Source organism: Marasmius oreades, chromosome 11, assembly GCF_018924745.1.
Source record: "Marasmius oreades isolate 03SP1 chromosome 11, whole genome shotgun sequence".
In the NCBI taxonomy this organism is placed as follows: Eukaryota; Fungi; Basidiomycota; class Agaricomycetes; order Agaricales; family Marasmiaceae; genus Marasmius; species Marasmius oreades.
The window spans coordinates 2,438,502-2,568,795 of NC_057333.1; the positions used below are offsets into that span (position 1 = coordinate 2,438,502).

The 130,294-nt window shown below is 45.0% G+C and overlaps 27 protein-coding genes across 30 annotated transcripts; 17 read left to right on the forward strand and 10 right to left on the reverse strand.

Moving 5' to 3' along the window:
- Positions 1 to 7,352: 7,352 nt before the first annotated feature.
- On the forward strand, positions 7,353 to 8,637 carry E1B28_003597 (uncharacterized protein; the record flags this gene model as incomplete). The annotated part of the gene is made up of 5 exons (XM_043160594.1): positions 7,353 to 7,398; positions 7,476 to 7,656; positions 7,716 to 7,805; positions 7,871 to 8,033; positions 8,092 to 8,637. 5 exons carry the CDS (start codon positions 7,353 to 7,355, stop codon positions 8,635 to 8,637), a joined length of 1,026 nt encoding a protein of 341 aa, XP_043002551.1.
- A 2,484-nt stretch (positions 8,638 to 11,121) lies between these two features.
- E1B28_003598 (uncharacterized protein) lies at positions 11,122 to 13,808 on the forward strand. Of its 2 annotated transcripts, none has more exons than XM_043160596.1 (10): positions 11,122 to 11,546; positions 11,622 to 11,706; positions 11,770 to 11,998; positions 12,060 to 12,119; positions 12,174 to 12,314; positions 12,367 to 12,513; positions 12,581 to 12,645; positions 12,706 to 12,874; positions 12,964 to 13,076; positions 13,346 to 13,808. In XM_043160596.1, exons 3-10 carry the CDS (start codon positions 11,912 to 11,914, stop codon positions 13,722 to 13,724), a joined length of 1,161 nt encoding a protein of 386 aa, XP_043002553.1. In that variant the 5' UTR covers positions 11,122 to 11,546; positions 11,622 to 11,706; positions 11,770 to 11,911; the 3' UTR covers positions 13,725 to 13,808. The 2 variants fall into 2 exon arrangements, with proteins under 2 accessions (XP_043002553.1, XP_043002552.1); XM_043160595.1 differs by having other exon boundaries at positions 11,122 to 11,423; positions 11,501 to 11,706.
- Positions 13,809 to 13,826: 18 nt separating this feature from the next.
- Positions 13,827 to 15,732, reverse strand: E1B28_003599 (uncharacterized protein). 2 transcript variants are annotated; one of them, XM_043160597.1, is made up of 5 exons: positions 15,300 to 15,732; positions 14,815 to 15,240; positions 14,538 to 14,761; positions 14,352 to 14,483; positions 13,827 to 14,286 (listed from the first exon to the last, which is right to left on the reverse strand). In XM_043160597.1, the coding sequence occupies exons 1-5, from the start codon at positions 15,640 to 15,642 to the stop codon at positions 13,960 to 13,962; spliced, it is 1,452 nt and encodes a 483-aa protein (XP_043002554.1). In that variant the 5' UTR covers positions 15,643 to 15,732; the 3' UTR covers positions 13,827 to 13,959. The 2 variants fall into 2 exon arrangements, with proteins under 2 accessions (XP_043002554.1, XP_043002555.1); XM_043160598.1 differs by having other exon boundaries at positions 13,827 to 14,483.
- Positions 15,733 to 16,035: 303 nt separating this feature from the next.
- E1B28_003600 (uncharacterized protein) lies at positions 16,036 to 17,908 on the forward strand. The gene is made up of 3 exons (XM_043160599.1): positions 16,036 to 16,130; positions 16,180 to 16,269; positions 16,325 to 17,908. Exon 3 carries the CDS (start codon positions 16,336 to 16,338, stop codon positions 17,710 to 17,712), a length of 1,377 nt encoding a protein of 458 aa, XP_043002556.1. The 5' UTR covers positions 16,036 to 16,130; positions 16,180 to 16,269; positions 16,325 to 16,335; the 3' UTR covers positions 17,713 to 17,908.
- Positions 17,909 to 18,303: 395 nt separating this feature from the next.
- Positions 18,304 to 19,701, forward strand: E1B28_003601 (uncharacterized protein; the record flags this gene model as incomplete). The annotated part of the gene is made up of 1 exon (XM_043160600.1): positions 18,304 to 19,701. The coding sequence occupies one exon, from the start codon at positions 18,304 to 18,306 to the stop codon at positions 19,699 to 19,701; it is 1,398 nt and encodes a 465-aa protein (XP_043002557.1).
- Positions 19,702 to 24,340: 4,639 nt separating this feature from the next.
- On the forward strand, positions 24,341 to 26,222 carry E1B28_003602 (uncharacterized protein; the record flags this gene model as incomplete). Its single annotated transcript, XM_043160601.1, has 6 exons — positions 24,341 to 24,364; positions 24,431 to 24,487; positions 24,545 to 24,610; positions 24,663 to 24,734; positions 24,794 to 24,916; positions 24,975 to 26,222. The coding sequence occupies 6 exons, from the start codon at positions 24,341 to 24,343 to the stop codon at positions 26,220 to 26,222; spliced, it is 1,590 nt and encodes a 529-aa protein (XP_043002558.1).
- A 1,043-nt stretch (positions 26,223 to 27,265) lies between these two features.
- Positions 27,266 to 28,297, forward strand: E1B28_003603 (uncharacterized protein; the record flags this gene model as incomplete). The annotated part of the gene is made up of 1 exon (XM_043160602.1): positions 27,266 to 28,297. The coding sequence occupies one exon, from the start codon at positions 27,266 to 27,268 to the stop codon at positions 28,295 to 28,297; it is 1,032 nt and encodes a 343-aa protein (XP_043002559.1).
- Positions 28,298 to 39,501: 11,204 nt separating this feature from the next.
- On the forward strand, positions 39,502 to 40,071 carry E1B28_003604 (uncharacterized protein; the record flags this gene model as incomplete). Its single annotated transcript, XM_043160603.1, has 1 exon — positions 39,502 to 40,071. One exon carries the CDS (start codon positions 39,502 to 39,504, stop codon positions 40,069 to 40,071), a length of 570 nt encoding a protein of 189 aa, XP_043002560.1.
- Positions 40,072 to 40,649: 578 nt separating this feature from the next.
- E1B28_003605 (uncharacterized protein) lies at positions 40,650 to 41,318 on the forward strand (the record flags this gene model as incomplete). The annotated part of the gene is made up of 1 exon (XM_043160604.1): positions 40,650 to 41,318. One exon carries the CDS (start codon positions 40,650 to 40,652, stop codon positions 41,316 to 41,318), a length of 669 nt encoding a protein of 222 aa, XP_043002561.1.
- Positions 41,319 to 41,540: 222 nt separating this feature from the next.
- E1B28_003606 (uncharacterized protein) lies at positions 41,541 to 43,155 on the reverse strand (the record flags this gene model as incomplete). Its single annotated transcript, XM_043160605.1, has 8 exons — positions 41,541 to 41,765; positions 41,823 to 41,949; positions 42,006 to 42,093; positions 42,150 to 42,432; positions 42,508 to 42,529; positions 42,587 to 42,619; positions 42,688 to 43,001; positions 43,072 to 43,155. 8 exons carry the CDS (start codon positions 43,153 to 43,155, stop codon positions 41,541 to 41,543), a joined length of 1,176 nt encoding a protein of 391 aa, XP_043002562.1.
- Positions 43,156 to 46,064: 2,909 nt separating this feature from the next.
- On the forward strand, positions 46,065 to 47,713 carry E1B28_003607 (uncharacterized protein). Its single transcript, XM_043160606.1, has 2 exons — positions 46,065 to 46,466; positions 46,518 to 47,713. The coding sequence occupies exon 2, from the start codon at positions 46,555 to 46,557 to the stop codon at positions 47,596 to 47,598; it is 1,044 nt and encodes a 347-aa protein (XP_043002563.1). The 5' UTR covers positions 46,065 to 46,466; positions 46,518 to 46,554; the 3' UTR covers positions 47,599 to 47,713.
- An 83-nt stretch (positions 47,714 to 47,796) lies between these two features.
- E1B28_003608 (uncharacterized protein) lies at positions 47,797 to 49,841 on the reverse strand. Its single transcript, XM_043160607.1, has 2 exons — positions 49,734 to 49,841; positions 47,797 to 49,679 (listed from the first exon to the last, which is right to left on the reverse strand). The coding sequence occupies exon 2, from the start codon at positions 49,627 to 49,629 to the stop codon at positions 47,989 to 47,991; it is 1,641 nt and encodes a 546-aa protein (XP_043002564.1). The 5' UTR covers positions 49,630 to 49,679; positions 49,734 to 49,841; the 3' UTR covers positions 47,797 to 47,988.
- Positions 49,842 to 50,165: 324 nt separating this feature from the next.
- On the reverse strand, positions 50,166 to 52,732 carry E1B28_003609 (uncharacterized protein; the record flags this gene model as incomplete). The annotated part of the gene is made up of 12 exons (XM_043160608.1): positions 52,044 to 52,732; positions 51,902 to 51,995; positions 51,827 to 51,849; positions 51,738 to 51,767; positions 51,594 to 51,687; positions 51,442 to 51,541; positions 51,361 to 51,389; positions 51,137 to 51,305; positions 51,009 to 51,079; positions 50,721 to 50,944; positions 50,528 to 50,653; positions 50,166 to 50,455 (listed from the first exon to the last, which is right to left on the reverse strand). Exons 1-12 carry the CDS (start codon positions 52,705 to 52,707, stop codon positions 50,166 to 50,168), a joined length of 1,914 nt encoding a protein of 637 aa, XP_043002565.1. The 5' UTR covers positions 52,708 to 52,732.
- A 378-nt stretch (positions 52,733 to 53,110) lies between these two features.
- E1B28_003610 (uncharacterized protein) lies at positions 53,111 to 55,140 on the reverse strand. The gene is made up of 2 exons (XM_043160609.1): positions 55,057 to 55,140; positions 53,111 to 54,993 (listed from the first exon to the last, which is right to left on the reverse strand). The coding sequence occupies exon 2, from the start codon at positions 54,974 to 54,976 to the stop codon at positions 53,258 to 53,260; it is 1,719 nt and encodes a 572-aa protein (XP_043002566.1). The 5' UTR covers positions 54,977 to 54,993; positions 55,057 to 55,140; the 3' UTR covers positions 53,111 to 53,257.
- A 369-nt stretch (positions 55,141 to 55,509) lies between these two features.
- On the reverse strand, positions 55,510 to 56,574 carry E1B28_003611 (uncharacterized protein; the record flags this gene model as incomplete). The annotated part of the gene is made up of 1 exon (XM_043160610.1): positions 55,510 to 56,574. One exon carries the CDS (start codon positions 56,572 to 56,574, stop codon positions 55,510 to 55,512), a length of 1,065 nt encoding a protein of 354 aa, XP_043002567.1.
- A 709-nt stretch (positions 56,575 to 57,283) lies between these two features.
- On the forward strand, positions 57,284 to 59,069 carry E1B28_003612 (uncharacterized protein). Its single transcript, XM_043160611.1, has 7 exons — positions 57,284 to 57,382; positions 57,433 to 57,658; positions 57,727 to 57,928; positions 57,991 to 58,154; positions 58,217 to 58,601; positions 58,669 to 58,780; positions 58,836 to 59,069. Exons 1-7 carry the CDS (start codon positions 57,353 to 57,355, stop codon positions 58,875 to 58,877), a joined length of 1,161 nt encoding a protein of 386 aa, XP_043002568.1. The 5' UTR covers positions 57,284 to 57,352; the 3' UTR covers positions 58,878 to 59,069.
- A 1,471-nt stretch (positions 59,070 to 60,540) lies between these two features.
- On the forward strand, positions 60,541 to 66,536 carry E1B28_003613 (uncharacterized protein; the record flags this gene model as incomplete). Of its 2 annotated transcripts, XM_043160613.1 has the most annotated exons (16): positions 60,541 to 60,549; positions 60,649 to 60,703; positions 60,764 to 61,395; positions 61,481 to 61,642; positions 61,699 to 61,829; positions 61,882 to 62,020; positions 62,079 to 63,301; positions 63,361 to 64,126; positions 64,184 to 64,289; positions 64,344 to 64,508; positions 64,568 to 64,831; positions 64,893 to 65,276; positions 65,329 to 65,587; positions 65,653 to 65,846; positions 65,916 to 65,980; positions 66,041 to 66,536. In XM_043160613.1, the coding sequence occupies 16 exons, from the start codon at positions 60,541 to 60,543 to the stop codon at positions 66,260 to 66,262; spliced, it is 4,776 nt and encodes a 1,591-aa protein (XP_043002570.1). In that variant the 3' UTR covers positions 66,263 to 66,536. The 2 variants fall into 2 exon arrangements, with proteins under 2 accessions (XP_043002570.1, XP_043002569.1); XM_043160612.1 differs by lacking the exons at positions 60,541 to 60,549; positions 60,649 to 60,703 and having other exon boundaries at positions 60,729 to 61,395.
- Positions 66,537 to 66,710: 174 nt separating this feature from the next.
- On the forward strand, positions 66,711 to 68,363 carry E1B28_003614 (uncharacterized protein). Its single transcript, XM_043160614.1, has 4 exons — positions 66,711 to 66,815; positions 66,893 to 67,272; positions 67,326 to 67,868; positions 67,928 to 68,363. The coding sequence occupies exons 1-3, from the start codon at positions 66,722 to 66,724 to the stop codon at positions 67,848 to 67,850; spliced, it is 999 nt and encodes a 332-aa protein (XP_043002571.1). The 5' UTR covers positions 66,711 to 66,721; the 3' UTR covers positions 67,851 to 67,868; positions 67,928 to 68,363.
- Positions 68,364 to 70,883: 2,520 nt separating this feature from the next.
- Positions 70,884 to 71,260, reverse strand: E1B28_003615 (uncharacterized protein; the record flags this gene model as incomplete). The annotated part of the gene is made up of 2 exons (XM_043160615.1): positions 70,884 to 71,120; positions 71,180 to 71,260. The coding sequence occupies 2 exons, from the start codon at positions 71,258 to 71,260 to the stop codon at positions 70,884 to 70,886; spliced, it is 318 nt and encodes a 105-aa protein (XP_043002572.1).
- Positions 71,261 to 71,385: 125 nt separating this feature from the next.
- Positions 71,386 to 72,477, reverse strand: E1B28_003616 (uncharacterized protein; the record flags this gene model as incomplete). Its single annotated transcript, XM_043160616.1, has 8 exons — positions 71,386 to 71,438; positions 71,504 to 71,635; positions 71,694 to 71,772; positions 71,836 to 71,857; positions 71,914 to 71,946; positions 71,999 to 72,242; positions 72,298 to 72,316; positions 72,385 to 72,477. The coding sequence occupies 8 exons, from the start codon at positions 72,475 to 72,477 to the stop codon at positions 71,386 to 71,388; spliced, it is 675 nt and encodes a 224-aa protein (XP_043002573.1).
- A 4,991-nt stretch (positions 72,478 to 77,468) lies between these two features.
- E1B28_003617 (uncharacterized protein) lies at positions 77,469 to 78,943 on the forward strand (the record flags this gene model as incomplete). Its single annotated transcript, XM_043160617.1, has 10 exons — positions 77,469 to 77,509; positions 77,574 to 77,586; positions 77,645 to 77,699; positions 77,758 to 77,955; positions 78,013 to 78,095; positions 78,149 to 78,256; positions 78,317 to 78,376; positions 78,428 to 78,506; positions 78,577 to 78,588; positions 78,645 to 78,943. The coding sequence occupies 10 exons, from the start codon at positions 77,469 to 77,471 to the stop codon at positions 78,941 to 78,943; spliced, it is 948 nt and encodes a 315-aa protein (XP_043002574.1).
- A 4,577-nt stretch (positions 78,944 to 83,520) lies between these two features.
- On the reverse strand, positions 83,521 to 84,533 carry E1B28_003618 (uncharacterized protein; the record flags this gene model as incomplete). The annotated part of the gene is made up of 2 exons (XM_043160618.1): positions 83,521 to 84,080; positions 84,170 to 84,533. The coding sequence occupies 2 exons, from the start codon at positions 84,531 to 84,533 to the stop codon at positions 83,521 to 83,523; spliced, it is 924 nt and encodes a 307-aa protein (XP_043002575.1).
- A 4,949-nt stretch (positions 84,534 to 89,482) lies between these two features.
- E1B28_003619 (uncharacterized protein) lies at positions 89,483 to 91,814 on the reverse strand (the record flags this gene model as incomplete). The annotated part of the gene is made up of 11 exons (XM_043160619.1): positions 89,483 to 90,115; positions 90,165 to 90,360; positions 90,410 to 90,682; positions 90,743 to 90,754; positions 90,805 to 90,925; positions 90,988 to 91,143; positions 91,220 to 91,233; positions 91,296 to 91,301; positions 91,355 to 91,484; positions 91,537 to 91,648; positions 91,701 to 91,814. 11 exons carry the CDS (start codon positions 91,812 to 91,814, stop codon positions 89,483 to 89,485), a joined length of 1,767 nt encoding a protein of 588 aa, XP_043002576.1.
- A 4,808-nt stretch (positions 91,815 to 96,622) lies between these two features.
- On the forward strand, positions 96,623 to 97,846 carry E1B28_003620 (uncharacterized protein). Its single transcript, XM_043160620.1, has 3 exons — positions 96,623 to 97,102; positions 97,160 to 97,325; positions 97,391 to 97,846. The coding sequence occupies exons 1-3, from the start codon at positions 96,911 to 96,913 to the stop codon at positions 97,594 to 97,596; spliced, it is 564 nt and encodes a 187-aa protein (XP_043002577.1). The 5' UTR covers positions 96,623 to 96,910; the 3' UTR covers positions 97,597 to 97,846.
- A 2,999-nt stretch (positions 97,847 to 100,845) lies between these two features.
- Positions 100,846 to 102,302, forward strand: E1B28_003621 (uncharacterized protein). The gene is made up of 3 exons (XM_043160621.1): positions 100,846 to 100,934; positions 100,994 to 101,126; positions 101,192 to 102,302. Exons 1-3 carry the CDS (start codon positions 100,869 to 100,871, stop codon positions 101,929 to 101,931), a joined length of 939 nt encoding a protein of 312 aa, XP_043002578.1. The 5' UTR covers positions 100,846 to 100,868; the 3' UTR covers positions 101,932 to 102,302.
- Positions 102,303 to 104,050: 1,748 nt separating this feature from the next.
- E1B28_003622 (uncharacterized protein) lies at positions 104,051 to 105,438 on the forward strand (the record flags this gene model as incomplete). The annotated part of the gene is made up of 5 exons (XM_043160622.1): positions 104,051 to 104,126; positions 104,186 to 104,427; positions 104,496 to 104,629; positions 104,687 to 105,068; positions 105,133 to 105,438. 5 exons carry the CDS (start codon positions 104,051 to 104,053, stop codon positions 105,436 to 105,438), a joined length of 1,140 nt encoding a protein of 379 aa, XP_043002579.1.
- Positions 105,439 to 105,616: 178 nt separating this feature from the next.
- E1B28_003623 (uncharacterized protein) lies at positions 105,617 to 105,989 on the forward strand (the record flags this gene model as incomplete). Its single annotated transcript, XM_043160623.1, has 3 exons — positions 105,617 to 105,657; positions 105,722 to 105,876; positions 105,931 to 105,989. 3 exons carry the CDS (start codon positions 105,617 to 105,619, stop codon positions 105,987 to 105,989), a joined length of 255 nt encoding a protein of 84 aa, XP_043002580.1.
- Positions 105,990 to 130,294: the final 24,305 nt, after the last annotated feature.

Consider the following 130,294-nt stretch of genomic DNA (forward strand, 5'->3'; position numbering starts at 1 on the left):
GGCATAGACTATGACGAACTATTTTCACCAGTTGTACGCTTTGAAACCGTACGACTACTTCTGGCATTAGCAGCACTAGAAGACTGGGAAATCTCAGCGCTCGATGTCAAAACCGCCTTTCTATATGGCGAGTTAAAGGAAGAAATCTTCATGGAACAACCAGAAGGATTCGTCAAGGATAAAGACAAGGTTTGGAAGTTACGCAAAGCATTATACGGCCTGAAGCAAGCCAGTCGAACTTGGTGGCATATGTGTACACAATCAATGATAAAAATGGGCTACACACGATGCACTTCAGATGCTGGCGTATACATCTTCCAAGAAAACGGCAAAACAGTTATTGCCATCATTTATGTCGACGATGCCCTCTTCATGGGATCCAACAAGGACCTTCTCAATAGAAAGAAGAAGGAATTTATGAAAGTCTGGGAATGCAGAGATTTAGGAGAACCGAAGGAATTTCTTCGAATGCGAATCAGGAGAGATCGAAAAAATCGAAAGATCTATCTTGATCAATGCGACTATCTTGAAAAAGTAATCCGAAGATTTGATATGACAAATGCAAAATCAGCAAACACACCATTACCTGGTGGATACACACCAGTTACCAATACAAATACTCCAGATCCAAAACTTCGATCACAGTTCCAATCAGTAATAGGATCACTACTTTACCTCATGCTTGGAACACGACCTGACATTGCACATGCTGTTATCAAACTATCGCAGCATGGAGCAAATCCATCTCGAGATCATCTTGATCGATCAAAGTATATCCTCAAATATCTTAGAGGAACTTCGAAATATACACTCACATACGATGGAAAGTCGAACATGGGATTCATGGCCTATTCAGACTCAGATTGGGCAACAGATCCTAGTAATCGAAAATCACATACTGGATATTTAATCAAGTTTGCCAACGCACCAGTCTGTTGGGTTTCACACCAACAAAAGACTATTGCATTATCATCTACGGAAGCCGAGTACATGGCACTATCCGACTGTGCTAGACAAATTAGATGGATTGAAAACCTCTTTGGAGAAATAAGATTCCCATTAGAGTCAATTCCACTAATCGGCGACAATCAAGGATCACTATTTCTAAGCAGTAACGAAGTACAAGAAAAGCGAACCAAACACATGGACATCCGCTTACATCACATTCGCGAATGCATCACCGAAAAGAAGATTACACTCTTCTATTCTCCTACAACCGAAAACCCTGCAGATCTTCTTACGAAGAATCTAGACAAAGTCAAGTTCGAAAAATGCCGTAAAGAACTTGGATTAACCTTCCACTAATTCTGTATTACTATACCACATGAATTCAGTGAGGGGGAGTGTTGAACTTATCGTTTAACATGTGACCGTGTCAGTCACAAGACTTAGACACAAGACTCCATAGACATTAGTAGTTACTCATGTACATACGTCTGTCACTATATTTACACTATCATTCACATGGATAGTTTACTTATCTACCAATAGCTTATAGACCTCACAGTAGATGACTGAGCATTCTCTCACATCTACTTATATCTACCAATAGCTATATGACCTCTAGAGATAACAAGAACCTTGTTACTCAGACACATTCATTAGATACTATCTTTAGTACTAACTCTCACAGACGTGCTTAGCACGACATAGCACGACATACCTATTATTATATCTACAAAGTAGTATAAAAGCTAGGTAGTAACAACCTGTAAATACAGGCTGTTCTATACGAATATCCTATCTCTTTAACTCTAACAAGTTATCATCTCAAGTCCTACAAAGTAAGTCATCCACTGTGCATATAGGCTGACAGCCTTGCACCCTGCTGTTTTCAACAAACAACCATCCCCCAAATTCTTTGTTGAAGTTGTTGAAACAGATCAGGAAGGGAAGACAGTATATGACAGTCAGACAGGGAAGAAGATGAAGGTAAAAAGGAAGATGCAGGACACATCTCTTGATGGTCATCCACAGCCACTCTATTTTCCTGACAATAACCCTAAGTATCCTGGCTTCTTCAAAGGAATTGAGCAGCTCCTTGTCGAGTGTGGTGTTGACACTCATGACAAGAAGTTGTAATATGTACCCAAGTTTTCCAATTGTCCCAAGGGATTGACATCCTGCTGCCTCTACAATGAGCCAGACTTTGTTGCTGCAGAATCCTGATTAGAGAAGGTTGCCTGTAGGCTTGAAGTCACTCTTCTCTTCCTTCCGAAATTTCACTGTGAACTCAATTTCATTGAACAGTGTTGGGGGTGTGCTAAATGGACCTATCGCCTGAACAATTTTTAATCAAAAGAGGCTCTAGAGCAAAACCTCTTGAAGGCCATTGCTGATGTCCCTCTCTTGTCAATGAAACAATACTCTACATGGGCTATTCAATTCATGGACTCCTACAGCAAAAGGCTGAAACAGGCTGCATGGGTGAAATGAACTGTTCAACTTTAGAACCACTGCACCCAACTAGTGGGGTTTTAAGGCTTACATGGCAAGCTAAACAATGCAAACAAACAACAAAGGGAGACCGCTGAGGCGACAAGATTTACTTGAAAGTATATACTTCCTGGGGAATACTGAGAGGGTGCTTGAGAGTGCTTGAAGCACACTGGGAAAATACTGAGGGCACTGGAATACTGGAAGGAACACTTGAAAGAACACTTGGGAACACTTAGGAACACTGGACAGGAGCAATGGTTCACTGGAGAGAGAGAGGGAAAAGCAGAAAGCACAAGAGACAGAAACACAAACAGAAGGTTTAAAATTACAAGGCTGGGGAAAAGAGCTAGATACATGGGGGGTTTATATACTACTGAGCTATCTACATGGGGATAAGACCTAGCCAATAGGAAATAGCATGGAATAACCATGGAATTACTGTGGATGGCTATGAAAAGCTGTTAAATGACTGTGCAAGGCTGTGTGAAATAGAAAAGGTGCTCCACTGGCAAGAATTCTAGAATGCCCAGGATGCCCAAGAATTAATTTCTGGGGGGGATTCCTTGATGCTGGACATGCCCTGGAAAGTGAACAATTCGTGGCAATGGGCATCAAAACAATATCATGGTCATTGTTCCATCCCTGACACCATCTTCATGGAACTTACGAACACTAATATGACATAAACTTGTATTTATATACTTGATACTGCCTTAATTGTTGCATGTTCTCTTTTAAATTTTTTAACCCTTCAACACGTCTCAAACTCATTTGACACGTTGAAACGAGAGGGTCACATTTGGTCACATTGCAAATGATGACGCTGTGTGCAACTGAGCCCTACCTTAGCTGGGGGAGGGGGGAAGGGGGGAGGGGCCCAGATGACAAGATGATATATGCTAGAAATTTTCATGACACCTCTTGAAAGATAAAATATATTGAGCGTGAACTAGTAACTGTCATGACACAAAGATTAGACCTATATACTCTACAGTAGGACGAGGTTAGTTGAGAATAGATCACTTTGAAGCGCATATATTCAAACTGTGGTTTAATTCATATTGAACTACATGTTAATATTAAACTAAATTGAGTTCAACTGAACTGTAATACTCTCGAGTACTTATGAAATGTTAGATTTTACACTAAGTAATTCAACTAGCAGTACAAGTAGAAGAAGTAAATACAAAATGCAGTGTACTATAATAGTGAGTAGTATTATTGTTAATAAGGTATAGGACCAATGAAGGCTAATGTTAGTGATTTTGATTGTGTTACACCTGTGTGTGGTCCTGTGGTGTGGTCCCGTGGTGTACTTACCATTTTTGGATGTGGCTGTGTAATCCCTACTGGTAGGGAAATTAGTCACACATAACCTTTTGTAGTAAGTGGGAAGAAGGCACACTCACATCATACCATCTTCCACTTCTCTTAGACTCTAGTTCATCTTGGTATAAAATACCATTTTATGATTTGGTATTCAACTTGTGTGTTGAATAAACTCCAAAATTGAGCTTGAGGGAGTTCAACATACATACAGTTGAACTCAATCATGAGTTGAACTGGATTTTGTTCAAGTTTGAGTTGAACTTGAGGAGGTTCAACTGTGGAGTTTATTCAACACACAAGTTGAGTACCAAATCATAAAATGGTATTTTATACCAAGATGAACTAGAGTCTAAGAGAAGTGGAAGATGGTATGATGTGAGTGTGCCTTCTTCCCACTTACTACAAAAGGTTATGTGTGACTAATTTCCCTACCAGTAGGGATTACACAGCCACATCCAAAAATGGTAAGTACACCACGGGACCACACCACAGGACCACACACAGGTGTAACACAATCAAAATCACTAACATTAGCCTTCATTGGTCCTATACCTTATTAACAATAATACTACTCACTATTATAGTACACTGCATTTTGTATTTACTTCTTCTACTTGTACTGCTAGTTGAATTACTTAGTGTAAAATCTAACATTTCATAAGTACTCGAGAGTATTACAGTTCAGTTGAACTCAATTTAGTTAATATTAACATGTAGTTCAATATGAATTAAACCACAGTTTGAATATATGCGCTTCAAAGCGATCTATTCTCAACCAGGCTTGTCCTACTTTTCTTTTTTGCGCTGGTGGAAAGCGTGCGAAGTAGCACGTGTCTGCCAAATCTGAGGCCCGCCATTTCTTTTTTCTCCACCAGCATGGCAGTCTACTTGATATGCCAAAAGGTAAGATGCTCAATTCATGAAGCTCAGACGAACAATTGATTCAACATGTCTGCGGTCAGATCCCTCTGGCTCTGCTACAAAATCGTGGTATTGATTCAAACTTTTTTGCTGATCTATAGCTGAGGGATTGCTGCAGAATATTCAATATAAGTCAATCTATCAATACTTCGACCATCTATCTGGAAACTATAGCTATCTCAAACCCTCGAAATTTAGTTCAGTTCCCTACAAAACGAGTTTCGAAGCAATGAATGCGACTGTTTGAACACTGGGCAATATATGGGACGGACAGAAAAGTTGCTGCATTTAAAATGTACGCTGGCAAATGATGTTAGATCTACCATTGTGGCAGTCAGACATAGCCTGACCCTCGTCGATGTAAGTTCATCTTAACTTAGTCAGAATTTGTTTTCACGACGCAGGCAACAAGTTTACTACACCTCTTGTGTTCACATCGAAGTTACAACCAGGCAGGTAATGCCAACCCCACCAAAGTCATCAATAAATCTCCCGCCAATTCTCTGGATAAGGTTCGGCTTCTGGTGCGTCGGCAGTCTGTGGGGTTAACTCTTTGAGTTGAGACTGGTCACTGCAATAATAACTCTAGACTTATGGCCAGATCGTCAACGTCTATCAGTCGTCGTAAATCCACTCCCACAAGGAATGGAAACAGTAAACGGACAGAAAAAAACGAGACCGAGGGGCGCGGTGATAAACAAAACCAGGCGGCGAGTAACCGAGTACTGTCGGTATATCAAGTCACAAGGTCATGCTTGCTGTAATCGTATCGGAGTTTCCGAGTTTGAAGGAACGGCTGGCAGTCTGTGTCCTCGAACTTGCATAAAGCCTGACTTGAATCTCAAGTTTAACGTACAATCACTCACAGAAAAAGTCACTGCCCCAGCGCCCATATCCTACTACTTGTACTATGATGCGAGTAGCTTGAAGATATCTACACTTGCGGGTGGACCCAAAGTCTCCATTTACGACAGAAACAAGCAAGGTTGTTTCTACGGTTTTCTCAACATCAAATCATCCCACTGAATTTCATGGCATCTTACGTTGGCCCGTCCATTCGACCTGCTTAGAATGAGAGGCGGCTGGTGGCGGCCTCTATTCTCCTCTGCTACTACGATTCACAAGCATCTGGCAGGTGCAACGGCAAGAGGATCGAGCTTTTCCCTACTACATGCTGTTCCGAATCATAGGACATCGAGAATGGTTTCCCGTTCCAGGCCCCCCATCAACGAATCTTGGCCGCGAGAAACAAGGATAGTCTTCCACTGTTGAGCTCGCGCTGGACATGTACACGTACACTCTTCATTACCGGCTGACAAGCCTCAGATTCCTGTCAAGATTGTCAAGGGGATCATTATAATATCCCAGTGATAGTAGGTCATGGTCGACCGTTTCGAGTTCCCTGTCAACTTACGTCCGAGTCAGAGTGGAAATTACAATTACAATGACGGGGCGTGTTATTTATTGACTTGGATCATTCATGCGTCTGACCTCATTACCTCACTAGCTTTGATGATGGCACTTCGCCCTCTCAAACGTCATTTTTGCTTATCGAAAACTAGGTCGGTTGCACGCTGTATATGAGTGGCGCATCACGAATCCACTATTGGGGGTCAATTTAGCGATCTAACCGGAACGCTTTTGACCTGAAGTTCTTGATTCCGGATAAACATGTGTTTTCCACCTCGCGTTACCACTACCCTGCAGATCTCGGCTTGGACAGCTCGGAACGATTATATATATATGGTATGAAGTACAACGATTACATAGCAGAAAGATACGTGTGTGTGAAGCTCACTACCTTCTTCAAATATATTCCAGATTTCCATCGGCAACATATCGCTACGAGCTATTGTAACATCAGACAGTAACTTCTTGTCAGGGGGAAAGCCTGGAATTCGGCTAGAGCTTAATGTGGCGGTGAGATAGTCCTTTTTAATTTTCCTAGTCTTTATTCGATTTGACGTCTATTTCTCTGACGACAACGTTTGCCCAAGGTTGCATACCTACACCAGGTTAAATTTTGAGCGCCCAAAGTGACAAACTTCACAAAACCCTTTTGGAGGGCACTTCCATGCGTCGGCAATAATGTCAACTCGCGGACCTGGAAAAAGTTTTGGAGAAACTTCGCAACTCCGAAGATACTCCTTAACATCAACCAGGCTAAAAAAGAAAAGAAAGAAAATAACAACCCACAATTATATCCCCGGTCCGCACTCTAATTTCCACAAACTCACTTTCCCAGAATCCCAAAACAGACGCACACCTCATGACCTCTCAAGCGGAAATAGACTCATCATCAAACGTCACCCGTTTCCTGGAATATGGTGACCATATACCATATAAAAGGCTTTTAAGGGGCGAAAACCCAGTAAGGTCCAGCAGGTCCAGACAGCACAGATGGTTACGGCCCGTTTCCCTACTTATAGGTCATATAATGCGGGAAGGTTTTTCAATTCTTGTTTCAAACGGTCACTTTCTGGGCTTTTTGTATATATCAGGAAACCTCCCTTCAATCTTTATTCCCGTCACCGTCTGCCGCATGAATTCCTAACGTCAGACTCTCTTTCTCTCTTTTCCCATATAAATCAATCGTGATTTCGGTCCTTCTCCCCCCCCCCCCCTATATAGCCTGGTTCTGGTTCCTTTGTTTGTATAACACCATGCCTTCGATTCCAGTTAACCGATCTGCAACCCATCCATCGCTACGTCCGTCACCGTTCGATTCTAGTTCTCCTCTTGGACCATATGTAGAGTTGACACTGGGCTTTTTCTCTTTGTAACAGATATCCGGGACGCCCAAGATGCCCATGTTGTGCTCGAAGCTGTCAGGCTCAACGTTCTGCCATTAATAAAAAGAAGGCTCATTTCGAGCGAACGCGAACTATTAACGAGTGGCAACGTGTTCGTCTGGGAGGAAGCTGAAGATGAAGGGGGATTGCTGAGGTGGACGGATGGCAGGAGATGGTAAGTTGTTTCAATCCTTCCTTTGTCTCAAGCATTAACCCGTCAACGATCACTGGCAGGTCACAAAGCCGTATGCGCGGGGACTATCTGTTCTATGAAGAGAAGGTCGAGACGACACAGGAAGAAAAGGACGCAAAAGCCGCGCGAAGGTATCGTTATCGCTCCTCATTTCCGTCAATTCATTTCAATCTCGGTCTCAATAGAGTTAATTTAGAGCTCGTCGAGCATCCGATCCGACAGCGATATTACCTCCCCCCACTAGACGGAAGGACCGTCCTTCAAAGCCAAACGGTTTAACCAAACAAACATACTCGGCTATCGTCCATCTACCGGGGACGAACGAAACGAGAAAATGGCACGTTGTTGCCTATTTTTCGGTAAGTCGGCTCCGTGCACTTTACTCATCTGACTTGAAACCAATTCATACATTTCCAGGGAAATGACTATCTTCACCTCCCGGTGATCGAAAGTTACGATTACCTTCGAACCATAAGGGTCCCAGAGGGTATTTTCCTAAACAGCAAATCACTGTCATCTAGGATGGATCAATACCCATGTAGCCTCGGTCCTGATGAGGGTGATTATCCGTATCGATCCTCAGGTTATTCGACGCCCAACCCGAACGGTACTCGTACCCAGGGATCGACTTCCCCTTTGGCTTCTCCCTTGAATTCACCTTATCCTGATAATAACAGCCTTACCACGTATCCGCCCCCGCTCTCCCCCCCACTGCCAGGTAATCGAAGTCAGAGAATCTCGTTGCCTCCGTTATCTGCCGTCACCTATCACTCTGGCTCCGAATCTTCTTATTCTCCTCACTCGCAAAGACCACCACTCCTGTTTCGTCGGCAGACCGGACCCCCACTTCAGACGATGGGTAGAAACTCAGTGGGGTCAGATTCACCAGGCGCGACGGGTCCCTACGCTCCGCTGTCCGCTGAGGACCGACGTGCCCTGGGATTGTTAAGGGTAGCCTTCTGATTCCTATTGACACATGCATGCAATCTAGGGTGGTTCCTGTTTTCTTTTTCGCACATCGAGTCCGTGTGGATGTTTTGTATTACTAGGTTGGAATAGGAAAGTCATAGACTATTCAGATTATCTTTTCCTTTGATTATTATTTTTTTTGTAATATTATAACTCCGTAGGGTCTCCCGTAGTTGGGATTCGAGTAGTCCGAGTATGTATAACAAATCAAAATACCCCCACCACCGTCACTACCAATCGGATTGAAATAAACTATATGATGTTTGTGTCAATCCTGGATGCCACCTTCGAAAATGAAAGATGCCAGTCACCAGTCATTGCCACCGGCAGGCGCGAGTCCCTCGTCTCCGGTGGCATGGATGGATACGATTGATTATTACATGCTCTCTATGCAATCGTACGATTCCATATGCTCAGGTATAAGCCGTCACGTTTATCTGTTATTTATGTTCGTCGATGAGTCGTGTGCCACTGACCTGCGGCCGTATGTCGCTGACATTTCGGTCAGGACTCAGGGACGAGGAACTTAGTTTTAGTACGGACTATACCAGGGGGGAGGGCGGTCAGAATGCTTATCAGGATTTTCAGCGACGTCTTAGTAAATGCGGGAGAAGATGGGGGGAGCCTGGCCGCGCGGAAGTAGAATTTCCGGAGAAAACGTGGACGGTAGAAGCTTCGTTCAAGGTTTCGCCAACCATCCTAAGTCATTGCCCCTGCCATACGGTAGCCCGCAGTGAGACGACAGAAGGACCGGAGACAAAGATCCCGTTTTTTGACCGCAACATTCATTTGAAAAAAAAAATCACGGGTGGACTTGCTGTATAAATGAAATGAAATGTGAGTCGAACTTGAATTGTGTTACTAAATCGCTCCTGTCTTGCCTCCTGTTCTGGTTGGGAGGGAGTCCGACTGTTACGCTTCTGTTTTAGGCATCGACCTACCAGGAGTAACGTGCACCGTGTTTCGAGCGTAATTTCGCAGTGAAAAACTTCCGTACAACGAAAATTACTAGCATCATCTAGCAAGCGCTAACTCTAACATTTCCTACTCATTGAACCTGCTTGTGAGCACATAATTGAAGATCTACCAGCCACCCGTCTGGGTGTAATCTACTTCATCAATGCCGGAGACCTATACCGACCGGTATGAACAGTGGTTCAAACAAAGTTTCGAAACCCCTTACTAAATCGTTCCTGTCTTGTCAGACTGGTTGGGAGGGAGGCGCCTGTTACCCTTGTGAGTTTTTGAATTACTTACTCTATTACTTATGACATTAACTCTACTAGGATCAAACTTGCACTGCTGTGTTTCAACTCTCGATTGAACATTTTGAAGCGGCGAGACTTCCGTAAACGAGACGCTCAAATTTCAACTTCCCTACACTCCGACCCAACCATCATCCGGCAGAGAATAGAGTATCTACAGATGCCGGTAGTCCCTCCTTCATAAACGCCGGAGTCCTATATCCTCCGGGGTCCAGGAAGGATGTAGATCCAGACTAATAACAATAACAAGTTACCGGTCAGGACCACACAAGTTCTAACCCCGTATGAATGGTTCGAAACTTTTTAATTCTTTTTAATTCTTTACTAAATCACTCCTGTCGTGTCTCCTGTCCTGGTTGGGAGGGGAGGCACTGCTACACTTGTGAGTTTTTTTGAATTCCTTATTAAGGTTTGACAATGATATTGAACCTGCTAGCGCATGTTTCAGCTCGATTGAGTATCATTTCTACTTCCGTAAAACGATTTGGAAATTGCTGTTGAGCCGATTGACGATTTACCAGGACCCGTCTTCGTGAAACCCTCCTTCATAAGATACCAGAAGTCCTGCAAGGAGTCACAGTGAATGAGCGAGACGCAAGGCCCGGTCGGTCAGTTGTGCTTACAGTATGATGTTTTTCATTTAAAAACACGAGTTTTCCCTCCGTACTCGACATCAAAAACGTGTCCCGGGGGAAATTGCGCTATGGCCGTTTTATCCACCGCGTCCGTGAACGTTGTCAAGTTCCTTCCCCCCAGTGAGTGTTCAAGCTGTCAATTGACGAAACTTCTTCAACTTCTCCCTCTGAAAGGTGATTGGAAAAGTAAGTACCCGAGACGGGTCCCATGGAGGCTGATCCAGAGTCAATCTCCGCCGTCCCGGCATTTCCGACACAGCCGGGTGACAGACAAATTTGGATTCGGTCCCCTCCCTCCGACGAGATTTTTTTTTTTTTTTTCATCAGAAAGGTTTGACAGAACGTGTCTTGGGTTGGTCTTGGGTCCCCGCTGGCCGTTGTGGCGTGCAAGCAAGATTCCCATCTCGTTGCTGCACGTTGTACCAGTGGCCGAGGGAGAGGATCTTTTTTTCCCTGGGAGGATGCCTTATTCTTACTTTCATTTTCACTAACCGTCCACAAAAACCCAGAGTACGGCCGGATAACGTGACCGTGTTATTTACGTTTTGCCAGATCCGATGCTGACATAATTAAAGTTCGTCTTCCATCACGACGGCCACGTCCAAGACGCCCTTCATTGAAAGGAACAGAATAACAGAACACAGAAAGGCCTAATCGACCCAAGACCTCGGAATCTACGACAACCGTGACGATGCGTGAAATTATTTACATCCAGGCCGGTTCATTAGCGAATTACATCGGGACACATTTTTGGAATGCACAAGAGGCGTACTTCGCTTACTCCGAATCCGAACGACAAGGCGAAGACGGCGTTGACAGAGAGGAGGAGCCTCCTTTGATTGAACATGATGTGTCGTTTCGGGAAGGGATTGACAGAAAGGCAAGTAATTACATTTTTTTCTCTCTCCTCCCCGGATCGCCTTATTTCTCACGCTTTGGCGTGAATGTGATTGGCAGGGAAACGCGACATATACTCCAAGAGCTTTGATTTTTGATAGAAAGGGTACGTTTCAATTCACTTGTTTTCTATGTTCTTATGTTCTCCATACCTCTGATTGCCATATCTTGCTGCGGCTAGCAAATTTCGGATCGCTGGCTAGAAACGGGGTTTTGAATAACAACGGCGACGATGATGATGACCAAGATTCTGTTCCCGCTCCTTGGTAAAATCCGAGCTCAATGAATGAACTCATAGAAATGCGGCACTGACTTCTGCATCCATCCAGGAACGGAGAAGTGACGGAATACAGGCAGGAAGTTGTTCCAGAGTCAAAGTATCAGACTCAGCTCCACGACGATCAAGTGTCACCCCCTCAGGATGTTCGGTACTGGTCCGACTTTAATCGTGTCTATTACCATCCGAGGTCTATGCAGATACTTCCTGATATACCCGATTGGCAAGATACGGAGGGCGATTGGGGCTATGGACAGGAAGTATTCAGTCGCTTTAACGAGGTTAGTGGTCAGTAGCTTTCCCACCAGGACTGAAATCATATCTTCTTGTTTTTTGCAACAGGAAACGGACTTGATGGAAAGCTCAATGAGGTCGTTCTTAGAGGAATGTGATCATTTCCAGGTGCGTTAACCCCACAAACCGTATAGATTTAATGTATCAACCACGTCAAGAAAGGGACTACAGGTTATTAGTGATACGTCAAGCTTTGGCTCCTTCATGTACTCGTTACTTTGCACTTTTGGCGACGAATTAAGCAAAACCTCTCCGATCGTCGTACCTTTGGTGGCCGACGTCGTACCCCAGACCGTGGCTGAGGTGCTGTCACAATGTGGTGCTAATGCCTTCCTCTAACGTTTGACCATATAAGCCCTCTATTTCGCGAAAGATCATCAATGAAGCTCTCTACTTGCGCGGGCTTAGGAACGACTTACCATCATCAACTACGGTCATTCCGGTCCAGGTTCCGTCTAATGGTCACAAGCCACGATGGAAGAGCCAATTGACTACCATTGATGTCAGTGTCAACAAAAAAATCTTCACACCCGGTTGAATTAAGACCCCGTTGATATTGATTCTTACAGGACTCTGACTACCATACATCTGCTCTACTTTCGGCGCATATCGAAAATGCCACAATACCTCTACGGTGAATCCCGTTTCTAAAAACGTCTAGTTTTCATACTGAAATTTAATTTCCGCTCTGAAGGTCCAAGGTCAACCGGGAAACAATTCCGATATTTTCATCATCCCTGAATCGCCACGGACTACACCATTTCAGTCAACTGAGTGGCGTAGTACCGGTTTCATTCTCCAATGATGTGGACATGGATGCCGTTTCATCCATCTTCTGGTGTGGGAAGGCAATTGATAAATCTGTGAGGGAGAAAAATAAACCCTAAAAGCTTTTTTTAATTTTGAGGGACCTCATGGTCTCCCCGCTTTCTCCCCCTTATTCTTCTTCCAGGAACCGACTGGCTCTGCCTATTTTGCTCGGAGAGACGTCACAAGAGCTCTCTATTCTATTCCATCTTCAACACATACGTATGATGGAACTATTATAATCAACAACAGCATGAGGTTAGTTTTCAATTCATCTCTTATTCTGTTTTCCCCCCCTGTTTGGCCGTTTGCCGCTTGCCGCTTTTTTCTTGGTCCCTTTCAGTTATGTATGTACCTGCATAGCATATATTGTCTATCGCAGCCGTTGACATCGTGGGGAAAACAACCCATGTTTTGGCGGAGAGGGGGGAGCGGGGAGGGGCTTTGACTTCCGACTTTTGACTCTCTTAATTAATTATTTCAATTTCAATTTCAATTTGATTCATTTTATTTTGAAACATAAAAAGGTCATCCACACGACTGCCACCATACCCCATTCCTACCTCGTTTCCGAGCATTTTGGTTGACAACAAGGAACCGAGGATCCTTGTGGATCGGGGACGAGCCAAACAGGGTAGCTTGGACACCTCCCTCCCCGCCGGCACTGCGAATCCCGGCGGCCCGGTGGGGATCTTCTCTTCCCTTTCTGTTTCTCCCGCGATAAGTTCCATATTTGCAGACTACGCGCGGTTCGTTTCGAAGTGTGTGGAACAACGGAGAGGTTGGGTTGAGGACCATGATGGTTTGAAAGAACTCGTGAACGATCTGTGGACGATTCATGATGGATATGTCGATATGGAGGGTAAGGAACCGAATGATAGTGATAATGATGAAGCGTCGGATTGAGGAACGTACTAGTTGCCGTTGTGTCTCTACTCACGGAAATCGAATCCAAGCCTAACTCTCATATGAGAAGATGCGAGAATCGGCCACTACGACTAACAGAACCTTGATATATCATTTGATAGCGCTACAATACATCATTTACCCCGCATGCAGACTACAGTAGAAAAATAAGAGTATGTACAATATTTATAAGGCGCAAGTGAAAAACACCCGTGCACCAGAGCCCCACGTGAATTCAAACCTTCCCCATCATTCTCCTCCCTTCCTCCACCTTATCCTCCTTCCCTCCCAATTTGCCCGATATCACTTTCATTTCACCTTTAAGCTTATCCATGAACTTCGGTTTTCGCGGGGTTCCCCCGACGCTTCGGCTCCCGTCCGAAGAAGCATCGTCTGCGTAGTTCTTCCTCGTTCCGTCCGACGGAGTTTCTGTGAACCGAGATCCATTGGGCTCAGAAGGAGGCGTGAGAGTCTTCGAAAGCGACTCGTGCCCAGTTACAGCGATCTCAGACTCTTGGCGCGGAGCAGGTACACTGGGAAGTGCCTTGTTCGATGCGGTAACCTGAACAGAAAAAAGGAACAGTTCAGCGGAGTCATAATCTCAAATCGATGGAATAAGTTAACGACGTCATCACGGTCACGAGTCTCGTGCGCGTCCATCTTCTTTAGTTTATCTTCATCCACAGCAGCACCTTTCCATTGTGCGCCTTTGGCGCCAAGCGGATGTGTTCGAGGCATCAGATTGAGGTTGGGCTCTGACTATTGAACATGCGTGTAACGGTCACCGACAGAGGAACGTATGAAATGACTCACATGCGCATTACCCTCCTCGGGCTTTCGCTCGGCCAGCGTAGATTCAGACTTGTGATCACCTACACCGCTCACCGCTATGGGCGTTCGGTGACCTCCTAATACCGGAGTCATGGTGGGGGTTTCTCCGAGCTGAGCCTGCATGCTGGAGTTGGAAACACTCTCCGAATGCGACTGCATCTTCTCGCCACTGGTAGCTGGGGTGAGATCCGATGTCGTCATAGCAGCTGTATGGAAGTCAGTTACGCTTGGTTTGGGATAGGGCAAAAAAAAAGCTTACTTGCTTGAGCCTCACCAGGAAGTTTAGCGACTGACGATTCGGAGGCATTGCCCGGCAACGAGCCAATGCCGCCAGAGTGCTCTGAAGGTTTCTGCGCGCCTTCTTGAGTAGGTAACGTTGTGGTCGTATTCATGCCGGTCGCTCGTTCTTCGGGAAGTTGAGCGACTGAAGATTCGGATGCATTACCGGGTAAAGACCCAACCCCATCTGAACGCTCTAGCGGTTTCTGAGGACCGTCTTGACTGGGTAGGGTCGTCATGGTCGTCATCTCCTTGTCGCGGATCTCTCTTTCTTCGGGAAGTTTAGCGACTGAGGTTTCGGAAGCGTTCCCCGGTAAGGACCCAACCCCTTCATGTGAAAGTTCCAACGGGCCTTCTTGACTTGGAAGTGTCGTAGTCGTTGCTTTTTCCTTATTCCCGCCACCAGCTGTCATCATGGGAGTCAATTGAAGAAAAAGAAAAGAAAAAAGATAAACCACCACGCACGAAGATAGGCAGCCACCGACGTCGGCAAATACTGCTTGGCAGTTTCCGTAGCGTTCAACAAAGCCCCCTGAACGTCTTGTTGCCCAGGTAGGTATTGTTTTGCTGCATCCAAAATCCCGCTTTGGCCACCCTCTTCAGTTTCCTTCTCTCCACGAGGATATGAACCTGGAAATTCAGCTCCTGGGGTTGAGATCGCTGTCGCCAATGGCGGGGGATGAGAAGAAGAGTCGTCTATTGCTGCTACTTTGGTTTCCTCGAGCTTCGAACTTGTTTCGGTGGCCCATTCGTGGGCAGGTGTTGCTGGTAGATTAGCGTCGATTCTTGGTGCGGTTATGGAAGTCATGGTGAAAAGTGGGAAGAGGGATCCATCGTCCAGAGGTCAGTATTTAAACTGTTGGGTTCGATCAGCGACTCCAATGACACCGTGTCGGTGTGCGAATTAGAATGATGATGTCATGATGATTGCATAGGTCAAAAGAAGGACAAACAAACGCGTCGCGCGACCCTGTGACGTTGGCCATATCTGTCACCTGCGCGTTTACATAACGACGCGTTCGTCCGAAGAATCATCTTCATTACCACCTTCTCTGTTTCTCATTTTCCCATGTTCTTCTATATCTTCTATTTCTCGTGTTCTACCTCGGATTTCTGTAGAAAACGTCATTAAAGAACGAACATATTAAGTTCGGCTCTCAGTAAGTACTCTGGGCCTGTTACACAAAGGTCTTTTGAAACTCCGATTCTTTGACCTGCACTCGCCACTTCAAAGTTCAGTGGCAAGTTACACCATCATCTCGAGCGGACCTACTAGGAAGCATTCCATTGATTCAGGTTGGCCTTGCCCTGTCTCGTTGTAATATCTGACATCCTAAACCGCTAGGATTTTTTTGTTAGTCGTCGACGGATTTGATTGAGCTGACGCGCGGGTCGTTCAAAGGAGAGAAACATTAGGAAGTTGTACTGTGTGGCGGTGCGTCATACAACCATCTACTTATGCTCATTTGGATGCTTACGCGCGCAGATAGACTAGACGAAGATGGAGCTTCTGCTTAGAGTCCCAGTGGAGCTTTGGGAGCGAATTTTTGGCTTTGTGTGCATTTCATTGTCGAGAGATAGGCACTCTCTTGAAATCAAGATACGCCCCACCACCAAATTCTCTTACGGATACTCTGTGATCACCATAACACCCATCATTCTCACCCACGTCTGCTCTCGATGGAGAAGAATCGCCACTCGCTGCCCAAGGCTGTGGTCTTCCATCGCGGTCCATCTTCGGGAGGGGTACCTCAAGGGCGGGACGAATCTGGTTGAGACGTTCTTGGAAAGGTCCATGCCGCGTCTGTTGGATCTCGACATTGTTTTGGAGAAGAGCATGTGGCAATCGGAATCTGCTACAGCCACTTGGGAAGTCCTCAAATACCATTTTTCACGATCCGAACGACTATTCCTCGATGCTGAAAAGAATATCGACCCAGACCCTCTCATTTCCTTCGAAGAACTGGATATACCATTTAATAATCTAGTGTACTTCCGGATCCATCGGCGATGGGGATTTCCACCTGGTGGTGGTCGTGGCGAACTGGAAACGCACAAACCCCTCTGGCGGGCGCTATGTCGAGCTCCAAGATTGACGAGAGTGAATATAGATTGGGTGTATCCCCTCGCATTATTTCCGTGGCGGCAGCTCACTGTGGTGACCATTCAAGACATCTTTGGACGTGATTTTGAAGAACTGCTCAAAGTTCTCGAGGTTTCCGAAAACCTCCATACTTTAAAGCTAGGAATTATTCTTGCCGATGGGCTTAACACTCGTCGTGTGAAAATACCCTCTTTACGCACGTTTTCCATCTTTCGGAACACCGACCTAGACAACTCTGTTACCAACGCGTTTTTCGCCTCATTCGTCATGCCTTCCCTTTCCTCTTTCGAGTTTTGGTGCTCGTGGCCTCCGGCAACGGAGCTGGATTGGCCTGCATCACTACTCGACATGTTACAAGAATCATCTGCAACTTTACGTATTATATCGCTCTTCATCAACTCAGAGGAGGAACCTATAGAATGGCCATCCCTCTCGCTGCTGTTATCGACAACGCCTCACTTGACCGAGTTTCATTTGACCGACGTGGGGGAGCATGAAGGTACTGATTTAGGGTCGATATTCTGGAACAAACTCGTCATACCCTTCCTTTCCGACTTCAGAAATACGTCGGATAAAGTTATCCTCCCGGAACTCACTCATCTGATTCTCACGGACCTCGAAGCGACCTCTGACAGAATAGAATTGATCGCCAGTGTAGCAGCCTGCAGGAGGACTTGCCGCATTGCTGGACTTGGTAGGGATTTCTCTCCGTTGCAAGAGTTTGATGTGGTGGAAAGGGATGAATCAGTGAGAACTGAGGAACTTTTTGAATGAGGTACTCGGTGGATCAGGTTACGAAGGCGGTGCTCGATAAGGCGGACTGTGAATAAAGGTATGCTGCTGACCCGGACTCTCCTCTCATTTACTATGAATCTATTTTTTAGTTTACCGTGATTGTCCTTCCAAACTTTCTTGCTATCGATTGAAATACGTTCAGTCAACGATTACAATGTAAAAGACACATTACCGAACATAAATTCAAATCTTGACATGGACTTTGTATCCACATACGTGCACGCCCTTGGTGACGGCTGCGGCGGCCGCGGGTTTTCGCTGGGAAGGCGTGTGAAGGTATCTGCCTGTTAAAATGAGGTGTGCGGGGCTACAATCACTTTGGCTTGCACCATCATCTCGAACGAACTCAACAGGTCTTCTCCAGGTTTGTCTCAGATATGTTGTCCTGTGGTCGCATCAGCCTCATCCTTCCCTTAAGGTTGGCTCGTTAGTCGACGAAAGCGGCGGTTTTTATTTTATTGGTGTCAATATTCGAAAAGTTAAGAGCGGAACGTCTGTGGCAGTACGTTATACTACACCATCTGCTCATGTTCATCTCGGAGGTTTACGGGGGGATAACAGATACAACAGATGGAGGCGGATCACAGACAGAAAGTTCCTACGGAGCTTTGGGAGCGAATCTTTGCCTTCGTGTGCTTTTCACCACTGAGAAATAGGCACCAGTCTCTTAAGATCACAACACACCCCTCCATCAAATCGCGTGCGGTCATCATGATTGCTCCCATGATACTCTCCCATGTCTGCTCTGGTTGGAGAGAAATCGTCATTCACTACCCAAGGCTATGGTCTTTCATCAAGATCCAGCTTTGGGCAGGATTCCCCAAGGGCGGGACGTATCTGGCCACCACCTTCTTGGAAAGGTCCATGCCTCATCCGTTGGATCTCGAGGTTTCTATGATGGAGACCATGTGGCGATCGGAATTTGCTACGGCCGCCTTGGAAGTCCTCAAATGTCACTTTGCACGATCCGAGCGACTAGTCCTCGACTCGGGCGATTGGTTAGATCCATTCGTTCTCCTTCCCTTACAAGAACTGGACATGACATTCAACAATTTGTTGTCTTTCCACGGTGGACACGGATTTCCACCCTTGAATGACGACTGCGAACTAGAAACGCACAAACCCCTCTGGCGGGCGCTACGTCAAGCTTCAAAGCTGACCAGCGTGCAGATGCAGCGTTTTTATCTTGTTGACGTATTCCCCTGGCATCAGCTCACTACATTGACCATTGAATTTATCGCTGGAGAGGATATTGAAAAATTCCTCAAAATCCTAGATGTTTCCAAAAATCTCCATACTCTGATACTAAAATATTTCGAGTATGCCACTGAGCTTCCTCTTGATGCTAGCCCTCGCCAGGTGGAAATACCCTCTTTACGCACGCTTTCCATCTGCTCCAGAGTTGGCAGTGGGGAGGAATTTAGCCCGATTGAAATACCCAATTCCATTCTCGACAAGTTATGCGCCTCATTCGTGATGCCTTCCCTTTCCAACTTCGAGTTTTCGTGCGAGTCTGTGGACTCAGAATCAGCGTGTGTCATGAGTTGGCCCGTGCCACTACTGGACATGCTGCAACAATCATCGGCCACTTTGCGTCGTGTATCGCTTGGTATCGATTTCGACCGGGAGTCAATTAATTCTGCAGAATGGCCTCCCCTCTCGGTGCTGTTATCAAGAACCCCTCACCTAACCCATTTTCAGTTCGACGCCATGGGGACATTTTGCGATCCTCAAGGAGGGTTAAAGCTCAGTAAAAAAATCATCGTACCGTTCCTTTCCGACCTTAGAAATACGTCGGATAACGTCCTCCTCCCGGAGCTCTCCCATATAGCCTTGTTGAATGTCGGAAAATTGGCACCTGACATCAAGAAATTGGCCCTCAGTGTGAAGGCCTGCAGAAAGCGTTCCTCCCTTTCTAAAATCGGTAGCAGTGTTTCTCCGTTGCAAGAGTTTCGTTATAGTTCTTAGTCGGAGTCGTGAATGAGGCTTGTGCTTGGGTATATAGAGGTATACATATTTCATACAGGAACCATTACACTTGAGGTGTGCCAGTGGGTCTTTGTAAAGGTGACACTTAGCTTGAAGGACCGTTTACTTGCAGGTTGTTGATCTATCCGCGTTCTCATGCAATACATACATAGGGATGACATCCAGGAACGTGAGCCATCCTCGTCGACTGTCGAATGCGTTTGATGAGTGTGGTGTCATTCCTGAACTACGTCCCTCAGGGTTAGGACTCATTCACGGTTTTTCTCGTCTTCGTATGGCTTTAGATTGCAATACCCTTGTTTTTTGGTTAGTCCCCACCTCCCGGACCCGGGAGCTAATGATTTCTTCCTGCGTGATTAGCAACTACGCTTCGACGTTCGGGTAGGAGGGGAAACAAAGGGGAAAACGTCCCGGCACATCGGGAAACCTACGCAGAACGAGTACCAACTTGGTACTAACTGTATACACCTCGTCCTCTGGTCTATTTAGCATCAATGATCAACCTTCAGATCCGCGGGCGTTATTTGAGTTCGAATCAAGAGAAAGAGATAAGACGGCGGCCAGGTGTACATACAACGATTTGTGACTTCGAAATACGTAGAAAACGTTCTTCAACGTGGGCGAAACTCGTTGTGAAGCGTGGGAATTCTTCTTCAACTCGCTTTCACCGTGACATCACAATCTTCACTCAGCACTGTCCGCTTCCACGCTCAGCAAGGTTCGAGTTCCAGCTAGCAAGCTGTACTACACTGGTCGCCCCAACATCCCATTGAAGCTTCCTGCCACCATTCGTTTTGAACCGCCGACCATCTCCCAAATTGACCAGTGTCTCGTGAGTGGGGACGTTCAAGCGATTCTCAGATTTGGTTCGTAAGTTGGCGTCTAGGTTGTCTCTGTTTTCTTCTGAATAAAAACTTTCCTATATTACAGAATTTTGCGTTCAGGATGAAGTAACGAAGCTGCATGGCAGCATGCGTATGAAGAATTGGAATGAACTGTTGGGAATTTTTCATCATAATTGTGAGCTTTACTTCGAATTTTTCTCTTTCGATTCTTTCTCAACCAAAGCTATAGCAAACCCGAATTTCATCAAAATGCATCTGAACACCAAGGCAACCGACGAAAATCAAAATCTGACACTCCAGATACCGCCTGCACTGTCTTGGTACCTCGTTTAATCAGCCATACAAACATACCCGAGTGTGAAGAATATGAGGGTCTAGCAGTCGGAATGGTGAGCGGGATAGCTATCACCGAGGCAGAGCAAAGTCGTGGCCATGAAGGATGGTATGGTTTTTTGATGTTTAGACCGGACGAAAGTTTGTGTTCATTCTTGCCAGTAAGATTTGAGTTCTCTAATTTCTCTCAGAACGCAATCATGCAACGTGCTACCGGCCATCTGGCGTCGTCAACTCCATCGACTTCGTGCTACAGACCACTTCGGAAAACCTTCCCCCTTTCCACAAGGAATCCTTGCGAAGTCGGCAATGGTTTACGTGTGAGGTTATCTTTATCACTCCCGCCACCATTTGGGATGCCATCAAGATGGGTTAGAAGATTTGTTCAAAACGAAGGGTTTAGCCAGGCAGAAGTTGCCTTCTTGACGGGAGAGGAGGGCATGGTGCACCCGGAAGAGCTGTACTCGCTAAAGGCGTTCAAAACTTGGACGCTACTAACGAGCCCATGCGGGTAGAGCGAAGCATCTCACCATCCACTTCTCATCGCTATCGATCCGAAAATGCGATTCTCCCCAAGACAGGCAACTTCCACCTTAACTCGAGGTTTCGGTTGTCGTGCGTCTCGTATTTAGATAGCTGAACTCCATCCCGCCCATCTCCAACTCAAATCTCCTGACAACGACGCTGCCTGTTACTTTGTGACCTACCGTGACGCTTTGTGACCCAAGGAGACATATTCACTTTTTTCCTTCGACCATCATCCTCCGCACACACCATCCTTGTATGGGACTCTGGTCGATCACCGCACTATCTTTGACTTTCGACGCTGGAATATCGTTCCCTCTGCAGTGAAATATGCCGCACATCGCACACTTCCAAATTCCCTTTGTCGATATGCTGAATAACAGACGGAATCGAGTTCATGACTGGTTGGAGTTCTGAGAGGCAGAAAGACATGGACTGACCAACGATTGCATTACATTGGGACTTCTTGTTCGTATCTCGTTTGGCTGGCGACTACTACAGAGAGACAGATGCTTACTTTTCTTTTCTTTCCAACAGAGATCATGTGGTTTAAGGTGGAGAAGAGACGACTCGCGACGGCTTGGTACTTGGCCAGAATAAGAGACAGAACAGGTTTAGAGCTCTAGATGATGGCCATTCCCCGCAGGTGGCTACAATTCGAAAATCACCCATTGACGTTTACGATTAACAAGCTTCAACCCCAGATTTCCGAGCACGAGGTCGTGTCAACTTTACTCTATGCAATATATCCCTTACGCCAGGAAGAACATCATTTCCGTCGCCGTCCTTTTGTGCAACACTTTCTCGAGCAGCTGATGCGGTTGCGAGTTGGGGAGGGATAGTTTGAGTGCGCAGAGGATGTCACGACAGCGAGATAGGGCAAGGAGGTGATACATAGCTTTCGGGTGCCATTCGAGTTGCGGCGGGCACGAGAGCACGACTTGCCTGACTTCGCTCCAGACGCCGGAGTGTTCTGTTTTGGAGGGCATTTGTGGTCGGATTGCGCGGAAGCTCTTTAACGAATGGAAGGTACGTTATAAGCCTTCGATGCTCATGATGACATTCCTGACCAAAAGGCCTAGGTAGCTCAGCCCTTGCGATAGAACGTTCATCTAAACCGATGCTTGGCCCCACACCGTACCACATGCATCACGTTCTTTCACTCCTCTCCTGGCCGCAAATCTCCTCACCATCATCTTTCACCGCAACACAAAGTACTATGTTCCAAGCTACCATGAACACCCTACGAGGATGCTATATACCTCGAGCGTTGGTCACCTCCATCTGTCCATAGCTTTGGCTCTTGTCATTCCTGGGGCCCTTAGTGTTATCAATCATCATCCTGTATTCTACCAATCGGAACCCAGTAACCAGCCCTTTACCAACACTCCTCGCTATATACGTCATACTACAACCATATCTCATTCACGACCCTCTGGCTGTATTCCACACATCGCCACGCAGCACCAGGCAGATTTCTCCCTGCTTTACCTCCAATCCAAAGCGGGATCATCTACCCTTTAACCACCCGGAAAATGAAATCATATCATCTTGAGAAGGAGAGGATCATACCTGCCAGGCTGAACAGGCGCTTGGGGTACGGCGGCAGAATTTCGTGGGCGATGCAAGGTCAAGCAAACATGAAGTCGATTGGCTGATAAAGTTGAACGATAGCCATGGGTATCTGGCGTGGATGATAGGAGTCGGGCGAGACGGATCTGGATACATAGTGCGCAGACGGACAAAATCTGTCCACCACTGTATGTACTCCTTACTTCGAATTCCTTTTGATCCTTATGAAACTTGTATGAAACGAAAGTATTTTCCCGTGACTTTACAGAGAAGCGAACATGGAGAAGCAATTGCCAAATCCGGACTTACTTACCGTAAAGTTGGAACCGAGTCAGCGCTAGTTCTTTTTCCCCATTATCGATATTGACGCCCGAGTCGACATATGCCAATGGTACTAAGGAACTGGAACTGATCTCTGCTCAACGACGAAGGCGACTTTGGAGGGTTATTTGCTGAAGGTTTAGCGATTGTCATCTGGAACTGAGGAAGAGGGTGGGGGAAATAATTGGGAGAGGAACAACTTAACAGGTCATCCCTTCAATATCATCGATTTACACATGCTGATTGAAGCAGAATTACATGGTTGAAGGGGATGCAACGCTTGATCAGAAGAGATGATGGATAACGGAACCGCTCGAACCAGTACGTGGTTAATATGATAGTATCTCAATGTCAAGCCTAATCGTATTTCCTGTTATTGCTCGACATTGATTTGTGGCACCGTATACGAAAGAGAACCTTGTCGCGTTGACTTGGCAATTCAAAAGGCTGCACTTTTATTCAAAGGTTATCGAGACCACAGAACTATTGGGTTGTTTTTTATATCCTTCGACGGATGGCCGCAATAGATGCGTCAATAATCTTGGTTACGCTTCTGACTGTAAGCACAAGGCATCACGATTCCAAGGCTACCATGGCCCGTATCGGTGCTGTTTTGATCTGGGGAAAGCAATCGGGTTAGTACCATGACCCTCTAGCTGGAAATATGTAGCGGTGCGTAAATCTAAAGTTCCCTCGGAACGACCTGGTTTTTTACTTCATCTGACCCAAGAACCAAAGGCTAGCCTCAATTACCGTGTATTGGGTTGTCTCTTTTCAGGTTGAATGAACAGCTAGATTCGTACTCGTCAATCGTTGTCAATCAACCGCATCAGTCTATGGACTGTTCACTTTGATTGATAAATAACATACGAACGTCTTCGTGCGATGATTATATCCCGATATGCATTGCTTTCGTTCACATCCCTGGGCTACCGTGCCTTTCTTTTCCCTCTCTCCCCGTTGACGATCTCGACGAGTACTAGGCGAGTACTTTTGATTTTTTTTCTTCTTTCTTTCATAGCATGGCTTCGTATGACGATCCGAAGGTGATTTCTCCTGTATGCTCGTGCCTCTATTCCGCATATGAACACGCGCATGTTTTAACCTCTTAGATTCCTCCCCTCACGAAACCGCTGGAAGCCTCGGAGCACGAACGTGAATGTACAGAGGTACGTTTTTTTTTTCATATGGATCCCTATTATCTTTAATTCATATACCCAGCATAGGTTACTACCCAGAACGTCCCATCAGGCGGCAATGGAAGAGATTGGAAGGTGAGCGGTCAAACACAGGTAAGGAACTCTAGACTTTGAGCTTTCCCACTGATCAAATTTGTATCTTAAGCCGTTCGCGTCTTCCGTATTGACATCAATGGTGAATTCTGAAGCTAAGGGAGATGTGACACATACCTCGCTGGTCAGGTTTCCGCTTTCTGCCACTCCTTTGATGTAGTTGACAATACAACTTGCGTTCAGGCTCCACCACCCACAGAACCTACCATCCAGCAGTCATGGGACGCACTCACGAAAACAATAGACACTCGAGATGACGAACTGATGAAAGGGTACAAGGAAGATATAGATACGTTGTTGGTTTTTGTGCGTCATTTACTCCTGTCTTAATTCTTAGGTTCGTCCTAATTCGATTGTCAAATAGGCCGGTTTGTTTTCTGCCATTGTCACCGCCTTTACGATTGAATCTTCGAAACGGTTGGAAGAAGACCTTCAAAATACCACAGTCGTGCTTCTCAGACAGCTCGCCCACCGGCAGATGAGCGGCCTATCCTCACCTCCGCCTGCACCTTTCACTCCCAATCCCTCAGATGTTCGCATCAACACCGTCTGGTTTCTCAGCCTGATCCTTGCACTCGTGTATGCCCTGTTCGGGCTACTGTGTAAACAATGGGTTCGGGAACATCAACGACAAACGAATACACGTACCCCAGGTCAGGCTTTAGCTCTTCACTGGCTGCGTAACCAGAGCTTTGCACGGTGGCACGTACCGAAGATCCTCGCGTCCCTCCCAATCCTACTCGAAGTCGCACTCTTCCTATTTTTTGCAGGGTTATTGGAGCTGTTATGGAACCGACATCACGTCCCATTTGCGATTGCCCTTGCGGTCGTCGGCTTCGCTGTTATTTGTTACCTCACAACCACGATACTTCCCGGTTTGCATATCATTCGACAGGTCTTTCAGACCCACCCTTACTTCACTGAGGACAATCCAGTGTTTTACCCACGCGACATTGGCCGTTTACCACCAATCGACCTCATTTGTCCCTACAAATCTCCTCAATCGTGGCTGATATTTCGTCTCTTCCCTGTTGTGTATCATTTTCCTGGTTTTAAACCGCTTTTATACTCTTTACTCATCAAGTTTAATGGGTATTGGGACAAGGACAAGGACATCGACGATCTTGATTATACCATAACCAAAAACATCTTAAATCTTTCTCACTGGCCATCGCTCGATCTACACATTATCCAACGGTTCTCAAGTATGGAAAGATGTCCGGATTTATACGAGCTGAAAGGGTTTCGCTGGCTGGTCCAGGAGACTCGCGATATTCCATCGATGATACCCCATCTAAAGAATGTATTGGGCGAGTTACCTCTACACCTAGTCATGCCCGCGATCTTCGATAAATGGGAATCACCCGCCGGTAAATCCACATGGAGCATTGGTGATCTAAACTCTGCATTGGAATCTCCTCCGACGCGAGGCAGTAAAAACAATTTATTCGACGATCAGACATCGCCGGATGACTTGTCTCTTTCATCCCAGATCCTATGCTTTCGACACCTCCTGGAAACCCATGACCATTATTGGTTAGCAGAAGCAGCAGAGAGGATCTGGGATCGTATACTCAATGACCGTAAATCCCTTAACGACCGAATCCAGTAAATACATGCATTTTGTTTAAACGAGAGACGTCACGACGTCTGTCTCAAAGTCAAAAATTGAGTTTGAGATCTCAAAATCTCAATCTCAACTCCAATATCTGAGTCCCAATGAATAGCCAAGGTGGGGGATGGCTCATAAAACAAGATTATTGCTATTCTCAAAATTTCAACAGATCTCAATATATTTAATGTCTCAATTGTTCAAATCTCAAAATTATTTTACAATCTCAAAAACTCAACTCAGGCTCAAATTTGAGATAAGGTTGAATTTAAGGTTCTGAGAAGTATATGAGTTTAAATATCTAGGGAGAAGAGATGAGACAGGTATATCTATGTATGTAGAGTAGATAACTTATCAATCTGAAGCATTAGAATTGGTGTTATTTTCCTTAGGAAGGGATGAAGAGTAGTGTTAGCAATTGTGATTGCGTTACACGCGCGCGCACGCTATATCACGGACTTAGGAATTTTTCGGGAAGTCAAAAAAATTCCTAAGTCCGTGATATAGCGTGCGCGCGCGTGTAACGCAATCACAATTGCTAACACTACTCTTCGTCCCTTCCTAAGGAAAATAACACCAATTCTAATGCTTCAGATTGATAAGTTATCTACTCTACATACATAGATATACCTGTCTCATCTCTTCTCCCTAGATATTTAAACTCATATACTTCTCAGAACCTTAAATTCAACCTTATCTCAAATTTGAGCCTGAGTTGAGTTTTTGAGATTGTAAAATAATTTTGAGATTTGAACAATTGAGACATTAAATATATTGAGATCTGTTGAAATTTTGAGAATAAGTTATAACATTATTTTATGGACTACTGTATGCCTCACCTCAGCTACTATGGAGACTCAGATACTGGAATTGAGATTGAGATTTTGAGATCTCAAACTCAAATTTTGACTTTGAGACAGACGTCGCGACGTCTCTCGTTTAAACAAAATGCATGAAACGACAGCCGAATCCGGTTCATAACGGCTTTCTTCCGTCCCGAGGAACTATTACTTCGTCCACCAAGGGTTTGGCGTGGCAAAGTTATGAATTTTTATCGACAACACTGGGATGAGTTGGATACCACCTCCCAAGTTGCAGTCGCAGTGAGACTATCCAAATCCATTCTTTACTTCCTCAGGTCCTCAGCGGAAGCTGACGTCGGCTCCACACTCCTCGCATCCAACTACGGCCTCGAATTCCTCGCATCATTAAATGACGTAATTTGCAAAACAAGAGATTTCTTCGAATTACCTTTCTACGCCGAGCGCTGGATGGAGGTGCTAACCCACATCCAGCGGATTCACCAGTTACCTCTTCTGCATTTCGAACCGATTCCGGGTTATTTCCCAACGTCGTCCAACGAGCTCAAACGACTCTTGCACGCTTCGTCAACATCTGACACCGTTCTTGAGCCTATATTGGACTCATACGGGCAGAGCTGGACTGACGCGGGCAACTTTGAAAAAGAAAAGGTGATGAGGGCGTTGTCGAGTTACTGCATATTGAAGCAGGGCCAACAAGAAGGTGCTCAAAATCCACCTTCATCGACATCCCTCTTAATAACCTCCACTCGAGTCCTCGAGTTCCTAACCTTCGTGAACGAGCAATTCGACAAGGACTCTGCTTTACTTCGCTGGTGCAGCGAAGAGACTATAGTTCGGTGGGTGGATACTCTGGAACGCGTACGGATCCTTCGTGGGCTACCACCAGGGTTTTTCAAACCTATTCCAAGGTGTGACGAAGAAATGGGAGAAATTACGGATCCAACTGCGCCTAAAGACAACAAAAGTGCTACGATTGACACTGAACCGTGCGTACAAATCGATGAAGCCTCGGCAACGGAAGAAGTCAGGACGGAAAGCGAACCGCGAGAGGTCATCGTTTCTTTACCGAAAAGAATTTCAAAACGGTGTAGAAGATCTTGCGGTGAATATATCGGTAAGGGGCAGTGGTGCAGTTACCCGAACGGTCTGGAGGCGCCGGAAGTGGATACGGACGTACAGACTACAACACTGCATTCCACGAGGGCTACCGACGAATTTATTGGGGGCCCTGATGCGGATAATAATGTTTGATCCACACCAACGATGCGACTGCCTCATTATCTTGAGATCCGGATCCAAACACTTCTCTGGTGCTTGAGGGATTGCGGCTCTCCCGCTTTTGCTGATATGCTGATTAACCCTGAAGAAGAAGATCGTATGCATGTTGTGGATGGATCAAAGACTCGAAGGGACAAATTCGGGGGATGGCAAGTGACCAGTGAATTCAGACCGAGAGCTTGATGCCGTAGTAATAGTAAATCGAGCAATATCTTGAGTCTGAGTCTGATTCTGATTCTTATGATCGTCCGAACGTTCCTTCTGTCTTGTCGCTGTCTTGTAAAGTCCTTACGATTCCTAAGTGAATTATTTTCGTTTCTAATCCCAGATGCTAAGTCAAGCTGATATTATGGACAGAGTATCTTGCCACCAGCTTTACGGTCCACCAAAGGCCTTACACCCATAATTAGGCAGACTGTGGAAGATTTCCGACCGCGTCGTCTTGGGCTACCTGTTACGACCGAACGATAGCGAATCTGATTATTTGTGAGTCGGGAGTATACCATGGCCACTCCTTGATTTCGGATATATAGTCGCGTTGGTCCGACGGCAGGTTCTGTGAGGTGTTCTCACGGTTCGGACCGACCCAACTTTCCCTGCCGTGACACTTTGTGACGATTCACTTTTCTCTTTCGACTATCATCGATTCATCCTCCGCGCACGCCATCATTATATGGGACTCTGGTCGACCACGGCACTATCTTTGGCTCTTGACGTTGGGATACCAAGACTCGTTCCCTCGGCAGTGAAACACGCCGCACATCACACATTGCCAAATCCTGCTGGACAAACCGCGGATTCAAGTTCATGACAATGGCTGGAGTTCTGGGAGGCAGAAGGACACGGGATGACAACGATGGCATTACACTGGGATTTCTTGTTCGTATCTCGTTTTGCTGGCGACTGCTACAGAGAGACAGATGCTTACTTTTCTTTTCTTTCCAACAGAGATCGTTGTAGTTCAAGATGGGGAAGAGACGACTCGCGACGGCTTGGTACTTGGCCAGAATAAGAGACAGAACAGGTTTAGAGCTCTAGATAACAGCCGTTCCCGCCCATTGACCTTAAGGTGACTACACCCTCTGACGTTTACGATTAACACGCTTCAACTCCAGATTTCCGAGCACGAGGTCGTGTCAACTTTACTCTATGCAATAGATCCCTTACGCCAAGAAGAACATTATTTGCGTCGCCGTCCTGTTGTGTTACAGTTTCTTGAGCAGCTGATGTGGTCGCGAGTTGGGGAGGGAAGTCGAGGCAGTGTCGGCGATAGTTTGAGAGCGCGGAGGATGTCACGACAGCGAGATAGGGCAAGGAGTTGTGCCGCTCGAGTTGCTGTGGGCACGAGAGAAGATTGCCTGACTTCGTTCCAGACACCGGAGTGTTCTGTTTTGGAGGGCATTTACGGTCGAATTGAACGGAAGCTCTTCAACGAATGGAAGGTACGTTATAAGCATTCGATCCTCATGATGACATTCCTGACCAAAGGCCTAGGTAGCTCAGCCATAAAACGTTTATCTAAACCGCTTCTTGGCCCCACACCGTACCATATGCATCACGTTCCCTCGCTCCCCTCCTGGCCGCAAACTTCCTCACCATCATCTTTCAACGCAACACAAAGTATTATGTTCCAAGCAACCATGAAAGCCCGACGAGGATGCTGTATACCTCGAGCTTGGTCACCTCCATCTGTCCATAGCTTTGGCTCTTGTCATTCCTGGGGCCCTTAGTGTTATCAATCATCATCTCGTATCCTACCAATCGGAACCCAGTAACCCGCCCTTTACCAACACTCCTCGCTATATACGTCATACTGCAACATATCCCATCCTCGACGCTCTGGCTGTATTCCACCCAACACATCGCCACGCAGTACCAGGCAGATTTCTCCCTGCTTTACCTTCTATCCAAAGCGAGATCATCTAACCCTTAACTGCCCGGAAAATGAAATCATATCATCTTGAGAAGGAGAGGATCATGCCTGCCAGGGCTGAACAGGCGCTTGGGGTACGGTGGCAGAATTTCGTGGGCGATGCAAGGTTAAGCGAACGCGAAGCCGATTGGCTGATAGAGTTGAACGATAGCCATGGGTATTCTGGCATAGATGATAAGAGTAGGATGCGGACCGGGGAGAGGGATCTGGATACATAGTCTGGTGAAAGAGATTTTGGGATTGCAAATATTAGTAGCTTTTCACTGTACGACGTATATGCTCTGCATCTTGTAGGCCAATCAATATAGGCTCGAACAACGTCGAACTTCTTGTGCGTGCGATGAGATGTGTGCTCACGATGGACAAGAGAGGGGATGAATGGGAAGGGATGAAAGAGGTACAAGAGGAGTGTGGTTGCCGGAGGCTGGCGGGAACAAAAAACACCGTGAAACCATGTATCCAGACCAGACCTGAACGCCAAAGAGTAGGTATGTAAACTCGTTAGATACGAGCCAATAACCTTAAGCCTTAGCGTTGTAGGGATGTGGAGGGAGGGAAAAAAGAACAGAAGAGGGAGAGAGAGTTTGTCGATGCTGCGAGCGGCGAGATGGACGCGCGAGGAGAAGTGAGTACCACGAGCGCGTCCATCTGCCGCGTCATCTCCTCCGCTAATAATCACCACACCTGGCCCCAGGGTTTTCATTATCTGCACACAACAACTATACTCTTACTCGAATGGAGGATATGAGGTATTGTAATCACTGGGGGCATTTTGCTGTCATGTGAGCGCTGTCTTTGTGATCATTTTACTTTGATCATGTTTGGACTCGCCTCGATTTGGAAGCGATGACTGGACTGCACCGCTCGGTCTGGACTCTTACCTATTATATTATTTATTATGGACATACGGACAGCTCTTACTGTATTGACTCCGATGGACTCGTTTTCCTATGTAGCTAAGTATTTCTTTCTTGTTCCTCTTGTAAAATAGGTCTCAGAACTCCAAGTATCCAGTGTATGTATGGGCTCAGTATTCCTTGTATTTTTAGTATAAAAGAACAGTATGTATGGCGAAATACAGCAGAATTCTCTTGCTCAATTTCCTATCTGACCGGCTTCAGATCCGAAGCAAATAGGGCAATACCACATCTTGTCTATGTCATGTGGCAGTAATGTAAGTCATATGTGGAAGGGTTTGATGTGACCGAATTTTGACTCAAGCAATAAAAATTCATGAAAATTAACCTAAATAGGATAATAGTTTTGTAGCAAAGTATATTAGTTATTGTTCCTAATGAAGTGATTGTTTGTGCAAAAGCTGCTGTAATGCTGATTCAATGTTATATAAGGTCACTGTTCATGTGACTTAGTGACTTCACAATCGACGTCAAAGCGACAAAGATCCTGCATTGAGTTAGCATTCCGGCACCTTTTGCGCAAATGATCACTGCATTGGCCACAACAACTAATATATTTTACTACAAAACTGTAATCTCATTTAGGTTAAATTTCATCAATGTTTATTGGTCACAATAAGTGTTTCCACATACGGCTTACATGACATAGACAAGACAGTTCCCACATGACAGCAAAATGCCCCCAGTGAATATGGAACACCGACATCCATTGTCACGCAGATCTGGACCTTGTTACCCAGCTCCTGCCTTCGTTTTTGACAGCCTGCAGTACTACGCTGTCCACCACCAACCCCTTCTCAATGGTTGTGGATATCAATGTATCCACCACCACGAGACCACCTTTCTATCGAAACCTACACACAAAGCCTATGGATTGCCACCTGACAAGTGCTTATGAGGGTACATGGGATATCGCAAAACAACAACCTACAAAACGTCGCGACGTCAAACTGCCGTTCTCCCACGACTGCTAGTCTATCTGGCATCATCCAAATATCGATATCTTTCCTATCTCATCGTGCGTCTGCCAACATTTATCTACCACTATGAGACCACCTTTATATCAAAGACCTACGCGCGATGCCCGTGGATTGCCACCTGACAAGTGGCTATGAGGTGACATTAGATATTGCAAAAGAACAACCTACACAATTTCGCGATGTCAAACCGCCCTTCTCCGACGACTGCTAGTCTACCCAGCATTATTCAAATATTGATACCCTTCTGATCTCATCAAGAGGTGTTCACCAGCAAATTCCGAGACATGGGGTAGGGGGAGAAGGGGGGCCTGGAGGACCTTATGTTTGAAAGGTGCATGCACCCCCAAAATGACGCGATACTGTCTCAAATCAGTGTGCGTAGATCCAAATTATTGTTTTTAAAAGGAAATGCACTTTTCCCCAGTTGTGGTGGTAAAAATTTCCTTATTTAGCTATCAAAATTTGCTCAAATTTCTGTATCAAGTCTTATTGATCAGACTGAAACAAACAATCTTTTTTTTTCTTCATGCATGCATATAGCAAAGGCGAAAAAAAGATACTATCTCCATCATATGTGGATTATTAATACTTTTGAAGGCTGTCTACCTTATCTGCTCTTTATAATATCACCTGTGCTGCTGTGGTCTAGCTGGCAAGCCCATAGAAAAATATTTTTATGATGATAGTGTCAGGCCTGATTTGATTACCCCATTGAATTCCCCTTTTAATTTCTTCCTCTTATGCGCTCATATTTTGGACCCATACTCATGGACCCATACTTCCTTTACGGTATCGTTACTATCTGCATAGCCTCCTTTTATACATACTTACTAAGTTTGGGAGGGTTTTCACGTATCCATTTGGTTGTTTGGCATGGACCATAGTTCCAGTTTATAGTAATAAGTACAAACAAAGGCTTCCAGTAGTATATAAACAGGGGTGTTCCCCACAAAATATAGTTGATTCTCCTCCCTACTTCTCATCTCTCAGTCTTGGCCACCTTGGTTCAGTATAACCAAGAAGAATTGCACCCTCATCGCTGTCAGGAGTGTTCTTAAGAGTAGAACAGCTGCCTACACTTTGACTGGTGAGTTCGTCGTTGCCATCTGTGTTGCTGATTAGCTTTCTTTAGGTTCTCTTTAGGCTTGCTCATTGATCAGACCAGCACTGATCATCATCTGTCCTCTCTTATCATCTTTCACTGTTGGGTATAGTCACACCTGCGCCTCCAGACCTTGCACCCTTCACGTCTGGTCATTGTATCCTTCTTCATTGAGGTTACATATATCGCTCATCAATAGATGTCACGAAGAGGCAGCAAAGCAGAGGGGAAAGTGAGAATGACACGTCAAATATCGGAATATAATGTGGAAAATTGGTCTTGCCGGGCATTTGGTAATCAAAATTTTCCATATTAGGAAGGTGCAGAGGGGGGAGGGGGTCCAGGGGTCCTTATGTCTATGTATGAACCTCATATGTAAAATTTTCGGATTGAACACCTCTTGGATCTCATCGCCCGTCTGCCACTTCTTCACAGTAGTAGTGACCTGCAACAACAACAGTGTAATGCTCCTGGTCAGCCAACCTCAACTTCGTCCCCAACCACGTGGTTGACCATGGTTGGTCAGCGTCAGTGCGACAACCTACAACTCATTGGCCATCAACTTCACCGATGACAAAGGCTGTCTAATTGCATGGGCTACGCATGGAATAATGACAATCCCCTTGCCTCATACATCCTCAGCAATTTTGACGCTGTCAACTCCAGATCACATATGCGTGATCTCCAAACGACGAGGTAGATGTGTTACCCTACTTCTGACAATTGTATTAGTACTATGGTACACAGTATAGACTTTTTTTTCCTATGTAGAGTAGTACGTGGCTGCTAGTCTCCCTCCAAAGAGGGGTGAGCTCACTCTAGGGTAGTTCTAGTAGTTCTGGCGGTTTCCTTGCAGGACCATGGGAGGAGACCATGTAAAGCGCTTATAAGCACAACTGCCATGAATTGTATCAAAAACAACGTCCCCGAGCCTTTAGGACCCCCATAAAAATATTGGTGAGCCTATATGTGACCCGTTATCGCGATATAAATCGGAAAAGACCTTAAAGATGCATATTTATACAATTTTAACACTTATGAGTTATAAATTATGGGATTAATAGGACTAGAGTGAGCCCGCACTTCTAGTTAAAGCATGAGCCTCTACAAGAGACTTTATCCGTACAAAATGTACAAAATTAGGAAAGATGAGAGACTTCGCTGAAGTTCAGAAAACTGTACGAACTTCAGGAAGCAGCCGTTTAAAAACCTTCGTTCTTGTATTGGAAGGCCTCCTCTTACTCCTGGAATGCTCATAGCAAACATAGGGATTTTATTATACAATTTATTGAAACTTCAACGAAGTCTGGTTGGACTGCTCGGATATTGGAATTCTCGGATATAGAAATCCAAACAAGGATAAAGGAAGGAACATCCGATTCTCACGAACGGAAAACGGAAAGAATAGGAATTTCTCGGAAAACCAAGGAAACACGGACTTCAGCGAAGTGCACGTGTTATTTGATTGCAAGAGGGAAACCTTGGGGACAGGGCCTAGGATCGAGGCTAGATCTTCTCCAAAAAGGAATAGAACAGGAACAGGAAGAATGGATACGCCTGAAACAGGGACTCGTTCCCTAGGAAAAACAGGAGAATGCGGATATGTCGGGTACTTCGGCGAAGTCAAGTCCCTACATCGCAACCAGGAAACAAGGAATAGATATTCAGTTTAATATTCGATTGGGCACTTCAGCACATAAAACTCTTGTATTATACCCGATTAAGCGAGTTTCTGTTTGACTGAAAGGGATTTCATTATTATTTATTAGTTTCACACACATTTTGGACTTTTACTATTATTTATTAGAAAAACCGTATATAAGGAGGGCAGGAAAGAGGGATTTTCCCCAGCAACCTACGAGAGGAGACGCAGTTCACCTACTAGGATTCGCTCGAGATTTGACCTTTGCCCCAGTCTTCACTGAAGTTGGTGTTCTGTGTTCGGAAGGATAGATTAGATTATTGCAATTGAATTTGGTATTGGCATATTGTCTTGGAATTGAACTCTGGATATTGAAGTCAATTTGGACTTATATTGAATTTGGATTGCTATTGTCTAGTTTGGATATTGAACTTGAAACCGAACTTCGGCGAAGACTTGTAAAAGCTTTGTTGAAAAGTCAGATATCGAATTTTGGGATTTGTGAATCGTATTGTCACTCTTGTAGTGAAAGAACCTTGATTGAAACAACTATAAAACCGAAGACCCCACATATTCTATCTTTCTTGGTGCCTCTTAGTGAAAACTAAAGCCTTAAGAATACCGACCTCCACCCCTTACACTTGTGTATACTCTTCTTGGTGTGGTTTTGGTTTGCGCACTTCGTGCTTGAGGTGTGTTTACTAGCCATATTTAGTGGTGTTACACAGCGTTATTACCGTGTTCTTTTTTTTTCAGTTGACCTACAACCCACAAGCATACAATACATATTAGTAGGGTCATTTTACCGATATTAATTCATATAAGGACCTCATTTGACCTTCGGGACTGCCAGAATACTCATTGTGGCTAAAATCCGGTATCGCGGATATACTCTACTAGTACCTAAATAAACGCATTTTTAACATTTTTATATATAATATAATCAAAATGGGACATAATATGAGGATTAGAGCAAGCCCAAGCTGCTAGTCAAAGCACGGGTCTATTTGCGGGTTATCCGAAGTACAGAAAGTACGAAACACCCTATAGATGAGAGTCTTCGACGTTCCGAAACCTGTAGGAACCAATGAAGCAGCCTTTAAAAACCTTCGTTCATTTGGATAGGCCTCGTCTCACTCGCAATTACCTGTAGCAAACATGGGGACACTTGATTTTACTATCAATTTATTGATTTCTTCGATATTGGTTGAAAAGACGGAAACAACTCTTAGAAGTACATCTGGAAGTAACAATCGGACGGATGTAACTATCTAAAGTCCACTTCGGACTTAAGGAACGGAAACAATGCCGGTGGCTGTAACTTACAGCTGGAAACAAGAAAAGGGGCGGATGTCGACGATGTCCGGTCAGAAAGGATATTCTACCAGGAAAGAACCATAGGAACGATCCCTGGAATGTAGATCGAGCAGTTTTGGACTATTCCAGATCGGATAGAACAAGAGAGAACAAGGGAGCACATGGGGACTCGCCTTGGAAACAAAAAGGGGTCAGGATGTATCCACATGCAAATGTCAAAGATATCCGACTCGGAACAGGAATAAAGAAAGTATGAGGAACAGGAATAAGGAATACTATATTCTGGACAGTTTGATATCTAATTGACATGTACTATACCTGATTAAGGGTACTTTAGTATCTCTGAAAGGGATTTCTCTATATTTTCGGCTTTTTATCATATCTTCGACGTTTGATTATTATTTATTCGAAAAGGCGTATATAAGGAAGGGTGGTAGCAGCAGTATTTCCCCAGTAACCTACGACAGAAGCCTAAGTGCTTTCACTAGGGGACTCTGGCTCATACTTTGCCCCACTTCTTCGAAGTTGGTGTTTGTATTTGGAAAAGATTGGATTTGAACTTTGAATTTGATTTGAATTTGTTGCCACTTTGGTACTTGGAAACTTTGAACTTGTAGAGTCACTTTGACTCGAATTTGAATTGAATTTGATAGTTCTATTTGAACTTAGAAAGAATTGAACACCTCGAAGAAGTGAACTTCGTAGAAAGCCTTTGTCATTTTGACTTGTGAACACAGAATTTGAATTTGTTTTGAACCATATAAAGCCCCACCCTTGAAGTCTTATCTTGGAGTTCTCAGTGAACCTTGCTGAGAGCGTCCATTGATACCGACCTCCACAAATCAACTACACTAATTGCTAGTGTTGGGTTTGGTCTTGCGCACTTCGTGCTTGGAGTGTGTTTTGCTGCACCTAGTAGTAGTTTTTAGTGCCGTTACCGGTCATGGGAAACCTGAGGTGGTCATCTCGGGCATAGTCTGTAGTTGTTGCATAGCCCGTCCACAGTAATTGCGCAGTCTGCAGTATTATAATAATCACATGTAAGTACACTATTAAGTAGTATAAAAGCTCTGAGGTTTCTCTGGGAAACCTCAGCCTAGATATTACCACAGTTATCTTTGTATTGTCTTTAGTTGTCTTTAGTTCCTCCTCCTTGCAATCTATTCCTGTTTTCTCTCTCTGTCTTTTGCTCTTGTGTGATTTTCTTTGAGTCTCAGCAATTCCTCAGTGTTATTGGACATTCTATAGTGTCCTACAAGTGTTATTCCCAGTGTTCAAGGTTCTTGTTACTTTAACAAAGCCTTTCAAGTGAGTGTTCAAGTTCTGTGTTGGTTCTAGCTACTACAAACAGTAACTAGATTCTTTATCTAATCCTAATAGTATACATTTTGCCCTCTAGTCCCCCTTGGGTTAAGTGTTGTTAGCTGTAGCTCCCCGTGTAAGTCTTAAAACCTTACCTCATTAAGTGCAGCGGTTCTTAGAGTTTGGTTTGTGACAACAACCTGTAATTAAGGGGAATGTGCGTTATAATCCTATACAGTTATTTATAGCTTGTAATCCTTTACATGGCTTATAATCCTACCTGTAGGCTTAAAACCATGGCTTATAATATTTGACAGGGCTTAAAATATTTGATATGGCTTAAAAATATTGGCTTAATAAATCCAGCCTGGCTTAAAATTGATTAATTGCAAAAGGGGGAATTGAACCACTAACTCCACCATGCACCAACACTGAGCAGACATCTTCGTCCACTACACCATGATTCCACTTAAAATAATACATCAGCTTCTGCTTATGTAGGGTTCATCCTGCGTACATAATACTGGGGGCAAGCCCCCAGACCCCCTCATATACCTTTGAATCCCTAACCTCTAACCAGCTGTAACCTGCCGTAACTGCCGTAACTGCCCTAACCGCTAACCTAACCACCATACCCACCCACTAACCTGGACCGCTAACCCAAACCACTAACCTAACTGCTAAGTCCAAATTGCTAAAAAAAACTGCTAAGTTTAGTAAGGCATTTTGTGCATTTTGCGCAGCTGATAGGCTTATAAGCCACTTACCTTATGCCCCCACCAAAACCTTATAGTGAAAATCACTATAAGCCCTGCTTAGGGTTATAATGCACATGCCCTGCTTTATACGGCGGGCTTATAACCCAGCTACATGGTGTATTGACCATGCTGTGTAATCTATCTATCTATCTATCTTGCAAGCTCAATCTTATCTCAGACTGAGGCTTTTCATTAGGTTTTCAAACTCCGACGGTTTACAATAGCACCGCCATCTTGCACTACATTCGAGACAAGATAGCTTGTCGAATTAGCTGGTCGGCATATCTACAGCACTTAACCAACCCCACTGCTTCAGGTTAGTCTGCTGTCCTGTTTGTCTCAATGCAGGTTCGACAACTTTGTCAACATTCACTAACGTTGCTTAAGATTTAGCCAGGCTATCCCAGCAGATGCCAGACTGTCTGCAACAGTTATCTCGATATTTGTCAAACAGTACACAATGCTCTTCTAAAAAGAGAAAAGGGGGAGACAGTAACGAAGTTGCTCTGCCACTCTAATGTCTCTCATACATTCCACTACCACTGGCATCTGAAACGAACTGTTCAACCTTAGAACCACTGCACCCAACTAGTGGGGTTTTAAGGCTTACGTGGCAAGCTAAACAATGCGAACAAACAACAAAGGGGGAGCACCGAGGTGACAAGATTTACTTGAAAATAGATGCTTACTGGGGAATACTGAGAGGGAGCTTGGGAGTGCTTGAAGCACACTAGGAAAAATACTGAGGGGACTGGAATGCTGGAAGGAACACTTGAAAGAACACTTGAAAGAACACTTGGGAACACTGGACAGGAGATGGCTCAACTGGACAGAGAGAGGGAGAAAAGCAGAAAGCACAAGAGACAGAAACACAAACAGAAGGTTTAAAATTACAAGGCTGGGGAAAATAGCTAGATACATGGGGGGTCTATATACTACTGAGCTATCTATATGGGGATAAGACCTAACCAATAGGAAATAACATGGAATAACCATGGAATAACTGTGGATGGCTATGAAAAGCTGTTAAATGACTGTGCAAGGCTGTACAAAATAGAAAAGTTGCTCCACTGGCAAGAATTCTAGAATGCCCAGGATGCCCAGGATGCCCAAGAATTAGTTTCTGGGGGGATTCTTTGATACTGGACATGCTCTGGAAAGTGAACGATTCGTGACAGCATCTATGAAAAACCATGTGAATGTTTATGCAGACAAATTATTCACAGATGAACATCCAAACATCTTACCTGTGTAAAGTTCCTGTGGAACTTTGGGAGGAAATCTTCATGATCGTGTCTGTTCCAAGCTCAAAAGAATACACCCTTATCATCAAAACTGAATCACTTAATGTCGAACGACAAGTCGTTACCATTGTGCCTTTCACCCTCATGCACGTCTGCTCTCACCAGAGTGAAATCACCACTCGTTGTCCCATGCTTTGGGCCTCCATCAACGTTGCACTCTGGCACAAATATTTTGAGAGGAGACAGAAGCTGGTAGAGATGTTCCTGGCAAATTCTGCACCTTGCCCACTCAATCTCAAGGTCGGCTGGCATTATTCCTTTCCGGATTGTGCTCAAGACACCTGGGAGATCCTAAAATCCCATTTTTCACGATCCGAGCAACTCTTTCTCAACTCTGCTTGGGATTTTGGAATGCACCTCCTTAACCCTTCTTGTGGACAGGACATCACATTCGAAAACCTATTATATTTTCACACCCAAAGAGGAGGTCTCTCTGGAATCAGCAAAGCTGACATAGACCATCCCTTCTCTCAGGCACTTCGTCGTGCCTGAAAGTTGGCAAGTGTACAAACAGTGATACCTTGTTGCCTCGGTTTACTTCCCTACCACCAACTCACTACTCTGGTCATTGGAACCCTGTATAAGGGGGACATTGGAGACCTCTGCCAAATACTGGAGGTTTCGAGGAATCTTCGCGTGCAACTTGACAATTTACTGGTGGGAAATTTTTAGGGCTTTTTAGGGCTTGTACAAGTCGACAAGTCACCAGCCTGCCACAAGTTATATCCGATTTCCGACAAGCTCAGATTTACTCGGGTCCATCCGCCAAAGTTTTCTGGTAAACGTGTGTTTATGAGACAGCCTCCAATGTTGGGGGTTCTTGGAGTGCAGAAATCATGTTCAGCAATTTAAATAAAGCTATTTGGGTCCTATTTGGGGGGGATAGTTGGGAGGTACAGACAAGCTGGTGGACTCGTGAAGTGGTGGGCTGGTCAAACCAGCCAAAAAGCCCAGAAAAGCCCAGAAAATCCAAGAAAGTTCACCAGTAAATTGTGTAAGTTGCTGATGTATGGTCTTTCAACCCCCACATCTACCTGCCCTGGCCCCTCCGTATTATTCATCGTGTTGAAATGCCCTCATTACGCACACTGTCCATCTGCACTGAACACGTACCAGCTAAGATAACCGATCCCATTTTAGAGGTATTACTCGCCTCACTTGTATTGTCTTCCCTTTCCTCTTTCGAACTGTCATGTGGTTTACCTTCAAGTTCAGGCACGGGCTATTACAGCTGGCCTTCATCGTTACTCACCATTCTGCAACATTCATCTGCGACTCTACGATATATGTCGCTTCACCTTGATTCCAGAAATTCCTCAAAAGCTTCTTGGGGGCGCCTTTCAGTGTTACTCAAAACAATCCCTCACATAAGCCACCTTCATTTGAAAGATTCGGTAACAGAAAAGGCTGGTAGTAACCAACAATCATCTTCTTGGGACGACTTGATCGTAACTTTTCTTTCCGACCTCGCAGATGTAGGGTCCGGAAATCCTATCCTCCCGGACCTCACACATTTGACCTTGACCAACATTAATGTCACTCCTGGCATCAAGAATGCAGTTGTTGCTACAGCAGCCTTGAGAATTCCTAGCCGGCTTTCTGTTGTTGGCAATGATGTTCGTGCATTGGAGGAGCTATGGGTTATGCCTTGCTATGCTGAGCCGCCGAGTCCTGATGTCCTGGAAGTAATAGCGGAGTTGAAACGGGATGGGGTGAACGTGTTATTCAAGTCGGCGTAGTCCGGGGGAGAACTATAGTTCTGGCGCGCTCAATCTATGCCGAGGGCGGTTGGATCTAAACTCAATAAGGCGGATGGTTCTCATTGAAGACTTTCTCTTCGGGAATAGGCTTGATTTGTAACCATAAATCCCTAAGTAACACAAATTCCAATATAGTGTCCATATACTTCAATTCAATCGCCTAGTACGTCGAATATCCATCCACGTCAAGTCGTATCCGCCCTAAACCTTTTCGAGAACAGTTGCCGCTACCAGGACATCGTCCCCATTCCCATCTGTTGGTAGCTGTACTGGGGATTCGGTACTGGCACTTGTAGACCCCGGCATGCCGTCGCTGCGAGTAGCGAATTGTAGCGTGGACACTCTTCCTGTTTGAACAAAATTACCGGGTCCATCCACTGTCAAACCATACGCAAATCGAACGATGATCAATGTGGGAGCAATACCCTATATCGGGTTCAACACTCGAAACATACATATCGAGTTCTTTTTCCGGCCACTCACCGACATCGTAGAAACAACGACTCCGAGATCAATCGGCACGGAACCACCATGATCGTCTGGATCGAATTCCAGGCCCACGACGAGGGAAACCAAGAGGGTGCTTGTATAGAGAAAGCCGGACTCGAGACTGAGTAACGCCAGGGTGGTGAACATCTAAGGTCGAGGAAAGTAAATGATACGTACATCACAGCTACAATCTTCCGATACCTATTTTCTATCGGCTTCCCCATTACCTCCCTTGCCTCGCGCGTAATCCACCAAATCCGTGCAGCTAGATAATAATAATCTAATAGTCATCGAAAACTTGAGTAGAGATTGGATACATACCCATCAACAACGTCAATATGAGGTTGCAAGCGGCCACCGCTAACCAGCTTCCATCATTGATTCTGTTGGCCTTCACGAAAAGCATCGCATTTGACAGAACACTTGTATCGCTGAATCCAATCGCCGACGCAATGAGGCTTCCCAGAGCAGTGCCTTTGAACCATATCTGGTGAGCGGTCGGAGGGGCGGGGAAAGGTAAGAAAAAACAATACCATTGGTAATAAAGACAACAAGCCCAAGTGGGTATAAGATCATTTTTTTCGACCCCCAGATCGAGTAGCACCTATGAACCTAAACGAACAAGGGTGAGGATCGCAGAACCACGAGGTGTCAAATATCCAAGTGGCAAGTATCGTACAAGCATAAAGTCTGCGACGGCACTGGCAGGGTTCATTTGTAAGTAAAATTGAAATATGAAAATGTAAAGTCGAACGTACTTCATTAGAATGTCTGTCAAATTGGTAATGGTGCTAGTGAAGATATGTTTAGATCTCGCCACGACGATGCAGGTAAGGACCTGCAGAAGCACAACACCCACGACAAAGCGGTCTTCCCGTTATCTTCATGAAGGTAGCTCACAAGGTCTCCGTAGTCTTTCGTTTTTGCTGCAGAAAGCGTTAGAAGGGCTTGCCGAATCAGTTGCGCGGCCACACAAGCGTTGTCGAGCGTTGCTAACACAAAGAGAGTAATGACGAATCCTAGGTATAGCTTGGAGATTGCGTTATTGCGCCGCCAAAGAATACGGATGGATAGGCCGAATAAGGGGATGTATAAACCTGGAAGGTATAGATTGGGTGAGCTACGGAACTTCTTGGAACTTGTAACGGAAATACCATATAACAGAAACATCACCTTACAGCGAAAAAACGTATATTAGCGGGTTTTTTCAAGGAAGGGATTTGCCGATCTCAATTGGACTCACCGAAAGTGTAGTGATAGGATAAACAAGGATCGACCGCGTTGAGAGGTAAGGAGCAAGGCGCTGTTCAATCGTTTCTGAATCCATCCTAGTAGCAACCTAGTAAAGAACAGCGGCCCCCGACATCTCCCACCAGCCGAACCTTTTATCCTTTGTATTCTGGGGCATCCTTGACAACATAAGGCGTTTAACGTATCAAAACCGTCGTGGCGTATTCAGAATGATGCAACGACGGGGTTTAGGTTTGTGTAAAGCCGTCTATCCGCCTATCATTAGATGGTGGTTCTTGCTCGGGCGTGTCCAAGTATCCTGGACGAATATTCTCAGTGTATTTGTGAATACCTAAAGCTTCGGAAGATTTAAGAAAGTATTAGTACTATTTGACATTTCTACGAACACCGAAACACACCGGTTCACGTGTCAACAAGCTGGTTCGTCGAAAAGTCTGTTCCTTAGGTCTTCACGGCTGATCAAAAGAATCCTCCACAATCATCCGACTCGTTCCGCGATATATCAAAGTGCTAATCTGCCTCCGTTTGTCGGGTGAGTAAGGTCTGGGTTAACCAAAAGGTCTCAACACCACTTACTTCAATTACATGCAGTGGGCAACTTTCACTCCCGTCTGCTGATCCTCCAAGTCAGACTGGAGCTCTGATATAGTTCGCTATGACTCACAGTCAAGGGAAAGCCACTGAGGCGAACTATCCAGAGGGTAAAATGAGTCAAGATTGATTGGTGCTTCAATCCCCCAAAGCACATGCTACTGTTGGACAGATATACAAGGTTACCGAATCCCATTCCCTAGGAATCGGAAAATATAGCCACGACATGATAAAGCCATAATGGAACCACGAGTTCATGGAATGATTATCGAAGGCCTAATTTGACATGAAACAGTGTTAGGACGAGATATAACCTTTCAGAACGATCACTCAAACAAATGGTTGATTACGTTTTTAATATTCCCAAATATGATTCCAATTATTCTTCTTCTGATTCGGGGCCTCCGCAATCTTTCCCAACTTCTCTCACTATCCAAACCGACAAGATACAGGTATCCATAAAAACCATCACAAAAGCAGCAGATGTGATGCAAACAATCATCGATCCGTCATCCCAACCCATGTACCGAACGAGCGTCGTGAAGAAGGACCCTGAATATAAGGAGAGAGCGCCTTGATGGTAGCAGCTGATGCAGGAACGTGGGACTTGGGCTGTTGCAAAACAGAAAAGGGGTCATGTGACAGCCCCTCTCGTTCAAGTCTTCTTGGCGATTAAGCAAATGTCCTCTAATTCGACACGAGGTATGACCAAGTTTTGCTGTCTTCGACAGCGACCTTGCCATCTCTGGTGATCTTCGAGGATCAGGCTATTGCTGAAAGACTGGATTCGGATTCGTATGCGCTTACCAGCACTGTCCAACATGGTCACGTGATGACATAGGAGCAGCCAGAACACCGGTACACCTTGAAGGCTAATAATAGTGATGTCGTCGATAGTTTCTGAGGTCCACGTCCTTCTCAGGGCTAGCACGTCAGGCTGTGGTCATTCACAATCACAGTTAGATTAATTGGCTGGCATGGGATATGGTATGCGCACTAACATTTGCATTTGTGTGGTCCCTGGCACACCAGAAAAGCGAAAAATTATTTCGAGCTTAATTGACTACTGAAGGTAGCTAAATCGGGATGTAGATACACTCAAATGAAATATGATTCGATATCCAGTCAATCAAACCATTTGAAATTGTACCCGATACTATCCTGTTCGGTATTGATTTCAGCCAAACAGAGAGGGAAATTGATTAGAAAACTATCTATTTGGCCGAAAGGTAAATTGTTTTTGTTTAGATCATTTTCGGTTTTGGGTAAAGCGAAATGCCGGATTTTAATTGTGCAGAATGCCGGACTGATTTTTTCCCAGCGAACGTTAGTGGGGAAAAATCAGTACGGCATTCAAGTCAGGTGAAATCCGGCATTTTACTTCGCCCAAAACGGGAAGTGATTTGTGGAGAATTTGCCTACTCTTTGGCCAAATAGACCGTTTTCTGTTCAATTTCCCTGTTTGTTCATCTGATATAAATACTGAATAGGATAATATCAGGTACAATTTTGAATGTTGTGATTGGCCAGATATCAAATCATATTTCATTCAAGTGTATCTACATCAAATCTACATCCCGATTTAGCTACCTTCAGTAGTCAATTAAGCTCGAAATAATTTTTCGCTTTTCTGGTGTGTGGTCAAAGAGATAGAACAACCAGAGCAACGTGACTGTGTGCATGATCGTTCAAACGTAGTCTAGCGTAAGCCTTGGCGTCGAAGGTTGGAAAGGGATGACCATGCTTAGGGCGAAGAGTTAATGACGGATTCCAGGCGTTGAGCACAAGGCAAAGCATACCTATCTGTCGCTATGCTCCCTTCTCGCAATAGCTACTAGCATCGACATCCCGATGTTCAAACGAACCCTTATCATCGTCACAACCACTGCATGCCTGGTTTCTCATCGGAGAATGGTGAGGGTCGTAATTAGTGAGCACAAACAGGTAAGAACCGAGCGAATGGAGAGCGATGGCAAGTGATATTCCGCACCGGAAAATAAGCGTCCATTCAGAATCTTGACTTTTGTTATATCGTCGTCATTAGCTCTAGGATGACTGGCCCTGCCAACTGGCGATGTTTCAATTTTAATCTGTGTCGACTAGAGCATTCAGGCATAGAATTCATACCTAGACCACGTATCACAGAGGTCATCGTCCGGAATAAATAATGGAGAAAACCACGACAGGACGTTGAGGTTGGAAGAAACCAGAAAGCGACGTGATGTCACATGTCACAGAATCTCCCAGAGTTGGCGACTTTTCGCCCCACGCACGTGCCTATGATGATCCAAAAAAGGAGATCCGGCAAACCGGCATTTGGCACTCTATGTCACAGTTGTTACAATGTGACAACAATGCTAAATCCATCGCAGTGGTGTGACGCTGACGCGTCGCGGTGACTCCTCGTCCCTGGTTAGGGCTGTGTCGCTCTTAGGAAAAGAACCGGTCAACAAAGAAGACGAAACCATCTTGGGGGTGCTCAAGCGGAATGGCTCGCAGTCGAGTCCGTTTTGTGTCATCGTGGACACGATTTGGACACGATCCTGATCTCCGAGATCCCCAATATTTTGCAGGATGGTGGCAGGTGCTTTGGAAATTGGAATTTACCATTTGGCCACATGTCTCAATATCTCGACCACATCGCACAATGAGGGTTTCTAACCGGGAACAATCGCTCTGTGGCTTATTGTTCCACGTTCTTGGAACCCCTCCACAGTATATATAGATTGCAACTCCACATCGACTCAGGCCTTTGTCCTCCCCCCATATCCCACCCAGCACATCAAGACGTAAAAAGTTTGTTTTTACATCACACGTTCTATCTGTCTCTAACGAGTACTCTAAAAGATTACAGTATCCGAAAAAAAAATCAAGAAAAGAAGAAATGGTTGTTTCCAGTATCCAAACCTTCCTAGCTCGCCAACTCCTCCGCTATCGTACACTCCTTTTACGACCCATCCGACAGGTTCTTGGCCGGCCCAAGCCTCGCATGAAGCTCGCTAACAAACCTGGTTCCGTTCACACCCTTCTACCCAAAACCCCCAAACTTTCCCGCCGAAAACGAGTCACGCCGAACGGTTACAGCTCCAAATCCGCCGTGATTACACCCAAACGCAAAGCCATTTTGTTCAACCCCGACAGGCTTAGGAACAATGGAAAAGTAGTTACTGGCCTCAAGCGTACCTCTTTCGAACCCGTACTCACCATGTCCGTCACCGACTTTTATCGTGCCACCGAACGCGCAATCTCCAAAAGCCCTCGTAAAGACGTGACCAAAGAGGACAAGGCCATTCTCGACAAACTCCGTAGGGCGACATTCAAACATGACATGATTGCTGGCGTTAAAGCCGTCGAGAAGCAGCTGGGTAATATTGACGTTGCCGCAAACGCTCGATGGGCGAAAGAGCACGAGGTCATTGCCAGACAACTGTTTGACGAGGATCGCAAACGTGCGAGGTTGGCCGTTATGCAGGAAGATAGGGAAAAACGGGAAAACAAGAAGCTGAAGGATTATTTGGGGAGGCTCGTTCAGGCTGCTCGTCGCGGGGAGAAGCCTGACATTCCTCCTCCTTCTACAACCGAAGTCAATAGGTGGTCTTACTACGAGACGAATTGGAAGGATATTCTTGATGGTAAAGTGTCACCTTTGTTTGTTTTCAAGGATTTCCCGTGGCCGACTTTGAATCCCAACGGGTTGGAAGTGGAGGATTATGAGGAGTTTTTGATTTCTCCCCTTCGACCTGGGTATGAGAAGTTGTATTGGAATGAGCGGGTGGACAAGGAGCGAGTGCTCTGGGATGCAAAACACGTTGAGGAGAAGGTGATCCCGTTCGTGGAGGAGAGATTCCGGGATCAGGTTGTCAGAGGTGCTGGGGCTATCAGAGGATATCTGGATACGATCGTCGAGAAGTATAATGCTCACAACTAGTAACAAGTTTACCATCTTCAAATTCTACTTACACTCGTTTATATTCTTTTCCCTAATCATTTCTTTCTGTGACGTTCCTTTTATTGACTTATCCCTGGTAATCATTCGCTGGCGCGATGAAATGAAACCTTGGCCAATCAAGTGTCCTCTCCGACATAGTACCTCAACCTATACTTACCAATATCCTTTGGATAACGACCGTATTTTCGCTTAAAGAAAGATAACGAAAAGACAGAAAAAGATTTCACAAACGTTCCAGAGCCGCAATTTTTTGTATTCTTTACATTAATAAGACCAAGTAACCGTAAAAGGTGAATCAAGTTCAAAATATTCAATATACCGAATTCAGTGGGGTTGGATCCATAAGCCCCATCAAAATTTTCATGCGCATCACCACGGGTCGAAGCGGGAATCAGGCCATGGCAATGGACTAGACTCACAGTACGCATTTGTTCTCTCAAACGTCACATTCACCCCTTCCGCCTTCAGTTTCCGTATTGCCTCAAGCATATGAGGTTCCAAGACGAATTTCTGTCGTTCCTCGTAGCACAGAATACGAAGCTTCATCAACGGATATTGAATACCCTGGACAGCAGAAAAGCGGCTTGGGCTCCTCGACTCCGCCAAAGCGACGATTTGACCCATGAATTCCGAGTTCAGTTGGATATGGTGGAGGGATAGACACTCGAGTCTGGGGAGGAGAGATGTATCGGTGAGATCGGCGACTGATGATACGATGAAAGTGTCGGATCTGAAAGACTGATTTTCCTCTCTATCATTATACATCACGGGTTGTCCGCCTCCTAAATCAAGGTGCGTTAAGTGTGGTGTCGTTCTTAGTATTAGGGAGAGGGGTTCCCAGACGGCAGGAAAATGGATAGAAGTAAGCGTGAGCGACACGTGTCGTAGGGTTGTCGAGGCATTTTGTAGCATGGTAAGGAGTGATGGAGGCCATGGCTTCTGGTGTGATGAGTGTGGTGAGCTTGACTGAAGCTCGAAACTTGAAAGTTTAGGAACCACAAGAGACGAAAAGAATACGCAGAGTACCCCATAGGTCATCTCCGTTTGACAGTTATTTCGGATGACCAGTGTCTGTAGGGAGGGCATCACCGTCTGTAGGCTAAACGAGGGCATCGCTGCCTGTGAGGGGGGCATCTCCGCACCGGCGACTCTGTCGACCGAATATGAAGCCTTAGCAAAATGTCGCAATGTCAGAGAGCGAAGATTTTTAAACGCCCCCAGTGCTCGGAGCAGGTCTCCAGGGACATTATCGAAACGAATGCGCTCGATGAACAATGTAGTTATTTGGAGGTAGGGAAGGAAATCGGGAGGATACCAGGTTAAATCATCCACTGCCACTTCCGTCAACTTTGAGGTCGAGTCAAGGAGTGCTTGCCAGAACGGGTTATCTCCCTTCAATTCAAATAAAGAATTGATGGCACATGGGTAATTGAGGCGTAAAGACGATATATTGTGAAATGCCAAATCCAGACCTTGAAAACCGTAGAAAGGGGAATCGTAATCGTCGATCTCGATAAATAGTCGGTTGCAACGTGAAAAATGACTTGAAAGACTCCTCAAGATGGCGACATTATGTTCCGATTGTTCTGACGGTTGTTCCGATTCGTTCCAAGCCTCTGCGCCAATTATGACGCGGATATCCAGAGGATGATCTGCAGAATTGGTGAGGAAGGTATCGAGAAGACTTTCGGCAGGTAAGGGAGTCCAGTTGAACGTGATGGAAATTGAAGACCAAAGCCTGGGTGATCCGATAACAATAGTCCTCCACCGAGAGCAGACATGAGAAAGTGTGATGGGAATTTTGACCAAGGTAGTCAAAGCTCCGAACTTTTCGATTGTAAGAGAATAACCCTTTTCCTGGGAGCACGCGAATACAAATACGGTTTTCCAGATTTCAACTGGCAGCTTGCAACGAGCAGAGACTGCTTTGCACCGCTTCAGCTCCTTTGACGCAGAGGAAAGTTCTGTCTCCCAGGGATGATGGGGTTTGGAGTCGATTGGGCGCAACATATAGACGGCTGTTTGTCCCTGGCACTGTTCGCATAGATTGCCTGAGCGTGCTAGTAAATGCAAAGTAAATCAGTTGTGTTGAAGAGATAAAGTCGTTAGCGCACCAATTGACTCTTTTCTAATGTCTCAACTGCCTTCAAAGGCTGCTGTTTGTAACTTGTGGACTTGATGCAGATGGGGTTTAGTTTGAAGGGGCGTCGCATGGGTGTGGGATAACAGGAATAATTTCAAAGTCCGACAAGTCGGCTTCGTCGGGCACCCGGCTCATAAGCGCATAAACGCCAAGCGCCTTGACCGTCCTTGCTTGACCTCATTCAAACACAGCTCCCTGTTACACGTCTGTAACATTAAAACAATCAGCGAGTCATAATTCAAGTTCAGAATGCATAGCTCCTCCAATAACAAGTTGGTACAGATTTGTAGTAAGTAAACATTTAGAGAACAGTGTTCTAATTGGAAACTAAGTACTAATCACTCAGTGTCAGGTTTGGCAATTTGTGGCCAAATCAACAATATTTCAGTGAAATCCAAGTTTCTCACTGTAAATTCGTGTTTTGGGTTTGGGTTAAGTTTCCCGATGTCCCTTTCGCTGGTGGATCACCCGTCACCGTCTCCCAACCCGGTCCTTCTTCAACGTCCCAATCCCCATTGCAGGCCCAGTCCCAATCAACCGTATCGAGTAGCTTCTTCTGCGCGCGCACGAATGTTTCCACTGGGCACATACCATCTTTATTGGAAGGACATCCTTCGATATTGGACAGTGGGGCAACACCGTCATTGATGATCACTCTGATTTGTGGTTCTGGTTGCGAGTCGCACGACAATACTGCCAGTGGGAAGGATCAGAGGGCTTAGGTTCAAGCTACAAGACACTTCGATAAGGGGGGGGGAAACTGACGTTGGAACTGAATGTTTGATGCGAATGGGGCCAGCTGTGTCACTCGGAATGTTCTGTTCTCAGGAATATGATCGAAAGGTAACGGTCCGTCTTGCGCGAAATACGTCAAGTTTAGTGCAGTGATAACTGGAGGTATGCGTGTAAAATTCAAATTACGTGAGCGGACGAGGGAGTCAATCAACGTACTACTCACTGTTAAGCATGACAGCGTCGTGGGTGGCATCTACGTATAGACTCTGGTTAACCGGGAAAGTCCGTATATCACCGTCGAGTGTGAAGTTCATCGAGAACCTATTGTTGTCCTGAGTGACGGGTTTGCGTTCTAAACGGTTAATCATTTCTTGCACCCATCCTGCACCCTGAACGCGTCCGACAGGAGACCCGAAGGCGGAGTTGTACCAAAGCCATAGATCAAATCTGACATGAGGCCCGGGGTCAGAAACAGATACTTTAAGTGAAAAAAACCGAAATCCAAACGAACGCGTAATTAAATCCTTCCCACTCGCCTTCAGTGAAAGGTTCGCAGAACTTGGAGTAGCCGATAGCAACGGTCTGGGAGATGGTTGAATTTTGGAGAAAAAATTGAAATATAAAGATTAGGGAATGCACCTCATACGCGCACATCTGCTGCATAGTAAAAACGTCTTCTATGATCAGATTGTAACCGGGTATCTGAGCTTGGAGACGTTCTCTGGCGGGCTTCAAGTAGTTCTCGGCCCATTTTTTAAGGTACCAGGTACCACGGTCGGCAACAGAGCTACGGCCAGTATTCGGGCAGCTGTTGTCTGGGGTGTGAGCATTACAGAGGTCAGGACCTAATGAATAGAATTTACCTATTGTAAGGCGCCAGAGTATTCTTGAACTAGAGATCCGACGTTGAAGTGGTGGAGTTGCGAGAGGAGAAAAGTACTTACACTGGGGGCCTCAATAGTGATGCTCTGCTGGTATTTACCTTCGAGCGGGAGACCAAAAAATCCTAAAGCAAAATTAAGAGCTGAGTGAAGCATGCGATCCCTGAGTGGGAATGTTTAGGCTGGTTCCCCGAGCTGAATGACGCAATACATACTGGGATTCGGTTCTGAATACTGGAATTGTGTTGGTATCCGTGAAATTTTCCAACAGGAAGCCGTATTTGAGGCGCATGGAGATTCCGAGATCAACTACAAACAAATGTTAGAGAATGCTATCCGAGCAGCCCACGTTTACGCACAGAGTTGTTGTCGTCCAAATGGTGTGAGCACTACAGTTTCGTCACAGTTAATCCCGATTTAGTAGTGTAATATGAGGTTGAACACAAACATTCTTCGCCCAATTTGTACGTCCTACATAGCACAATTGAATGTTTCGAGGGGTGACAGGCAGCAAATTACCCACCACTCGTTCAAGAAGCTCAAATTGCCTGATGCTGTCCATTGACTAGCGGCTTTATTGAGCCGTGTAGCAAGGGACGCGGGTCCACCATAAGATTCTGCAAGTGGTGAGTCCATGTACGACACATTCAGAAACCACGGCCCACCGAAGCTAGCAGTCGGATACCTTGCTCCGTGTCTATGCAATAAATGTAGACCCGTGATTCTACACGTATCGGGGACCTCTGGACCTGAATCGATTCCAAATCCACCTTTTTTGATGCTATACCAAGGAGAAAGATTTCCCCACTTTTGAAATAAGTCGAATTGACTGTCTGAAGTCTCTGGGATAACGAGTTGTGCCGCCCCGGTGTGGATAGGATAGCTGGGAGCGGTCACAACGACTGCCGGTTCTCCGCCTGTGGGGGTTCCACCAGCGAATCCAACGTCGGTTGGGAAAAGGCTGGGGAACGCATTGGTCGGAGATGACGGAGGGTAGTGATGTACCGTGGTTGAACCGACCAATGGAGGTGCTGCTGCTTCCCGATGAGTTCCAACAATCCCAAGGGTATCGGAACGACATGAGGATACAGTGGCTTTGCGGAACAAAGCGTAGTGTACGAATATACAAGTAAAAGCACCTGCTGCAAAAGCGCTTACGAAGTGAAGAAGTGAGAAAGAACGTCTAGCAGTGAGCCAGGTGGTTGGAGGTTTAGGCTCATCGTCGTGTTCCTGCTTCAATGGACTGTGTGTAGGTAGCAATGTCTCGTGCTCGTCGTCACCGGCAACGACAGCGTACTCGTGCCCACCAGACCTAGAAGGGTTGGTCATCGTGGTTGAAGATGTAGGAGACCGATGAGTTCCTGGGAGGCTACCGCAGACGTGACGTGAGCCTATTTACCCTGTCAGTCTTGAAGGAGTGCACGGTCTGTCAAACTTGCACCCGGCAGGTGGCCTGGTGATTTCAGGAACGGGCTGGGACATAGTCATGTGATTGAAGAAACTGCGGTGGAGCGGAGGTGCTGTGTCCGACCGGCGACTCGGACGTGCACCGGTGTAGAGAACACAGCTGACGAATTCTAGATAGCGTAATGCGCCCGGTAAGCTCGGAGCCGCGGCGTGTTGAAAGAATGCCGACTCTTTCTCACATCGAGGAAGCCTTATTCGGCCGCGGATTCATTGACATGGCTGCGACAACTTGAATCCTGGAATTGTTCCACTTTCCGCCGGTAGCTCATCTTTCTCACTGTAATTCTCGATGTATTGATGCATGTATATCGCTTCTACTGAATGGAAATCAAAATATTCGAAGCTGTGTACTAACTCAGTTTATTCAGCGGACCGGGAGTCCATAAGCTCCATCAGAAAGACCTGTCACGTGTCACCACTCGAAAGAAGATTTGAGCTCTGCCGTTGGATCATAGTCATCATACGCTTCCGTTCTCTCAAAGACCACCTTCACCCCATCCGCCTCCAGTTCCCGTATCATCTCTAGCATATGAGGCTCCCATTGGAATTGCGAGTATCCGACATGTTCATGGCACACAATGCGAAGCTTCGTTAACGGATGTTGAATACCATCAACAGCAGAAAAGCGGCTTGGACTCCTCGACGCCGCCAAAGCAAGGATTTGACACATGTCTTCCGACTTCATTGTGATGTGGTGGATGGTTAGACACTCGAGGTTAGGGAGGAGGGTATTTCGAGATGTGTCGGTGAGGGCGGTGATTGACGACGTGACGGTGAAAGTATCCCAGCCACGACGATGGTCTCCGTAATCATGTACCACTACTTGTCCGCCTCCTATTTCAAAGTGGGTTAGGTGTGGTGTGGCTTTTAATACCGAGGAGAGGGGTTCCCAGGCGTCACGAATATGAACAGCAGTGAGGTTGAGCGACATGTGTTGTAGGGATGTGGATGTTTGTTGTAGCATAGTGAGGAGTGATGGAGCCTGCCAGGTCGTTCGAGATGAATAAGGGTCTTTGCAGCATGAACAGCTGGAACGAAGCTCGAAGCTCGAAACATTAGGAACCACAAGGGACAAAAGGAATATACGGAGTAACCCACACTCTGTATCCTCCATGCAACATTTAATTCGGATAACCAGTGTTTGAAGTGAGGGCATCACCACATGACGGCTGGCGATTTCTAGAGAATAGTCTCGAATGTCACGTTGAACTGCTAGTAATGTTAAAGAACGAAGATTATTGCATGCCTCCAACGCTCGGAGCAGGTCTCCAACACTACGCCTACCGAAGGCGGTAATGGACGTCGTTAACGTAGTGAGTTGTTGGTAGGGGAGGAGATTACGAGGATACCAGGGGTCATTCACTAGTATTGTTGCTTTCGTCAACTTTGAGGTCGAGCGAAGCAGCGCGTGCCACACTGGGTTATCTCGCTCCAATCGGCCAAACTGGAATGCGAGGCGTAAAGATAATAGATTGTGAAACGTCAAGTGCAGTCCTTGAAAACCGTTAAAGAGGGTGTTGTCATAGGTGTAGATGGATAGTCGGTTGCATCGTGGAAAATGACATGTCAGATTCTTTAAGGTGGATAACCTATTTTCGGACCAATCGCATAACAGTTGTTTTGTTACGATGCGGATATCCAAAGGGCAATCCGCAGAGTTGGTGAGGAAGGTTTCGAGGAGATTCTGACTACCCATGGGAAGTTTTGAGTCGAAATTGATAGAGATTGAAGACCAAAGACTGGGGAATCCAACAACAATAGTCCTCCACCGAGAGCAGACATGAGAAAGTGTGATGGGAACCTTGACCAGGTTGTTTTTCGAGCGGTTTTCGATGATAAGAGAATACCCATTTTTATCCGAGCTACATGCGAGTATAATGATGATTTCCCAGATTTCGACTGGAACCCTCCGATGAGCAGAGACGATGGAGCGACAATGCAGTCTGCGGACTTCCAACTGTTCCAACTGTCGACGTAGATCAGTGATCTTGGCTTCGCACTGATTCAGCTCCTGTAACCCAAAGGTAACTTCCGTTTCGGAGGGTACATAATTGGAATGGAGGACTTCGGGATCGATTGGGTGCAACAAATCAACGGCTGTCTGACACCGCTCGCATGGTTCTTGTTCCATCTTGATTCTCAACCGTGCTGGCAAATGAGAGTAAAAAAGTAGCCTAGGGTGTGTCGAGGAAACAGAAAATGGCGACGTACCGATTGACTTTTCGGTAATACCCCACCCCCTTCAGAGGCTGTCGATTGAACGTTGATATATGATAGCCTGGAGAGTGGGGGCTTGATGCAGACAGGGTCATCGCGGCGTCTGTTTTAAAGCTGATTCAGTGTGGCTGTGCCATTCACGCCCACGTGAGTTGTAGAATAGGGGCGTTAATGAAAAGGAGTCTCTCGCCTCGGTTGGCATCAGGTCAGAGCACGACGAACTCACTCCGGTATGGAGGGGTGCGCAACGAAGAAAATCTTGCTAAAGTACTATTATTCAGCTCGAATATGGCGCACGTACTTTTCCCTACCACGCATTTTTGGATACCATATCCCAGTCGTTGTCAAAACATTGTACTAAGAAACAAGATCCGGACGAATCCCCAACATTCAAAGGTCCCGCGCCCAGCTTATCCCCAAGTTAAGTGCAGCGCCTGGAATATAATACTAGATACTAGGTGACTTCTTCTTATCCCGAGACCTCAGCCAGAACCGGACATTAACACCATCCTCCTCCAACCTTTGTATTTCCTCACGCGTATGATCGTCCAACGAACGGTCCAGCGACTCACGATTAGCAGCCACACGTACCTCCTCCAATGGACGAACCCCACTGCATTCGATAGTAGAAAGATGCCTGGGACTTCTCGAGGTGGCTACGTTGATGACCATGTTCATAATGTCAGGAGTCACTTTACTATTTGAATAAGCCAAGTAGGTGAGATTCGGGAGAAGAGGATCATCCGACTCCACATCTGCGAGGTCGGAGAAGAACGGTGCGACGAGCTTGCCTGACGAATATGTTTCTTTGCTATAGAAGTCTGTTCCTAAATCTTTTAACTTGAAGTATTCGATATGAGGGGTTGCTTCGAATAGCGCCGAAAAAGATAGAAATGAGGGTTTAGATGTCATTAGGTATGGAATGAAAGCAAGCGACATGTGTCGTAAAGTTCCAGATGAGTTCTGCAGCATGGTGAGGAGCGATGAAGGCGAAGCGTGGTCGCTGATTGGAATTAGGAAACAGGATAGTTCGAAGGAGAAAAGAGAAGGGAATCCAAGTGAAGTGAGTATTGCCTCTAGAATGGGGTTGTCTGTGTACACAGGTTTGAATGAACCCCGCTTCCCATCATTAGGGCTGATAGATAAACTACGCAAAGAGGGTACTTCCATACGACGTAGTAGAATGCCGAGGGGCGTGTAGCTATGGAGATCGTATACTGTCAGAGTGCGAAGATTTGTTGAAATCTCCAGTATTCGCCAAAATTCCTCAACATTATCGTTGTGCAATACATCTATGATCAGTGTAGTGAGTTGATGGTAGGGAAATGATTCGAGTGGATAGGGGCGATCCAGCTGAACTTCTGTCAACTTTGGGGCGTGGCAAAGTGCTTGCCAGAAGGGATGATTCGATATATGCACGTTCCTAGTGTCACGGTCATGGAAACCATTTACACCGAAGAACCGTAGATTGTTTACAAACTCCTGGCCTTGAATAGGAGTAAGGTGATTCATTTCGAGGATGGAATAGATGTCGATAAAGAGTCACTCGGATCGTGGAAGATGTGACTTCATAATTTCCCAGGTGGCTCGAGCATATTCCGTCAGGGTCTCCTCTTTCCAGCGGATCCGGAGATCTAGTAGACATGGCACAGACTTTGCTAAAAACATCTCAACCAGTTTTTTCCCACTCTCGGTAGTTTGGCACGTTGAAAGCTCGGCACTGATGGAGGTCCAAAGCCTGGGACAACGAGTGACGATGTCTCTCCAGCGAGAGCAGACGTGAGAGAGGAGGATAGGACACACGCTGGCAGGTTTGTCGCTATGCGGTGGAAATGGGATTGTAAGAACGTATCCATTGATCGAGCTTAAAACAGACACGATTGTGAAGATTTTGTCCCAGAGTTCCACGGGAACTTTACGCAGGTAGGGTGGTAGTTGGTTGTCCATCTGGTGTGCCCGTAAACATTCAACTGGGTTTTCCTGGATAGGGGTAAATCGGAGCGTACCGAGAGACTTTAGCCTTTGACGCCTGAGCGACTTCTATTCCTAACGTTTCGCTTTTTGGGCTTTGATGACAACTATTCAGGAAGATGAGAGGAGAGGTCGGAAAGTGAGTGAAAAGCGGAGTAAGCAGAGCAAATGATCGGCGTCGGGTTAACCCGAGGTGCCCGAGGTGCCCGTGCGGAATCACTGTCACGTCGTCACGGCTTGGCCTACACCTAAACCATGTTTTTAAAAAATTCAACGCTCCTCTTCATCTCTCCCATCACCATTTTCTGTCTTCAGTAATATGCTGGCATTTTTGTCTCGTATTCAAAATGTACGTTCAAAGCAGCCGATTCTGTGTTTCACGCTCATATGGTCCTCTAGATCTCGAATCCGCCTGCAAACGCTATTCAACCTAAAGAAACCAATGCTTTGAAGTTTGGTTGCCTTGGTGCTGCCAAAATCACCCCAGGGGCATTAGTAAAGCCTTCAACGACTCATTCTGGAGTGCTACTTTATGCTGTTGCTGCTCGGGACCAGGCACGCGCAGACGCATTTGCGCACAAGCACGGTTTTCAAAAAAGTTATGGTGGTACTACTGCTTATCAAGGTGAGTAGAATGACTTCAACTAAACTGCGAAAGGAACTGCAATAATCGTTGTTGTTGTTTTTTTCTAGATTTGATTGATGATCCTGAAGTAGAAGCCGTGTACAACCCCCTTCCCAATGGTCTTCATTTCGAGTGGACGATGAAAGCTCTCAAGGGCGGTAAACACGTTCTCCTTGAAAAACCTGCTACGAACACGGAAGATGAGGCGCGACAGATCTTCTCACTTGCAGCTCAGAAGGGACTGGTGGTATTGGAAGCGTTTCACTTTCGGTACGTGGTTTTGCGTGGTTAATTGTTATTTCGGCTAAACTCAATTGTTTGTGACGAGATAGTTTCCACCCTTCGATTCAACGCATGAAAGCCATCTTGGACAGTAATGAGCTGGGTGCCATCAAGAGTATCACTGCTGGTCTTACTGCTCCCCAAGGTACTGCGCAGCCTGATGATATTCGGTGGATGTACGAGCTCGGCGGTGGTAGTACGATGGACCCTGGTTGCAAGTACCTTTCGCGATTTATTATAAAAGGAGAAGAACTAAACCGTAAACCTGAAAAACAGCTTACCCTATCAACTTTGTCCGTTATCTGGCAGCTCCCCACAAACCGAAGACGGTTGTCAGCGCCTCTGCTGTGCCTTACACCTCAGCACCTCAACATAAGCAAGTAGACAGGAAATTCACTGCGACGCTCGATTTTGAGCATGACATCCTTGTAGATGTTTTTGCTGATCTTGACGAACCTCGATTTTTGGGGATGCTTCCGCGTATACCTAAACTCAAGGCTACTGTTCGGTGTGAAGGAGGTACTGTTGAGATATTTAATTTCCTCATACCACATTTTTATCATTACATTACTGTTTCTCCTACTGGTAAAACTAGTCGGGTTGAGAAGGCGTATCGGTTTGCGGATGGTTCGAAGGGTGAGGAGTGGTGGACGACGTACCGGTATGATCTGATTTTTAGTCCGTTGGGCTCAGATAGCAGCGCTCACTCGATTTCCGTTCCTTTTCAGCTATCAATTGGAGGCGTTTGTGGATAAGGTTCGTGGTCGAGAGCCGCAGACTTGGTTGGATCCTGAGGATACTATTGATAATATGAAATGGATTGAAGCTATTTATGCAAAGGTAAGCGAATCACTTGTTTTGTTATTCGTTCTTTTCTCAAATATTGGGCTTTTAGGATGGCTTTGGAAGTCGGCCGCATTCAGAATATGTTCCCTAGGTCAATAAAGGCCTACTCCCTTGTCCCAACTACTACCACATAAGTTGGAACATATAAAATCTGCTTTTACCAGTATGCTGATGGGTGCTTTGCAAAGCGCACATGTGGTCCCCGCCGTAACTTTTCGTGAAAGCCGCAGTACATCTCAATGGTATTGTAGTACTAGCGCCCGAATCAATTTTTATTATAGTATACTAACTCCGAAATTCGAGTACACCTGCATCGACGAAGAAGCCTCAAGGAACCATCACCCCCGTCCTTCCAACCTTCGATGCGCGTGGGATGGTAGGCTTCGTGATAGCTCGATCGGCTCTCGGAATGTAACTGTTCGGTCTCCGTGGGTGAACAGTCTGGAAGAGTTTGTTTTTCAGGAGGTCGGTTCCGGGCCCTACGCCTTTTCGACATGTTTTCGACGGGGGTACTCCCCGGCGGGCGCCAAAGCAATAAGAGTTAAAGATTCGGACTAGCGGCGGACATAAGAGCGACGTATTTCCTGACATGGTTCACATGGTTCGCATGGTTCGCATCATTTCTAACCTACAATACTTCAAACGTTCTATCCAAGACAATCGTATCTCTCGAGACTCGTTCCTTGAGCACATGAAGGAAAACCCCTTATACATGAGTTGACTCCGTCATGCATCTTTCGATCGTGATTGCAATGTAGCAGCTTAGGGAGTGGCGAAGGAGGGGCTTCGATTCTGATCAGAGCAATAAATTCGGCATTGGAGCATGTTTCTGAGCGAGCTCTCCATGTTCCAGCTTCGGCAATACCCGAGGTTTCGGCTGGAAGCCGATAAAACTGTCATCGGCCGAACGGCGAGGTGTACAACTGTAGGAGAAGTACTTGAGTACGCAAGAAAAAAATATGCATGGGCAACGCCCAGTAACTAGTCAATGACCAAAGGATTAGGGAATTTTATTTGGTCAAAATACAAACAGCAGTGGTACTTTTGATTTTTAGGATTACTATGCAGTTTACGTGGTCCTACTGTCAAAGGTGTGGTGCTACGTGTATTGGCCGCAGCTCCCGCGTTTCTGTAAGTTTTTGTCTCGTGTAGTATGATTAGAACGTAGCTGTGATTCTGTGATCGTAATGGGCGAGCGATTGAGTCAGGAAGGTCCCTTGTTGAGTCACTAGCGTCAGAGATGTAAGACGCTGTAGGAGGACTACACAGATGAGAAGCGTTATGGTCTCACCTAGTTAGACTGGATGACTGGAAGCCCTCGGATTCCGGCCTCTGAACATATTCTCGAATTCCCACGAAACCCGCACCGAAATCACCTGAAATCACTGCGCAGGTTACCGGACTTGCCACAGCTTTACTGTACTTACTTATTCGAGCACAGTCGTCGCTTCCCGCCGAAGAATGAAGAATAAGATAAGATAAAGATAAAGGCCGCTACAGCCGCTGCACGCGCAGCTCGAGAGCGGTCATATACAGTCAGTTCAGTGCCGCCGCTGCTGCCTCAGTAGCAGCAGCATATATCGATTTGGTGAGACCCGGTCGAGCTAATAAGGTCAGTTTGGGTTCGGAGTTGTCCTGGAGTACCCTTCATTTTTTCGGAAACCCTGAATGTTCATCGTAGCATGGAAGACTGTTGACCGGTGAAACAGGAAACGACGGGTCCGACCGAGGGGGTTGAAGTGGGTGGAGCAGTAATGGAAGCTGTAAAAAGACGTAATTAACTTAACTTATTCTAGTTTGAAGGCCTATAAAACGCCCACCGTAGTCGCTAATACAACTCCCCCTCAATTTCACTTGTCAAGGCAAACGTAAATATTGTGGGAATTTTAGATCCCGCAAACTCCGAAATCACCGACGGTAAGTTGACATTACCAAATTGGGAATTCTACCCGGCAGTGCTGACCATCTTCTCCGAAGTCACTCAGACGACAGATTCAATTTTTCCCCCTGCTTCCTTTCTTTCCACGACGTTGATGACGATGCCGGCGACGAAATCAACGTCTCCATCTCCATCCCCTTCAGCGTCCCCCTCATTGTCTCCGTCGCCGCCGTTGCCTTCGAGCTCGTCGTCATCCAGTTCGCGCTCACGCCCGCCTTCATTCACCAACACGCCTTTATCAAGCTCGCCGTTGAGTAGAGTTGCAACTTCGGGTTCCGACTCTGCAGCAACAATCGTCCCTTCAACTTCCCTTCAACCCTCTGTTTCTTCAGCAACGCCTCCCGCACATTCTTTTTCTTCCTTACTTCTCTCTGCAGAGGGTGATTCTACTGCGCAACTGGAATCGTATGCATCTTCTTCATCCTTCCGTATCCGATCTAGAAGTCCAGGAAGGGCGGAAGATCCACTGAAGCTAGAAAAGGCTCTCAGTGCTTCATTCACCTGGTGGGGGAATAGCGATGAGAAGGAGAAAATCGCTGAGAAGGATGACAAGGCGAGAGATGCGATGATCAGCACGTTGAGACCATGGCGAGAGGCTAGTTCTGGGCCGCCTAAGAGGAAGGGTACTATTCCTCAGCAGCAGACTGAAGGATGGCTCGTTACCAGGCAGGTGTGTACCGGTTGCGCTGGGCGACGCGATTATTCGTGTTATCTTTATTTGAAACGCTTTGATTGACTTCTTTTGAATTTAACAGCGGGTCGCTCAAGCTGTTCGCGCGGTGCTGGGTACTGCAGTCGACGTTGCACACGAAGCACTGGTTCTGAGCGCTGATGTTCTTGAGCTGGCGCCCGTTCCAGGTCTCTCGCCAGCGGCTAGGACCTTGTTGTTGATTTGGGATTCGTTGCAGTTGGTGGATGTAAGTACCTCCATGTTGGAATGGGCATACATATTGCTTATATATTCTCCTTTCAGCTTAACCGACTACAGTGTCTTCGTTTGACTGAGCGATGCGCGGATATCTTGCTATCAGTTAGGCAAGAAGTAAGAGAAGCGGGTGACCAGGTCACGGAAGAGTTGGCAGTTCCTATCACCAAGTTGACCGAGTATGTGCTCTGTTTCGCTTGCAGTTCGACTTTACGGCTGACATGGTCTCAGGGCTTTCAATTCGGTCTACGTTTTCCTTCAAAAGCAAGCCCATCGTCCTTTTCTCAAGCGGTACCTCAAGCGAGATGAAATCCTCAGGCAGATCCAAGGCTGTGATGTAGAACTGCAGGAGGCATTGGGCATGTTCAGTGTGAGTATCTGAATCGATTTTTGTTGGGCGGAACTAGCGCTGACGTAGCATATACTAGCTTTCCATCCAAATTCGGATCCTCAAGCAAGTTCAGGCATCGGAAGCTCACAGACAAGCAGAGAACAAGATACTTCTTGACGAGGTCGTACGAGACCGTAAGGAGAGAGAGGAAGAGCGGGTCATGCGAGAAGCGGATAAGAAGGAGAGAGAGGCTGATAGGGAGAGACGAAGTGGTCTCAACCCCTCAACGCTTCCCCCACCATACCCAAGCACTTCATCCACAACTACCCTTACCAGCACCGAGACCGTTACACCTGTCACGGATAGCCAGGCTATAACCGCTCCCGGGGAACCACCTGCAGGGCCATCAACGTACCCCGCAGGTCCGTTATATGCCACCTATCCACTCTCGCCTACGATTTCGGGCCAGTCTACTTCTGCCACGCCCACTGTTAACTCATCTCCGCCGTCTTTGTCGAAACTACCGACTATTACTATTCCAGACCAACAACAGCATCCATCCGTTCTTTCACCACCTCCTAGTTCACCTACTTCACTTTCCAAAGCTCTAGAGGCCGTTCGAATACGCCAAAACCTCTCTGACGCTGCCCTTGATGCACAAGATCTTCGCAACCTCATGAGGGAAGCGTTAGCCACGGGAAACGACATGGAGATGTTACAAGTGCTTGGTGTAGGGAGGGAAGAGATGCCTGAAGCTATCAAAACTATGCAAAGGGCGCTTGAAACGTTTGTTGAGAAGGAGAGACAAGAGGAGGATGAGAGTGTTTTGAGGCTGAAAGAGTTTCAGAATGAGATGGTGGGTGGGTTCCATGCTCAGAATCCGAATCCGAATCCGAATCCGGATGATGTGGTTTGGAAAGGTGGGAGGCCGGGTGTTACGAGGAGTTCGAGTGCGACGAGTAGGGTTAGTGTTGGGCTTGCCAAGATGGCTCGACGGATATCTGTGCAAGGTGGTGTACCGACTGTACGTGAAGAGGGAGATTCGTCGTCGTCGTCTGGATCGGAAGGGAAGGGCGGGTGGTTGAAAGGGAGGAATGGGGTGAGGAGGAGTAAGACTGTTTCTACTCAGATGACTGGGACCAGTACGAGTGGTGACAGTGGGGTGAGTGGGGTGAGTGCTGGTGGGAGTGGTGGAAGTAGTGGGAGTAAACCAAAGGATACGTTGGATCGAGAGTTTATGGAGAGTGGGATTGATGCCTTGCGGAGGATGAGTAGAGGTGCTGAGAAGGAGCTCAGTTTGCCTAGCTGGACTATTACGAGGTTCGTCGATGCTTCCTCTTTAAGTCTTTACCCTTGGCTGACGGCCTTTGTTATATCAGATACGAAGTCGACCGTGAAAAGAAGATCGGCATCGGATTCTTCTCTGATGTCTACCGTGGCACCTGGCGGAACCGTACCGTGGCTATCAAAGTTCTTGCCGAAACCACTCCTCGCAATCTGTTCAGACGCGAGATTGGGATATGGAAACAACTTTTCCATCCTAATGTCCTCCAACTCTGTGGTGCATCCAGCGCGAGTGGGGATCCACCATGGTTTTTTGTCAGTCCGTACCTCAAGAATGGATCGCTTTCTGACTTTCTGAGGAGGATTGTGAATCGGGAAGGAGGACCACCTGTTGGTTTGGGGTTACCGGGGTATCTGTATCCTTCGAGTGGTTCGATTGGGAGGTTGGCGGTGTCACCTTCGGCAGCGACTATTACTGAGAATGGTGGTGGTGGTGGTGGTGGTAGTCGAGTGAGGACGGCGAGTTATCCTGGGTGGTCGGTGGTTGCTGGTGGGGATGGAACGTCACGATCGAGAGCGGGGAGTTTTTCTGGGTCAGGGTCAGGTGGTGGTGTTGTAGGACTTGGGTTACAGGGTGTTCCTGCTGTTTCTAATCTGATGTCGACTTCGTCGTCTCAAATTGGTCACCGACGGGGGAGGAGCGGGAGTGGGAGCGGGAGTGCACCTGGGATGGCTATGAATGCGTCTGCGGTGTTACTTGGAGAGGTGGAGAAGGAGTGGGATTTGTTGAAGTTTATGCATGAGATTGCGAAAGGGATGGAGTATCTGCATAGTAATGGGGTGTTGCATGGAGATTTGAAGGTTCGTACTCTTTTGCCTGTCTTTTGTCATCGAGGCTTATATGTGGACGTTCCTTAGGCTGCCAATGTGCTCGTCGACGACAAGATCCACTGCGTCATATCTGACTTTGGTCAGAGCGAGATGAAGTCTGAGGCTTATAGGATAAGTGGTACTCCTCCTCCTCGTAAGTGTTCAGAACTCGTCAGGGCTATACCCTTCGTTGAACATCCTCTGGTAGATGGTACTCTCAGATGGCAGGCGCCAGAACTCATGTCCGGTGTCTGTCAACTGACGGTAGAAATGGACGTTTATGCGTTTGGTATTACCGCTATTGAAATCTTGTCGATGGGAAGGATGCCTTGGCCTTTGATGGACGATGATGCGGTCAGGCATTTTGTTCTCAGTACGTTGTTGCTGCGTTTTCTCTTTGTTCTCTTCAAGAAACTAACGATACTCGTGTAGAAGACAACAGTCGACCGACTATCCCGCAAACGCGCTTTAGTACTGCGGCTCTTCAAGGCATCATTCAAGCCTGCTGGGAAAAGGATCCTTTCCTTCGACCGGCATTCTCTCAAGTTGCTCGCGATCTCAAAAAGTTGAGGAAGAACGGTGATTCGTCTGCACCAGAAGATGTTATGTCACCAAGGATGCCCGAGTCTATGGACTATGGACATTCCAGGCCCAGTCCCGATATGCGGCCTATTCCTCTACCTTCGGTTACCCCTCGTACGTGCCTTCTTCTTCCCAAATTACATGGGTAACTTATTATGTTCTTCTCCATGGTTAGCTCGAGACTCGTCTCTTCCAGTTCTAGGAAATTCACCTGGGTCAACCTCAGACGCATCATTCCGCACCGCGCGCGAACGCGATCTGTCCTATTCACCGCCTATCACTACCTCCGCGTACCACCGCGAAGACAGTGCGAGCTGTACATCTAGAGTTCAGATGCCGGAACCGGTGATCTATACGCCATCCGCACCGAGCTCAGCGACTTCTTCGATCTTTACGTCGGATCCTAGTACTCGTTCTGAGACGGATTCTATCTTTGCGCTTGGACACCCACCGGAATATGATGGGTATGACTCGCCACCGCCATTGGATTCGCGGCTTGCGGAGGCCAGGGATGAGAGGAGGTATCGGATGTTGTTGGTTCATGACTTCCATCCTTCTCGTGAGCCGTTTGATTCTTACCCCGTTCTTACGAAGAATTGATTTTTGATTAGTCACTCTCCCACTTTGGTCTCCAAATCCTGTTGCGATTGGAGCTGTTGGATATCTTCAAAAGCCCCAGGGCAAATTCGTGACTCTGTTCAATGCTTTCAATACTGAAAAATCGAAGGATGTTCAAGCCAAGGGGATACCATCGGTTTATGGGTATGGAAAAGTCACGACGGGTCTTCAGCGTCAGGATAAGAGGAATGCCGCTCAGCGAGGGTTGGATGCTCTTGCTGGCTTTTTGACGTTTAGGAACGGGCTTCTTCCGTATGTTCCCTTTCTCCCCGAGCTATTTTTTGGGTAATGACTGACGTATTCGACTCATTTGACAGGCAAGGCCTCGTCCGACGATATTCGTATCCACTTCGAGTAGGACATAAGGCGGCGTATCTTTGTACCGAGTCGACTATTTACCGATATGTCGAGAGTCTGGATTCGCCCAAGAAGTGGTTCAAGGCGAATGTCGATGCGATTTTGGATGTTTATGGTTCGAAACATCATATACAGAAGGAGGATTTGTACTTTGGTGGGCTTCATTTTCCTCTTGGATGTTCCTGATTGTTGACTCACATGCGCTTCGTTTTTCTCCCCTCAGTCATCGGAACGTTGGATGCACCTGAACATGGACTCTTTGTGAGTCATAGTCATCCTGACGGACAGGTCAGCCCTTCCTTTAAGACTCATGGTTCGATTGTCCTCTGACAATGATGACTTTTTAAGGTACATTTCAATGTCTACGCATCTACACGATCAAAACAACCTTGGGGATCGTTTACGACGGATACTGCTGTACGACCAGAACTGGGACCAACGTATGATGAACCGGTATCGACGACGCCGGTAAATAACAGTAAAGTGTCCAATGCTGGTGGGGAGTGGCAGACGGTTTTAATTGCAAGGTTGAGGTTCAAGCCTGACGTTCTAGAGCCTACTTCGCTTTAGACCTTCGCATCACTATTTTTCCTTTCCTTTTCGTCAATCTTTTTTCCTCTCTATCAACATACGGACTCGCATTTGGAAACGGCTCCCCCTATCCTACAATCATATCAATTGTTTCCTGTTTCTCTTTTTTTATTTTTCTCCCCTCGTGCATCCAAAACTCGTACTTGTAGATCACATTACATTATCTAAACCATCAGTAAGTAAAAAAACTCGATTTGTATACTCTGTTTGCCACAATAATACACCAACGTGGGATGACCATACTCACAAGCTCCAAAGCTTCATAGTACTCATTACTGACTGACTGAGCATGAGTACACGGGCAGCACGGGCAGCGTCACTATCGATGGATGACAAGAGATATCCATAAAAGGAAGTTTAAGGTCGGTGGCACGTGGGAACCGAGTCCATTGTATCCGCGGCCAGGAAAATAATTTAATTCCTTGTTCGTCGACATCCATGTTCATGGAATCCCTCAATCTTAATACTCTCGCCACGTCTCTACCTACACCATACCAGAATGCGGAGACAGAGCTCGTCAACAATTTCAAAGGTAAGTTTCCTATTGCTCTCTTTACTTCTTTTTTTCTGTTTCGACAGTCGTCGCTCATGCTCCACCGACTGCTTTAGCTGCTGCATTGAGCATCACGACTCTTTACCGCTCATCAAGAGACGCATCAAAGCGAGCTTACAATGGAGGATACGCCGCCGCATGCAATGATCTGCTTATGATGATACAGCAAGGTGTATCTGTTGGCGGCGACTCCTCTGGTCCGACCGGGTCGGCAGCGCATGAATCGGATGGAATGACGATTGGGAAGGTTATGGATTGGATAGAAGCTAGGATGGAGGCTATCAAGTCAAGAGAAGAAGAGGAGGAGGAGGAGGAAGAGAAGGAGAAGGATAGGGAACGTGGTCGATCGGCTGGCACGACGTCGGCGTCGACGACAACAGCAGTGGCCAAGCAGGCTGACACGAAGGTTACGAAGCCTAGTAAGACCAGGGAACAGGTATGTTGGATCGGAAACGAACATCCCAGCCATCAACTGACTTTTTTTTTCAGGCAGCGAATGTTACCGTACCACGACAGCGTGGAAACAACAACAACGCCTCGCAGGTGGGGTCGTCTCCGTCACCTCCACCACCTGCGACGTCGAAGCAAGCTCAGCGTACCTCAAAGTCTCGCAGTGCCAAGGGAGATACGCAAATTTCGACTGCTGCGTCGGATCACTTATCGCCGCCGCCGCAACAACAGCAACAACCACAACCTTTCACGTTAGAAACCATGAATTCGCCACCGATGACAATGTCCATTGCGCCTCTTTCCGATGTCACAGCAGGCACGAAACGTAGACATGCTGTCATGATGATGCTCGATTCGCCGTCTTCGGTTAGCAGTAGTGGCTCATCAGCGCCTTCGCCTATCGCGACGCCGGGTGCGGTCATGACTAGACGGAGGACAAGAAGTTCGAGGGGTGGTGGTGGTGGATCCTATGTTCAGAATCAGAATGTCAATCTAGGGTTTCCATCTGAGGCGATGGATGTTGAGGAGGATGGGCGTGAGAGGAAGCGGGTTGCGAGGCGGTGACACTAGATGGGCTCAATGGTGAGTGGAAATCTTGTTCCTTCTATTAGGTGACTTCTTTTTCTGACTAGCCGTTTAAGCTATCTAGCTCGACCGGTACATACATGTTATTTTATTTTATGCTCATGACAGTACCATTCAACAAGCATACTTTCATTCCATTTCTGTTTCTGCTTTTCCCAACGGTTATCGTTCTTTCACACATGAACATATATTCAATCAACGACGTACAACTGTATCACATCCATCCCGTTTTTAGGTAGTATTAGAGTAGTAGCACTAGTTACAGATACCTAGGGCTTCCATGATATCTCTCACAGTGTTTTATTTAGTAGTTACGTAGTAAGTAGTAGTAGTCATAGCATCTTCTTTGTTCTCGCAATCTGGACCGTGGTTACTCTGTTATGTCTGTTTTGTTAGCATGCATTTTTAGGATTTGATCGTTGTTTGTTGTCTTGTCGAAGCTTGGGCCTGTAAATTAGATGACAGCAAGTAATGTATCTTAGTGTATCCAAGAACCGTAGCTCGTGCCTTCATTGTAAATACAAAGCAATCATACACTGTTTGGTATTTAATCCTTCGTGAAGTCAGTGCTGTGAACGAAAAAATTAAACTTAAAACTCCGAGATAAGGGCTGATTCGGCACGAGGATCTTATCATGATCAGTGGGATAAGATAGCGACTGTGAGAAAGCGATCTTTGACCGCCATCACACGCTCACTCCACTGCGTTCGCCAGCCTTTTTTTCCTCGTCCCACCCTCCTTCCCCTACAAGTACCTCGTTCTCCTTTAGCACTGGGCATCACAGCTGCCATCTAGATCTGTCGGCTTTCAGGCCCAGCTTTGGCTCAGGTTTGGCGTCACCCCACTTTTCAGTTGCCCTCCTTGCCCTTCACACGGCCCCCAAAAAAAGTGTGCTCGGCCCAGCCTCCGGCAAACCACTACGCTGAGTTAAAGCTACTCATATAAAACTGAGATAGAGCAACAATTATTCCAGATATCCTTATCCTTCACCCTGCCTCTGCATTCCTTCTCCCTCTTCTGAGCAGAAGCATGGAGCCTATCTTATTCACCTACAAGGAGTTCTTGCTGCTTGGGCCTTGAGGATGGCACCTGCAGCCGGCATACATCATTATATCCTCCGAAATCGGCCCTTGCGCGAGCCCTCATCGAGTATATCGTACCTAATCGCTTTCAATACGAACACCAAACACAATTTGTTGGGAGGTCCTAGGTTCCAAAGGTTTCTTGTTGGCGATGGCAAAATGGATTGGCAAACTGGACAACTGGATGAAGGAGCGACCGCCAGATTTACTGGGGGATGTGGTTGAATTATTGAAGCTTGAATTTCGATGAGTTTAGGCTCGGCGGAAGGTGAGTATTTAGAATGGCTTTCTCTAATCTGACTCATCTAGGGCTTGAGGCAATTCCACAGTGGATGGACCTGGAGGCCAGTCAAGGGTATCTCACAAGTGGTAAACTGCCGGCCGCGGCGGGGAGACCGGAGGCAGTAGGGATCTGGAACTCCGCACGGCTTTTGGAAGGACCTGAGTACCGGCATGGTGACTAATATTGTTGGCATTTTGCCAGCATGACGTCGGCTGTTAATCCCACATTCAATATGAGAACAAACGAGCGACAGGCTTGAAGATCTCGCTGGCCATGAAATTCATGAGAACATAGGTGGGATTGTTACATTCAAGATGGAAGGCTTTACATATTGGTTTGATATTGGTCAACTTTTTCATTTTCAACCGTATTGCATCTTTCAGGTTTCATTCAGCACCACGAAACCAGGGTGATTCTGTTCGACTCCTGATATAGATGACAAAGTAACATTAGTCTGGGAGACATAATCAGTACACAACCATGTATTTATCATTGAATCCCAACCTGAGTTTGAGTGGGCACTTATCAACAGCCTGTGCATAGATGGGCAAGATGCAATCAGTTTCTGATGAGTGTCTGAAATTCAAGTCCCAGTCTGATGATGTCTGACGGTGTATGGTCAACATCAGCCCAGATTATGGCTGGATAGGGTCAGGATACCGTTATGGAGTCACCTTAATTCAGACTTTTGGCTATTTGTCATGGTCAGACCACATTTGGTCCGTACACTGTCCAAATTTTTTGAGATAGTCAGATTAGTACTTATCTATGTTAGCAACATAACCGAAAAAAAAAAGAAATGCACATTTAATTTGTTACGCTAAAAAATAAGGCTTGAAATAATTACCGTAAATTTTTTTTCGGCGTGTTCAGGGTTCTGTCCTGCGCAGGGTAACTACATGTGCGCCCAATGTGCGCCCCCGAGTTCCCCATTGATTTTGCTCCACCAATGCCCCACAGACGGAGTGGGTATTTCTGGATCCCACATGGGTCCTCTCCACAGAAGTGTGTTATGCCAACAAATATGACCAAAGAAGGCGCAACGTATAAATATGCCCGCCGCACGCATCCTGCCACACCGCTCTTTCTCTTATGTTAGTAGGACTTAACTCTTTTTTCTTAACTGACTGACTGACAGACTGACACTTACTGTAGGGCGAAGATCTCAGCTGTAGTAGTGACAACTATAGTTGCATGCCGGCTCTGATCATATTTCTCGATTGTTCATTATTCCTTATGTGTATATATTTGTACTGCTCTTAATGTAATATAATAATATAATAAATCTTTTATTGGAATCAGACACGAGCGAGAACTGCAATGATTATATCAAATATTATATTAATTTCCAAAACAAGTAGTCCAAGCTAACCCAGACTGGCAGCCGGCGGGTATCTGATGATAATACGACATCTCATCATCTCAGCCCATCTGGCGATGGCTGGTCTGACATCAACACACTGGACTCCTCTGTTCAGTTCTGTCAAACTGACCATGCACTCTCAGAATGAAAGGCCAAATTAGATTTGAACTTGAATTTCAGGTCTATACCAGGTAACGTCAATTTGAGAGGCACTAACGATGGCTGACGGTATTGATCAGTCCATGGACATTTTGGTCCCAATTTCGTGGTGCACTTCAAATGGGCTAGACGATCTTTTCGTTCGAGCCCGAGGCTGGCTCCGAGTCGTCTCCACTTGGATTATTTTTCTCGTGTTCTCCCAATCTGAATCGGAGATCAACAGAGGGTGAATGGTATGTGCTTTGACCAACTGGTCGGTCGGCAAACGCCATCGACCTAGTGACATTCTCGTTCTGTTCATTGTGAGTGTCTGATTTCTTCCGGTATGCCACCCTGACGATAATCAAGGTTGGAGCGAGGCCCTGTTGGCAGCAAAATGATCAATGATTCTACCGATGCAAAACTAGCAGAGCCGACTCACCGAGAACAGAACTGCGAGAGTTGCGACATCCATCGGAAGGATACCTTGTGTGTTGGGATCGTAGGCAAGATTGAGGATCATGGCGGTTAGTTTTGTGATTGAAAACAACGCCCCAGATTCGATACTTGAAAGAATGTTAACGTTAAATTTCAAGCTGGTGGAACTCGAGGGGCGTACATTGCAGCCGTGAAGAAGCCGAACATCTCTCAGTTCTGAGCGCCCTTGAGATCTGTTCGGGTGGTCCACCAGATTCGTCCGGCTAGTGATGATGTTTTTGGGGGGTTAGTTGGATGTTCAGTCAAATACATCTAAGACTGAAAGTACCTGTAAGGAGTGTCAAGAGCATGCTGAAGACCGCGATCGCTATCCCGTTGGCGTTGCCGGTTGTGGTGAATTTCAAGAAGAAATGTGAATGTTCTGGGGTAGAAGTGTCGAAGTTGGCGATCAAATCGAGAACTTTTGCGGCAATAAGCTCAAGTTGAGGTTAATCAATAGTCATTGAATGAATACTCACTGTTGAGGGCGACTGCGATCAGCATCAGCGGAATGAGGATCCTTCGTCTGAATCCCCAACATGCGTAGCAGCGATGGATCTATGATTTGTTGTCTTACGTGAGATTGTACATGCGCTCGGTCATTGTGAGAAAACCACGTACGAGCATACAATCAGCAGCGATGCTATTGTGACCATGTGTCAGGGATTCAACCTTCACGATTCGTCCACCAGTACTCACTTCATCAGTGAAGCTGTCAGAGCCAACAAGCCACTGTGAAGGACCAGGATCAGGGACAACGACTGTACAGTCAAGTTATACTCACAACTCCATGGCACTCTCGAAATCATATCTGAGCAGCTCGACCAACCTTAAATAATCCTTCGTCTTGGCCGCGTTGAAAACGAGGATCGCTTGGTGCACGTCTTTGGCGGTGAAGGACGCGACGTAGATTGTAGCCATTGTGAATGAGAATATCGTACACGGGAGATAGAGGTTTGATACGGTCGTGGGCCTATCGGGGCGGAGGAGGACGCGGACGGATACAGCAAAGATAAGGATGTATATTCCTGCAGTATCGGTGTTCAATTAGAGCTGGAGTTATTAGGTCGATGAAAGACTCACCGTACGTCAGGTACATGGCCTATACCAGAATTGGAAGCTAAGTAGTTAATATTTTGGTAGTTATCCTGAACGTGAAGGCAAACGAACCGAGAGCGTGCTGATGGGTAGAATTAGCACAGCGCGCACCGTCAAAAAGGGCGCGACTAGCTGTTCGAGTTCAAGCTCTTCGGGAGATGACATCCTGTCCAAGTGTGGGGATGATTCTTCTCTGTAGCCTCTTATACTCCTCATGCTTAACCCTAAACTTGACTCGGAGGATTGAAAATCACCCTAGCTTGAAACAAAAGTGTCGATCATCCCACCCATCAAGTGGAGAACCTTTCAATCTATCAAAGATAAGATATCAACATGACGGATAGGTTCCCACACAAAGGGTCCTTCGACTTTCGTGGTTACTTCGTGTTTACTACGGCCGTGATGAACAGTCAAAGTTACCCTGATGCCAGGCCCATAAACAATCGAATGATGCAGCTGAAGATCCCTCGAAGAAAGGCAATTGGATGGTTCTCAAATGGTCCTCGTCTCATGTTCATTCAAAGGTAATTTTGGTCAAGGGACACATCAATTATCTTTACTGACGACTGATATATTGTGTCCAACGAAGTTTTTCACACCCCTGAAATCACTGGATTGAAGATTGTTGTGAGAATACGCCGGCCTTATCTGCTCGAGCAGCCTAGAAAATGGAGAAAGAGAAATGGTCACTGTAGTAGGGGGATATGGCCTTAGGCCCGCCCTCAAGTAGTCACCTGACCTTGGTTGATAGTGTTCTCGGCTGTCCATAGCGTAGATCTATCATTATCTTGCACTTTGCCTCTGGCATAGCGATAGCCAGCCCGCTGCCCCGTTCCATTACGAAGTCAAATATGGTGAGTTACATAGCGTTCGAGTGTGATTCTGAAGCTTGTGTATACGGGCCATGCGTTCCAATCAGGTTCCAATTCAACGGGCCAGCGATGTCAGCGAGCCTAAATCATCTTCACTCACGTCCGATCCTTCCCCATCCAAAATCAGAGTCCAAATCGGGTCGTAATAGTTTACAACACACCTCATCCCATCCCCCAAGTATCTCCCGCCTAATTCTGTTTATGGACCGAGACAGAGGGGGTTCAAATTGGGGAAGACACGATAGAACTGAGGTGCAGAAATAATTCCTGACACATAGAAAATAAAGCTTGAGGAAGTGGTGAATTAGTGCTCAAGCATAGACAATTGAAGAGGATTGAAAGAGAGATAAAGGGTGCATTGTGGTGAATTGAGAGCTTGTTGAGCTCGGGCTTAATATCCCAAAGCCACGCCCCGAATTCAGGGACCAGGCCGTGTAATCTATTTATCTATCTATCTATCGTTTTTCTAGGGGATGAAATGGTAGCCTCTACCGTGATGGATGGGGACGAGAGACTCAAGCGCTCAAGCGCGAGTCAAGGGATGCCTCACGCGCTTCCGGATCCGGTGCCGAAGTGAAGGTTGTGCTTTCTTGTGACATCACGTCCCTCTCAACGACTTCCATTTCAACGTCTTCTTCACAGTTGGGCTGGCCTGCCGTGGTTTAGGTTTCATTCTTTTTCTTCATTTCAGAGCTTACTATTGTTGACGCTAATTAACCAGTCAGATTCCTCAAGATTCGGGTCAATTTCGAGGAAAGAAGCGTAACTTTGATTGGGAAACGGATCCATCAAGTCAGAAATTCAAAGGTGTTATCCAAATACAGGGCAATTTATTGACTATAAATTGGGCAGAAGTTATAGCCGTGGAGAGATACCTAGCCAATGGGGCGCGGATTAACAACTATTTCCAGGATCTGCAAGAGCAAAAAAATTATATCAAACGGGAAACTTCATTGCGAGAGGAAAAGCGGCGGGCGGTCTCGGGTGCGTATCAACCAAAATTGTTGTAGCAGGTATGTACTTGGTACCGACTCAACGAACTCGAACATTATTTTCACTCTCGTGCGATTAAGGTGGTGCCGCTGGTCTGCCTACTACTGATGTTTTCATACTGTGGACTGGGAAATTGGATTTAATACTCACGGTAGGAAACGAAAGTCTCTAATTTGATGCTATATACCCACGCAAACCTTTGGACGCGGAAAATTGCTTGGCACCCGCACCCCGTTATCCCCTTGGTTCATTCAACTATTCCACCTCTTGAACTTGACTTGTGCTAGCCTACTATTCTACTATCCCTCGTCGTCTCCCCGTCCACGAATGTTGTAATCACCAGTTCTAGACGAGAAAGCGCCAGTCAAACCCTCCGATGGTTCTGGCAATGGTAAGGGTTCGTTTGATCATCAGGAGCTCAAGGATGTTGCTAAACGGGGGAACATAGGATCCGATAGGTATGATTTCTCTTGTGGTTTGCACCTGGTAATTCCGTTACTGAAACGCTTCACTCCACGAGGCATGGTAATCCCCTTGCAACTTTTGACGCAAAGGCCGAAGCTAGAATTAGTTTCAAGATCGATGATCATGCCTACTGTGACGCTACTCTACTAGCTTTGTTTCATTGACCTGGCGAATATTGGCAAGTACGCACTGTATCTCGTGCCTGGCGTGGACGAGTGCAGGTGATAATCGACTTGCTGACCTCGACCTCAGCCTCAACGGCTACGACTACAACGCTATGCTACCAGCCATCTACATTATCATACATCGTTTCGGAGATCCCTTTCAACATTCTATGTAAGAAGATTGGGCCTGGCTGGTTCATTCCGACCGCGACGTTTCTATTCGGGGTTTCCTCCATTGGGACTGCTGTCGTCAATAATAGAAGTCAGGTTTGTGTCGTCCACGTCATGTTTGGGATGTCCCTCATCCGCCGGTCCTCTAGGTATCTTCGAAGCCGGTATGTCTCTTGGTAGCACCCACTACCTCTTGTGCTGGTACCGTTGAAGCTAGCTTGCTTTCCGACCTCCATCTACATCGCCATGGGCCCGTTTGCAGGTGCCTTTGGTGGTCTCCTCGCTTCCAGTATCCTCTCCCACTCGGTCTCTACCAGTAGCACTGTAGCAGACAATCTTCGCCATCGGAATTATCACGTGCGACTTGGGTGTCTTTAGTTTGGCAACTCTCAGTGATCGACCAGAAACCGCTAGGTGGCTTTCAAAGAAAGAAAGAGAGCTTGGAATGGTCCCCATCAAATCTGAACGTATGGGCCAAAGTTCAAACCGTACTTATCGACAAAATCAACTCTCTGAAACTCCTTCTGGGCGGCCATCTTCAGTCCTATTATGATTGCGGTTTCGTTGATATTTCTGTTGGACAACGTTACCCTCCAAGGACTGGCTCTTTTTTCCTGCGATTATCAAAACGATATATCCCGAAAAATCTGTGGTTGGGCAACAGTTACAAACAGTTCCTTCGTATATCGTAGGAACCTTTTTACGAAGTTTGATCGACGGATTATCCAATTGTGAATGGGTTGAACTTCGTTACATCGAGTATGATGTTGGTTATTAGTGCGGCGTTGTTGGTGAGGATGGTAAGTGATAATAAGGGGGGGGGGAAAAGAGAGATCCGGAGAAGGAGTTGGAGGGGCTCAATGAGAAGAAGACTCAGGAACTCGATTGGAAGCATCCTGGGTTCCGGTGATCGCTAAAAGAGCGAAGTATGTCAAGTCGAATTGCCTGTTGTCTGATTCTTCTCTCACGCACTTTCTGTATCAGGCACGTTTTTCAATATCTTCATCTATCTTTCTACCTCAGTGATTTGTACCCACAAGCAGGTATCTCAGTTCAGGGAGGATCATTCAATCAAATGGGTAGCTATTGCGTCAAGTCTGTTTCCAATTGCGATCTAATCGAACCTTATTTTATAGATATGCATACCTCAGAATCAGCGCTCAGATGTCAAGGAGGAAGATAGGGACAACCCTTCTGCGCCGACTCGTGAGAGAGGTGAGGGGCTGGAATCCGTGACTCTTTGCCAAGCCATGACCGGCGCACGGTAACTGTGTACTTATTACACTTTGTTTCTTTCTGTCTGTGTATCTGAAGCCTTTCAATGCCCTAAGTAGTATGTACAGCATCCCGGACCGATAATCTGCCGTCCATCAACGTTTCAACGACCATAGACTCCAGCATCACGAAGGTGGCATTGAAGGACACCTAAGGTACTCTCGAAAGTTTTTGACAGATTGACCCTTTCTTTCATCAACTTAGCGTCTGATCCGAGTCGGAAAAAGGATATTATGGGGAAGTGGATACGTCTGCTTGCGACTCCAATACGACTCAGTCCCCAATGAGTAGAATCATAGACAACTAGCTGAGATTAATGAATGGCGCGGATGCCGCCCTAGAGCTGCACGTTCGGTGCAAATCTTCGAGACATGGTATCTCGCTCAGTTCTCATCCGTTTGCCTCCATTTTGTCAAATTCATGACGATGTCATTCAGGGCAAGTGAAACGCATAATAAAATTTAAATAATGTAGTTTTGGTTTCCTCAAAAATTACAACTGAGAATAGTAAAACAAGTGAAGTATACAGTCTCTGACCTCGAGAAGAGAAACGTTCAATCCTGTAAGTACTTCTCGAGCGAAAAATACTAGTACATGCATTACGGGGGGCTTCAAGCAATTCAGCCGTCAGGCGCGCTGCCACCTCTCACTAACCACGGTTGTCGGCCTCACAATATTATCGGCCATGGCAAATGTTTGATAGGGCGCCGGCAAAAGTGTTCCAGTGACTGAATAGTGCTGTTAGACTGGCAGATACACTACAGGATTCCACGCCAAGGAAAGAGTAATAGATTGAAATAGCCATATAGCCTGCTAAACTTTTGCACACATTGAATGTGATGTTGTGGAATTGAGCTCTTGAACTTCAAGTATGGATGAAGCATTCTTGGGCTTGGAATCATTGGAATTATTTTCACCCTGCACAAGCCAAGTTTCTGTGTGCCCAGGTTCTGCAAGGAAGCTACTGGGAGACAATAAACACCTATACTAAGCCCAAAAAATAAAAATAAACCAAGGTTGGGTTAGAAAGACATCACAGATACTTCACAACTGACTGATGAAACCAGCTGTGTTCTTGGGATGATATGGGTACATAGTATGATCTACAATTACCTGGAAGCACACAAATATGGAAGATAGAAGGAATGTTATTAAAAGCCAAAGCTCTCAAGAATCAATGCAGCTAATTCCTCACTCCACCTCTCTTGTGTTCAAGATGCTTTCTGAAAGATATGTGCCTGTAAATCCTCTTGCAACGTATGTTCCACATATATCTTCGCACTTTTTGATCTCACCACTCAAACACTTGGACTTTGAGCAGTGCTGGATTTCATGTAGGAATCCTCAGTTTGCAATGTTTACTGGCTAGATGATGCTCATCTTATAAACTAGGTTATAGGATATTTCTTGAACTGGGGGCTTTTTGGTGCCTTATGTGTTCAAGTCTGTGAGTCTTCTATTACACTTTTTCTATAACATTTGGGAATTAAAGCTTTACTGTACAGTTCTCTACTATTGGGCATTTCCAAAAGACAAACTATTCTTAAAATTAGTTGTTTATGGCCTGTTTGCCTTGGATATCATTCAAACTGCACTCATCACCAAAGATGCCTTCTTCAAGTTTGGGACTCATTTTGGCAATGTCACCATCTTTGCTTCCCTGGAGAATCTCTGGTTTTCAGTTTTTGTTATAAATGCTACTAGTATGTTGCAAATGAATTCTCCATTTTTTCCACTGCTGATCCTTTCGACTTTGCTAGGTGGTGCCATTGTCCAGCTATTTTTTGCTTATCGTATCTCAGTCTTGTCCAAATCCAGAATTGTAGCAACGCTAGTCGCCCTTGTTGGTGAACATCTTTCATTGTCTGGAGGCCAATTCTAACTCTGTACTTGTAGTTGGCTGTTGCTGGATGCGCAGCTGGTATTACAAGTGGTGTTCGGGCCAAAATCAGTAGGGTCGACAATCTGAGTGCCATTGCTTTTGGTACAAAGACTGAATTTAGTGTGTGTAAACCCTTTTCTTTCCTGAATTGTTCTTGGGTTGTTTGACATTTTCCAATATAGGTCTGGTTATCTATTAGTGCAGCCTGTGATATTGTTATTACAGCCTGTATTGTCACAATTGTGAGATTATTCTCAGCCAAGGTTTATTCTCAGAGACTTATGATACAATAGCTCTCACGGAACAGAGGCAATGGTCTTAAAAAGACTGATGATACCATTAGAAAGATAATCTGGGTGACTGTTGAGACAGGTGGGCCTTTATCTAACAATGAAAAAGATTTATTCTTTGTGCTAACAATGGTCTGTATGTTAACTCATAGGGACCCTCACTAGTAAATATTAAACTTCCTAGCTTGATTGACTATTGATTGCTGATTGTTTGTCTTAGCTTTGGTTGCCATTCTCACCATGGCATTGACGATTGCTTTCCCTGAGAAGGCCTTGTGCACAATATTGATGGATATAATTGGAAAAATTTACTCCAACAATTTCCTGGTCATCCTCAACCGCAGAATGATGATTGTGGATGGAAGAAGTATTGTTACCCAGTCAGAAACTCAGCAGGACAGTTTTTGCTTCTCTTCCCCAAACACAAACAGGTCTGCTACAAGTGAAACCATAACAGAGGTCAAGATTGAGCAGCAAGTTTGGCCTAAGAATAATGATTCCAAGGAAGAAGACATGTAGCTCCCCCATTTCAGGTAAGCACAAGCAGTCTAAGTGACTTTAGGAATCAAGTTGACTCTTTGTTGCATGTATTCTCAGGCCAGTTTCTATTTCCTCATTGAATCTCTTTTATATATATTTTCTTATATGCTCATATTTTTGACCTATGTTCTTGGACCCATACTTTCCTTATAGTGTTTTTTCCACCTGCATAGCCTCTCTTCACATACTAAGTTTGGGAAGATTTTAACAATTGTGTTTGGTTGTTTGGCATGGACCATAGCTTCAGTTTATAGTAATAAGTGTAAACAAATGTTTCCCAGTGATATATAAACAGGGTGTTTCCCAACAAAATTCAGTTCATTCTTCCTCCCCACTTTTCATCTCTCAGTCTTGGCACCTTGGTTCAGTACTCATAGATGGTGGGATGATCTGAATCAATTTTTGGGCAGATACTTGATTGTCACAAACTGAACCAGAGGTACTACCCCTACCTTCAGATATCCACTCTTGGAGTCAACTGCGATCAGATTTGGCATGTGACTGAGAGAATACCATATGAAAGACCCAAGTATAGAAGAGTACTCCTGATCTTAGGAGAAGGGGTAGCAAGTATAGGAGTGCAACCCTTTTCATAGATAGGTATATAAGGAGTACTTAGCAGTAGGTAGTTTGCCTAAAATTTGATCTCCTGTTCATTCCTTAATCTCTCTGTCCTTTGTCACTGTCCTGTTTATTCTTTGCCTCTGCCTTTTTCACCCTGTTACTCTATCACTTTCTGGATCGCCTTTGCTAAGGGTACTCATCTCTCAGTCATGAGTCCAGACTTGTCCTAGAGTCTCTTTCTCTATGCTGGAGTACAGGATGGGGTATGCTCAGTTCAGGTGTATGGTACACTACATTAGCATATGTTGTGTACCGTCTGTAGTATGCTCTTGTCATTGTTGGAGTACCAATTCTTAGGAGTGCAGTCCTTGACACAGGATGCTCTTACTATTGGAAGTACACTCTCATGATGGGAATGTAGTTCATTGCATGGTTCACTACATGGTAATGTGACTTAGTTGACTATGCTACAAGGTTCTTTTTGCACTTTAAACAGTGCTACAGAGCAATATTCATTGTATAAAGAACTAGAGTGACCCCAAATTGCTAGTTAATGCCTAGTCCCTCTATTAGAATGTGCTGTAGGCGCAACTAAACCAGTTAGAGAGACAGCTATAGATTGTGTTAGAAAACTGTACAACTGTATGAAACCTGTAGAACACTATGAGCAGAGGACTTAGATGATAGATTATGAAATTCTACTCTCTACATTCTACTATGCACTAGCTTATCAAGGGATTGTATTATTAGAAGACCTGTAGTCTTCACAGAACCATTCATAGCTGAACTTGACGAAGTCTAAAGACCTTCATACTAGGAGTACCTACTTCTACAGGGGATTTAGTTGACAAGAGATTGGACATACACCACCTAGACTAGGAGAAATGTGATATGACCATAGACTGTGTTTCAATTGAAATAAAAGACAATAAGCATGATACAGATCCCAGATAGAGTATCTAGGAACCAGGCAGGAATGAACAATGGATCTCGGAATCCTCACTATTTATGCTATGGTGGGTTGAAATGCTTGGTCTGTATGCTGAGACTACTTGGATACACAAGATCCATATGATTTGATAATATTGGAAATGCAGTTCAGTAGTAGGATAAGGTTCATAGGCAAGAAATACTATATGAGACACCTCTGTAGGTCTATTCTATGAACGATAACAAGAATGAAGGACAGTCCAGACTAGTCCAAAACATTTGAATACAGAAAAGCTCTGTAGACAAGATTCTGCATATGTAGCAGTCCCCAGCCACAAGATTTCCCTGGAGAATGAAGGAAAGCTGCATGGATTCACGGCTATGGCACATTATATTTGGAAATGAGACAACTACAGATATGATTATTAAGCTAGCATAGAAGTAGTATAAAAGCCCATGTATTCATAGATAAGAGAAGTACTATCCATGTGTAGGAAAGTCCTGAGTGAGGTGCTTGCATGTAGCTCCCTCTTGACACCAATTGATGGGATTTGCCATGTCTTAGTGCAGTGGTTTGATAAGATTTGATTTGAACACATACAAGACTGCCAAGGTCAAAACTTGAGAACTATTGTTCATAGGCTGCCAAGGTCTAGATTACTGTTTCATTAATGGGCAAAGTATACCACTCAAGAGTCAACCTAATATCAGAGCTACAGAAGTAGCACCAACACCAAATCAACCCAAAAGTTCGTAAACCTCTGTGTAAAGTTGTCATGAACTCGCCATACTCCAAGTACTCCTCCATAGCACCTCATGTGATATTGCAACTCCTCCCACCCTCGCACTTGATCGTCCTGATCTCTGTGATTGTCCTCCCTTCGATTCCTTTGGCCCCTCACCGTTGATCACTCTGTCTGACTCGTGATTGCCATAGACTATCGTAGATAGGGAGGCTCTGCCCTGCTCGACCCCTTACCCCTTAAGTAGTGTAGTATATAAGTACTCCAAGTGTACTGTAGAACTTCACTCTTGTCTGGTCAATCCTACCTAGGAGTCATTCTTTTCCCCTTTGATTGTCAGCTCACCCCACCCAAGGATCGACTCCTGACAATAGACAAGAGTGCCCCAGGGGCGACCTGACCTTTTCTACTCTCACCAACCTTTAGTTTGGAAACCTCTAGTCTTGATCGCTGTGCACATGTCTGCCACCTTAGATCAAAATACCCATATGAACCCCAACATCTCTCAACATGCTGGACTGGCTCTCCCCGATCCAGATATCTTTGCTCAAGGAACTGAAGAATGGTTCCAGGGTCTTAACGCACAACAGCAGGATAGGGAACTCAATGTCAACATTTGGCAACAACTTAGCCAGTTGAACACTCAAAATGAAGTCATTGCTAGGTTACTTGAGAAGAGTCATAGCCAGAGTAATAAGAAATCTTCTGCTACGAAGCCCAAAGCATTCAACGGAACCCCCAAAGGCATTGATCCCTTCTTCGCCCAGCTCTATATTTATTTCCAAAGAAATCCAGAGAAATATGCTGTGGACCACGCGAAAGTCCTTGAAACCCTTGCCCATATGACCAACGGAGTACTACCTCCTAAATTGGTGGCTAATAAAATCCGGGAAATCGAGAACGGACAGTGGCCAGCATTATTCATTGACCTGAAGGCAGAAATCTGTCAAGATTTTGCTGGTGGTGACCAGAAGGATATAGCACAGAGGAAACTCCACAGCCTGGTCCAGAAACCTAGTGAATTGGCTAGTCAATTCTTCCTTGAGTTTGAGGAGTACCAAGCCGAATCCGGGCTTGAAGAGGAGGGACTCCTGATGCTTTTGAAAATGAATCTCAAGCTGTTCCTTATTAGTCATATCTACGCCATGGATCCTATGCCACAGACCTATGACAAATGGAAGGAAGCAGCAATTTGGTTCGACCTCCAGGAGCATAGTGCATGGGCTCTGAGAATGGAGCATAATGTGCATACTCTGGCAACCAAACCTGCAGCAGCAGTACCCTGGAGTACCAACAACCCTTTCTGGAATCAGGTATCTACGGTACCCCCTGGAGTACCAACAACCCTTTCTGGAATCAGGTATCTACGGTACCCCCTGTATCAACCACGACCTTGGGACCTGCAGAAGCTAAGACAGGGACTGGTGTAACCTTTGGAGGTCAAGGACGACCTATAGAAATCAATTGGGCCTGTGCTCGTCCTAACGCTTTGGAATGGAAACTGTCAGTGTTACAACTGTCAAGAAGTTGGCCACCTTGTGCAGGACTGTCCTCATCCTAGGGTTAATTGCATGTCTCGACTTCTTAACAAAATCCAGTTGTTTAGTACTGCAGAGAAAGGGGAGTTCAGGAAAATTGGAGAGGAGGCAGGTTTTTAAAGCCCCTTAGGAAGAAAGATACGCCACGTAAGGGACCCTTTGTCTGTAAATCCAATAACAATCAGTTCAGTGTTTTAACGAACGAGAATGACTTGGTGAAAGATGAAGATGTATCAGAAAAACCCGCGTGTCATGAACTGAACCAGGAGTAGTACCTACCACCGACTTTTCCACCTATACGGTCATCGGTATAGAAGTACAACCCTTTCTATTAGATAGGTATATAAGGAGTACTTAGTGGTAGATAGTTCCCTAGAATTTGATCTCCTCTGTCCTTTGTCCTTGGTCCTCCTTTATCCTTTCCTATCCTTACCTTTCGCCTCTGCCTATAACAGGTTGTACAGTTGGCCTATTTCGCCGGTCTTCTCAGATCACCTGTAGTGAACATGACAAGGTATTTATAACCAAGTAATGTACTTTTACAAGTGAGAAGAAAGAAGATATCTATCTACAGGAATCAATGCGGGTTATATACGAAGTAAGAGAGGCTATAGATAAATATAAACAAACATATGACAGTTCGGCGCCATCGAGTTGGCATAGCCACTCTCCCTAATTAGGTAGGTGTTACACCCTCCCCCACCAGATTGAATCTACAGTTCGATCGTAAATCTAAATAAGTTAATTGGTGAGTGCAAGTAGACTCACAGTTTATCTTTATTCAGTTGGAAGTGTCAGTTGACACCTCAGTCATTATTGTATCCGGGTCGGTGTTATTGCCTGAATTGGATATGAGGTTTGAGGGGGCTGTCGCAATCCCCTGCTTGGTATCGGAAGTAGTGATTGGGGTGGGGTTCGAGTCCACAGGAACTATCACAGTTCCCGAGATGTCCAAGATTTGTAATGGTGCAGATGCTAACAATTCAGTTGTTTTGTTGATGAGATAACGGTTCTCATCTATTCTGGATGGGATACCGTGAATTTCGAGTAGGGGCAACAATCGGGAATGCAGTTGAGTTTGTTCATGATCATTGTGCACGTCAGAAGACGGTCCTGATGCTTGCAGCCAGAGGATAGCAAATAGGGCCATGTCGTCTACAACGGTGGGTGGTACAGCTTGCATCCGTAAGAATGCAGCTAAAATCTGTGGGGTCAGATTCCTGGTATCCCCTTTGTACGGCTCGATTGTTGGTGTAGGTTGTGGGAGGGGGTTCTCCTCGATAAATGAGCGGTACAGGTTAGGTGTCAGTACCAGTTCAACGAAATTTGTTGATACTTCATCTGGAGTTGAGGTGAAGTACCAGATCGATGCATGGGGGAGCATAAGTACAACTCCCAGAAACCTCGGACAGAACGGATTGAAAATGAACTGTCCTCAAATTGGCGGATCCCAGTGGGGCAATTTCCAAGTGAGATTTGCTTGAAAACCCACTGAATGTATTCCTCAGTGGGAGCTTGCTTTTGGGGTTGAGGTACGTGTTTAGGAGTCACGTCGGAACCTTCTGAGGCTATATCAATTCCGTTAGTGTTAACGGAATTATTCTTAGTGTTGGACACACTGTTAGTTTTAGCCACGTCCCATTTTTCCTGCATGAATGCAGGGGAATAGTGACAGGTGACCAATTCCTTCTGAATATTGTTACGTTCTCCCTCCGGGACAGCCTTTGCAGACTTGTAGAGGTGGTAGAGGAAGCTGAATAATGCTCCATTACCTTTCCCACTATCCTCGGACATTTTTAATTTGTCATAGAAATCTTTTACTTCCTCTGTGCTTGTCAGAGGTTGCCATTTGATCGGTAATGGACGTCCATTCGTCCTTGTTGTAGGAATTGGTTTGCCTTGCTCATAGGCAATGCGAGCCGCCTCCCAGTCATCACCGGTTCTATATCTCTCATCATTCCAAGGGGACAATCATGGGAGTATGCAGATACTCCATTTGGTTTAGGCTGCACAGGGCGGCCTTCATCGTCAATGATCATATCATTCTTCGGTTCTGCATCAAGACGACACTTTTTACCTTTTTGCTCTCATGAGGATTCGTGATAGGCTTTCACCTCTTTGCGTAATCATTTGATCTCGTTGCATTTGTCATTATATCAGTCTTGTAGATCGTGGTAATGATCTTTGAGTTTGCCGAGTTCTTTGGTGATGTTTTGGTGTTGTCCCCATAGGTGACTATATTCTGCTTTCTGTTTGTCAATCGTAGCTTGCATGGTGTCAATCTTCAATCTGACTCCAGAAATTTGAACAATTTTTTCATCTCTCTATATACAGGTAGCTAACCAGGAGTCAGACTCCTCAACGATGCCCTCTCCACAGTGAAGTAGAAACATTTTGCACACGTTGCAATTGCTAATGTGTACTATTTGATTATATTGGTGGTGATTACACCACTCATGGTTTTGGATTACAGAGTTTTCAAGATTTGGAGTGCTTCCTCCCCCCAAAAGAACACTGTCAAGGTCGAAAAATGAGTGTTGGATGTTGTCAGACATGAATATATCAGTTGTGGGATTGTGGGTTGAGTCTTCTTTGTCCTATTTATATCAATTTTTCTTGCAGGTTTGTCCTAGATCTATCAATCTGGGGGAGTTTCCGCCAGTCAGATACTCCTTTTAGTTCTAAATACCTGTCTAAGGCGGCGAGTTCTTTACATGTGTCATATGGCTCTACAGTGGTGTCACCGAGATTCCATAATATGTGGAAGAATATTCTTCTCCCATCCCAGTGGTGTCCAATAATTTCGTTGACTAACCACTCAGCGTCGCTTGGGTCTCCAAAATTATATGGCTCTGCAACTGTCTGATTTGGAAATAGTGAATTGTCATTTGGTAGATGTTCTCTTAGTAATGAAACATGAAAGTTATTGTGAATTCGTCGTTTGGATAGCTCAGTTGGTAGCCGATGCAATATGTTGACAACTCTGGTTTTGCATCGATAATTGGATATGGCCCAATGAATTTGGGTAGTAATTTCGATTCCATGTCCTTTCGGCAAATTGATATGCTTGGTTGAGACATAAACCAAATCATCTATTTTAATTCCAGGATCTCTACGCCGGTGTTTATTGGCATTGTGAGTCTGAATGACTCTTGATTCTATAACACTGTCATGTGCATCCTTCAAATGGGACATCGCGCGGTCAACAAATTCCCTTACTCCTGGTGAAGATTTGGGATTCTTTGGAACTTCATTGAGCATAGTAGGTATATATCCTCCATCCAATTCAAAGGGAGCATACCCTGTGGACTCACTGATACTTGAGTTTGAGGCAAACTCAACCATTGGTAATTTTTCTACCCAATCTTTTTGATCAGAGCGGACAAATGATCTCAATATTTGGCCTATAGAGCGATTAACTTGTTCAGTTACACCATCAGTTTGTGGGTGGTAAGCTGTGGACATTAACAATTTTGTCCCTAATAGACGGTGAATCTCTCTCCACCACCTCGAGGTGAATTTTGAGTCTCGGTCTGAGACTATTGACTTAGGAAGGCGGTGTAATCTCACAATTTCCTTAATGAATAACCAGGAAAGGTCAGTTGCAGTAACATTGACATTTACTGGTACTAAATGGACCCAGGAAGTCATTCTGCAGATGACAACCCAGAGATAGATATAGTTTTTGGATTCTGGAAATGGTCCAATAAAATCCATTCCAATAGATTCCCATGGTCTAGTTGGAATAGGCAATGTGTGTAATTTACCAGCCAGTTTTAAATTCAAAGTTTTGTTTTGTTGACATGTTATACATGATTTACAAAAATCTTCGACATCTCCGTTGATTCTGGGCCACCAGAACCAATGCTGAACATAATCAGAAGTCCGTTGTTCACCAAAATGACCAACAATACGGTGAGCTTGTTCGATTATTATTCCCCAAAGGCTTTGACCATTTGAGGATTTACCTGTTGGAATGCATAGAACCGGTTCTCCGCCTCGGTTCTTTAACATTATTAATTCATTTTCAATCTGGAATGCTTTATGATCTTCAGGTTTTGCAAGAACCTTTTTAAATAATGAATCATTATCATACAGTTGTTTGATTTCAGACTCAAAATTATTATTTTCACTTAGTTGAGTCAGTAACGCAGGATCATGGATGTGAGACTCAAGTATAGTTGGATTTTCTTCAATTTCGAATTCTGTTGTTCACGGTACAACTGGAACTTCGGTTGGTGAGTTTATATTTATATTTTCAATATTCTCTTTAAGTTCTCGAGCTTGAATTTCTTGAGGCTGTTCTGCTTCTTTGACTTCACGTGCTCAGATTCTCTCAGATCTGCAAAGGGCCATTAAATGGTTCCCTTCCAATATCTCATTGATGTGATCAGGAGGCAAGTCATCCATGTCCTTATCAAGTCTAGAATCTGCACTAACAAATTCATGAGGTTGATGTATGTCATCAGCCATGTCAGATTCATAGTAATGGGATAATGTGTCCGCTACTTTGTTTTGAACTCCTTTGATGTAACGGATATCAAAATCAAATCGGGATAGGTACTCCATCTAGCGTGCTTGACGGCTGGATAATTTTTGTTGCATAAGAAAGAATTCTAATGCTTCATGGTCAGTTACAATGTGTATTCAGTATCCGAGAAGTTTATCTTCCCATTTTAATAATGCTTCTAGTATTGCAAGTGTTTCAAGTTCAAATACTCGATAGTTATGTTGGGCAGCAGTGAATTTCTTCGACATGAATCCTGCGGGTCTACATGTTTGCCAGGTAGGTCCTTGACCATACATGGCGCCCACTCCGGATATTGAAGCAACACAAATTATCCATATCGGGTCTTTAGACGCCAGATCAATAGGTTTGAGAATTGGTGCTTTTGTTGCCAATAATTTGATATGCTCAAAGCATGATTCATGGACAGGTAACCAGTGAAAAGGTACATCGTTTCTAGTCATTACTGACAGAGTACCCATATAGTGAGCCACATCAGGCATGTACAGGGCTAAATACTGAACTAGTCCAAGAAATTTTTGTATGTCATTGAAGTTTCATGGTGTTCTCCACTCACGAACTTTACTCATTTTGTCTTTATCAGCATGGATTCCATGGTCGTCAATAATGTGTCCGAGTGAGTCCAATACTTTGGCATACAATTCACATTTTTCAGCTTTGAGGTAGAGATATTGTTCCCGTAAATGGTGGAACACTTCTTTTAGCACTTTCTCATGTTCTTCTATTGAGTTAGCAAAAATGAATATATCATCTAGATAGACATGAACACATTTCCCAATTAGATCTCGGAATATGTGAGTCATTAATCTTTGAAATGTGGCAGGTGCATTACAATCACCTTGCATCATAATTTCACTAATGTAGGTTCCATAGATTGTTGCAAATGCAGTTTTCCAAACATCACTGGTTTCATTACAAATTTGTTCGTAAGCATCTGACATATCAATCTTTAATCTGTATTTATGTTTTGCTACATCCTGATGGATATTGTCCTGGTGAGGAAATGGTGTTACATCTTTAATAGTATTGTCGTTTTGTTGATGGTAATCAATGATTGTTCTAATTTTTCTGTCTTTCTTAGGTATACAGAGCATAGGAGCTGCTTGTTCTGTCGTTGATTCACGCCACCATCCAGCTCTCATGTAGTGTTTGAGTTTTTCACTGAATTGTGGCTGAAGGTAGTCCAGGCACTTAGGCATGTAATAATGATATTTTTTATTTTCATCTATGAGTTGAATTCAGTGATTTATGGCTCGGAATGGTGGTAGTTCCTCTGGTACACCACTCAGAATATCAGAATTTTGTTGGAGCCATCTGGCTTGTAATCTTGGAATGTCATCATCTGTGAATGGACCATTCTTGGATAATCCTATAAATTCAGTGTCAGCATTAGCAAAATTTGCTGCACAACATTGGTCTTCGTAGTATGATCTATCATACTCTTCATCATGAAATCCAGTAAGTTTAGGTTTGACTGAATTCTGTATACTGTTATTGGAATGAGAGAACTCTTGTACAAGTTCTACGATTTCATTTATTTGCTTATTGGTGAATTCTTTTTTGAGACCATGATTGAGATTGAGACATAAGACACTACTACAACCTACAGGCTTCAAAGCTAATAACAATATTTTTTTTGCAGTGGGTTCTTAAGAGGTCACTCAAAAAAAGTTTAAACTTTGATTTGAGAGAGACATCGCGACGTCTTCGGTTTAAACAAAATGCATGAATTTACTGAATCCATAGTGGGTGTACCAATCAAGTAAACCTAACGAAATCGAATGTTGGAATGAAAAGGTAAACAAAATTACGGCTTTAGGCGTACATCAACCGTGTCCCTATGATGTATCCAAAGCATCGAAGGAGCAAGATGTGGAGACCAGAATTTGAGCGAAGTAGAAAATGTCCTTTTCAGAGAAGCAGGAAGAAGCCACCACGTTATGGGATCGAGAAGAATGCGCAAAATCCGCCGCAACCTGTTAGGTTCCACCGAGGCTGAGTGGTAAAATTACGCTAGAGAAGGAGAGATGATACTGAACTTGGATGTATCATTTTTCACATATAGCCTATCCTGAGGAAACGGCAGATGTGAAACTGATGTCATTTTGGAATTGTATGCCATGTTTCCTACTACAAGTTAGACTTACAAAGAGCTCTGCGTATCAATTAAACATCAAACTACCCTGCTATTGATTACTAGAATCACTAACCTGGTTCACTCATACGCAGGCGGCATCCCGGCGTTGAACGATTCGTTCCGTAAACGTGCGTTCAGGATTTGAGCCATCTCTGCCGTCGACATGTCTTGATATCTGACATATGTGTCTTCATTAAGAGGTACGTCACGGTTCGTGTCCTCTCTGGCAGTCACCGGAGGCTGTGGTGCGAAGTTTGAACGATCTTTCACTCTTGACCCCGATTGAGGTATCGGAGATGTACTATCATTTCCGTTCGACTCCAGTATCAATGGAAAAGGCAGGAACATCCATTGATCTCCGCCTTCCCGATTTCGGTGTCTCCTACGAAGGATAAGAAACGCAGCCACCCCTGAAAGAACGGCAACGAATGATAACCCTCCGACGACCCCTCCTACTATTGCACGGATTTTCAAATTCGGGCCTGTTGACTTTCCTGGAACTCCGGGTTCCAGAGACTTGGACGGCCCTGGGAGACTGGGCGATGTAGAATTGCCGCCCGGGCTTGTGTCATTCGCAAGGCTGATAGCCTGGACAAGGACCATCGCACCGTATGTCTGGTTTCTGAGGCTGAACTTTTGATCGGGCGGTCCGATCCACGAACCTCCGTACAGGTTTCCCGGGAGTCTCGCGTTACTGAGCAGGGCGTCATACTACTCGAACATTAATAAGATGTGAATGACGACGGGAGCATTGACGTACCTGAACATTCAGAAATCCTTTGATGTAATCACTCATTACCGGGTCGATGCGATTTTTCTTGTATGCTGTCGTTAGCCCGCGGACTAGATATGGGTCACCCGTCGGATAGCCGTCAAGTGTCATGTTCATGTTCAGAATTCCATCAGGTCGTTGATCCTGTCGTAGGAGAGTAGAGGAATTAATGACTTGCTGAAGGCTATTGATAAAGGATGATTAGAGGAATATTAACGCGAAGAATACCAGACCGGCCACTCAACAGATTCTCAGTTGATGTATCGTCCTGTATCGACGCAAGAATTGAAAGACCCTCAATGAGATCTCCAGTAATTGGATACCAATCCGGCACAATGTCGCTATGACAGGGCTGATTACTATCATCCAAAGCAAAGATCCTCCTCTGGCCGTCAACACCATTCGAACTCGGGAAGTACGCGAAATTGCGGAGAAACTGAAGAGTTTGCGTTGCTGCTTCAATATAAGTCGCATTTGAAGTCACTTCCGCCAGTAGCGTTGACAGGCTTTGAATGTTGAACGATCAGAATGTTGTTGTAGGTTGCTTTAAAAAGTACGCTTCTCACATTAGAAAAGCTCTGGCAGAGTGTGAGTAACTGGGTTATGATTAAATGAATAAGTTGCCTACGAGGTCGATTCAGATTCAAGTTCACCGTCCTTGGCATCGGAGGTCTTCAGGATGTCAGTCAAGGCCACAATCCACAAGATTGCCATGGAACCTACTGTAAATACTCCGCCGACTAGAGTCTCTGCACGCGCAAAAATCAGAATGTATCTCTCGGTAAAAAAAAAAAAAGGTAAACGTGCTTACTTCCATCGCATGTACTCCGAAGAGACAACGACTTTGTTGCAATTCTCTTCGATTTAATATCCTCACCAGAGATACAGTGTGCTCTCCCAAAATCCCATAACTGTTGCGCAGTCGTCAGAAAATGGCTATCTTGATAGGCAGTATATGCCCTGCTGGCTGCATATCCATGTACCCTCCATAAGCACGATTTCAGTAAACAATTCTGTTGAGCAAAAGTGAAGACGGGACTCACATATAATCGAATAACTGTTATCAATAATCAGATGGCTAAATCATCAGCTCTCGTGTCTTGGATCGTAAGAAAGAACCTGACACTAATAATGAACCTTAGTGCAAACCCTCGTTCGATACGACATGAGCGGCATACTAATCGGATGAAGACGCGATTTCTGCCGTCGTTCGTGGGATCTGAACCTTCAGAAGGTCCCGATAAGTCGTGTTATGAGTTATGATATCGAATTCCGCCAACTGGGAGAAAAGAAGAGGGGTGGTTTCGTCTAGATAACAGATTTGAGGTGAATAACCAGGTCAAGAAATGGCAATCCTCACAGATATCCCCGACAGCCAACGTTCCGCTTGCATCTGTTGACCCACCATTTATGCCTACATCCAAAGCAGCTCTTGCGAGGGACAATCGTTCTTTGTATGGATGTTCATTGGTCTACTCGGACGGGTCAGTTTTGCCGTTGTCATTAGGTAAAAACGAACCCTACCTTGGTGGGCGTTATTGGAGGTACAGAAATAGACTGCGCAGCGGAAGCGTCGGCATCGAGGGGTATTAGAAGGAAGTAAACGAGAAAAAGGGAGTCAGCTGCAAAGACAAACATAATTTGGGAGGGTAATGGGATGCCAGTCCGAGAGAAAGGACGCCTTGGGAGTTGAATAAATATAGGAGGGAGGCACAGAATAGGTTCTATCAAGATGCATCAGGGGATGATTCCATGACTCATGGGGAAGAGATCACAACAGCTTGGGTCATGAGGCTATGTTAGTTGCGTGATTTCTGCTAAAGCCTTGAAAGTGTATATCTAGACCAGGAAAGTCGTCCAGCCTGCAGGCTGAGGCTGCGGTCAACCGCAGCAGCCATCGCCTTATTATGGGACCCACTCTGTGAAGGCTACGGCCATAGGCGATACAGATCGATCATATACGATATATCAGACCTACCAGTGGCAGCTCTAGAGTTAATTAAACGGCGACTATCATGATAAAAATGCTCGGAAGTTGGAAGACATCAGTTGAAGCTTCGAGAAATGTATCAGCGGAATGTATTGAGGAATAGAAGTGATCAAGCACCTCATAATCTGGAAATCCGAAGAGCAACCCCACTTCATATACCATTGTAATATATCAATTGATCGACACGTACACATTCCTTTTCTGGAAATTGGAGTCAACCCCGTGGATGCGTTCTCCCAACGCACAGCACTTCCAACCGATAACCGTCGCTTCTCCACCTCTTTCCTGGGATCTTGGCCGGATTCTTGAGACCAAGAGCGAGCAAGAGACGCTTCAATTGCACCGTGAAGTATCCCGTTGGCTCAGGGAATTAGTACGGCCCGGAACGACACTGACTAATTGTTCTGGACCAATCAGCCATTGAAGGGGGAAAACAGAAAAGACGAGAAGCCGTACAAGACTGCGTCGTCGACATCGTAATCAGTGGAAATGGGAACTCCTCGTAATTGACTTTCTGCGACGATAGCAACGACGGGAGTAAACGTTCTGACAGAGGACAGAGTAATGTGATCTCTGTTCAATAGAGGGATACCCAAAGGCGGCATAAACGAAAGATACGGAGAGCGGCGGGAAGAATTGAATACAGTTGAAGAAGATGGCGGGGATTAAATATTGAAATTGAGTGGCAGGGTCATTTACCAAGACATGTTCGACTGATACGACCTTGAACAGCAAGCTAAGTACTTGTGACTGGATGAAAATCCTTCGGTTAGAGACTGAAAACATAGACAGTAACGCCCGAAATATACCTTACATCGATTTAGAGGTCAACCCAATCGTTGCATACACCGGGAGAAGAGCGATAACACTTCTTCCACGCATTTCACCACTGGAAGAGGCATCCCGGATACGATATTTTCGAGCAACTGCTTTCAAAAGCCTTCCTACAACCCATCTGCCGGGACCTCGTCAACACCACTAACTGAAAAATGAAGGCGAACGAAGGAGAGGCAGTCACGAAGAACTGCATCAAAGGGCGAAAGGGATTCTCTGCAGCTGCTAACTTCGACCCTAATCGGAGGTTTCCCAGTAGCCCATTCGACATATGAATAGAATAATCGTATCCGTAGTTACGGAAAGGCCACCCCCCGGATCTGTACGGCTCAAACTACTTCCTGCCTTTAAAAGCAAGCGAGCTCAGATACACCGACGAGAGTACGGGGGGGTTCGATGGATGCAGTTAATGGATAGTCTTCTACCATTTGGAGAAATCGGAAAACCTGAGGCTACAGTCAGTTAAATAGGTGCATCGCAAGGCTATCTCCAGGGCACTTACCATAATAACAAGCGAGGAGAATCGGCAGGGAAATGTGTGCTTCGGGACCACGAGAGATATGTAGAATCGCCGTGATTCTCGTTCTGACTACTGGTCGTTCATGCCGTCGATTCCTTCCCTCTGTTTGAATATCAAGCTAGCACTACCGAAGCAGATTCCAAAAGGTTACGGACTTTGACGGTAGAAATCAGTACGAACCTGTAAAATACCACGCTCTCCTGACGCCCTTGTCCTTGTCTATCTCCTCAAACGTGCTCAAAGTTTCCAACCGCCCGAATTGAGAATGATGAGCGAGAGTCCTGTTCTCGATTGAGTGTCAAAACGAGAACATAGAGTGTCATAAATGAAGAGTTATGAAGCTGAGAACATCTGAACGGATGATGCATCATGGGGGGCAAAACAAGGGCAAAAATTGAAAAAGCACAGCCGCGAACAAGCCGCGAAGATTTCGGGTCACACTATGTCACATTGTAACAGTGCGCTTCCTTACGCTCTTGTTTCTAACTGTCATCAGTGCGGACCAGATATCAGTGTTCTTCGACTGCGCAGCATTCTACAAGCTTGATTCAAGGCCTTTTCCAGTCATCTCAACGTATAACCCGCTGTAGGACCAGTTTAGCAGGGACCGATTATGGATGCCTGCCGATTTGGAATCTCACGATACGTTCTGCGTATTGAAGCACTTCAAACAAGGACGCATTGCCAATACTTATGAAATCATGGCATATAATAGTCATCGTATGTATGCCGCCGCCGCATATGGTTCTTCTTCTCCGGTTTGACAGGGCCAAATCCTTTCATGGAACATCCTCTTGGTTAGGTACCAGAAGTCCACCTTCAAGTATTCTTTGCAAATCATCAATAAATCATGGTATCACCGAAGCATTTCCAACTGGCGACGTTTGTATATGGAAGGTAGTTCCATTTCATTTCGGTTCTCCTCCCAAATTGAAAAGGGTTAAAGTCCTCCGAACCCGTTACTTGATCGCACAAAAGCTAGTGACCTCACCAATCCGCTCATCGTCATTTTTGAAGACGGCGAATTTGAGGAGGTCATCAAGTGGACCACAGCTGGCTATCTTGTGCATGTACACATTCCCTAACACTCATCGTCAAACTGAATTAATGATTATAATTAGTTCCTGTCCTGCTTCCAGATCGAACTCGGGTTCAATGTGTAGTGCATCCCGTTCAGCAATTTATTCACGCAAATCTCTTGAAATATTCACGAAGGCCAGTCAGACGCGAATCACCCAAATTAGGGATCCTTTCTGCTGGTAATGCGGCATGGACCTCAACTGTACGGTCTCAAACTCGGGGTACGCTCTTCACTGGGAACTTCCGATTTGAACAGAGTGTTCAATCCTACATTGCTTCCACAAACAGAAAACTGATAGGGCCAACACTATCATTGGGAAGCGGCATATTCAAGCGAGGCCACAGCGTTGCTTCCCTTATCAAGTTCAAGAACCGAGGAAGGTGAGCCTGAATTCCCTCGGTCGTATCCTCAGTTTGTCAACGCTAATGGCACCTCGTATGGGTTACCAGCCGCCGTATTTACGAAAAACAATAGCCCGGTTCGTTTTGGAAGCAAGAAGAGCTTTCATTACTTGTAATGTTCTTGTTCTCTGTCGTTTCATGCATTTTGTTTAAACGAGAGACGTCGCGACGTCTGTCTCAAAGTCAAAAATTGAGTTTGAGATCTCAAAATCTCAATCTCAATTCCAATATCTGAGTCCCAATGAATAGCCAAGGTGGGGGATGGCTCATAAAACAAGATTATTGCTATTCTCAAAATTTCAACAGATCTCAATATATTTAATGTCTCAATTGTTCAAATCTCAAAATTATTTTACAATCTCAAAAACTCAACTCAGGCTCAAATTTGAGATAAGGTTGAATTTATGGTTCTGAGAAGTATATGAGTTTAAATATCTAGAGAGAAGAGATGAGACAGGTATATCTATGTATGTATGTATGTACAGTATATAACTTATCAATCTGAAGCATTAGAATTGGTGTTATTTTCCTTAGGAAGGGACGAAGAGTAGTGTTAGCAATTGTGATTGCGTTACACACGCGCGCACGCTATATCACGGACTTAGGAATTTTTCGGAAGTCAAAAAAATTCCTAAGTCCGTGATATAGCGTGCGCGCGTGTGTAACGCAATCACAATTGCTAACACTACTCTTCGTCCCTTCCTAAGGAAAATAACACCAATTCTAATGCTTCAGATTGATAAGTTATATACTGTACATACATACATACATAGATATACCTGTCTCATCTCTTCTCTCTAGATATTTAAACTCATATACTTCTCAGAACCATAAATTCAACCTTATCTCAAATTTGAGCCTGAGTTGAGTTTTTGAGATTGTAAAATAATTTTGAGATTTGAACAATTGAGACATTAAATATATTGAGATCTGTTGAAATTTTGAGAATAGCAATAATCTTGTTTTATGAGCCATCCCCCACCTTGGCTATTCATTGGGACTTAGATATTGGAGTTGAGATTGAGATTTTGAGATCTCAAACTCAATTTTTGACTTTGAGACAGACGTCGTGACGTCTCTCGTTTAAACAAAATGCATGTATTTACTGTTGTTCTTTCGCCGCCATTTTTACCTCTTCCTCGTCTGGGTCAACTTTTACCAGAGCTTACAAGCAGTCGAGATTTTGGAAAGACCTGGGAGATTGCGCTGTCGAAAGGCGGGTTTGTCGCTTTACGATCTGTTTCTCGTACTGACATTTCTCGCATGATATCGCTCTGATTGCTATTTTTATCTCCATTCCGTGTTTTGATGAGTCAAATTCGCTATGTCCGCAATGTCATCTTGAATACCACCAATACCGCTGATTATTACGGCTGTGTTGGCAGTGGGTGCCACTGGGTGGGTTGTATTTTCGGTTGCGAAAAACTTCATTCTTGGCTTACAGACTTCATTTCTCAGCTCGAGGCCGTGTTTCCCAAACCCTAACTTCTTGAAAATTCTCTGGATCCTGGAGGTATGTTTCAAAAAAACTTACCGCGAGTCGCGACAGGAACATCAATCTGCCAATCGGATGTGACAATCAACTCGGTGTGCGTTGCACAGGTCGCGTGCACGTCATCGGTTTCGGGTTGTTTCCCATATACGCCACGTCTCTACGGGAGTTCTAACATATATATAATTCCACGCGCACCCCTGTTGTATCTCCCTTTTCTTCACCCTGATTCCCTCTGATACCACTTCGTCCCCGTCCTTTCATGGGTCTTCGAGTCCGCTCGTGAAGTTACTCTAAGTTATCCCTTGTCACAACCTACAGCTTGCCTACAGTGACGAAGTGACGAAGAGCCGAAGACAAACGCCTTAGTCTTAGTACGCCTGCCCGGGTCCTTTCTGATTTCACAGGGGGCGGTCATGGCGAACACAGAATCCTGTGTACTAGCTCCTTTTCTGGTGGAATATCTGGAAGAGAAGGAGGCTATAAAATCGTTGAGAGACAAGTACCAAGAACTCACGTTGGAGTTTGCGAGCGTGAAGGTGGAGTTTTGTGATCTGGATGGGATGGGATGGCAAAAGCCCCGTGGCCGTTCAGCGAATGGAGAGCAGGTATGGTTCCGCATTCCCTTTTAAACGCTAGAACTGAGAACTCTTATGGATATCTAGAATCTGTCGCCTAGGTCCACCTCATCCTTAGACGAAAATCGTACCTCGTCGTTTCCACATGCAAAAGCCGTTGACTCGGGTCGTAACAAGAGTCGTTCGCGAAAGAAGTTGAAGGGGTTGAATGTAGTGACATCGAGTTACAAGGTCGAAAAGTCCGAGACAGAAGGTGAGTAAAAACAACTAGCTCTTACTTATTCTCCCTCTTCTCATTTTCGATCCACCCACGTACAGACGGTGCCGACGACGACTTTAACTTCATTCAATACACCGGCGGAACCTCTCTCTTCCGCTCTGGTTCCTCAAGCTTCGTCAACACATTCGAAACTAGCGACCCAGACACCCCCATAGAAGATCTTGGCAATGACGACCTCCGAGTCAAAACACCTCGCCCCCTCCCTGCGGGCCGGGTTCCAGTAACCTCGTATTTTGACAAATAACCCTTTGGTGCCGGTGGTCACACCACCGATCAGAAACCCACCAACCTGTTCCTCGGATGGGTTCTCGCCTTCATGGCTTTCTCCGGACCGGGATGCAGCCTTCAATGTTCAACGCTCCGACTGTTCGACCCTTTAATTATAACGCACAATGTGGAGATTACGACGAGGAGGGACTCAAACAGCTTAATGTAGAACGAATGCAACCATTTTACGTAGAATGATTTATAGACGAATTACTAGTGATCGTACATGATCGTACATAAGAATGTCGAAATATGTAACGGCTCGTAGGTATAACCGCAGCTACGGAAGCAAATGAGGACTGGACAGTGCGAATTGCGAATGTGAGCATATTCCGTGTCCAGTATTGGAGCTAGTGGAGGGAACGAACTAAGAGGTATATACTACTGATACTACATTTTATTCCCGTTCCTTGCAATCTTTTACCAATTTCACAATGGCTACTTCATCTGAACATTCGATAGAACCGTTACCTTCCGTTCCATACACGGACGAGAAACCCATAGAATACCAAATTCTATAAATAGTGAGGCGACGGGAAATCAAAAACAATAGATTTGGAGTGAAGTAAAGTAACGGGGTATGTACGTGATGGATCAAAACAGGTGGTGCTTGGAGCTGACATGCCATTTGGAGCGGGCGAGGGTACGGACTACGGGTGGTTATTAGAATGGAGGGGAAGTACAAGGAAGGAAACACTAGGCGAAGTGAATGACAGCCGTACAAAAAGCGGGAAGGGAACATACGACATGGGCATTGAGATGGGTAGGTGGTGGAAAGGTAAACGCAGGTTGATGGATGTGGCGGCGATACAGGGCTGTGTCATGCGGGGATCGGCCGGGGTAGCATTGACTGTTTCGTGGCAGCGGTTCGAGAGAACGAGTTGTATTTGACAGGTTTACAGCTGAATGCGAAATTGTAGCGCAATTATGAACCAATATTCGACCCCGCCTTTGTTTATTTGTTCTTTGTAAACAAAATCCAAATTTGGTAACTGAGGTAATTGCCCGACGCTCACGTGAAGGTTGAAACATTGACCCACCGCCGTCTCTTTCCACTCAATGTCCAGTGCAGATGCAGGCTGTCACTTCTAAGGCTAAAAAACTGTGAGTATCTACCTAAAGATCTCTGAAAGCTGTCTACAAGTCCTTTTTGATTCAATATTGGTGGAGTGGGATGGAGTACTGGCGTCGGGAAATTACCTCACCGTTACCAGATTTGGATATTAATACAACAACAAACAAACAAAGGCGGGGTCGAATATTGGTTCATAATTGCGCTACAATTTCGCATTCAGCTGTAAGCAAGAGGCTCCAGATTTTACTGATTCGGATACCCGAAGTTTCGCGTGGCATGGTGATAGTCGAGGCGGCAGTCAATCCGCTGTCCCGAACGAATTGAAGAAAGTCTATGGTTACTGAAGTAGACATCTGATACAATGGTTGTGTAGAATAACGGTACCTACGCGTGGTCGTGTACATCAGTAAACACAACAACTTTTCCGACCTTGGATGAGCGCGTAGTTTCTCTTTCTTTTTTCTTTTCAAGTTCCCGGCACAATTTCGGCCGAAAATACAGTCCCCGCCCTTTCAAGTTGACACCTCAGGCTCAGAATGTTATGCGGAACGAAGAACATTTTGTTGCACTATACCCAAGGGGACTGACCCTCCCTCAAGCTTTACCAACTAATGTGATGTATTTAGTGAATCAATGCCAACATGACATCTACTCTCCGTTTGCATGAGAGTTGTGTAGTGCAATTGGGACAAAATACTTTGGCCACGCCTTCCGCTCCATTTCCACACCCTAAGACTCTGTGTAGGGCATGCAAAGACCATGGAACCAACCTCTCCTTCCTGCTATTGGAGTCCCGGGACCCTCGCGTTACCATTTTACGAAATTTCTAGATTCTCGGAATCTGCCGGTCAGCCGCTGGCATCGGCTCACGCGGCACCCAATAATGGCCGCCTTTACGATCTACCTAATGCTTCCCGCCACTCCGGCATTTACCCGCCCTTCACAGAAGGCAATGGAACTTCATGTAAGCACGATTTGGACAGGCCAGGTTGATATCAGGGTAACCAGGGTACTCTATTGAAATTCTATCCCTCTACGGTCTAGGAAGTCTACATGATTTACAAGTACTCAGACTCGGTGAGGTAGGTCTCAATGCGTGGACCAATAGCTCTGGAGCTGAAGAGCTCTTGAATTCCTGTAGTTGGGAAGATTTGAGACTTGAGAATGAATGGAAGATCAACCGATCACTGACCGGAGCATGGGGGACTAACCTTGCTCCCTTGGTGGAACGTCAAAGCGGCGGGAGACTCGTACCTAGATGACCGGTGAGACGGCAAGCCGAAAAAGGTTATCACTTACTCTTCGTAGAACAAGATATCAGTTTGGTTCGGGTCAATCGGTAACTACTCAAATAACCGCAAAAAAAAATCATAAATGTTTACATTTATTGGCGACATTGAATGTACTACATGTAAAGTAATTCGACTTATTTACATAATTTACCTCCTCACTTCTGCCCTCGTTTCGCGGTCATAGTTGGCTTCGGACTGATATATCTGCCCATCTTTCCCCCCTCCATTTGAACAACGGCTGTAGCTCATTGGCATCGTACCCTTCAAATTTGTGTGTCACTAACTAATACCCCCAGATTCAATTGCACTACTGCTTCATACATCCACTGTGGCTTTTACGTTCCAATCGACATCTATTCGTACGTGTTATCTGTATTCGCATACTTCGTGTTGTGAACTTACCTGCCCCCAATCTATCTACTTTCTTGCGTTTCTCTTGCATTCACCACGCGCCCCATCATGGTCGCATTATTACCAGTAAATCCGATGGTGATGGTAAATTCACATCCATCAGGATCACTTGTGCTTCCTGCTCAAAAAAAAAGATAACCTAATGTCAGTCTCGCTCCAGAGATACACGATACGTACTTGAACCCCAGTGCATTGTTACGTGTTCCCTGTATAAAGCACCCTCAGAAATCGAACTTTGACATAGTGGCTTTTGAATGCGGATATGTCCAAATTGATGGCTTCTCGTGTAAAAGATAACTATTATCTACCGACTATATCAGCATTATATTCCTGACATCGAGAGTGGGAGTGTATTTACTCACAGTGAATGAGACCACGTGGAGGGAAGGAACCACGCTGTCACAATCTGTGACAATCTCCTCGGGTCACAGATTACACGTATTTTTTCCTCCTTGCCTCTCGATCTTTGTTATGACGACCATAACCAAGAATTTTCCGTGGTTTATTCGGGATTTGGGTGTTGTTATCGTTGGTAAAGTAAGTATCTATTCTTGCTATTCGTTATTCGTCGCTGTAACTGCTGACTCGACGGACAGAAATGCTACACGTCACTCGTTGAAGAGCTCGATATTGGCGACATTGAATGTATAAAGTATTCGATCTCGAAAGGGTTGGGGATTGGGATTGTCGTCGGTGGGAGTATAATGAAGGTTCCTCAGTTATTGCTGAGTGAGTTGTCCTCAACGTTGCGATAAGGTCCATCTTTACTGACGGCTTTTTCGCTTCGTTTTTAGTCTTGAATGCACGCTCAGCAAGAGGCCTTTCACTCGTATCGTATATCCTCGAAACGCTCTCCTACGGGATAACTCTCGCCTATTCGCACCGGAACGAATTCCCATTCTCAACATATGGAGAAAACCTGTTCCTTACGCTGCAAAACATCGTCATTACGCTTCTCATCATCCACTATGCACCCAGTGCTAGGTTACGCTCGAGCCATTCCAATAAGCCAGCACAAATTGGCGTTGCATGTATCGCGACTTTGGGAATAGCGTTCCTCCTCACAACGATCGACAAGGACCTGTTGCAGCTCCTCCAGTTATCTACCCTACCGCTCTCGCTCTTCTCCAAACTTCCCCAGATTAGACAAAACTTCCGCTCAAAGTCTACTGGTCAGCTCTCCGCATTTGCCGTTATCTCTCAGATTGCGGGGTGTGCAGCAAGGCTGTTTACTATTGCACACGAGGTTGGGGATGTGGTAGTTGTTGCCGGGTTCTTACTGGCGTTGGCGTTGAACATCGTACTCGGGGCGCAGATGTATGTTTACTGGGGGAAGGAGGGGAAGTCTGCGTATTCAGATGGAAAAGGGGCGGAATTGGAAGAGAGGAAGCTGTCGTCGTCATCGTCGTCTGCTACCCCGGCGTGGCAATCTCAAGTTCAAGCTCAAGGCCAACATCAAGCACAAGAGATCCATCATCGAATTGCTACACCTCCACCGATGGGGAACAGGAAGTGGGCTAGGAAGGTGGATTAAAATCTTTTCCCCCTTGGGTTTTTCCTATCCTCTGGTGATTTACAAAATGTTTGACGTGTTCTTTTTTTTTTCACATATCTATAACGCTGTACCTAAACGCCCTCAACGACAAATCTATTCTCCTTCTATTCACTACCCTCACGCACTGTGTTCGTTCGTTTTGCGATAGAAGTCGGTGAGTGGGATGGTGTAGTATGGCTTGTACTCGTGCATTGGTCGTTTATTTATGATATACCTGTATTCAGGCTGCGAGCCTACATATCGTAATGGATAGGAACTCGAAAAGTATTGACATTGAGGCCTGAGGTTCCGAACTCTTTGGCGCCGCTCTTCTCCCTCAACCTCAGCTTTTCATGATTCCATCTCCCTGCCAATTCGACGAAAAAAATAATATCCGTGTAAAAACAAGAAACCTTGAGCGATAGAAGGTCTAAGAGAAGGGAACGTCAAATAACCTTGCCTGTTGCTGGCCTAGGACCGAATTGCGCGTGGACAACGTCAGATCGGCTGGGCACGGTGTTGCATTCACTTCCTTCGCTGAATAGTTACCATTTCGGAGACCACGATAGACTATTGATAGACTAATTAAATTCGTTTATTTCCGCCAGCGTCTTCCTAGCAAGATTTCAGTGTTCAAATTTCGGCAGGAGAGAAAGTTAATGCAGCCGAAGCGGGCGTAGAAACACACTCACCTGTTTATACCAAGTTCTAGTCAAATTGACCTTCGATGAGTGCCTTGTACGTGACGATGGCAAGATAGTATGCAAATTGAAAGAAGAAATGGGCGGAGAAGCTCCGTCATCGTCATGAGCAAAACTATTTGACACTATTTGTCTTCCAGGGCTGACAAGGGTTTTATAATTACTTTTGACTCAGACCACTGCATCTCCGACGTCGAATTGTTCGATGATTTTCATCCTGATTCGCTCTTCGCTCTTCTATATCGCGAACACTATATTATGTGCTCCGAAGTTTTGTTCGAGAATCTAGTGGTCTGGTTCCTTGTTTCTCAAAGTGAATTCGCCGATGTGCAAGTCAAACTTCGTGCTGCTTCGGATGAAGTACAAGAGAGCCCAATTATGTGGGTTGTTTCTCCTGGAAAGCGTGACGGGCTGCAGGGCTAACATTCCAAATAGGGCTGTTCGATTCCCACCCTCCACTACACTTATTCGAAGATTCCTCGACGCAATCACACCGGCTTGCCCGAACTAAGCGCCTTACTCCCCACAATCATCTTTTCGCGCATTGCCACCTTTTCGTTGGTTTGTTCTATACCCTCTCTAGGGCTCACTGGCATAGAAGCCTACTGATTCAATGGAGGTAAGGAGATGTTCATTGGGGCCCTAGCGATATCATTGAGGAAAAACCTTCAGAATTGGACCCAGTCACCTAGAGGATGATGTGGAAAAGGATACGCGTAAAAATGTCTGGAGAGCCCTATTAATTAATATACGTGGCTCATCCTCCTGGGCGGGCGGGGGTAGCGGGGGTCTCCGGATATCATGGCCTTTGGGGAGGAGGCATGGGCAGTTCGCGTTTTTGTGCCGGATGGAGCTGTGCCCGAATAATCCTCCGGAGGGCACTCTTCTCCTTGTTCTGTTCTGTGTTAATTGGGTCGTACTAACTCCCCTGAGGCTCGGATTTAGGCTTGGTACATCTCTTATGAGTGGTAACGAGTTCAATGTTCCTGTTAGACTTCTCCATGTTTCGGAAGAACGAAACATCCTTCAGCTTCACTTGCAATTATTGTTATAATGCTAGTGATTCAGTACTGTTTCACCCTTTCGGTTCAAAATCATTGTTACGCGATGGGATTGCGATGGGGGGACCGGGCGATATATGTATAAAATCCCCCCTCGTCCAAGTTGGTAGACCAGTTTCTCTTTTTTCCTTTTCTACGAGTCTGCCACTCATTCAATATGGGTTTCCAAACCTCTCCCTGTATTTTTGTTCTTGCTGGCGTGCTTTACGCGTCTCTTTCAGAGGCTGTTCCCCCGCCTGTACTAGCCTCCAAACATGCAACTCATAGCAAACTGAAGTTCTTTTCTGCAGATTCCCGCAACGAATGGCTGACGAATATTTGTACCTATCATTTTCAGGACGGTGTTCCCCTTTATCAATGCTGTGGCAAACGTTGCATAATGCATTCGATAGTAACAAGGTCATCAGTTTCGGAAATTCATTCGTCGATACATGTACGTCCCATTCCATGAAAATCTCTCCTCCCAGGTAAAGTAACTTGGGGTGTTCATAGCCAAGATCGCGTCTCCCATCCCGACGGTCAGCTTGAAAGATGCGATCTTGGAAGCAGAATCGACACTCGGTGGTGCCCATAACGGTATTCAGCCCATGCTCCGATACCTTGCACGGCCCGACGGCTCTGTGGCTCTCGTGCGCGCTATTCAAGTCCAGAACAGTACCATCTTTATTGTGGCCTATGTTGATGCGCATTCGGGAAAGGTCATCTCAATTAACAATTTCGTTGCTGATACGACAGTGAGTATCTATCGTTCAGCTGACAGGCAGCTCATTCATTATTGATGAATGATGTTTGTCTAATCCAGTTCAGAGTCCTTCCGATAGAGAAGAAGACAATTTCTGATGGTCTCGAACTGCTCAAAAACCCGGAAGGTCTCGACACATCCCCCGTAGGATGGAACAGTATTGGAGAAAATCACGTCTTGACCACGGATACCGTGTATGATTTCTCTCTCAAAATTTCAGACTTGTTTGGCTGAACAGTATTTCGACACAGTGGAAACAACGTCATTGCTTTCAAGGTCCTAAGCAATGATGGGTCCACAGCAAAAACGACTACTGGTCAGATCAAGGACGGTCAGCTTACTTTTGACTTCACCTACGATCAGACTAAGGATCCTACCGACCCTGGCAACGATGATGCTGCCCGTACCAACGCATTCTACGTTGCTAATGAATTTCACGACATCCTTTACCGATACGGATTCACCGAGCAAGCGTTCAACTTTCAGTCTGACAACTTTGGAAAGGGTGGCCAAGCGAACGACCCCGTTCAGATATCCGTCCAGGATCCTTCCGGTTTCAACAACGCCAACTTTTTCACACCCCCTGATGGTCAACCTGGTATATGTCGTCTTTTCATCTTCGACCAAACCAATGTAGGAGTTTCATTTTCTTCACACGGATGTGTAAATTGACTAGATCTCACTTAATCTTTTCCAGGTTAGGCAGGACAGTGCAATGGAAAACAGCATCCCAATTCATGAATTGACCCATGGAGTTACTACACGTATGACTGGAGGTGGGACTGCTGTTTGCTTGTCATCGCTCGAGGCTCGCATCAGGAACTTACCAATTTGGTGGTGGGGACTTTTTACGGCTTTTTGGGGCTTGTACAAGCCAACAAGTCGCCAGCCACCAGTCATGTCTGATTCCCGACCAGCTCCATTTTGCTCGGGTCCGTCCGCCAAGATTTTCTGGTCAACATACATTTTTGAGATAACCTCCGCTGCTGGGGGTCCTTGGTGAGCAAATAACATATTTTAGACTTTAGACAAGTTGTTTTAAATCTATTTTATGGAGTATAGCTGCGATGTACAGACAAGCTGGTGGACTGCTGAACTTGCGAGCTGGTCAAACCGGCTGAAAAGCCCCAAAAAGCCCTTAAAAGCCAAGAAAGCTCACCACTAAATTGGGTAAGTTGCTGATGCGGGGTCTGGGTGAGGGATGGTCGGATGCTGTCGCCAAGTATGATGGCGTTTCTTCATCTCTGCCCCCCAATTCGTTCATTGATTATTTCCTATTAATACAGCTGGATGTCACAAACCTCGTCTACAACCCAGGACTTTGTCCTCGGACAGGGTGTTACCGGGAACCCCGGCGGTATCCGAAGCAAGCCATACTCCACCGACCAAACTGTGAACCCACTCAGGTATTCTGATATCGGGAAACTCACCGAAACTCACAGTACGTCTGTATTCTTGGGGACTCTTAATGATTACTGATAGTCTTGTTGCATAGGAATCGGAGAGGTTTGGGCCAACATCCTCCACAATGTTTACGCAGATCCTCGGTTTTAGTACCACAGCCAAGACAGATGCCAACGGAAAAGAGGGAAACATCGTCTTTATGAAAATCATCATCACCGCTCTTACCATCCAACCTTGCAACCCGACCGTACTTAATGCCCGAGACGCTATTGTCCAAGCCGACAGGACCCTCAATGCCGGTGCCAATGAGTGCACTTTGAGAAAGTCATTCGCCCAGAAGGGCCTTGGATTGGGGGCAACTCCAGATTTTCAGGACGATTTCACCTTTCCTAACAGCTGCTAGGAATATTAGAAAGAGACTTTGTACAATCCATAGCTTAAACTAACTTTTGCTGGTACTTGGACTTATTTGGTATCGTCCCCTTTAGGATTTTATTTATGGATTTTATCAGTAAGTGTTTGAAAGGTCGTGATGTCTCACAGAGTTTAAATTCTCAACTCTATTTTTGAGAATTTTGAGCAAAGTAGTTTCCTGTAACACCTGCCTAATAAGGAGAGTGGCTATGCCAACTCGATGGTGCTGAACGCTCCGTGTGGCGCCATCTGTCATATGTTTGCCTATGTTTACCTATAGTCTCTCCTATTCTGTATATAAACCCCGTCGCTTCCTGTAGATGGACATCTTCTTTCTGCTCACTTGTAAAAGTACATTACTTGGTTATAAATACCTTGTTGTGTTCACTACGAGTGATCTGAGAAGACTGGCCAAATCGGCCAACTGTACAACCTGTTATATTTCCACATTCCTTGATTCTCAAGTCTCCACTCAATTCTTAGTAATGTCAGACTCAATCTCATTATAAGTCAAGCTCAAGCTCCATTTCTGCCTGCAAGTTGAGTTGACAAAAAATTAGGCCCTGTTTTGTACATCAGATAGAATATGGATTCTGGCAGGGAAAATAATACAGTCATTTAGCCCCACTTGAGACACTGGTACTACTTGAGACAAATTGAAAATTTTCTTGTCACAAACTCGCCGTACTCCGAGTACTTCTCCATAGTATTTCACATGCTAACACGACTCCTCCCGTCCTCGCAGTTGATCATTTCGATCTTTGTGATCATCGTCCCTTTGATCCCTTCGACTCCTCACCGTTGAGCACACTGTCCAACTCGTGATCGCCGTAGACCATTGTAGATAGGGAGGCCCCTGCCCCCTCAACTCCTTACCCCTTAAGTAGTGTAGTATATAAGTACTCCAAGTGTACTGTAGAACTTCACTCTTGTCTGGTCAATCCTACCTAGGAGTCATTCCTTTTTCCCCTTCAATTGTCAGCTCGCCTCACCCAAGGATCGACTCCTGACAATAGACAAGAGTGCCCCAGGGGCGACCTGACCTTTTCTACTCTCACCAACCTTTAGTTTGGAAACCTCTAGTCTTGATCGCTGTGCACATGTCTGCCACCTTAGATCAAGATACCCACATGAACCCCAACATCTCTCAACATGCTGGACTGGCTCTCCCCGATCCAGATATCTTTGCTCAAGGAACTGAAGAATGGTTCCAGGGTCTTAACGCACAACAGCAGGATAGGGAACTCAATGTCAACATTTGGTGACAACTTGGCCAGTTGAATACTCAAAACTAAGTCATTGCTAGGTTACTCGAGAAGGGTCATAGCCAGAGTAATGAGAAATCTTCTGCTACGAAGCCCAAAGCATTCAACGGAACCCCCAAAGGCATTGATCCCTTCTTCGCCTGGCTCTATATTTATTTCCAAAGAAATCCAGAGAAATATGCTGTGGACCACGCGAAAGTCCTTGAAACCCTTGCCCATATGACCAACGGAGTACTACCTCCTAAATGGGTGGCCAATAAAATCCAGGAAATCGAGAATGGACAGTGACCAGCGTCATTCAATGACCTAAAGGCAGAAATCTGTCAAGATTTTGCTGGTGGTGACCAGAAGGATATAGCACAGAGGAAACTCCACAGCCTGGTCCAGAAACCTAGTGAGTTGGCTAGTCAATTCTTCCTTGAGTTTGAGGAGTACTGAGCCAAATCTGGGCTTGAAGAAGAGGGACTCCTGATGCTTTTAAAGATGAATCTCAAGCTGTTCCTCGTTAGTCGTATCTATGCCATGGATTCTATGCCACAGACCTATGACAAATGGAAGGAAGCAGCAATTTGGTTAGACCTTCAGGAGCATAGTGCATGGGCTCTGAGAATGGAGCATAATGTGCATACTCTGGCAACCAAACCTGCAGCAGCAGTACCCTGGAATAACAACAACCCTTTCCGGAATCAGGTATCTATGGTACCCCCTGTGTCAACCGCAACCTTGGGACCTGCAGAAGCTAAGACAGGGACTGGTGTAACCTTTGGAGGTCAAGGACGACCTATAGAAATCAATTGGGCCTGTGCTCGTCCTAACGCTTGGAATGGAAACTGTCAGTGTTACAACTGTCAAGAAGTTGGCCACCTTGTGCAGGACTGTCCTCATCCTAGGGTTAATTGCATGTCTCGACTTCTTAACAAAATCCAGTTGTTTAGTACTGCAGAGAAAGGGGAGTTCAGGAAAATTGGAGAGGAGGCAGGTTTTTAAAGCCCCTTAAGAAGAAAGATACACCACGTAAGGGACCCTTTGTCTGTAAATCCAATAACAATCAGTTCAGTGTTTTAACGAACGAGAATGACTTGGTGAAAGATGAAGACGTATCAGAAAAACCCATGCCCAACTTATCGCCAAAAAGCAAAAAGGGCTGGAGTACCTCGGTGAGTACCTGCTTGAGTACCCTCTAAAACTAGTAATCCTGAACTCCCTTACCCCGCATCAAAGAAGGACGCCTATTCGATCTATTGGAATTTATGTCACAATGAGGGAAAGGGACGACATCTCCTGAAGAAATGGTTGCATGAAAGCAGGACGTCCGAAGTCGACAACGACTTGGTACATGATATTCTCCAGATGACAGTCCAAGATGCACTTTTGACCATTAAACAGCTAAAAGAATCTGTTCGATGGATCCGGAAGATTCAAGGAGATTCTGTGTTAGTGCCGACAACTCTGGAGACCCTTTACTTGCACAAAGGACTTGTAACCAAAGCCCTCCTTGATTGCAGAGCCACCAGTTGCTACATCAATAAGGCATTTGCGATGGACAAAGGACTCGAATTGAATGAGTTAGCTCAGCCAATTCCTGTCTATAACACCGATGGTACTCCTAATCGTGCAGGCAGGATTTCCCACACAGCCAAACTTCGAATTACGATCCAGGACCACACTGAAGTCACCACCTTTGCTGTAACCGATACGGGAAAAAGCGATGTGATCATAGGGTATAACTGGCTTCGGCATCATAACCCAACGGTGGACTGGGAAAAAGGGACCCTTCAGTTTAATCGATGCCTGCCAGAGTGTAAATGTCGCCGAATGTGGCAAATGGAAGGAAGAAGATACTGAAGATATCAAGAAAGAGGATCAAATCTTCATGATGCAAATTCGCTTCAAAGTCGAGAAAGCGGAACAGATTCACACAGCAAGAAGCATAGCGGCAGAACTAGCTGCCCAGTATGTGCAGGAGCAAGGAAAAAAGACTATAGAAGAAATGGTACCCCCAGAGTACCTTGAAAAGTACTGCTCAGTATTTGAAAAGGGAGATTTCGACTCCTTACCCGAGCGAAGGAAGTGGGACCATGCCATTGAACTCAAGGAAGGCTCAGAACCCTTCAAGAGTAAATTGTATCCACTATCAGCAGAGGAACAGAAGGAACTCGACGTGTTTATAGAAGAACACCTGAAGACCAGATGTATTCGCCCATCCAAGTCCCCCATATCCTCGCCCTTTTTCTTTGTAAAAAAGAAAGACGGGAAACTGCGTCCAGTACAGGACTACCAGAAACTGAACGCAATGACGATCAAGAATCAGTACCCCATTCCCCTCGTCTCCAACGTACTCTATAAACTCCAGAATGCCAAGATTTTCACAAAATTAGATGTACGATGGGGATACAATAATATCAGGATTAAAGAAGGGGACAAACAAAAGGTAGCGCTCATGTTATGATCCGTGCACTTTTCAGACCCACTGAAGTAAGATAGTCCCCCAATAATTTTTACCAGCAATTCCCCTCAATTCGGCCATATGCACACAGCTGTACAGCCTCGCCGAATACCCCTCACCGAGTACTCCTTCATTTCCTGAGTACCCCGCATTTCCCGAGTACCCCTTTATTAAATTCCCCGAGAACCCCTTGCCGAATGTACACCTCATCTCAGAATACATATAATAGCCCACATTCGTTAAATAAGTATACAAATAAGTACATACATAGTAGGCTATATAAACTTTGAGGTTTCTTCTTGAAACCTCAACCTCGATATTTTATAACCCACTCAGTAACATCTCAGTAGTAATATTCTTACTATTTCATCCCTCAAACCTCTAGTAGTACAGTGAATATATTCATTGTTATCTACAAACAGCCACCTAGTGTGAATACTAATTAACCCAGCCAGCTTTTGAGCTCGACACCACCCAACAGCCAGCTTTCGAGCTTGTCAACAACCTCATCCCATTTCTAATTGCATACTTTGGCTCCCTAATCACCCCTCATAAGGTAGAGACTCCAGGTTTTGTTACTGAGTCCTAACAGTTTGTGAACAACCAGGGCCTTTTCAAGCCCCTAGTGATGTTCTTTGGCCTAACGAACTCCCCCGCAACCTTCCAAACTATGATGAACGAAATCTTTGAAAAGTAGGACGAGATTAGTTGAGAACAGATCGCTTTGAAGCGCAGATAATCAAACTGTGGTTTAATAGATATTGAACTACATATAATATTAAATTAACATTAAACTAAAGAGCAAGTTCAACTGCAAGTTGACCCAAATTGAGTTCAACTGTACAATTCAACCAAACTGCATTACTCTAAGGTACTTGTGAACTGTTGGGTTTTTATACTAAGTAATTCTAACCTCTAAGAACAAGTAGAAGAATATGATAAGTACAAAATGCAGTGTAGTGTAATAGTGAGTAGCATTATTGTTAATAAAGTATAGAACCAATGAAGGCTGATGTTAATGATTTTGATTGTGTTACACCTGCGTGTGGTCCCGTGGGTACTTACCATTTTTGGATGTGGCTGTGTAAAACCTACCAGTAGGGAAATTAGTCACACATAACCTTTTATAGTAAGTGGGAAAGAAGGCACACACACGTCATACCATCCTTCCACTTCTCTTAGACTCTGGATCATCTTGGTATAAAATACTTTTTATACCATTTCATGATTGTGTTGAATGAACTCCAAAGTTGAACTTGGGGGAGTTCAACATACAGTTGAACTTCCGGGTTGAGCTCAATCATGAGTTGAACTTGAGGACTGTTGAGTTTATTCAGCACACAAGTTGAGTACTAAATCAGAAATAGTATTTTATACCAATGAACTAGAGTCTAAGAGAAGTGGAAGGATGGTATGACGTGTGTGTGCCTTCTTTCCCACTTACTATAAAAGGTTATGTGTGACTAATTTACCTACTGGTAGGTTTTACACAGCCACATCCAAAAATGGTAAGTACCCACGGGACCACACGCAGGTGTAACACAATCAAAATCATTAACATCAGCCTTCATTGGTTCTATACTTTATTAACAATAATGCTACTCACTATTACACTACACTGCATTTTGTACTTATCATATTCTTCTACTTGTTCTTAGAGGTTAGAATTACTTAGTATAAAAACCCAACAGTTCACAAGTACCTTAGAGTAATGCAGTTTGGTTGAATTGTACAGTTGAACTCAATTTGGGTCAACTTGCAGTTGAACTTGCTCTTTAGTTTAATGTTAATTTAATATTATATGTAGTTCAATATCTATTAAACCACAGTTTGATTATCTGCGCTTCAAAGCGATCTGTTCTCAACTAACCTTGTCCTGCTGTAGAATCTTTGCAGATCTCGTTATCGCTGGAAAGGTTATTGTTTACATGGACAATATTCTAATCTTCAGTGAAGACATGGACTCGCACAGAGAAACGGTGGATGAGGTACTCCGCATTCTACAGGAGCATAACCTATACCTCAAACTGGAAAAGTGTGAATTCCATAAAGCTGAAGTGGAGTACCTGGGTTTAATCGTTGGGAATGGCCGTCTACATATGGATCCTGTAAAGGTTGACGGAATAAGAAAGTGGGAAACACCTGAATGTGTTAAGGGCATTCAAAGCTTTCTAGGCTTCACGAATTTCTACCAAAAGTTTATTCGTGGGTACTCCAACCTCTCCCGACCCTTGAACAACTTGACAAAAAAGGAGCATGTATGGAAGTGGGAGGGCCCTGAGCAGAAAGCATTTGACTCGCTAAAGGACGCAGTATGCTTGGACCCAGTACTCCATTTCCCTATCAATCATGCACCATTTAGGGTTGAGGCAGATAGCTCGAACTTTGCAACGGGAGCAATCTTATCCCAGAAGCAAGAGGATGGGTGGGTGCCAATCACATTTCTATCGAAAGGACTGAACGAAACCAAGAGAAACTACGATATCCACGACAAGGAAATGTTGGCTATCATGTGTGCACTCTTGGAATGGAGGCATTATCTCATGAATGGAGTACAATTCGAAATCTGGTCCGATCACCAAAATTTACAATACTTCATGACATCAAAAACACTCAACCAACGACAGGCGAGATGGTCAGTGACTCTAGCGGATTACGACTTTGTACTGGTTCATAAACTGGGAAAATCGCAGACTAAACTGGACTTAATTTTGAGACGAAAGGGCCATGAGAGGGGGGAGAATGATAACAGAGACATTGTCCTCTTAAAACCCGAATTCCTTCGCGCCATTCATGCCGCAAGTACTGAAGGTACTCCTGGGGACCACTTTCTGGAAGAAATCAAAAGACACAAGGCAAAATGGGAAGTCAAGGTCTTGGAAATGGGAGAAAACAAGGTATCACAAATCTGCAACTCACCTAGTTTCTTGATATGATATGGAAGAGTGATAGAAGGAGATTATCAATGAAGCTTAGATGGAGAGCACAAAGATGTTGTATGAAGACAAAAGATGTTGTTAAGTCTGAGGCTCTAAGGCTCAGACTGTCTAGCTTATATACATGAATTCTATCTAGGACCCCAGATACTATACTAAGACCTCTAATACTCTATTTGAATAGTAGCACATGGTGTGCTTGGTAATTGTCTGATTGGAATACTTCAGGTACATTCCAGAACAATGGTTCCTTAGCAACAATCTGAGAAACCATATGGTACACTGGGTAATCCTGGGAAACCACATGGTGAAGCCTGGGAAACCATATGGTGCAGTGGGTAACACTGAGTAAATATATAGTACTCTGGGTTGCCCAAGCATGCTTGGCAACAAGGATCAACATCTAGACATCTAGCCTGCCAAGGCTGTTACTAGTGCGATCTAGATCTAACATAATTCTCCCTGGATCTGATCTACAATCTGAAGTGTCTAGAATGGTCTAGAACAAGTCCAATGGTCCACTCCATCTTTGGAATATCTAGTGATATGATAAGATAAACATATGGCACAGATAAGATAAATGTTAGATAGGGATAAGACAGTGAAATCTGTGACACAAGGGCAACATTGAGAACCATGGAGACTACTTGACCAAGGACAACCTGCTTTATGTACCCCCTGAAAAGAGCCTGTGGCATGAGATTATTCGGTTTCATCAAGACACCTACTTCGCGGGACACCCAGGACAGGCAAAAACCACCGAACTTATACACTATGATATTATTGGTGGCCCACAATCTATTGGGATGTCAAAGCATATGCTAGGGGATGCCCTACCTGCCAGAGAACAAAGACCTTTCCCGGTAAACCACGAGGACATTTAAGTCCTAATGTCATACTGAGTCAACTGTGGCAGTACATATCCTGCAACTTGATCACCAAGCTCCTGGAGGCTCATGGGTACACCACTATACTGGTAGTGGTTGATCGACTTAGTAAGAGAGTACGCGCCGTACCCACTTATGACGAAGTTGATAGCAAAGGAATTGCGAAACTCTTCCTCGATCGGGTTTGGAGAGATTTCAGTCTCCCAGAATGGGTGATCAGCGATCGGGGTATGGTATTTATCTCCAAGTTCTTGAAGGTGCCGTACAATATCCTGGGTATCAAGATGAACATATTGACAGTCTATCACCTGCAAACAGATGGCCAAATGGAGCATGTCAACATGGAAATCGAGCAGTACCTACGAGTCTTTTGTAATTGGAGACAAGATGATTGGGACAAATGGATTCCCATGGCGGAATTCTGTTACAACGATCACGCCCATAGTTCGACCAGGTACTCCTCATTCTATCTAACATGTGGCTTCCACCCTTGAAAGGCAACTGAACCATTCACGAAGACGAACAATGAAACAGTGGAAGAATTCTTTACCCAGCTTAACCAAGCCCGCGACGATGCACAAGCATGCCTCCATCGCAGTGCAGAACTTATGAAGCAGTACTATGATGCTAAGCAAAGGCCGGCAGAGGACTACAAACCTGGAGACTTGGTTTACCTCGAAGGGAAGAACATTAGAACAGAACGGCCATCCGTGAAGCTTGGGGATAAACGCTACGGTCCCTTCAAGATTATTGAGAACATTGGCAGTTCATCCTACAAGTTGGACTTCCCCGTGACATGGAAGCGAGTACACAGTGTTTTCCATACGGTACTCCTCACATCGACCTTCCGTCGCCAAGCACCAACAAGAAGATGTGTCCCGAGAACCAGCAAGTGTTGATGATGGCGAAGCTGTGTGGGACGTGGAAGAGATACTGGACTCCAAAATGGTGTACAATCGCTGGACGAAAACCTCCGTCTTACACTATCTCGTTAAATGGCTCACTTATCCATTATCGGAATCCACATGGGAACCGGTTGACAACCTTGGCAATGGTTGTAAGAAATTGATGGAAAAGTTCCATCATTCCAACCCGGGTGCTCCTCAACGAATTAACACAATCCTGCCATCTCGACTGCAAGAAAATTACACTGAAAGTACTCGAAAAAGTCAGCCTTGGGTATATAGTATAACCACGAAGCCTTCAAGGGCAAAGGCCCTTAAGGGGGGGGTGATGTCACGAACTCGCCATACTCTGAGTACTCCTCCATAGTACTTCACATGCTATCACAACCCCTCCCGCCTTCACGCTTGATCATTTCGATCTTTGTGATCGTCCTCCCTTTCACCCCTTCAACTCCTTACCGTTGAGCACTCTGTCCGACTCGTGATCGCCATAGACCATTGTAGATAGGGAGGCCCCTGCCCCCTCAACTCCTTACCCCTTAAGTAGTGTAGTATATAAGTACTCCAAGTGTACTGTAGAACTTCACTCTTGTCTGGTCAATCCTACCTAGGAGTCATTCCTTTTCCCCCTTCAATTGTCAGCTCGCCTCACCCAAGGATTGACTCCTGACACTTATTCTTTGTAATGCAACCCTATCCATCCAGTTGGTAGGTCCACTTGTTTTTGATGTCAGTTGCTTTTCTTTGGCTTTATTAGATCCGAGGTACACAACACTATCATTTTCTCAGTCAGCTATGAATATAGCAGCTTCCGAAGATTTCGGTTCTGGGCTCTTGGCAAATTCCTTCCGACTGGCAGATGTCACAGTTGTGCCTGCATGAGCAGATTTAATTGGCGTTGAAGTTTCAACATTTGGTGGTGCGGATTTCTGGATTGCACACATTCCTGAAGTTGAGGCTACGGGCTGATTTTGACTTTCTGTATCCCGTAGATAGTAGTATGTGGGGCCTTTACTTTCAGGAGAATTTCCCATAATGTCTTTGTACTGAGTCTGATACTCATTTTCAGTTTTATTTGCTAATTTATGAGCTTCAGTTTGTTTCTTTTCCAATAATTCCTCTACCAATTGATTAGTATGGTCAAAATTAGCATAAGCCTTTTTGGCTAGTGGAGATATGGGTATTCTCTCATTGGTAGATGCAGGATAAATGTCCCTCAATGCTGTGACATATGATGTCAGCATTGAGAACCTTTTTTCGCTTTTGTGCTCAGCATCACTAAGTTCTAATGAGAATTTTGTTCCGAGTGCTCAGAAATCATTATGTGTGGCTTTCTCCACATTTTCAACTAGATTTTTGAATTCTTGGAGAGAAGTTGTCTGCCTCTCTTTGCTAGAATCTTGTTCCTCTGTTGGGAATTCCGCTGTAGAAAGGGTGGACCTTTCATGTCCCCAATCTACAGTGTGAGTAAGATTTACATTTTCAGCAATCAGGGTTTGAGAAACCACGACTGCTACCATAATTTGTATTACATTGTTCCTCCAGGGATGGTATAACTGGAATTTCAAATGTTTTAAGCGCTGTCAGTCTAATAGGGACTGGCATGACTATTGGGCTTGATTCTTTTGCCTTCCCTTTATGGGTATTCGGCATTGAGGGTCCAGCTTGATGCAGTGGCTGGGATTCCAGTTCTTTTTCTCCCATCGGAACTCTCATTGGGTATGGAGGGATGAATTCCTCCATTCCTTGTTTCCACTGTTCAGTCTGAGGTGACTTAGAACTTTGCTTTACTTCGTTTCCACTATTCCCAGTGTGATAATGGCTTCTAGTTGAATGTCCTGTAGATATTATAATCAATAAAATTTAGTTATTTAGATTTACTTGAACTTGTACAAGTACAGTGACTTGGTGCTCAAGAAAGTATAATGGGTTGTACAGTGGGCCTATTTGGCCAGTCTTCTCAGATTACTCGTAGTGAACATGACAAGGTATTTATAACCAAGTAATGTACTTTTACAAGTGAGAAGAAAGAAGATATCTATCTACAGGAATCGATGCAGGTTATATACAAAGTAAGAGAGGCTATAGGTAAATATAAACAAACATATGACAGATGGTGCCGCAACACATTCGGCGCCATCGAGTTGGCATAGCCACTCTCCCTAATTAGGTAGGTGTTACACTGCCCCATTCACTCTATCGCTCTATGTCGTCCAGGTCGCCTTTATTAGGGGACTCACCGTCTAATTGTGGTCTGGACTCGTCCTAGAGTCCCTTCTCCTGTGTTAGAGTACAGGATGGGGTATGCATGGATTAGGTATGTGGTACACTACATTGGTGTACGTTGGGTACTGTCTATTATATGCTCTCATTGTCATTGGAGTACCAGCCCATGAGGATACGGTCCTCACTATAGGACACTCTCATTGCTGAAGGTCTACTCTTGTTATAGGAGTACGGCCCACCACATGTTCACAGATATTTACGATACCGGAGATCATCATTATTCATTCTCTTTGGTCGCCAGCTCTTGTCATCCTCTATTGCCAATAGGCCCATAGGATGGTCTGCCAGCATTAGTCTGGAGTATGATCTCGTAGTAGGTCGGAGTACCGGGGTTTGGTACTAGGGCTCCTACTGGATTGGATGATCCGCTGGCATCCGAGCGATGGGTTCGCAGATTCAGATGACAGATGGGCTCTCCGCCAACTGTCATCTGTCAGATACCATCCGAATCATCTGAGGATGAACAGCAGATGGGTCACATGTACTTGCTGGACTGTATTTACTTATTTGTACATGGTAAAAATGTTGAATTGTATCAAAAGTATATCTATTTTACTTACATGTCATACCATTTAACCATTGGGGGTTTAGATTGGAAGTTATATGCTTGCAGCTGATGGCCAGCAGCAAGATTTGACGATGTGGCAGAAAAATATATTTGTGGGGAAAAAAAACTACTGAGAGGCGCAGTTAGGCGCCGATCTGCCGATTATCCAACAGATGACGGATGCTATCCGCTGGATGCGGATGGTCCTTTTCAGTAGGCCCATCTGAACAGATGGATCCGAATCTGATCCGCTAGGAGCCCTATTTGGTACTGCTCGGAGTACACCCTATATGGGTGTTGGGTTGTTTTAGGTGTATGCTATCCTCAGCGTCAGGGCTCGAGGCCCGGCATATACATAGGCGGTTCACCCTCCTGACAGTAAGGGAGTTCAGGATTACTAGTTTTAGAGGGTACTCAAGCAGGTACTCACCGAGGTACTCCAGCCCTTTTTGCTTTTTGGCGATAAGTTGGGCATGGGTTTTTCTGATACGTCTTCATCTTTCACCAAGTCATTCTCGTTCGTTAAAACACTGAACTGATTGTTATTGGATTTACAGACAAAGGGTCCCTTACGTGGTGTATCTTTCTTCTTAAGGGGCTTTAAAAACCTGCCTCCTCTCCAATTTTCCTGAACTCCCCTTTCTCTGCAGTACTAAACAACTGGATTTTGTTAAGAAGTCGAGACATGCAATTAACCCTAGGATGAGGACAGTCCTGCACAAGGTGGCCAACTTCTTGACAGTTGTAACACTGACAGTTTCCATTCCAAGCGTTAGGACGAGCACAGGCCCAATTGATTTCTATAGGTCGTCCTTGACCTCCAAAGGTTACACCAGTCCCTGTCTTAGCTTCTGCAGGTCCCAAGGTTGCAGTTGACACAGGGGGTACCATAGATACCTGATTCCGGAAAGGGTTGTTGTTATTCCAGGGTACTGCTGCTGCAGGTTTGGTTGCCAGAGTATGCACATTATGCTCCATTCTCAGAGCCCATGCACTATGCTCCTGAAGGTCTAACCAAATTGCTGCTTCCTTCCATTTGTCATAGGTCTGTGGCATAGAATCCATGGCATAGATACGACTAACGAGGAACAGCTTGAGATTCATCTTTAAAAGCATCAGGAGTCCCTCTTCTTCAAGCCCAGATTTGGCTCAGTACTCCTCAAACTCAAGGAAGAATTGACTAGCCAACTCACTAGGTTTCTGGACCAGGCTGTGGAGTTTCCTCTGTGCTATATCCTTCTGGTCACCACCAGCAAAATCTTGACAGATTTCTGCCTTTAGGTCATTGAATGACGCTGGTCACTGTCCATTCTCGATTTCCTGGATTTTATTGGCCACCCATTTAGGAGGTAGTACTCCGTTGGTCATATGGGCAAGGGTTTCAAGGACTTTCGCGTGGTCCACAGCATATTTCTCTGGATTTCTTTGGAAATAAATATAGAGCCAGGCGAAGAAGGGATCAATGCCTTTGGGGGTTCCGTTGAATGCTTTGGGCTTCGTAGCAGAAGATTTCTCATTACTCTGGCTATGACCCTTCTCGAGTAACCTAGCAATGACTTAGTTTTGAGTATTCAACTGGCCAAGTTGTCACCAAATGTTGACATTGAGTTCCCTATCCTGCTGTTGTGCGTTAAGACCCTGGAACCATTCTTCAGTTCCTTGAGCAAAGATATCTGGATCGGGGAGAGCCAGTCCAGCATGTTGAGAGATGTTGGGGTTCATGTGGGTATCTTGATCTAAGGTGGCAGACATGTGCACAGCGATCAAGACTAGAGGTTTCTCTATCTACAATGGTCAGAGCCTCTAGAAGACATGAATTAGAAAAACTAGATGACTACTCACGTCGTCGATGGACCAAAAAAGTATCAAATTCAAATTCGAGAACAGGTGGGCGAAGAAAGTTCTTACATCAAAGGACTAAAGTCAGTTAAAATCTCTGAACCTGAACATTACAAAGAACAAGCTGACATAGAAGTTTTCGAAGAATGGCTTCTAAAAACACTACATTGGATGGCTGTAAATCGAATGACTGGTCCTAATGCTGACAAAATATGGGTACAAACAGTTGGTATGCTCTTGAATGACAAGGCATCCCAGTGGTTTGATGACAAAGTTGCTAGTCCTCACCGCCCAAGGACAGACTGGACATTCGAAGATGTAGTGATCGGAATATTTGATCACTGTGTTCAATCAACAACTGTTCACCAAGCTGCTAAACAGTTTGACAAAGTTAAATATGAACCATCAAAATGAATCAAGGGTTATTACAATACCTTGAGTCATTGGGCAGGTTGAATGACCAACGCCCCTGATAAATATACATTTAAACGACGATTCGTCGAAGGCCTTCCAGAACATATTGTGAAGGAAATGATCAAGTGTGGTGCAGTTCCTGACTATGCCGATGTAACAACAATGGTTCGAGCAGTACACCGATATGAGGATGACATGGCACTTCAAGACTACTACTTGAAGCATCCCCAACTATATTCAGATTCAACTAGAACTGAAGAAAGAAATAATCAGAATAACAATCAGTTCAACCAAGCCAGATCACCACCTAGGGAAAAGGCTCACATAATTAACGGACGAAGGTTCAAACTGGTATGGCGTAGTCATACACCACCAAGGAATCTAGAAAATAAAACAAGTCAGAATCGCAACCATGATTCGAATTTTAAATCAAAATTCAGTCCGTCATCATCAAAGGACAATCAAAAAAGTGGTCCCTCGAAGCTCACAGACTCAAAGAAACCAATATGTTTCGGTTGCGGTACTCCAGGCCACTATGCCTCTGACCCGACTTGTCCACAATACGGAAAACCTCGATTATTCGCAATCGACGAAAATGAAAATGAAAATGAATCTGAGCATGAGGCTACACCAGAGGAACATGAAAGTGAACCCAAAGCTAATAGCTCAGAAGGGGAATATGGATCGTGGACCACAGATTGTAATTGAGGATAATATCGACGAGTTGAATTTTCCAACTCTTAAATTACACAAAAACAGCTATGGAATATGTGAACAACTGTACTCTGTGAATGGAGACAAAAGCCCTGATACTTCAAAATCAGATATACGTCTCCGGCGGTCTAGTCGCCCACTGATGCAACCAGACCGAGGTGGTGCAGGTGAAAGGCGACCACTAGTTGCTTTGATTGAAATTGGTGGCCAGATGGCACTCACCCTATTTGACTCTGGATGTACTCTTGAGTGTTTGAGCCTGGGAGTTGCCCGCCTTACCAACATCAAGGTGCACCAACTAGCTGAACAACATTCACTGCAGTTGGGAACTGTAGGCAGTTGAGCGAAATTCAATTATGGAACAATATTTGACACTAATTATGCTGATATCAATGCTAAAACCTACTTCAACATTGTCAACATTGACCAATATCATGCTATAATTGGCACATATTTCATGTGCAAGCATGGAATTCAGTTAGATTTCAAAAATGACCGGATTCTGGTCAAAGGAAGAGTCGCCAACTCCCTTTCAGTGGGGGAGGATGCAGCAGAATTAAAACGAAGATCTGCAATGCGCAGAGAAATTAAGTTGAAAGATTTTAAATGTAAAGATAATCCAAATTGACTATCAAACCATGAAAATTTACCACAAAAAATTAAAGTTGAAGATGAACTTGATGCAGAAGACATTAGACTCAATGTTTTTCGAGTAAATTGAAGTCTCCCGAACAACTTCCCTGTTGTAATTGAAGAGATTGACAGTGAGAATTTATCCACTGCTCCAAAAATAAATTCAACTCAATCTCAATCTCAATCTCAAAATTCAACTCAAATCTCAATCTCCAAAAATTCAACTCAAATCTCAATATCTCTAAAACTCAATTCAATCTCAACCTGACATGAAAGATTGAGAATATGCTGTACCTACCCCCAATCTATCTCCTTCTCCTTGCGTTTTTTGCCCCTTCTATTACATTCAACACCCCATCACTGTGGCAAGGTCAGCAAAAGCAAATCCCCAGTTCTATAAATTGCCAATCCGGTCTGGATTCTTCGGGGCGACTGAAAGCCAAGAAAGGGCCTGAAAATCCCATCTTTACCCGCGGCCCCCCAGCTTGCCAGAGGAGTAAAGAACGTGCCGCACGCCGGTTTTCTGTTGTGATTCATCTCTCTGGCCTTTGCCTGCTCCACTTGGAAAACGGCATTGGCATCGTACCTCTCATGCACCCTCCAGATTTGTGTGAAGCAGTGGTTAACAAGATGAACGAAAAAATCCACACAAGGATAAGAGCTTACTTACAGGTCCAACAACAAAACATTCAGTTTTATTGCATGGGTTTTTCATCCTCCCAAGCCACCACTTGTCCACCAAGGTCACCAATGTCAATGGCAAAGGGGGCAGCACGGGGGTTGATGCTGTTGTTGATTGCACTGACTTGACTAGAGGAAGCACTGAAAAGTGCAGTGAGAATGACGGTGGTGAGAACTTTGGTGAAGGCCATTGATTATACTGAGATTTCACTCGTGAAGTGAGGATAGGGATTGGTAGTTGGGACCCAAAGCTTTTTATACTTGTTGCACTTATGTATAGTATAAAAATCCCAAAAGATAGTGTGGAGTCAGCAATCTGTCCTATAGCATAAAAACCCTCCTAAAAGCCCGACATTTCTCACTCTATCAGTGATTGGCCATCCAGTTGTGGAGTGCAAGGCAAAAATTTGGTGTACAAGTGGATATATATTGATACTCGTGAGCTCCAGAATTCTACATATTCAACGTTAAGCGAACTTGAGGAAGTTCTGGATTGAAAGTGGGACTTTTCTACCTAGCCCTGGATACCTCTCCAATACCTTCATCCATTTCCCTATACCCATATAAGGCGTGGATATTCCATGATCATTACACCTGCAAACTTGCATATCCACCTTGATTTCAGCACTACAGCTGTGGACTGATCAAACACGACAAAGTCTTGACCAAATTGTTGACACTCACACCGGCATAACAGAAAAAACAAAAGAGAAATGTATTTTTAAGCAAAATTCAAGGAGCCAAGCCACTGTATACTGGTCAAGTCTAACCACTACTCAAACATTGTGCTGCTGTGGCGAGAAACATCTTTTACATACAATTGAATAGCCCTCAGTTATTTGGACTGTTCAGTTGAAAAATCGATACCTAGGTCGACAAAAAGTCAGTGCAGATCGCGGTTTCTATGGCAAGTACAGCTCACGAAATTTGGATCATTCATCCACTAAAAGACTCTGAATTATCATATGAGGCCCCGCCAGACTTCGCCTCCCCTCAGAGACATTTCCAGTCCATTGCCGACCTTGCCGGCTTTTCGGGGTTTTGCCAAAAGCCATAAACTTGTTGCCTGTTACATCCTCCTTCAATTGACTTCGTTGAAGCTATACACCATGTTTTGTGAGGGCTAAGAATGCGGGATCTCTAATTTGGGTGGGCGACCTTTGTGAATATCTCAAAAGATTTGTGTGAATAAATTAATTGCAAGGGGATGTACTACACATTGAACCCGTGTTTGATCTGCAGCAGGAACAGCAGCTAACTACACTACCAAAACTGGCCCATGTCGTACAGATATGTGCTACTTTATATATATCCCATAAACTCAATATATCGTGAACATACATTGACCATGCTGTAACCATGCCGTAACACAATCCAGCAAAGGGAATTCTGGTGTCCCTTGTCCCTCCCATGATGGAAATGGGTCCAAATGAGATATTTTACCTACCAAAGGTCAATGTATGCAAGAGTAGGGCAAGAGGACCACTGGAAACATTTGTGCTAAGTAATTAGGGCATTGTCATGTGACTCTACATATCATGAACATATCTGGAGACAGATGGTGATTATATAAAGTAGCACATATGTCGGCTATCTATTCAGCTATTGGCTGTGTAGCAAATTCAGTTCGACAACAAGCAAGAGAACGTGTTCACATACAAGATCATAACTATCCCAAATTTAATTTTCTTTCTCCAGATACAGGTAACATCAATCTCAATAACAAAGAAGATCCACAGAAACGACGACATGTCTCTCTCTCCTCCTTTAATTTACGTGTAAGGCAACTGAGCATTCAAGAACAGAGGAACAGCTGTTTCACCAAGCAATCATCTTTGTCCATTGTGGGCCATTCTCATGGATCATATCAAACACGACTGACCTTAACCTCCAACAGCCTCTGAGACCCCTGTAAAATTTTTGGTGAGCCCATATATGACCCACACTCTTCTCTCTCAGCTGATCTATAGCCTACAAATATCATACATGTTAGTAGGGCCATTTCACCAATATTAATTGGTGCGAGAATCCGATCTAACCTCCAGGACATCAAGAATATTCGTTATGGTGGAAAATAGTCATGGGAAACTTGGACCAGTCATCTCAGGCAAAATCTGCAGTTGCTGCATAGTCTGTCCACAGTCATTGCACAATCTGTAGTACTATAATAATCACATGTAAGTAGGCTATTAAGTAGTATAAAAAGCTCTGAGGTTTCTCTGGGAAACCTCAGCCTAGATATTACCATACTTTTGTCTGTTGTTATCTCTGTATTGTCTGTTCCTAAGTTCTCTCTTGCAATTTACAAGTTATCTCTCTATCTCTCTATCCCTGTGTGATTTTCCTTGAGCCCCAGCAAGTCCTCAGTGTTCTTGGACATTCTATAGTGTCCTACAAGCATTCTTCCTAGTGTTCAAAGGTTCTTGTTACTTTAACAAAGCCTTCCAAGTGAGTATTCAAGTATCGTGTCAGTTCTAGCTACTACAGAAGTAACTAGAGTCTTTAACTAATTCTAATATCAAACATTTTGCCCTCTGGTCCCCTTATATTAAGTGTTGTTAGCTGCAGCTCCCCATGTAAGTCTTGAAACCTTACCTTGTTAAGTGCAGTGGTTGTTTTGAGTTCAGTTTGTGACATAATATCTAGGCTGTAGACTAAGCCATCATGTCTGCTGTTAGGGTTCATACATGTACCTTGAATGTAGTCGAAGGAGAGTCATCCTCCTCCAAGTCCACGTCTGTCACCCAACAAGTGGTTGGGATGATAGTCATAGGACTGGTAGTCCTCCCTCCCCCTCACAACGATCACCTCAATTGTTGCCTGGGTCTTCTCACTCCTGTCATCATGGATTTGATACACCAGGACACCGTCTCACTGAAGCGGATTCTGACAACGAGAATCCATCAATGTATCCCACTGATCCATTCACTCCACTGAGTCAGTACCCGTTAACTCAACCTAATCCATCCCCCTCCCAATTTCTAACCCCTACCAGTACACCTGAGCCAGCCACCCCTCCCAATACTCCTCCCCCAATGTAGTTTCCACCCTCAACTCAAAGATCTCCACTACGGGAGACTACTAACGTCCCTCCTCAAAGCCACTCTTCCATTCCCAACACCCCCCCAGTGGATGTGGAATACATATGCCGGAATTGTCTCCGACGTTTCTATCTTGGAGGACCTCCTCGAACCAACCCATATCTGACACCATCACAAGCCACGCGAAGGGATTCATCCCGTGAAAACAAAGCCCTGCAGGTTCCGCTTCGAAGAATCCCTACTAGTGACAACCTGGAGGAGCAGTTTTTTCGGGACAATGGGTCAGTGCCAACGACCCCAATAAATCAATCACAGCGAAATGTACTTGAGGAAGTACGGGACCGAAAGTGGGACTTTTCTACCTAACCCTGTGTTGGTACATATCATATGACTCCATATATACATAGCCTATTCGCATTGCTTCCCTCAGCCTCACTCTTTCACCTTCATCGTGTCTGATTGAGGAGGTAAGCTATTATGCTACATATTCATCTACTTTCTTACTGACTTGATACATAGCTAACATGTATTGTACTTATTGCTAAGTATATCAACTTACTCTTTCACCTTCATCGTGCATCAGCATTTTGGCACTTTGATTGCCGTGGATTTTCTTGGGTTGCACAAACAACCGACAACCATGCCATCAGCAACCCCAGTCCATTTATTTGCAATTGATTGATGGACCTGTCTGACCACCCAAAATCTCTACCATTTTACTACCATTAAACTTCACCACTCACCATAACACCATTCTAAATTATAGTAGCTCTTTTAATTCATACTTTTGGCAGATTTTGAACTGATATATAAATAAATTTTTGATTAATGTACAATTTATATATGTGGATTGTGGAATTGTCAGGTGGTGCAGTTGTGTGACCATCCAAAAACCCGCCAAAACCTGGGGCAACCATGCCATCAAAGTGCCCAAATGCTGATGTGTCTGATTGAGGAGCTAACATGTATTGTACTTATTGCTAGGTCTCCACGTCATCTCTCCCTATACCCTGGACAATCGTCCAACACCTTGATCCATTTCCCTATACCCCGATAAGTTGTGGATATTCCATGATCATCACACTCGCAAACTTGAATTTCCATCTCGATTCTAATAAATGCCTTCCAAAAAACATCTTTTAGAATAGAATAGCCTTCAGTTATTTGGACCATTTGTTGTCCTGAGACAAAACGTCAGCTCTAATCGCGATTCCCACTGCGAGTACAGCTCATGAAATTCAGATCATTAGTCCACTAAAAGACTCCTTATTGTGAGGGCCCACCAGACTTCGCCTCTCTTCAGAGACATTTCCAGTTCATTGTCGACCTTAACAGGTTTTTTTTTTTTTTTCTTTTTGGGGTTTGCCAAAAGCCGTAACCTCAAGCTGGTACTTCTATTTTACTTCCTTGTTTGATTGACTTCACGTTTTGTGTGGCTAAACAGCATGGTGGACAGACTGAAAAAGCACATATATATAGAGACCATTTGGGTAATTTTGTTTTGGAGTGTTTGACTCTTTAGAGACACTTAAAAGTAAACATTCAATCAGAAAGGTGTACCAACAAGTTTGTTATGAAAAAAAATCTGATTTAGAGGAGTTGGGGATCCATATTCATGGAGTAGGCTACTGGTCTGGCTATCCTATATATCCAGGGCCCAGAGGTAAGGAAAAGTGTCTTTTGACTATTTGATGTTTTGTGAGTAAATGCCAATCTATGATGAGCACAAATGATACTAATATCCTCGCTGTTGAGAGTAACATGGAGGCCTATTAGTGGGGGCCGGCACTGTTTGAACCTGAACTGTGAACCGAATTACCGAAATGGTGCCATAAATGGTTTGCCGAAAAAACCAAATATAGAACGGATTAGGCCCGGGGAACCCTGTTTTCGAACTACACGACCCAGTGGGTCACTTGTCCCTATTAGTCACGAGAAATGTCACTCCAGAGCACCATTACCATCACATCAAAGTGATGCCATCTGCTATCATTGTCATAAAAGTAATCAAAAATTTTAATTTATTTTTCTGGGAAACATTTACTTCAGGAACTACAGTTTAACTGGTTTGGGTCAGGTTTTCGGCCTGAACCGTGTCCCTGAATGGTTCCTGCTAACCCATCAAAGCCCAAACTCGTACAAACCACGCCGATGAATGCGCCGATGAGAACACTAAGGCCTATACTGCAACACTCCAGTAGTGTATCAAACTGTGCTGGAATTGAATCAGCGCTGATGGGCCACAAGATTTTAAAAACCAGCTTTTGAGGTCAGAAAAGTACTGATATTCCTCCCTTACTCTGCACTTACCTGCACTTTAATCTGGTCTCACATTGTGTTAGTGGCTGTGTTGTCTGTACTCTAATCTGTTCTCACCCGCATTGGTGGCTGTGTGTGACAGTGCCACCGAGTACTGATGCCTGACTCAGACATATCCACAATGTCACTGGTACATGCACCACTGATGTTGCCTTCCTCACTGGCCAGCTACACAATGCAGTTGCCACTTCTAAGGTCCGAAAACTGGTGGATATACTGGCCTCTATCTCTATACTTTGCTCTTAAAATCCCTCTGAATCAATAATTATTTAGCTGTTTTAATTCATTGAATACAGAGGCAACAAATCCATTTCTCACAGTCCCAGTATTATTTATTTATCTCTATGGAATGTTGAGGACAGATGGATACCTGTTCTCACCTGGTCTTAAAGTATTCTTATGTTATGTTTACCTGTTCTCACCTGTCCTTAAACTGTTCTTACCTGGTCTTACACTGTTCTTACACTGTTCTTACCTGGTTTTAAACTGTTCTTACATTGTTCTCACCTGATCTCAAACTGGTCTTACACTGGTCTTACACTGTCCTTACCTGGTCTCAAACTGTTCTTACCTGTTCTTACTTGTTCTCAAACAATTCTTGGTAATTCTCACCTGTTCTTACTCCATGCTTATCTGTTCTCCAACTATACTTGGTTGTTCTCACTATGTACTCACCTTCCAGGAATATCATTTCCCACGATTAATCCTACACTTAAAAATTAGTAGATTCTTGCACTATACTTTAATCCTATCACTTGTATATAATCCTACAGTACTCCTAACAGTTTAGAGTCTAATCTGACTTATATAATCCCATGCATAATCCTTAATAATCCTTGATAATAACATTTTTTGAAGAAAGACTGACATTTTATTGCGATTAGCAATAGGATTAATTCTTTTTAACCTAATCCTAATCTGATTGTAATCCAATCTAATTCTTACCCACTATAATCCCTCATAATCTAGTTATAATCCGATTGTAATCTAATCTAATCTAATCTGACTATAATCTAGATACCAAGATCATTGTCGGTGCGAGGAGGTCGTTTGATGCAGGAAGGCTTGCTGTCAGGAGGGTGAACCGCCTATGCATATGCTGGGCCTCGAGCCCTGACGCTGAGGATAGCATACGCCTAAAACAACCCAACACCCACATAGGGTACTCTGAGGGGTACCAACCCCAGTACTCCGACCTACTACGAGATCATACTCCAAACTAATGCTGGTGAACCATCCTACAGGCCTATTGGCAATAGAGGATGACAAGAGCTGGCGACCAAGGAGAATGAATAATGATGATGTCTGATATTGTGAATATCCGTGAACCGTATGGTGAACTGTACGATGAACCGTACTCCTATAATGAGGGTAAACTTTCAGCAATGAGAGCGTCCCATGACGAGGACCATATCCTCACGAGCTGGTACTCCAATGATGACAAAAGCATATGATAGACGGTACCCAACGTACACCAATGTAGTGTACTACATACCTAATCCATGTGTACCCCATCCTGTACTCTAATGCAAGAGAAGGGACTCTAGGACGAGTCGGGACCATGACTGGACGGTGAGTCCCCTAATAAAGGTGACCTGGACGACATAGAGCGACAGAGTGAATGGGGCAGAGGTGAAAGGCAAAGATAGAGAAAGGACAGAGGATTAGGACAGAGAAGTGATGAAAGGACAAAGGAGATCAAATTCTAGGGAACTATCTACTACTAAGTACTCCTTATATACCTATCTAATAGAAAGGGTTGTACTCCTATACTGATGACCCCTTCTCTAGGATTAGGAGTACTCTCCTATGAATTGACCCATTTCACATGGTATTTCCCTTGATCGTATGCCGAGTCCAACCACAGTCGACTCCATAGGTGGAAAAGTCGGCGGTAGGTGCTACCCCTGGTTCAGTTCATGACAATTTGAATCTTTGTCAAATCCTATTTGCTGATCGGGCAATGTCAGACTGTCCATATTTACAGATGTTGCTGTTTCTTATTCTTTGTAACGCAACCCTATCTATCCAGCTTGTGGGTCCACTTGAACTTGGCATCAGTTGTTTACCTTTAGATCTGAGGTACACAATACTATCATTTTCCTAGTCATCTGCAGCTATGGCAGCTTCCGAAGATTTTGTCTTTGGGTTTTTGATATATTCCTGCCTACTGGCGGATGTCACTGTTGGACCCATATGGGTATAATTAATTGGAGTGAATGTTTTAACTTCCAAAGGTGCAGACCTCTGTGTTGCACGTGTTCCTGAGGTCGAAGCCACTGGCTGATTTTGGTTTCCAGTAGTCTGTTGATAATAGTATGTGGGGCCTTTACTCTCAGGAGAATTCCCCATGATGTCCTTGTATTGAGAGTGATATTTATCTTGGGTTTTACTTGCTCGTTCTTGAGCTTCAATTTGTTTCTTTTCCACCAATTCCCCTACGAATTGAGTAGTAGGATCAAAGTTAGCATAGGCCATTTTGTCTAATGGAGATACGGGTATTCTCGTGTTGACAGAGGCTGGGTAAATTTCTGTCAATGCAGTAACATATGCAGTTAGCATTGAAAATCTTTTTTTGCTTTCGTGCTGAGCATCGCTAAGTTCTAATGAGAACTTTGTTCCGAGTGCTCAGAAATCATTGCGTGTGGCTTTCTCCACACTTTCAACCTTGAAGAGAAGTCATACATCTCTCTTCACTATTGTCAGCTTGGTGAGGAACCTGGGGGTCTTGTGTTCGTGTTAGAGATTTTTCGAGTCCCCAATCTACATTGCGAGTCAGGTTCGCATTTTCGGGTTTGGTGGCAACAGGGTTTGAAAACCCATGACTACTGCTATATTTCATGTTACGTTGTTCATCCAGGGATGGTACATTTGAAATTTCAAATGTATTAAGCGATGGCCTGATTGGGACAGGTGCAATTATCGGGCTTAATTCTTTTGCTTTCCTTTTATGGGTAGTGGTTGTTGAGGGTCCCGCTTGATGCGGTGAATTGGATTCCAGTTCCTTTTCGCCTGTTGGAACTCTCATTGGGTAAGGGGGGTTGAATTCCCCCATTCCTTGTTTCCACTGTTCAGTCTGAGGAGACTTGAAACTGTGTTTCTCTTTATAAATTCTTTCATCAGTATGA

Coding starts and splice junctions, on each gene's coding strand:
- E1B28_003599 (XM_043160597.1), bottom strand. CDS start 15,642: ATGACTTCCATAACCGCACCAAGAATCGACGCTAATCTACCAGCAACA. Junction 14,762..14,814: donor TCCTGGTGAGGCTCAAGCAA/GTAAGCTTTTTT, acceptor ACTTCCATACAG/CTGCTATGACGACATCGGAT. Junction 14,484..14,537: donor CCGAGGAGGGTAATGCGCAT/GTGAGTCATTTC, acceptor CATGTTCAATAG/TCAGAGCCCAACCTCAATCT.
- E1B28_003620 (XM_043160620.1), top strand. CDS start 96,911: ATGGCGAACACAGAATCCTGTGTACTAGCTCCTTTTCTGGTGGAATAT. Junction 97,103..97,159: donor GTTCAGCGAATGGAGAGCAG/GTATGGTTCCGC, acceptor ATGGATATCTAG/AATCTGTCGCCTAGGTCCAC. Junction 97,326..97,390: donor CGAAAAGTCCGAGACAGAAG/GTGAGTAAAAAC, acceptor ACCCACGTACAG/ACGGTGCCGACGACGACTTT.
- E1B28_003621 (XM_043160621.1), top strand. CDS start 100,869: ATGACGACCATAACCAAGAATTTTCCGTGGTTTATTCGGGATTTGGGT. Junction 100,935..100,993: donor GTGTTGTTATCGTTGGTAAA/GTAAGTATCTAT, acceptor CTCGACGGACAG/AAATGCTACACGTCACTCGT. Junction 101,127..101,191: donor GGTTCCTCAGTTATTGCTGA/GTGAGTTGTCCT, acceptor CTTCGTTTTTAG/TCTTGAATGCACGCTCAGCA.
- E1B28_003612 (XM_043160611.1), top strand. CDS start 57,353: ATGCTGGCATTTTTGTCTCGTATTCAAAAT. Junction 57,659..57,726: donor TGGTACTACTGCTTATCAAG/GTGAGTAGAATG, acceptor GTTTTTTTCTAG/ATTTGATTGATGATCCTGAA. Junction 58,155..58,216: donor TAGTACGATGGACCCTGGTT/GCAAGTACCTTT, acceptor CCTGAAAAACAG/CTTACCCTATCAACTTTGTC.
- E1B28_003598 (XM_043160595.1), top strand. CDS start 11,235: ATGCGTGAAATTATTTACATCCAGGCCGGTTCATTAGCGAATTACATC. Junction 12,315..12,366: donor TACCCCAGACCGTGGCTGAG/GTGCTGTCACAA, acceptor TGACCATATAAG/CCCTCTATTTCGCGAAAGAT. Junction 12,646..12,705: donor AATGCCACAATACCTCTACG/GTGAATCCCGTT, acceptor TCCGCTCTGAAG/GTCCAAGGTCAACCGGGAAA.
- E1B28_003610 (XM_043160609.1), bottom strand. CDS start 54,976: ATGGAACAAGAACCATGCGAGCGGTGTCAGACAGCCGTTGATTTGTTG.
- E1B28_003608 (XM_043160607.1), bottom strand. CDS start 49,629: ATGTTGCGCCCAATCGACTCCAAACCCCATCATCCCTGGGAGACAGAA.
- E1B28_003600 (XM_043160599.1), top strand. CDS start 16,336: ATGGAGCTTCTGCTTAGAGTCCCAGTGGAGCTTTGGGAGCGAATTTTT.
- E1B28_003607 (XM_043160606.1), top strand. CDS start 46,555: ATGGTTGTTTCCAGTATCCAAACCTTCCTAGCTCGCCAACTCCTCCGC.
- E1B28_003614 (XM_043160614.1), top strand. CDS start 66,722: ATGTTCATGGAATCCCTCAATCTTAATACTCTCGCCACGTCTCTACCT. Junction 66,816..66,892: donor GCTCGTCAACAATTTCAAAG/GTAAGTTTCCTA, acceptor CGACTGCTTTAG/CTGCTGCATTGAGCATCACG. Junction 67,273..67,325: donor CTAGTAAGACCAGGGAACAG/GTATGTTGGATC, acceptor TTTTTTTTTCAG/GCAGCGAATGTTACCGTACC.